At 43.0% G+C, this 143,868-nt stretch overlaps 5 protein-coding genes and 1 pseudogene across 12 annotated transcripts; 4 read left to right on the top strand and 2 right to left on the bottom strand.

Annotated features, from left to right (window-relative positions):
* The first annotated feature begins 15,585 nt into the window (after positions 1-15,585).
* LOC142971994 (uncharacterized) lies at positions 15,586-23,845 on the top strand. The gene is made up of 5 exons (XM_076112745.1): positions 15,586-16,335; positions 19,876-20,650; positions 21,774-22,033; positions 23,297-23,476; positions 23,633-23,845. The coding sequence occupies exons 1-5, from the start codon at positions 15,586-15,588 to the stop codon at positions 23,843-23,845; spliced, it is 2,178 nt and encodes a 725-aa protein (XP_075968860.1).
* A 21,003-nt stretch (positions 23,846-44,848) lies between these two features.
* slc2a3a (solute carrier family 2 member 3a) lies at positions 44,849-53,229 on the top strand. The gene is made up of 9 exons (XM_076112744.1): positions 44,849-45,022; positions 46,246-46,406; positions 47,166-47,406; positions 47,563-47,725; positions 48,980-49,167; positions 50,205-50,309; positions 50,407-50,505; positions 50,858-51,061; positions 52,894-53,229. The coding sequence occupies exons 1-9, from the start codon at positions 44,849-44,851 to the stop codon at positions 53,227-53,229; spliced, it is 1,671 nt and encodes a 556-aa protein (XP_075968859.1).
* A 4,706-nt stretch (positions 53,230-57,935) lies between these two features.
* LOC142972038 (polyhomeotic-like protein 1) lies at positions 57,936-70,635 on the top strand. Of its 6 annotated transcripts, none has more exons than XM_076112829.1 (15): positions 57,936-58,119; positions 59,451-59,578; positions 60,458-60,574; positions 60,990-61,061; positions 61,442-61,564; positions 61,782-61,946; positions 62,039-62,114; positions 62,197-63,149; positions 63,365-63,500; positions 63,606-63,775; positions 64,131-64,221; positions 64,736-64,823; positions 65,392-65,575; positions 65,700-65,907; positions 66,045-70,635. In XM_076112829.1, exons 2-15 carry the CDS (start codon positions 59,456-59,458, stop codon positions 66,194-66,196), a joined length of 2,658 nt encoding a protein of 885 aa, XP_075968944.1. In that variant the 5' UTR covers positions 57,936-58,119; positions 59,451-59,455; the 3' UTR covers positions 66,197-70,635. The 6 variants fall into 6 exon arrangements, with proteins under 6 accessions (XP_075968944.1, XP_075968945.1, XP_075968946.1 ...); XM_076112830.1 differs by having other exon boundaries at positions 59,454-59,578; positions 66,045-66,872; XM_076112831.1 differs by having other exon boundaries at positions 60,458-60,568; positions 66,045-66,872.
* Positions 69,347-75,183, bottom strand: styk1a (serine/threonine/tyrosine kinase 1a). Its single transcript, XM_076112835.1, has 9 exons — positions 75,129-75,183; positions 72,927-73,130; positions 72,577-72,813; positions 72,039-72,225; positions 71,339-71,408; positions 70,719-70,933; positions 70,344-70,384; positions 69,996-70,092; positions 69,347-69,769 (listed from the first exon to the last, which is right to left on the bottom strand). Exons 1-9 carry the CDS (start codon positions 75,181-75,183, stop codon positions 69,574-69,576), a joined length of 1,302 nt encoding a protein of 433 aa, XP_075968950.1. The 3' UTR covers positions 69,347-69,573.
* On the top strand, positions 70,368-110,681 carry LOC142972037 (chloride channel protein 1-like). Of its 3 annotated transcripts, XM_076112825.1 has the most exons (26): positions 70,368-70,416; positions 70,702-70,927; positions 72,062-72,144; positions 86,291-86,588; positions 86,686-86,817; positions 87,032-87,160; positions 87,739-87,872; positions 87,985-88,062; positions 88,203-88,281; positions 88,489-88,614; positions 88,925-89,009; positions 89,337-89,438; positions 89,628-89,712; positions 92,111-92,266; positions 96,337-96,406; positions 97,479-97,589; positions 98,629-98,842; positions 99,396-99,529; positions 99,734-99,825; positions 100,822-100,917; positions 101,121-101,208; positions 102,912-102,994; positions 104,738-104,782; positions 105,714-105,818; positions 107,697-107,783; positions 108,309-110,681. In XM_076112825.1, the coding sequence occupies exons 4-26, from the start codon at positions 86,495-86,497 to the stop codon at positions 108,759-108,761; spliced, it is 2,778 nt and encodes a 925-aa protein (XP_075968940.1). In that variant the 5' UTR covers positions 70,368-70,416; positions 70,702-70,927; positions 72,062-72,144; positions 86,291-86,494; the 3' UTR covers positions 108,762-110,681. The 3 variants fall into 3 exon arrangements, with proteins under 3 accessions (XP_075968940.1, XP_075968942.1, XP_075968943.1); XM_076112827.1 differs by lacking the exon at positions 87,032-87,160; XM_076112828.1 differs by lacking the exon at positions 92,111-92,266.
* Positions 110,682-114,380: 3,699 nt separating this feature from the next.
* LOC142971992 (uncharacterized) lies at positions 114,381-122,736 on the bottom strand (annotated as a pseudogene).
* Positions 122,737-143,868: the final 21,132 nt, after the last annotated feature.

Genomic DNA, 143,868 nt, shown 5'->3' with positions numbered 1-143,868 from the left:
GGAACCCTGAACTTGTGTGTCGCAGGGAGTTCTGATGGGATTACAACAACTCAAAGGGCCAATAGGATTCATTAGAATGGATTACCTGTTGGGGACGAGGCACACTTCAGCTCAGGTTCATGTTTACATACTGAGAATATTCACCTTTCTTGTCACATCTTGTTATAGATGAACTGTATCAGATGGACGGTCAGAGCTCAGCACAGTTGAAGTTGGGCAGTGAGTTTTGCCAAAACGTTTTTGCCGCGGCAACACAAGGCTTTTTGTTCATACCTTTTCAAACTTTTATATTATATCATACACACGATACATAAGTGGTTCTGACTCAAGATACTAATACCTACCTGACAAAAATATCTGAGGGATCTGAGAGATAAATATCTGGCCATTGTGCAAAAAAATCCAACAGTCTGTTTAACTAAACTTACTGTTGTATTTTTACAATTCTCCGATTTTTCCTTCAATCTCAATAAAAAACATGTCCACTGTGCGATAAAGAAAGCAGTTTAATTTATTTACAAATTTTCTTTTCAACTTCTCAATGCAGCCAGAAAGTGGCTAATTGCTGTTGAACAACTTTTAAGAATTCATCATTTTGGAAGGCCCAAAGGGCGTTTCAGTATTTCCAGCGTCACTCTAGGTATTCTAGGTGTTTTGTAACATGTATCAGTTTGACAGGATGGAAGGCTTGAATGATGAGGACCAACTGGTTGATTGTCTATCAGAAGTATTCTGGACTCCCACCCAAGCAGGATGAGAAAGTTCAAAACAGATTCGTAGTAGTTTTACAGACGAATGCAAAGCAATTGCATTAATTGCATCAGTATCTGTCGTCTTTCATTATGCTTTTAATGTACCTGTTTTTTTGCTTTTGCTATTTTACTATAAACTATACATACAAATAGTACAATAATTCAAATATGATGCTCACAGCTTTGATGGAAATGTTTGAGGGCGACAGAAGATCAGTTAGCTTGGTGTAAGTGGAATTGGTATATTTTATGTATTTCCGAATAAGTTATATGATTGTGTTTCCACAATGAGAGCAGAGCTGTGTCAGCTACTTTCCTCATGCCTTTCTGATTAAGTTAAGGCAGTGGCTGATGCAGAGAGAGAACAGGAGATTGCCATCAAAGGGCAGAATTGGAGAAAAGCGGAAAGATATTAAAAAGTTTGGAAAGCAGAAAAGGAAAGCTTTTGAAGGAACAGACGGAGATGATGGCAGCCTGCTGGTGCGTCTAATCAACCTCATCTCTTCTTCCGGATCTGTCTCTCTCATAATGTACAGACGTAGGCAGATGCACACAAACACAGAGACAAACCTTTTAGTTCTTTCTGTTGTTTCTTCGCTTTCTCTCTGACCCAGTTATTCATCCGCTCACTCCTTCCAACAGCAGCTCTCCTCTGTCTTTAGTTGTTGTTGCATGAAAGACCATTAGACATAATTACCCTCCTGCGTCAGCAATGACCTGCAGGTCGCGGTCCAAATAACCATATGTAAAAAGTGTTCCAGTGTCTTCATGATGTGTTACGGTTATTATGGCAGAATGAAGCTCAGCCAAAGGGAACATTGTGTTTTCTGTGAATGCAATTCAAAAATATTTTTCAAAAGAAGTCTCTCTAAACACACAGTAGATATAAAGGTGTCAAATTGTAGAGCATCTTCAAATGATCCTCATTGTGAATACCAGTACTTCAACAGTCTTGAAATAAAATGCTTCTAAACCTTTGGTTGGCCGTTATTTGGCACAAAAAAATCAAGTCATATTTTGAAAAGACTGAGAAGTAAGCCGGCCAATACTAGTGGATCTAAAAGAACCAACTACTGAGGACATGATACATCAGCTTATGAGATACTTGAATAATTATTCCTCAAGTCTTTTTAGCTTACCTGTAGACGTAGATCCATTTGCACTGGTCTTTGCAAAACATATTTTATTTTATTTCTGGCAAGATATCGTGTCCTGACCTACAATATCCCAGCCCAGTCTCACCAAATGGCGTATTAATGACACAACAATTTGGAAGTGATTTAGTGTGCATGAACAACGTGGTTTCCTTGTCATTTCACGGCATGAAAAGGGAACAAACACAGGACCTTCACCCAGTAGACCAGTGTTAGTGACCCACTGTGTTATTGAGCTATTTCAGTTACTTTAACGATGTTTGTTACGGGTTTTCCGTACCTATGCTACGTTAACGTTATGCTTAGTTTTCATACTTCTTTAAAGCCCAACCATGATGTTTTTCCTAAACCAAACTATTTGGTTTTGTTTCCTAAACCTAACTGCGTAAAAGCCTAAAATGTGTCAACGTGACATGCGGAATGTGGAATTCCGCATGCGGAATTTACCTGCTTTGTTTTCTCTGGAACACACTAACTCTTCCCGTAATGTAGGATCAACACACTCCCTCTTGCCCTGCACCCATTACTGCCATTTCCGTCACCTGAATAATCTTCGCCCACTTACTCAGCTGCTCCCCATTTCCCTAATTAGTCTAGTAAAATAAATACCTGTTCATCTCCACTGTCCATGCCAGATTGTCGAGTGAGCTTCTGTCTAGGTTTCCAGCCATTCATCCTGACCGCCTGACCCACAGCTTGATAATTCTCTTCCACTTATTTAAGTTGTTTACCTGATCTGACTGTCTACCTGTTATTGACCCTTTCCTGCTTTTTGACCAGAGTGAATTTGAACTTGTATCTTAACCTGTCGGCCTCTGAGTCTTGCTTTGGGTTTAAATTTGCTTTCTGAGCCGTTACAACCAAAACTACAATTCAAAAATGCAAAAAAAGTTATATTTGTTTGTGTTCATTTTCTTTTCCTGCATTTGGTCAATAATAGAGAGCTGTACCACTGATATTTGATATTTTGGTTTGCCACTAAATCATTATACAGCTGATTAAAAAGGTAGGTGATTCTTCGCTATTCCTGTCATTCACCAATATTTGACGGGTTTTATGACGTCAACCCGTGGTGTTGATTTGTGCAAACGCAAATTCGAAATGTCAATTTAAGAACAAAAAACGTCCCGTCACACTAAATTGATGCCTTTGGTTTGCGAGAACCAGCAGGAACACAAACACAGTTGCTTGGTTTTATGCAAATATCTTGTTCATAATCATAAAACCTCAAACACTCAACAAATCTCTTCGGGACCCAAATGTTTTTGTGCAAGGCTGAAAAAAAATGACAGCTGTTTTTTAAGGCAAGAAAAGATTTTGTTATTTCAAATATCTTAAATCAGACATTTACGTATACTCCAAAACTGAGTATCTCCCACTTAATTAAAGGCTGAACCTTTTCAGGTTACATGAAGCCGTTTGTAACAGCGACGCACTTTGTGTGAGCTGTCAAACATTTCTTCAAATAATAAAGTTTCCTATTCTACAGTTTAAACTGAAAAGTTCAAATTTATTCATAGTTGCATTCCTGTGTGGTTGTGTTTTAAAATGTGCTTATCTCGCTGTGGAAACTATAATGTGGATGTCAGTCTTACACTGACTGAAATGCTTTTACCACATGAAGAGCTTTGTTTCATTCTGGCATGAATACATTTGGGGATAAAGTAATTGCCTGACGTCTATCATTCAACAGCACTAGAAAAAAGGGAGCTGGTCTGTAAAAATAGCTTCATTTTGCAAAGCAGGGACTCAAAAGTACCTGTTGTCTGTTGGAGAGCCATTGTGATTATTAGTGCTTAAGTCTCTACATGAGCAATCTGTCACCCACAAGAATCATGTAATTTATACATGTGCATGAAAAGCAAGACTAGGATTGTTGAAAACTAGAATTGTATTGTATTTTTCCCTTGGTTCAGTTTAGAGTGTTAGAGCCACTAGATCAGGATTGGCTCCATATGTTAACATATTTTCTTATTTAGCAGATTTTGGCCTATACCTCTATCCAATGATTAATGTTGTTACAGAACTATGGTCAATTATCCTGTAGCATGACAAATGGATTGTCATCAATGGATTTTTGCCATCCCCCTCCCCTCGAACCCACCCTGTGTGGGTTATACTATGTATGAAATGACACTGATGGGCTTATAAGGCAGTTACATGAAAGCCTGGTGTGTCTCATACAGACGCTAGAGGGCGCCTTGTGCGTCACTATCAGACGCCGAGGGGCGTGACAAAGCGTTGGTATTTGACGCCCTGGGAATGAGAACAGGCTGAAATAAACTATTATATGTATTTCCTTAATGCCTGTTTTATTCTTTAAAGTTTTGTTTTGAATAGTTGTCAAATCTTATCGACTGAGTTGCTTTCATACACAATACCAGGCAAAACTTAATGAAATTGGGTTTGCCTCTATTTATCATAAGACAACATGTATATTGTATTTGGATCCGGTGAGGCAACAGCTGGTTTTTAATAACCTGCCAAACAGTTAACACATAACCACTAACAATCCGGTTGTTTTTTTACTACCGTCTGGCGTATTTTTAGCATGTTTCTATATAAGGAACAAACCATAGCAGGCTTTACCGTGATGACCTCATGTGCAGGTTGCAATAAAAACAGCTAAGTGGCTGGCTGGCTGTCACTGTGCAGAATAACAGGTGTCAGAGAGGAGGAAAATAACTAGATTTAGCCTGCCCCGGGGTTAGCAGGCCAGCCTCAAACAGATTTATGAAACATGCTTAGGCAGAGGAAAAGGTGGAGACCTGCATGTAAGCTGTGAAGTTCACTGGTCACCTCGACGTGACTCATGGATTACGATCACAAACACACCTGTGAACATGTATCAGTTTATGTGGAGACACCTGCAGAGGGTAAACAATTGCACTAATAGATATCACCATGACACTTCCCCAATTGACTACCTTCATTAAGACAATTTGTATTACAAGTTTTCTAAAATGTTATGTTTAAATATGCAAATGATCTTATTAAATGTGTGCTAATTTGCATATATTTCCAGAACAGAAATCTTAACATTGGATAAACATTTGTATCACTCCATAAATAGGAAAATACTGTCAACAGCCATAAAAAAGTAAATGTTCTATTATAAAATATTTGTAAAGATAAACAGAGAAGCAGGAATTTACCTTCAGAAACGCCATGTGAGTAATGTTTGTTCTCCCTGATCATCAGAAATTAATAAACATGCAAAATTTAAACTTAATGTTATTGATGGCTCTCTGCTTAAAGTCTGTGTAACTTTTAATGTCTTCTAAAATGCTAATTTGTGTAATTCGTATTAGAAATGGTCATGTCCAAGAGAGATAGAGACTTTTTCAATACATTTTCATTGCAGCTTAAAAGCAAAACAACTTTATAATATCTTATAACATATAACATCTTTAGAGCTTTATGATGATGGATAAAGATGTTTCTAGTTATTTAATTTCAGTATTAAAACTCAATCATTTGTAAATCAAAAGCACAGTAAATGTCAAAGAGGAAACAATGTCTTCGTCCTACTACCAGTATAGATGTCCAGGGAGAAACGCAGAATGATTGTTCTACTCCCACATGCAGTTGCAGAAAATAGAGCAGATTGCAATGCAGACACAAGACCAGTGTTTTGTGTAGTTCTCACTTTTTTTACTCGACTGAAACTGCCGTAACTTTCACACTCTCGTTCTTACTACCACTACCACTCTCCACCTACATGTGAAACCCACAGCTGAATGTGACACATTTAAAGCCTGTCCTGTTACAAAGGAGTTAGTTAGTGCTTCAGAAGTGCAAAAGGCAGATACAGGCGACCGTTAGTTCACACTATGGCTGCACAATATGACAAATGAATAAAATATTAGCACTGAATCACCCTTTTTGTGAGTGCCTGAGTCTGTTTCCGTCTTCCTCCATGGTGTTGGGTAAGAGCTGAGCAGAGACGATCCTCCCAAAATAACACAAGCTTGTGTTTAAGTAATTATAACTGGAGCAAAGGATGAAGTCAGGTGACGTTGTTATGGAGCCACAAAGTCAGTGTAAGAAGGAAATCGGGGTGGATGAATGTTTCGACAAAATATCAGACTTTAACAACGCTGTTTTTTTTTTGCCCTTTACGACTGAAAGTCAACTGTTCTTATCTTATTTCATTCACACTGGTCTTCTGGTTTTTGTATTCTCAAGTTTAAAGAAACATTGAAACTGTTTGTCATTCAGATGTCTGTTTGTTTCGTGTCACCAATGGAAAGTCAATTAGGATTTTTTTTTTTTTAGGTGGACACACAATGCAACGACCTGACTATGCAACAGCCTTTTGGTGGGCAAGCGGGAAGGTGGATGGTTCCAACAAACGGAACTTTGTTCGACCCATCTAAAGTGTTGTTGTTGTTTTGCTGCCTAAACCCAACTGTACAAAGTTATTTAGTTATTTTAAGCCCAACCATGATGTTGTTTTCCTAAACCTTTTGTTGCCTAAACGAACAAACGTTTTGTAACGCGATATCGTTCTAAAAAAAAGTTGTTCTGAGCGGCACGAAAAAATTCCTTCCACAAGAGAAGGAAGACATGTCGACGCCCAATATCTCAAAAACTAGTCAACTCCCACTCAAACTGCCTTGATTGATAAACAGCACTACATGCAAGAGGAAAAATACATATTTTACATATTGGAGTGAACTGTCCCTTTTTAATAAATATTCTTATACAATTACAACTGAAGTGAGAGAAACACCAACTGCTGCATAAGTTCGCTTAAATCACATCTTTGTCTCGTTGTGAACTGTGACGGCATCATTAGCAGGTCTGTCAAACGGCCAATTGGGTAAGTGGGACTTATCCAGTCCGGATCTTATGCCACGACTGAAGCACTTCAAACTGTATTTAAGTGGGCGTGGTTAAGAACCATGGGGGCGTGGTCAAGGCTAAAACCTCATTCTAATCTTTAATTAAAAGGACTACAGATGCCAAAGTGATTGGAGTGAATTCAAGAACATGTTGAACCAGCTCTCACTGCCAAATGTGAAATGTGTTTACAGAGTTACAACATGATTGTAAAATAGATAGTATTTGACATTTGGTGATTTTCCAACCTTAAATCCTACTGTTGCTTCTTTTTGATTTTGGTTTCCTTCTCATGAAACACATCAAAGTCATGGATTGTAACACTTTTCTTCACAGAGCATCTTCAGCTTTCTCTGAAGGGGAGACACTACATGTGAATATGGCAACAACAAAAAAATATATAAATCTATATACAGGTATATATAATAATAGATATCGCCATCAACTTAACAATAGCAATTGTATGTGTTCAAATGGTATGTTTGAAAATGCAAATGAGACCGTATATTATTAAATATGTGCTAATTTGCGTACATTTCCAGAACAGAAATCTGCAGATCAAACAGACAAAGTAGTAAAATAAACAACTAAATGTGTATTTTGGATGTTTTCTTTCCACTAGTCTGAAAGACAGTCTGAATGTTATGGAAGTAAAATAGACCAAAATCTCAAAATTGACCAGTTCATGAAAGATGTAGTTTTGGCCTGTTGTGACTCATTTGTTGTATTAAGACATATTCACAACTCACACACACAAGTGAAAAAACCTGACACAAAATAGCAGTTATGAGCTGTGGTCTGAGCAAACATACAGTAAAGAGGCGTGTGTCAGTGTGTGTGTGTGTGTGTGTGTGTGTGTGTGTCAGTGTGAAAGAGAGAGAGAGAGAGAGAGAGAGAGAGAGAGAGAGAGAAAATGATCCACCTAAAGCCAATCCTCCTCAAGCTGATCAGTGCGCTGAATGGACTAACCTGCTTGGGGACTTCACACTTGCAGGCAGGTAAGAAACTTTAAGTTTCTTTCTCACAAAGTTATTTTTTATTTCCTCTAAGCAAACCTCTTTTTAACCTTTTAAACATGTTACACTGTAAATGCTCTTGTTTGAGCTGCACGACAAAGTATAGCTGGAACACAAAGTTAGCTGAACTCTTCAGGCAGTTTGTTTACAGTGATGTAAATAATTATTCTGCAGACCTCAGCCTTCAAACCATCAACATGTTTTTCTCTTGTTCAATATTGTAAATATAAGATGTGATTGATTTAGTCATGTAATGCATGTAGGATGTTCTCGAGGGCACAGATTTGACAGTTGACCATAAGCTGTAAGCTTATGTGCTATATGTACATACTGCACATATAGCACAGCAGCAATAATCTCGTTACCTGACAAAAATACTTCTGAACTCACTCTGAAATATAAACCAGCCTTAAAATCAATGAATTTGAAAGTTTTTTGTTTTTTTGTTGAGGACAGAACAGATTGTAGGAAAAAGGTTATTTTGCTTGATTGCATCTGTATTTTTCCTCTATGATTCTGCATAAAAGTAATACAATTTACATTGTTGTTGTTTAACTAAAATAAATATCTATAACTGCATCTCGTGTCAGTGGATAATAAGCAGCAGGTTTATCTAAAGACTCGAACTTAACTTAATCACAGAGATGTTGTGTTGTGATATAAAGTTCTGTTCAAAGACTGAAGTCTGGAAATGACAGGGTGCACGTGTTCATCGTCATTCACCCGTTTGATGCTTTGACACAAAACTTAGAATAATGCATTAAAACTTTTTAAATCTTTAGATTTGACTTAAGCAATCAGTAAATTGTAGCAGATACAGAAGTGAGTATAATTTGTTCTAAGATTGTTTAGTGTGTGTTTTGGTCCTAGGTGGACGACCCAAACGGGTGCAAACTTTTTCTCTTTTGTTTTTTTGTGTTAATATTTTCAAATGAACCCATCACCTCATCCCCCATATCCCCGTGCCACACTTTCAGTCTCGTCTTATATTCGTGTGGCGTTGTGATGAGCTTTACCTCAGGTGCAGCTAAGATCTTGAGGCGTTTGAAACCTTGTCTTCAGCCTTCATGCAATTGCCTTACGCGTTTGATCAGCTGGAGTTCACAAGAACTCGTCTCCACTAGACGCAGTGAACAGCTTGCAGGAGCCCAACACAATGTGAGGAGATCCATCACTGCTCAGATCAGAAATCCACTTTATGACAAGCGTGACGCCGGCTCGCAATAACTCACAGATGGCCAGGAATTAAGATAAATGATGATATTGTTTCAAAGATTGAACAGGGACCCAAACCCTTGGGTGATAGGGAGATAGACAACCCTACGGTGGACACGTATTACCTTCAGTTCATCAGTCAGTGAGTCAAGAGATCCAGGCTGTAAGAGGAGGACGTTTGACTTTTAACTTTGCATTCATGAAATGATGCAGATAAACTTTCTAATTGTGAGCGTGCAGAGGAAACCTTGTTTCTATGTTTTAATGTCTGTTGTATACATTAAGCTGCTTTTACACCCGAAATGTTATTTGTGGTTCGACAGACAAAAGAGAATCCCAACAGCACAGACTATAGGTCTCAATTCCACAGCAAAGTGCCGGTTGTGTTCTGTTGTGTTGTGTTGACAAGTTAAAACGCTGTTGAGAGCATCAAAATGTCTGGTTGATGGTTGTTCGGTTGTCAGAATTGATTCTCTAACTCGTGTTCTGCAGAATTCAGACCGGACCGTGTTTCAGTTATCCGAGTGACCGTGTTAACTGGTGACTTTCAGCCGAATGCGTACAGTACGTGGTTGCTCGTAATAACTTACGTAAATGTTTGGCGTAGATATTGAACACAGATGAGTAAGTATTTTAAATTGAATGGAAGGCTTTTACGAGGACACCTTCATGTTCTGGTGGTGTTTTCAACAGCCACTCTCACTATGAGCAACCACCAGTTAGCCGAAACACCGTCGGCGTCTACGGCTGCGAGCTATTCAACGTGTTGACAACACACTGCTGGCCTGTTTGTTGTTGGATCATCCAGTGACTTAAAGTCTCATAATGTCTCGCTGATGGGACGTTCTCGCTAGGCTTCTCCTCCAATTTCATGTTTATATCCGTCCACTTAGTATTGGACCACTTGTTAATGTATCCTACACCAAAGTCGAATGTCAATTTGTTCAGGTTGCATTCTCTCTTTGGTGGTTAATGTCCTTCCAGAGCTAGACAAGCTATTGCTGCTTTTCCGTTGCCAAACTGCATGTGCACACGTCCGTACGTCATCATTGCTTATGAACTGTAAAAGGAATATGTTGAGAAACCCGAGCTCCCAGCCATTATATAGTCCGTCACATTAGTAGGTTAATGTTTTCACTCTCACTTGAGCCAGAGAGCATTTTTTTACAGCTTTTTTGAGTAACAGGTACTTTATTGCCTTGAGGGTGGTCCGATTTGTGTTCTGTATACATGTGAAGACGCCAGAATATTACTAAGAATCTTATTTCATACAGCATCTCTACATTGCTATTGGCCTTTTTGTACAATTTAGTGAAATTGGTTCAAACTCGATGAAGCAGAATCCCTATTGTGAACATGAATTATTGGACATTATCACATGACATTGGTTGGTACAGTGGTAATGTTTGAGGTTAGACTTTGTTTCACTCTGTGCTCATTTCATGTAACGTCAGGATGTCATTTATAGATAGATGACCTTTGTCTAGTAGGACTATGGTAAAAAAAATCGGAGCATTTGCTCTCACCGTTAGACACCAGCTCTTGTTGCTTTTGGAGACACAATCTTTTCAGGGTAATGGATGCAGTTTGAAGTGAAGTGAAGTGAACAACTACGCTTTTGGGAAAAATATAAAAGACTAAACCACTGACATCCAAATGTGCTAAAAATTAAAAAGCACAAAGGTGCAGTGCAGCCACTCGGCACATTGGGCACTTAGCGGCTCAAGAGTAGAAGGCTATTGACCCGGACAGCTCAAAACTGTAATTACTTTTAGCTGCGTGGTGCGAGGAATCAGTTACTCGTCTTTGGCCCTTTTCAGTTGATTTTAATTGAGCTGATTCCTGTTTTGCACTGACGGGAAGAGATAATAGATCGGTCTTTGTTTAATATCCAGTGTTGGTGTGTGAGTGGCCATATCTGCACACAGTTGTTCCTCCTCACAGTTAAAAGTCATCACAACAAAATCCCATCAAAACTCAAAGTTCTTACAACAAATCTCTAACAACTAAACACAAGTGAAAGTACTCAGAACTAAAAGTACTCACAATTTAAAGTCCTCTCAAGTGAATGTTTACTCACAAAAATATGTCTTCATGAGTCTTTATATAAATATGTTAAACCGTGATGTAAAAGTCTTCACAGCTAAAAAGTTTGAGAAAGCATTTCATGACAAAAATCATTTGAGTTAAAAGTTCTTTAATTTATAAATGATTCTCTCCAAGAGATACAATGTAAATGTCTGTAAGTGTATACATCACTGTGACTGCAGCACTCAAATAGCTAGTTTATAATGCAGAGAGATGTACAGACAAGAGAGGACATTAACGAGAGTGACGTCACTTTATTTTTAATATAACTGCAATGCCTCAGATGTTCCCATAATGCACTCTGATGCATTTATTTTGCATAAAAGACTGAGAAAGAAAGCTTTGACAATCAAACTCATCACATTATACAAGAGCATGCTTTCAGTAATGGTTTTATGCTAATGTAGTCTCATATTGAACTAAAAGGTTTCCAATTAAGATTAACTTCAAGTTTGATTCAATGTACAGCAGATGTTAAACCAGAAAAGCCTTTTTACTGGTTAAGATGTATGTAAAAATGTAATGTAATGAATTAGAGTGGTGGTAAGAGTTTGCCAAAAATTAAGAACTTTTTCCTTTATGTTTTCTCTTGATGAATATAACGCTTCTCTGGGAAAAACTCTATTATTACTACTATTATTATGAAAGTCTAAATATTTAAAATTTCTCTTGAGGAGGAAATATTGGTGGAGCAGCTGTTTCTCTCATTATTATAAAGTTTGCTTTCATACGTTTTCATTGTTACACATTGTTTCATCACAGAAATCTGAGACCAAGCATCTTCTAACCGTTGCTTTAAGAAACATTTTAGTTGCTGAATTTATTTATCAGAAACAATTTCTACAAAATGCCTCAAATGACTCCTGCGATTTGTTGCATGAAGAAAGGAGGTGACCTCAGGACGTGAACAGGAGGAGGAGGAGGAGGAGGAGGACCGGCTTTAAGCTGCAGGGAAGGTAAGGCCAGGAGGTGGGACGTGTATCCAGTGAACCTGGATGGCTGATCCGCACAAGGGGCCGGGATAGGCTTGAGAAGCTGAACGTGCTCATGTCCGTAAACTGGCCATAAATATTTACACACAACGCTCAACAGCAAGCGGAGATGGAGAGATTTTTTTAAAACCATAAAGTTTATTGACATTTTAAAAAAAAAGTATTTATTGATATTAAGAGAAAAAAAATTCACCTGAAAAATCCTGAACACTGTAAAATATAAATTTAAAATTCAAATTTGAGCAGGATATTTAAATTGGTATACTGCAGTGACACGTATGACAACAATGGCTTGACGTTGTGGTCGGGGGGGATTGGACCCTGTAGCCAATCCCTCGTTAAATAGCATTAAATCCAAGCAATCCTATTAGTCTGTCACTCTGGGGAGGAAGAGGTGAAGCAGGGAGACGTGTTCCTGCAGTCTGCTCTGCCTCCGCTGAGGGAAACATAAGCAGATCGACCTGATTTACTGACCTTCAAGGGCCACTATATGTACACTACATGGCCACTGGTTACAGTGAAAATTACACAAAAGAAGCATTTGCATTGTTTTATTGTCATCCAGAAAAGACAATTGGAGAAAATGAGAGAAAATAAATAAAAAACTAAAAGTGTAAAATATATCAATATCGTGTGATACGCTATTATTGTGGATTTTATATATATATATATATATATATATATATATATATATATATATAGGCTGTTTATTATCTTTGTTCATCAGCAAATAATGTATTTTCCACACAGACAAAAATGACATAACAAATGGTATTTCAATGCAATACGTTACTAAGGATATGGTCACATTTTAGTACATCATTTTTTGTTATAGGTCTATATGTAGTACTGTAGCAACCAAAGGTGCACAACTGCTGAACTGTTTTGTTTTAGCCACACAAGCGGTCATCGTATTTGTCTCACAAAAAGGGGGAAATAGCAATACTCAACGCCCTTGTGGATGCTCTTTGGGCTCATGTGTGACGCCTCGTGCCTCAGTGAAATATCATGTCACCTAAATCTCCACTAATGTTGTCTTTAAGTATCAGACAGCGGGGCTCACTGTCAGATTAAGGCCTTTATCTATTGGCTGCACGCCCACCTGTGATCGCCTCATTAAACTGCACTCAGTGAGAAACACCTGAGAAATAGTCCGGCACAGAAGTGCAGCTTGTTGTTTTTAAAAATGTTTGTACAGTTCAAACAAACGACATATAAGATTTTGATTGGTAACACCTAGCGGTGCTTGTATTTGGATTTTGTTGCCTTTGAACAGAGTCGGACTAGCTACTTCCCCTTGAATCCAGTCTTCCTGCAGCTCTAAGCTAATGGGTCGCTGGCTGCAGCTTCATATTTTAGTTAACCATGGAATTAGAATAGATGTAGAATGGATATTGAACTGTTTCCATTTGACTAGCACAGAAGAAAATGGCGATTGCTGTTGTTAGGGTGACAACAGGCATCAGTGGGGCCGGACGCAGCTGCGGAGATGGATGGTTGGCTAGTTAGCTGAGCTAGGTAGTGAGTCCTTCTCCAGAGTGGCGGGGAGTGAGGTAGAGGAACCATTAGACCCACCAGCACCCTGTTCTGCTCATTTCCTGTAACCCCTATAGCATTAAAGCATCGTGGAATTAGCAAGCTAGCTAGCTAACAAGCGGACAGCTGGCTAGGTGGCTATTCAGCTGTACTTTAATGCTCATCAGACTCATCAGGCGATAGTGATTGTTATTCTAATTTACGCTTTGTAACATTACTACGTCGATGCTTGTTTTAGTCGTGCAAAACTTCATCTCAGTGAGTCCGCCACTTGCCGTAAGGCGGTTTAGTTTATAGAGAAGTTAGCCCTCTACAACGGCCACAATGGCAACGGTACACATCAAAATGGCTGCCGCTCTGACCATCCTGCTACTTGAAAGGGAATGTCTGTTTTACTCCTGTTGTGTTTCTATGTGTTGAACACACAGAAGTGCAAGTGTTTTCAATCCTTCTAACGTTACTCTTGGAGTAACCAAATAAGTCTATTTCTCAAAATGTCAAACTATTGATTTAACTCTGAACATAAACATACACAGTTTACACATATAACCATCGTTGTCATTTTTCCAAGAAGAACGGTGTCATGGAGAGTGCAGTGCCTGAGACTCAGCGGTTTGAACTGGTGATGTAGATAAGCAGCTTAGAAGGAACAGCGTCTTGTGTGTTCCACTTGGCTTTTGCATCTTTCTCTCTGGCTGACCCAACAAGCATTTGGAAGACTGGCCACATGCTGCCACATCTGTTCCCCTCATAAATGTATGCAACAAGCAACCAACAGCAAAAATGTAATATGTAGAATATGTTTCTACCAGTTTATGCTGCGTATATTCAGGAAACTTTCATCCATTAGGCAGAATTATGTGATTATGTTCGGAATAATATGAGGATTGTGAGAAATACACCTTGCAAGCAAGAATTAAAAAAATGAGGATGTGCAAGTGGTCTTGGAAGCTGTTTTGAACTCACCTATGTACAATTTATAATCTTCCCTTAGCGCTGTCGACTTCCTGCTGCCGTCACTGAACTTGTACCATCGTCTGCTGGTTCAGTGCTGGCGGGAAATGCTGACGGACTGAAGGAGCGATTTAATAATCTCAGATGAATTTTTTATGATGCGGATCACCTTTCACGTATGCATATTCTTCCTGTTGGCTATCTAAACAATATTTAAAACTATTACATCTCTTGAATTCAGTTGTGACCCAGATTGCCTTTGTTTGAATCGCATTATGTCCCTTCACTCTTTGACATCTTGACATTTATTCATCTAACTCGGACAATTTTTGCTTTGTTGTTCTAATATGACATTGTAACTTATTCATGCTTCAAACTGGAACATACACTCAATAAATCAATATTATCTATTTATTGGTTTATTTGGTAGGGACAGTGCACATTAATAAAACATTCCTGTAAATGTGCCAGAGTTAGCCAAGAGGCTATTTATCATCTGTTGTCCCAGGACTTTTTGAGATAAAGTCATTCAAAAGTTCCAGTTAGTCATTTATTATCCAATCTATCTCCGTTTTTCTTGACTTCTTGATATCTTTGCTGTCCTACAGGTAAGAGCACACTGGGATCAGATGGCTGGTTAGAAGCCAAAGTTAAAGGGATTACTCTTGGCTGTCGAACACAGGAGGATCATTTGGCTGGCGGCAGCCCAACACCTCCTCCCAGAGACAGCAGGACCTATCAAGCCCAGCTCTCACGGCTTGTTAACTAGCCATGGAGCCGAGAAATCGTGGGTGATACCGCCCGGTTGTCTCGAAGGCAAACAGCTGAGCAGCTGCCTTTGAGTTGGCGCCGTTAAAGGAATTTATGCTGTCGGTGAGGAGATTTCATCTGTGATTTCACTGTTGACATGTGTTGCACCACTACGTCTCAATCCAACGCGTATGACCTCCATTCATGGTGTTCGTCACAACAGAGCTAAGGCCCGGGAGGACGTTGGTCATTTGTCGAGGAATAACTTGGACTCAGGCCAAATATGGCCAGAGACGTCAGTCCTCTGTCTGCAAGACACCAGCAATGGGATGGAGCCTCTCTGGGGTTTGTCCTCCCCTTCTTCCCCCTACATTCTCTAATTCTCTACTACTTCCTGTCATGTGCAGCATCAGCAACAGGAAGTCTGCCGGGCATTGAATATGACTATGGCAGTAGCCCCAAATTTGTCTGCACCCCAATTCCCCCAGAAGCGGACCCCAGCTGCTACTCCCCGCCCAGTGTGCCCCATGGGCCGAGCAGCACCGGCCACACAAATGGTCCCAACGGCAGCAGCCGGCGAGGCGTGATGTCCGACGAGGCCAAAGCCACCATCTTGCACCTGCGCGAGAGCCTCGTGAGGCAAAAGGAGACCATCCTGGACCAGCGGGAGACCATCAGGGAGCTGACCGCCAAACTCACCTTGTGCGAGGGCTTCGGTGGTCACCATGGCACCGATCACCACAACAACCACCACGAAAACCATCCCGATACTCACCACGACACCCATCATGAAAATCATCACGACGGGTACCCCGATGACCACCGCGGGCATCACGGTGGCCACCATACGCCATCGTCATCGCACCACGGGCCTTCGTCGCATCACGGCAGCGACCACCACTACTCCCATGGTGGCCACAGGTCGGAGCCCCACCCAAGGACGGGCTCGTCGTATGGAAAACACAGCTCCTTCTCCCCCGAACAGACGGGGAAAACACTGCAGACACTGAAGGAAAGGCTGGAGAACTTGCAGGTGAGTGCAAAAATCTGCAATGTATGCTCAGGGATAAGGCTTTTTTTTGTTACCAGTGGGGATTAACCGCCAAACAACCAAAATTAGCAAATTCTGACCAATCCCAGGAAAGATATGCACTGATAGATGTTGTTAAGTTCAGAGCAGGGAAAACAATGTGTTTACATTTTTTTAAGACCATAAACTCCAGTTTACGTTGTTTTTAGCCTGTTTGATATCTTGTGCCACACACTTCCAGTGGTGGAAGGAGTTTTCAGATACTTTCCCTTCAGTAAAAGTACTAATACCACACTCTGAAAATACTTCACTACAAGTAGAAGTCCTGCATTCAAAGCCTAACCTAAGTATCATCGAAATGTACTTACAGTATAAAAAAGTATGCAGTAAATGGTTACCTTTCAGTTTCTGGATTAATATTACTGCTGCATGGATTTGTATGTCACATTTTACTGCTGTAGATGTTCTTAACTTCGTTATAAACTGTTGGCTTATTCAATCTTCAGCAATGCATCATATTCTGTAAGATCATCATGTGTTTGTAGTATCGCTGTCCTGTGAGAACCACGTCTCTCTAAAAAAAAAAACACAGCCCTGTCTTCACCTCTGTGACGATGCATTTTCCAGCTGATCCGAGAGGCTTTTTAAAGAGTTCATTCAGCTGAAGGAGTAGGAGGATTTTCTCAACACATAAAGGAAACACTTCAACATCAACACATCTGGATATATGTGTTTTTTCCCTGGATAGTAAGGGGATGACAAACTGTGACTTATTTACTCCGACTTATTTACCAATAAGATGTTGTGGAGTAGAAGTATAAAGCTGCATGAAATGGAAATATTCAAGTACTAATATCTAGAATTTGTCATGTACGTAGTTACATTCCACCATTACGAGCGTCTGCTTTATTATCCCTACGACAACGTCCTCGTCTTGCCACACAATAGGGAGTTGGAGCTCCACCTTAATGGTAGCTTGTACAGCTTGACCTGCAGGGTTGACTTTCTGGCTCGTAGCTTCAGCCACTAAAGACTTCAAGTAATGGGCAAACAACAAACACTGCATTTTGTCTTCCAGCCAAAGGGGTGTACAAATGCAAAAACTCAAGTAATGGACCACAGAGAGAGTTGAAGTAGGTTGAAAGTTCAGAGAGTACGTAGGCCATGAGTAAACAACATTAGGTCTGCAGCTCCTACAGAAGCAGCAACATTTTCTAAAGAAATAAATCCAAGAGTTTCTTCTCTTAACTGTACAAAAAACGCTGCGGGGCAAACAATTCACTGTGCTGTCTGCTTTCTAAATATATTCATGTGGCTGTAATTAAAGCTGCGAAGTTTCAGGTGAAAAGGGTAAACATTCCGTAAGAGCTCCTGAAGGAGGTGCTCACTCCTCCTGCCCTACATAAACATCTTGAGGTGCTTAGTAATGCGTCTTGCAAGGAGCAGCTGAACAGTCTGCGAAGGCGGAAGCCTATCAAGGGTTTGACTTAATTGGGGTCATATCCTGCGTCATTCAGGGTCACGAGCTCAGCCGCTGAATCCGCTGCCGGTGCTGTCCACTGCCAAAATACTGTGAGAAGGATGTGTTTCATTAAGACGTTCAGACAGGTCACACTTAGATTACTGTTTGTGTTCACTGCACCAAAAGGGCGTTTTTTTAAAAGGTCACTTTTAGTGGAATATGTCGTTTTTAAATAAACGCATGCATTTTAAGTAGCGTTCCAAAGTTGGAGCCTCCGTCTCTCTGCTAGATATCAGTGTCTCAAACAGGAAGCTGCTCTAAATTGTATCAGCCTTCACCCCTGTGTCCAACCTTCACATGTTGGAGTGAGACCATGGAGGAAGAGGGGAAGGTACTATAGCCTCTCTGAGAAATTGTTATCTGTACATTCATTTACTGTGTATTCTTCCTGGTTAATCGCATTGGGAATTAAGGATCTGTTTCCTCTGCTGAAACCAGGCCAAGTGAGTCAACTTTGTGTCCTTTTAAAAGGTTCAAAAATGTTTTGAACCACTGATCCAGACGTTCAGAAACCTTTCCCTTTTTAACTTAAATTTATTTCAGTGTGAGCACATTAAAGCACTAAATCAGTGCTCACTTGGGAATTTTAGTAGCTTCTGTCATTACTCTCTCTGAATGTTTGTCTTTGTGTGAACATCGCACAGGAATACATTCTCTAAATTGTGTTTCAGCACCTGAAACAAGCCACACATGTGGTTCTGCTGTCCCACTTGTGTGGCAGCATTTAATGATGCTGGTGTCACCTTGCGAGACTAAAACCCTTCCGCCCGCCGGCCTGTGAAAGCCTTGATATCAGCGCAGGTGGTCTCAGGTCTTGTTCAGGGAAAGCGTTGCCAGAAATCCCCTCCATCTCCCTCCTAGGTGTGAGACAAAACAGAAGCGCATAGCAGGTATTTACCTTCCGTCACTGCATCCTCTAACAGGATGTCTACACCACCAGCCTCTGGCCACGCGCCGAAAGGTGCAAGCAAGCCTCACCTTCAATTAGCTTCATCCTCCCTGACGGGGCTATTAATCGTAGCGTGCGCTGGCAGGGAACAAAGCCGGATTTGCTGGTGAGGAAGACGAGGATGAGCAAGGGAGAGGAGGGAGGGGTGGAAACTATTCCCTTGCAACTGTAAATGTCATTCCACAATTAGTCTATTCACTAATAAATTAAAAACATTGAATTCACTGCAAAGAACTTCTGACTCTTTAGTGATTTTTAAATTGAGTAATTTCTTCTTTTGACACTTCTTGAAGCAAAGAAGTTCATTCATGACCGTGAAGTTTAACAAAACTATCCCGTCTCACGGTGTTTCTTCTCTTTCCCACATCTTCATCAGCAAATTGAGTTTGTTCACTTGTTTCAACTTCAGTTTCAAATATTACTGTTAGTGGCATGTTAGCCTACTGAAAACACAGTTTTACCTTTTGTAAAGCTGCACATTTCTGAGAAAAAAACATCTTATTAAGTTATTTATTCATTACATTACATTACAGTCATTTAGCAGACGCTTTTATCCAAAGCGACTTACAATTCAGAGTCTATCACATTTCTACGCCGTAGGCTCAACTACGGGAGCAATTTTGGGGTTAAGTGTCTTGCTCAAGGACACATCAACATGCGACTAGCAGAGCCGGAGCCAGGGATTGAACCGCCAACCCTTTGATTGAAAGACGGCCCTGCTTAGCCACAGTCGCCCACTTCAGTTTCAGTATTCTTCAGTTTTGTATCTGAAAGGTGTTACATTATTAGTAAAAATGTCATTTCAATTCAAGTTAGGACAGTTATTACATTATTGGGTTTTAGTACATGTCCGATCAGATTAAGTGCACATTTTATTTCATTTTCGGGAAATTATTATATTATTGTTGCCAAATAAAAATATGTGCGAAACGAATAGATGGTAATGAGTCTTTTCCTTGCTTGACCGGTAGATATGTAGACCTCTGAAGCCGTGTTTTATTTTGTCACATTGGAGTGTTGACAGAGCAGAGCTGGCTCCTCTTTGCTGACTGATGAGTTTGTGCTTCTTCAGGCCAGGAACTCGTCCAGCTCGTACTCCAGCTCCCTGAGAGAACTCCTCCAGCGGAAGATCACCGCCCTGGAGGAGCAGCTGCACAGCTACTACCAAGATCACCGTGACGATCACCACGACGACCACCACGGCAGCAGCCGCCCCGACGATCACCACGACGATCACCACGATGATCACCACGACGACCACCACGGCAGCAGCCGCCCCGACGACCACCCCGACGACCACCCCGACGACCACGGTGGCACCGGCCACCACGTCGACCACCCAGACAGCCACCACGGCACCGGTCATCGTGGCGGCCATTATGACGACCACCGTGGTTCTGGTCACCGTGACGACCATCACGACGACCACCGTGGCACCGGTCACCATGACGACCACCACGACAGCTATCATGGCAATCACCACGGCAGCCACAGGAACAACCATCGCAGCAGCGGTCACCACAGTCGCCATCACTACGACTGGCACCACGGCCGCCAGCGCGGTCACCACGGCGACCATCACAGCCCCCACCACGGTCACCACGACGATCGCCACGACGACCATCACGACGACCATCACGACGACCATCACGACGATCACCGCGGACCTGGACACCACGACGACCGCCACGACGACCGCCACGACGACCGCCGCGGCAACGACTACCACGACAGCCGCCACGGTAACGATCACAGCCCACCACGACGGTCGCCTATCGGCGGCAAAGAGACGAGTCTGCGAGGCGCCGCTCACGGCAAGCTGGAAACGGTGCTCGGCCAACTGCACCATGGCAACACTGACCACGGTACGCAAACACACAACGTTGGAGTGATGTGACATCATGATTATGTGTTAATCATAATAATAATAATAACTAGAAAATTTCGCAGGAAATTTTGACAGTGTGGCTTCTACTGCCCGAAGACGTCGCAATATTTATACACACTAATGTTACCGGTAGTATCGTTCAGGTTCAATTGAGATAGCGCTACTCTATTTTCTGCATTTTAGATTCATACTCTTGGATTGAATCTTGTATTCGTGATGGACAGTCCACAAATGGCTCCCGTCATTTCTGTACTGGACATAAACATCTTTGCTTGAGAAGCCTTTGGAAATTATGGGAGCTAACGCTCCCTTTGAGGGCCCAAAGTGAAGTGTTTTTTTAGCTCTCTTCACGTCGAAACCCCATTCAAGTGAATGGGGAAATTTTGCTCTGTTTTTTGGGATTTTCGAGAAAACCGCTGGGTGAATCTCTCCGAAAAATAGATAGCACACTATTCCCGATCAGGCCGCACGTTTCGCTGTTGGCAACGCTGTGTGAGGAGAGGCGCGCCAAACTTTTGGATAAATCTTATGATTATTATGATTAAGCGCGATGGATAATATACAGTGTGCTTTGGCACAGGCAGTTTTACTGCCTTATGCCACAAAGCCACACTGAATAATCAATGGTGTTGATTGGTGGCCAACTGGTTAATTGGTAACCCATTAACAGGCATGCAGGCTATTCAAAAGATTACAAATTTACTTCCAAGCAAGTGTTGAGATGGGATGTCTCGCCTTGCTGGAAGAGACTGCAGCCACCATGGGGTCTTTGCACTACGTCATCACACTCACTGAGCATTTTCTCTGATCATCTAATAATGACGTGGATGGGTTTACGTTGCAGTCACTTGAAAGCCCGGTGCGTCTCCTACGAACGTCAAAGGGTTGTGCATCGGAATCAGATGCCAAGGAGCGTGACAAAGAGTCAGTATTTGACGCCCAGTGAATGAAAACAAGCTGGGCGTAGATATGAGAAATCTATCTGTTAAACTGCTATAGAACTCTACCTGCAGTCGTTCAATTAAAACCAACCGCTGACGGAAGAACAGTACCAATGAATGACCTGAATCTAAATTCTTCACTCTCCGTCTCACCAGGAAAGAAGCTAAAGACTCCCAGCGCTTTCCTGCTCGACTTCCCCATGAAGACCAACTACATGTACGCCAGGATGAAGCGGTCGCCGCTCAACGAGATCTTCGCCCTGACCATCTGCCTGTGGCTGAAGGCTGGAGCAGGCCCCGGCCTCGGCACTCCCTTCTCCTACGCCGTACCTGGACAAGCCAATGAGCTGGTGCTCATCGAATGGGGCAGCAACCCTATGGAGCTGTTAATCAGCGACAAGGTAGGAGCTGGTCCCCGCTGATTCTCATACAGGACAGACTGTTGCTACTGCATATTAAAAGATTACAGACTCAGAACCCTGTATGAAGTTCTTATAGAGGGATTTCCCTGTCAAGCTGCTTTAGGTGACCAGAATCGGTACGTAACACTGTAGTTCTCAAACGTCCATGCCCAAGAGTGTTGCTACTGTTGTTACTTTTCTCATCAAAGTATTCTGAAGATGATATTTGTGAAGACAACTAGTAGAGCAGCGTATCCTCATACAACAATCCGTATGATATCGTTTTGTGCATTCTCCTATAAATGTCCAGAAACACAAGCGATCCGTGCGCCAGCTGGCAACAAAACTACTTGGTTCGGTTTCGGAAAAGATGTACTTCCTTATGTTGTGTTTTGTTAAGTGTGTTTGTTTTACTTGGGCGACTGGTTTTAGTTAAGTACGAAAGTTACGTAACACAAGAAAGGTCCAATGAGTCATTGACAATTTGGTTTCACACTGGACATATACAGCGGTCTTCCGGGTGAAAGTCCTGCTTTTATTTGACCCGACCATCGCCCTCGGAGTAGAAGTTACTGTTGTTACTCCGGTTCTAAGTACATAAACAGCATTATCTTTCATAATAAGTAAATTAAAAAATGTAAACACAGTTATTGTGGACTATAACAATAAATTACAACACATTAGTCTAGTGTTTTATATTATATGTTATATTATTATTCTTATTTTATTTCTTAATTTCATGAAAATTGTGGACATCTCCATTTGAATGACACTTTCTGATTTTATGACGTACCCTTCTAATCTTTCATTCTCTGAAGAGCTGATACCTTGCTTCCTTGCCCCGGTGCTGGGAGCAGGAAGCTTAACAAACAAATCAACGAAGCAATTAATCTGATTATCCTAATTGATTGGCCTAATTGTCTGTAGGAGTGACATTAAGCACGAGCGATAAACTGCCATGTTTGCTTTCTTCTCGTCACCGTCACACTTGGCAGTCGTCAACCCGATCGATGACACAGAATGCAGATTAATCTCAGGCTGTGATTCATTTTAAGTGAGTGGAGTGGAGATTGTCATTTTGGACTAATCCACCTTCCCTACAGTTGTGAGCACTTTCATGCAAAGGCTGTTTGAATCCTTTATCCAAAAGGAATTTGTTTCCATGATGTTACAGTGATGCTTGGTAAAGACTACTCCAGAAGGAAGCCGCAGAACATTTCCTGTCTTCCTCCTTTAACGGTATGTCTGTCTCTCTCTTTTTAGGCGGTTACATTGCCGATAACCATGACCGATGGGAAGTGGCATCACGTGTGCATGACATGGACGACACGCGACGGCGTCTGGGAAGCCTACCAGGACGGGGTGAAGAAAGGCTCGGGACAAAACCTGTCAGCGTGGCGCCCCATTGAACCAGGAGGGACCTTCATCCTGGGCCAGGAGCAGGTAAGACATTGATCCAGTATAGAGTTGCCATGCACAGATATTGTAGAAAGCAAAAACTTTTAAAAAACACTCGTGTTCGATGTAAAAATCGTTGCCATTCAGACTCCATCCGTGATTCCTTTTTGATTTTGACCTGTTCTCCGCTGGTCCTCACAGGACACGATGGGAGGCCGCTTCGACGTCACCCAGTCCTTCATGGGAGAGTTGTCTGATCTCCAGTTCTGGTCCAGGGTCCTGACGGCCAACGAGATCTACAGCCAGGCGACCTGCGGCGGCCACCTCATCGGCGATGTCATGTCCTGGTCCGAGGAGTCAGTGGAGCTCCACGGGGGCCTCACGGAGGTTCCCTTTGACCCCTGCCACCACTAAGGACTAAGGACACTGGACCCCGGCACCTAGAGCCGTAGCATCATCATGCCCACATTTCCAATGCCCCTGTCAGAAAATAGTTGGAGAGTGGGATATTGTGTCAAGGATCAAAGATGGGGGGAATGATTTATTTCATTGCTTGCTCTGGTTGCAAGCTCGGCCATGGGCAACAGGCTGAGCAGGAGCAGTCATTCTGCTTTTTGCTATAATTATTTTTCTTTCTGCCTTCTCCACCTACACCCTCACTTTTTCACTCCGCCGCTCTCAGCAGGACGACTCTGAAGGCTCCAACGAGCGCGGGGCTTTGGATTTACCGGCCGTGCGGTCATGGCTACAGCCTGCTTCTGAGGGATCCAGCACACATAAGAGGATTTCATTCCATCATAACAGCTCCAAAGGTTACTTGTTGCCATCAGCTCGCCTGCACTCGCTTGCTTTTGTTTGGTGCGTGAGCAGCATTGACTTTACAGGAGGTGGAAGAGAAGCCACAGTGAGACCCGAACCGTGATGTTCATACATGTTGGACTGAAAATCTGCTCGTTGTTTAGTAGGAATAATGCTGTTTCAGGACCTTTTTTACAATTTAGGTCAAATGTGGTGCAATCTACTGATGTTAATTTTGCACATTGAGATTTTGGCGGACTGTTTCCTACTAGTATTTCATATTGAAAACTCCTCTTTTGTTGTAGAAAGAAAACAGAATTTGCTTTTGTGACACTCAGGAAAAAACAATAATCCGTGTGTTATGTGTTCTTTATAACCGAAACGTTGCATTTTTTTCAATGCAGGACTGAGTAAGAAAAAAAAAGTTAAAAATCAGTTTCTCAGCTCAGAAGTTGGCCGTTACACAAGCTCAATGTCGGACCTGACACGTTACGCCTCCGGGTCACCTGACGGCATGGATACAGTGTCCATCATCATCTTGTCACCGTGGTAATGCTGACGTGTCCTTTGGCAACCTTTGGCTTACAGCAGGATTTACCTGCGGACTGCTGATCTGATCCTGCCTATTTCCAACCAGCTCAAACCACATTACAGAGTCAAACACACACACTCACATACACACTCACACACACACACACATACAAAGACGCTCACACACACACTCACACTCACACACACTCACACTCACACACACACACTCACACACACACTCACATACACACACACTCACACATACACAGACGCTCAGAGAAGATGAAAAGGTGAACAGAGACATTGTTGATCTCTGCTTGTACCTGCACCTTTACGTTTTTATAAAGATAAGAGGTTTTTGTACATGTACATTCTACCAGATAGTGTGCTTTTTCAAAATGAAAACGTGTATTGTTACATTTGTAAATAAGTACATAACCATAGAGTTAACGTTGGGTTGAGAGAGTGCTGTTTGTAAAGCACAGTTTTGGGAGTAAACTGCTTATTAGTATTTGCTCATTATTACCCTCTCTGACTTAAACTCAGAGAGGATGAGCTCTCTTTATTGATTGTATAAAAAATAAAAATAAGGGGTATCTGCTGTTGCCGTGGTAACAGGATCTCTCAGCATCAGGACCACGTCATTGCACTACAGCTGTAAATATCTGCGAAATGTTTCTTCGACTGCAATGCCAAGACGAGCAGCACTTTAAGAACCACGCTGCTGCTTCTCCTCTCATGATAGTCGGCCAAATGCACGTTTGTTTCTTTTTTGTTGCTTCTGTCTGTCGCTCCATAGACGTCGTGTTTGTACACCTCCTCCTCCTCCTCCTCCTCCGACCGCACTGTGTAGCCTGTGAGCAGGATGTCGACAAACGGCATGTAAAAAATAAGATATACAACTACAAGTCTTGCTTATTCTCGCCTTTGGTGTACACTTTGATGTCTAGGTTTGTTCTTCATGCTTTGGCAGTAAATATTCACAGTACCGCAGTGTGTTCAGTCAACAGTCCCTCCCTCATTGTTTAAGCCAAAACTATAAACTGAATTGTAAAACTTGAAAGAGGCAAACAAATGCTCCGTAAACGTTGTCAAATATTTGTAAAGATGTCAGGATTTTGAATAAAACTATTGAAAGAATTGTATTGTCTCTATTACATTCATGAATTACATTTTAAAACATCTTTTCCAGAAATGAAGAACAAGTTTCTACAACTGTGCATCCTCTGCTGAACTCTTCCGGCTCGTTATCAGACCAGCTGTGCTTTGCATACGGCGTCAGAGGAACCGCTATTTTCATATTTAACTCCACATTAGGAAGACCGGGCTGCTCTTTGGTTCCTGCTTTTTAGGAAAGACAACACCAGAGAAGCAGCTGACACGGAGTAGTTATGCATTAATGCAATTACTGAAACAGAAGCTTCATGCCTGCTGGGACGGTGCTGGATGAAGCCATGGGAGTGAAGAACGGATCGGCGCTGCTGAAGGACGAACAGCAGGAAACAGACAAAAGTGATTTCCCTTTTCTTTCTTTCTTTTTTTTGCACATGCATGTATTTAAACTTCAAATGTTTCTCATTTTCAGAAACCATTTTAACAAGTTGGTCTCCATAAATCATGATCTAAAAAGGCTTTTCACTTTACACAGATCGAGTGCAGCAAGTGGGTTTTTGAAGCACTTGCAATTTCCGTGTTTTATATTTTACGTTGTTTCACTTGAAAATCAATTACTTGCATAGACTGTGTTAAGTATTTAGTAGAATACTGTACCTCATTATTACATTAGCTGATGAGCTCTTAATGAGCTGCTCTTTCTGCTCTGAAGATGCAATGATTAGTTTAAAGGCAGCGCTGGTCAAACCTTTTGGGATTGTTAAACTGCAATAAAATCCTTGTTTACACTATAAACCCCAATGTGCCATAGAAACAAACACATTTCTGTATCTGCTGCTCTTAAACTTAATTTCAATTAATTCAATACTTTTAAACTCTAATTCAGTGCCAAAATATTATGATGTGTAAAGATATATGTGAGTTGAGCTAAAACAGGCAGAAATTGACGAATATTGGTTTCTGTTCACTTAAAAGATTCCGATGCAGATGTAAATCTATAAGTCTAATATTAAAATTGATAAATTAAATGATAAAATATTGGGTTCTGTGCCGAGAGGTTAAGACGGAGATGATTTAACTTTAACTTTAGTCAACATCTAGTGTTTAAACTATAAGATGTACAATATACAGTGGAATTTATTCGAAATATTTTATTCCCTGTGGGCCATGGTTTAAAGGTTTTGTTCCAAACAACAATAAAAGCTATGACATGATATTAATAACTGATAACATCACCCCCTGTGATGTTTGGCCATGCAGATAGTTTCAGCTTCATTTGCTGCAGTTTTGAGAAGTGACACTTCCCTTAGAATTACAGTTCAAAGCATTAAAATGACGTTTGAAAACTCATAATAATTTAGTTTTTCTACAATTTACACTTTAAATGATGAAGTCACTCTCACGTGACAAGTCAAACACTGACAATAAGGACGATCTCGGGTGGAACAAAACTGTAATAATTTCCTCTAAAAATGAATGTTTGAATTGAAATCAAACACTAAGTTTGTTTACAAGATATTTAGGCTGATCCATAGAGGGAACCATAACATGCCTCCCAGTTATGATCTAAGATGTATTGTTGTGCTGTTTGGTTAAACTGAGCCTTCCATTACTGCACATTGACATGAACAGAGTGTGTGAAGTTGACTTGTTGTTGTTGTGTCTCAGGCTGGCTGGCTCGGTACAGAGAGCTGGCTCATTACTTCTCTCTGCTCTGCTTTGTGCTCGTCATCGTCGCTCTGCTGCAGACTCTCTGCTGTGAGTACGTCCTCGTGCTTTTCACTTTTTAGATACTGACTATGATGTGGCAGCAGGTGCACGTTTTCATCGTGCATGTTAATTTTTTGATCGGCCCATTTCATCCCCGGTGAACTCAATGAGCTGCACTTTAAAATGCATCACACCAACAAGTAATATCTCGCTCCCAAATATGTTGTTTACAACCTTTTTACGTCTCAGTGTAGTTTTTAGATTTTAGTCACTCAAACAGGAGAAAATGGTGCATTTGTTGGGGACTACTTTCAGCAGCGGATGAGTATTTGTGAGTGTTTGTGGCAGCGGGACGGTGTGTGTGTGACACACACCGAGTCAAAATAAACTACAGTGTGTGTGTGTGTGTGTGTGTGTGTGTGTGTGTGTGTGTGTGTGTGTGTTCATGGTGATGAAGAAACAACAGCGAGGCTCATTGAAGTGTTTTTAGACACCAGACAATGTTTATTAAATCGCATCACTGTTAGTTTTCGGTCTTTTCTTTGGATGTCTTGAAAATGGTATGTTTATATATTTTAAAGGCCATAAAAAAAATCCAGCATATTCTTTTCACATCATATTTCAGATTCTTCATTTGAAGGTTTACATTCTTCTGAATGGTGTTTCATTGTTTGTTTTACCTCTGTCAGTCTGCTTTGTTTTTTCTCCCAGACGCACCCTTTATTATGTTGTATTCATACAACGGGTGATGGGCCATAATTTGTCTGGTGTGTGTGTGTGTGTGTGTGTGTGTGTGTTTGATATCGCAGTGGTTCAGATCACCTGGGTGTTCCAGTCACAGTCGACCCTGCAGGAAACCAAACTGAGAGACGCGACACACAGACTGGAGAAACTCAACCAGTCGTATCAGCTGCTGTTCTCCCAGTATCCAGCTCTGAACCAGTACTGCCCAGTGAGCAACACCACCACCGGGGGTAAGCGCTGTGTAGGGGGGGGGGGGGGAACTCAGGATTTAGACATCAGGTGTGAGGACAATGTTTGGAAGGTTTTGTCTGGTCCTCACTTCATGTCTGAGGGTTGAGACTTTTAGAGTTCAACTTATAGTTTCAGGCCTACAATATTCTTGTCTGTGTATCAACCGCTCACCCTGTATCACCTTGAACTCTTGAAGAAGACTGGTTTTCTCTCGTGGCTCCATGGGGAACGGAGAACCAAAGAACGGAGAACGATCTTGATGAATTGAAGTAAATGTGCCGCTTTTATCAAAAGCCAAATTACAGCAAAACATCTGTTTACAACGTTTCTCTCTCTTCACAAGTCTCATTTCACTTCCCAAACACATGCATGTTCACGAAAACCACATTATTTAAAACACTTTGAACGTGCGACTGGTCATACGGAAGTGTTTTAAATAGTCATGGGCCGTTTTAAAACGCAGCCCACATTTACTTCACTTCATCAAGACTTTTATCAGTTTTTGTATTTAGTAATTGAAGGTAACACTGGGTGAGTAACTCTCAGACAAATGATCATTCTGTTGGTGAAGGTAAAGGTTTGGAGGTTCGTCATTTAAGCAGAGAACAAATATGTTGATGTCTGTGTGTGTGAAAGAGAGAGAATCCAGAATTCAACTATTATACTTGTAAATAAAGTTTATTAGGTGTTGACCAATGTCAAAACAGCAGATATCAGCCTGTAGGCTTCATTCCAACCACAGCAGCAAGTTTGGTTTTTGTGACCTTTTATATATAAATTTCATGTCAAAGCAACCAAAGTAGCAGCTTCACAGGCTCTCAGTGAACTCTTATTCATTCATTCACGTATTCACTTATTCATTGAATGAATAAGTGTTTTAAAAAAAATGGAACTTTACATTATTAAAAGTCCTGCAAATTCAATGCAGTTTTGGACAAAGATGTTAGTTTTGGTGTTTGGCCAACATTTATACACAATTGTTTTTACATCCACAGACTCACATTAACACTTTCTTGACAGCGGATCACGTCTGTTTCACCACATGAACTATTTGGTTTAGCTGATGTTTTACTGCATCAAAGAAACAAAAGTACGAGGATGACCAAAAGTGAAAAACGGTTTGGCATTTTGCATCTGTGTTGACTGTTGAATGATTAAACAGAAGGAATTATTTGCAGGAGCCCGTTTGACCCCAGCAGCTCTGATTTGCATAGAGATTTGCAAAAGTACACAAACCACAAACAGCTGAAGCGTGACCATGTCGGCTGTTTTCATTTTGGATTCAGATAACAGGAGTTCTGTCAGCTTCTGCTTCTGCAACTGAAACATAAACCGCCCGCTGTAGCGGACATAAAGGAGTCATTGTCATATTGATCACAATTCTGCATGTTGCAAAACTTGTTCAAAACTACATTCATTGGAAAACATTCGATTTTTAAATCATTTTGTAATTCTTGTGTGAAAGGGACACATGGAACACAGCTGATTGTCCTTCTTCTCTGCTTCTCACGCAGAGAGAGCGTGCAGGCCGTGTCCGGACGGCTGGACGCCTCAGGGACACAAATGTTTCCTGTTCAGTGCGGACAGGGCCGACTGGATCAGCAGCCAGTACCGCTGCCTGGCACTGGGTGGCGCTGTGGCCACAGTCAGGACAGAGGAGGAGCAGGTGAACACACTCACACACACACGCACACACACTTTGTTTCTGCTCTGTCCCTTCAATTTCTACTTTCTATTACATATATCATCCATTAAGTTCATTAAAAGTGTGTTTTTGTGTCATATTACACATAACATCAGTTGAAGCTTCTTTCCTTGGTGTTTAAGTGTCTCACGGGGAACTTCCTTGATGATATATTCTGTGTCTGTCAGCTTGTAAACATTTGAGATGCTTTCCCTGAAATATCAGCTGTTGGGCAACGTGCACAACACACACACACACACACACACACACACACACACACACACACACACACACACACACCAGCAGAGAGGGAAGTTAAGAATAGATCTAGGATCTCTATGAAATATGGAGACATCTGCATGTCGCAGCTCGAGGTCATCTCGGGTTTTGTCTTTGACTGTTTTACTGTAACTGTATCACAGTTGATGTCCTCTATGATGTTCCCGCAGTGAGAAGAGGAATTTAAACCTTGTCTTCGTGGGTTTCGCAGGTGTTTCTGTGCAATAAGGCCCAGAGTCTGAGCCAGGGAGACTCGTACTGGCTGGGCCTCAGGAGCAGCGGTGGTGACGGAGGCTGGCAGTGGAGCGACGGCTCCCCGCTGGAGGGGGGACCGGGGTGAGCTGATGACAGGCGGGGGGGGGGGGGGGGGGGGGGGGGGGGGTGCACTGGGTGCTGATCTCTTGATCTCTATTCCTGTAGCTTGAGACTTTGGTCACATGTGGCTGGAAACTTGAGATGAGAAGCAGTTAAAATGTTTATGATCCTGAGAAACATATTTATAAATAAGCACAAAATAGGCCGTTCCTCATAATCTAAATATTTAAATAGAAAATCAATAAAAACTGGAAGAAGCAAAGTTTACAAGTTAGCTGACCTTGAAGGAAAGAATAACACAATAAAATACATAAATGAGAAATACGAAGAAGAGCAAGAAAAATGTCTTGAAACAGGAAACAAATGCGTAAATTTGTTAAAAGAAAATGTAACAACACGTCTTTTATGTGTGTGTGTGTGTGTGTGTGTGTAGGTGTGTGTGTGTGTGTGTGTGTGTGTGTGTGTGTGTGTGTGTGTGTGGGTGTGTGTGTGTGTGTGTGTGTGTATGTGTAGGTGTGTGTGTGTGTGTGTGTGTGTGTGTGTGTGTGGGTGTGTGTGTGTGTGTGGGTGGGTGTGTGTGGGTGTGTGTGTGGGTGTGTGTGTGTGTGTGGGTGGGTGTAGGTGTGTGTGTGTGTGTGTGGAGGTCATTCTTTAACTGTTTCCTTCTATTTTCATCAGGATCTAGTTCATAATATCAGCAGCATCCTCTCACTTTGCACATAATGTGATTAAATGTGCCTCTCTGAGGGGATTGGGAGAAAGTGGGCGGCTGTTTTAATTTCATGATTTGCATCTTTTGTGTGGAGGAGTAGTGGTCGCCATGGTAAAGCCTGTGTTTTTGTGTTGTTGTTGTTGTTGTTGTTTGTTCCTCCCTGCAGGTTTTGGGAGCATGAGCCCGATAAAACAGACGGCGGGGAGCTGTGTGGTCGACTCACCCCAGGACACAACTACAGGAGGAGCTGGTTCACCTACAGATGCTCCAATCTGCTGAGGAGGATCTGTGAGAGGAGGCAAGCTAGTCTGCACTGAGAGGAGACGAGACGAGAGGAGAGGAGAGGAGAGGAGGGAAGGAGAAAGGAGACAAGGAAGGAGAGGAAAACCAGATTAGCAAGAAACAATTTAGAGTTGTGCAACTGATATAAAAGCATATGTGCAGTTGATTTAAATAAATAAACTGTTATAACAATAACAATAAAATACTAAACTCAGTAAAATAATTCTATTTTATTTTATTTTTTTGTCTTTACTTTTTTGTTTGTTTTGCAGGAATCAAACTCTTAATATTTGATTAAACATTGAGGAAATTTGACTCTCCATAATCTTAAGTCCCAAATAATCATTTTGAATTAAAAAAATAAACAATAATATTATTAGAGACACAGATAAACTGCATACGAAGAAAGCTTTGAAGGGGAATGTATTAAAAGATATTATTTATGCAATGATGTATGACATTACCATTTATCTTGATTACACAAGAACACAAAATCATATATAAGCACATACAAAAGTTACAAATAGGTCCACTTACTAACTTTTTCCAGAGCTTTCAACCTCATGTAATGGTCTTCAGTGGACCTCGCTTTAGCATTTTCTGTCAGACTACTTTCAAGGTTGAGAACAAACTTTCATGCTCAATATTGAAACAGATGTGGCGATCTATAACAAATTGTTAATGCTTCATTTGAATGTGGAGTACAGGCATCTTTTGTTAGCATTAGGCTACATTCATCATCATCATCTTCATCTTCATCATCATCATCATCATCATCAGTAGAAAAGCTTGTCAACAGCTCGTCTGCATAATCCTTGGCTGCAGTTTCCGTCTGCAGTTGTACCTCCTCACATTGTCCACCAGGTGGCGGTGCTGCCTCTTCAAACGTTACTTGAAGCGTTATTCGTTTTACCCAGCATGCACTGCGAGTGAGCAGCCCTTCAGATCACTAAGCGTTGAGATCACAGCGGAATTCCTCCGTGAAAGGTAAACAGTTATTTTAATATGAATAACATGGTTTATTCTTGTGCAGCACGTTGTTTATTAATTGCAATTAAATATATATTTATCTTAGTCTGTTACTGAATAATTACCATGGTTAAAGTTCGTTAAACATGCACTATTATATGTTATATATATATGTCTCTAGTCAGTGTGGTCTCCTGTCTCTCTGCTGTGTCTCTAGTCAGTGTGGTCCCCTGTCTCTCTGCTGTGTCTCTAGTCAGTGTGGTCCCTTGTCTCTCTGCTGTGTCTCTATTCAGTGTGGTCCCCTGTCTCTCTGCTGTGTCTCTATTCAGTGTGGTCTCCTGTCTCTCTGCTGTGTCTCTAGTCAGTGTGGTCCCTTGTCTCTCTGCTGTGTCTCTATTCAGTGTGGTCTCCTGTCTCTCTGCTGTGTCTCTAGTCAGTGTGGGCCCCTGTCTCTCTGCTGTGTCTCTAGTCAGTGTGGTCCCCTGTCTCTCTGCTGTGTCTCTAGTCAGTGTGGTCCCCTGTCTCTCTGCTGTGTCTCTAGTCAGTGTGGTCCCCTGTCTCTCTGCTGTGTCTCTAGTCAGTGTGGTCCCCTGTCTCTCTGCTGTGTCTCTAGTCAGTGTGGTCCCCTGTCTCTCTGCTGTGTCTCTAGTCAGTGTGGTCCCCTGTCTCTCTGCTGTGTCTCTAGTCAGTGTGGTCTCCTGTCTCTCTGCTGTGTCTCTAGTCAGTGTGGTCCCCTGTCTCTCTGCTGTGTCTCTATTCAGTGTGGTCCCCTGTCTCTCTGCTGTGTCTCTAGTCAGTGTGGTCTCCTGTCTCTCTGCTGTGTCTCTAGTCAGTGTGGTCTCCTGTCTCTCTGCTGTGTCTCTAGTCAGTGTGGTCTCCTGTCTCTCTGCTGTGTCTCTAGTCAGTGTGGTCTCCTGTCTCTCTGCTGTGTCTCTAGTCAGTGTGGTCCCCTGTCTCTCTGCTGTGTCTCTATTCAGTGTGGTCCCCTGTCTCTCTGCTGTGTCTCTAGTCAGTGTGGTCCCTTGTCTCTCTGCTGTGTCTCTATTCAGTGTGGTCCCCTGTCTCTCTGCTGTGTCTCTAGTCAGTGTGGTCTCCTGTCTCTCTGCTGTGTCTCTAGTCAGTGTGGTCCCCTGTCTCTCTGCTGTGTCTCTAGTCAGTGTGGTCCCCTGTCTCTCTGCTGTGTCTCTAGTCAGTGTGGTCCCTTGTCTCTCTGCTGTGTCTCTAGTCAGTGTGGTCCCCTGTCTCTCTGCTGTGTCTCTAGTCAGTGTGGTCCCCTGTCTCTCTGCTGTGTCTCTAGTCAGTGTGGTCTCCTGTCTCTCTGCTGTGTCTCTAGTCAGTGTGGTCTCCTGTCTCTCTGCTGTGTCTCTAGTCAGTGTGGTCCCCTGTCTCTCTGCTGTGTCTCTAGTCAGTGTGGTCCCCTGTCTCTCTGCTGTGTCTCTAGTCAGTGTGGTCTCCTGTCTCTCTGCTGTGTCTCTATTCAGTGTGGTCCCCTGTCTCTCTGCTGTGTCTCTAGTCAGTGTGGTCCCCTGTCTCTCTGCTGTGTCTCTATTCAGTGTGGTCCCCTGTCTCTCTGCTGTGTCTCTAGTCAGTGTGGTCCCCTGTCTCTCTGCTGTGTCTCTAGTCAGTGTGGTCCCCTGTCTCTCTGCTGTGTCTCTATTCAGTGTGGTCCCCTGTCTCTCTGCTGTGTCTCTATTCAGTGTGGTCCCCTGTCTCTCTGCTGTGTCTCTATTCAGTGTGGTCTCCTGTCTCTCTGCTGTGTCTCTATTCAGTGTGGTCCCCTGTCTCTCTGCTGTGTCTCTATTCAGTGTGGTCCCCTGTCTCTCTGCTGTGTCTCTATTCAGTGTGGTCCCCTGTCTCTCTGCTGTGTCTCTAGTCAGTGTGGTCCCCTGTCTCTCTGCTGTGTCTCTAGTCAGTGTGGTCCCCTGTCTCTCTGCTGTGTCTCTAGTCAGTGTGGTCCCCTGTCTCTCTGCTGTGTCTCTATTCAGTGTGGTCTCCTGTCTCTCTGCTGTGTCTCTATTCAGTGTGGTCCCCTGTCTCTCTGCTGTGTCTCTATTCAGTGTGGTCCCCTGTCTCTCTGCTGTGTCTCTAGTCAGTGTGGTCCCCTGTCTCTCTGCTGTGTCTCTAGTCAGTGTGGTCCCCTGTCTCTCTGCTGTGTCTCTAGTCAGTGTGGTCTCCTGTCTCTCTGCTGTGTCTCTAGTCAGTGTGGTCCCCTGTCTCTCTGCTGTGTCTCTAGTCAGTGTGGTCCCCTGTCTCTCTGCTGTGTCTCTAGTCAGTGTGGTCCCCTGTCTCTCTGCTGTGTCTCTATTCAGTGTGGTCCCCTGTCTCTCTGCTGTGTCTCTAGTCAGTGTGGTCCCCTGTCTCTCTGCTGTGTCTCTAGTCAGTGTGGTCCCCTGTCTCTCTGCTGTGTCTCTAGTCAGTGTGGTCCCCTGTCTCTCTGCTGTGTCTCTAGTCAGTGTGGTCCCCTGTCTCTCTGCTGTGTCTCTATTCAGTGTGGTCCCCTGTCTCTCTGCTGTGTCTCTATTCAGTGTGGTCCCCTGTCTCTCTGCTGTGTCTCTAGTCAGTGTGGTCCCCTGTCTCTCTGCTGTGTCTCTAGTCAGTGTGGTCCCCTGTCTCTCTGCTGTGTCTCTATTCAGTGTGGTCCCCTGTCTCTCTGCTGTGTCTCTATTCAGTGTGGTCTCCTGTCTCTCTGCTGTGTCTCTAGTCAGTGTGGTCCCCTGTCTCTCTGCTGTGTCTCTAGTCAGTGTGGTCCCAGTTTCGAGTGTCTCACACTGTGTTGATCCTTTGCAGAAGTCCAGCAGCTTGAAGATGGAGGAGAAGACTACAGGACGGCTCCATTCGACTCTCGCTTCCCAAACACCAACCAGACCCGCAACTGTTTCCAGAACTATCTGGGTAAACAAACACTTCACCGCCTTAGTTAATAAAGTCTCACTGTCCTTGTTTTCCTGACTAGACAATAAAAAGGGCTGAATTTACAAAAAGGAGGCAGATATTTTATTAGTCCCTAAATGAATTTGCATAAACATTTGTTTCTACCTTCTTATTTCATATATTGTTGAGTGTCTCTTTCAGGAGAATAATAATGTTCCTTCTGGATAGCTGATGATTGGCCATCTTATGTCAGACGGAGGAGGAGCGGTTTGTTCACTTATCTAAGTTAAAACCTGCATTCTCTCTAGTGTCCACCAGGGGGCGACTCCTCCGGTTGTCTATGAGAAAATGACTCTACTTCTCTCTTGATTTATTACCTCAGTAAACATTGTAAACATGAGTTTATGGTCTCAAGCTCTAGTTTCAAGTCTTCAATACAGCATGATGTTCATTCAGTAAATTATAGTTAATTTAGAGTCAAACAGACCATAAAGAGGAGTATGCTTTAGGGCGGGGCTTAATGTGATTGACAGGTTGCTAACGCTGTAATCCAAGATGGCGTCCACTTCTCATATACAGTCTGTGTTGCTGTTCCAGTGCTGATTCTTTGGACATTAAAAACTGGCCGTTTATTTCCTCCTCTGACTTTTCTTCTTCTTCTTCTTCTTGCTCTGTTTTCTCTGCAGATTTCCACTGATGCAACAAAGCTCTGTCCTCCAAAGACCAGGACACGGCTCCCTGTGAGTGGTACCAGAGGGTCTACAAGAGCCTCTGCCCCATGAGCTGGGTATGTTTTCATCCTCCAACAACTGGTGTGATCAACCATAACTACACAAATCAACAATATCTTGGTCCTTTCTCTCTCCTGCAGGTTCAGAAATGGGACGAGCAGTTGGAGGCGGGAAATTTCCCCGGAAAGATCTGAACGGACACATTCCTCCGTCTTCATCTTAGTACGTTGGTGTGAAGCCTCCGCTCTTTCTGTACAGAAGCGAATAAATAAATGATATGATGTTACTGTGAACCTTGTGTCCTGTTTTGTATTTGATTTTCATTCTCTTCTCAAACAGCGACATAAAATACCAAGAACATTAGAAAGTAAGAGCCTTGAGCAGCTGTTTTCTTTTCTTTTGAAAAGTGACATTTATTATTTCTCCACAGTTTAGTTAAATGGTCAGATATTAAATATTAATGTTAAACATTACAATACGAGGACACCAAGTCACAGGTATAATCATTGCAGTTAAAACCTGTCAATTTGTCAAGAAAGCGAAGAAACTAAGGAAATAGATTTTCATTTATTTAGCTTAAAATCACAGTTGCATCAGTGGGCTTCTTAATATTTACAATATGCAAAACCCTCCGTCCTATGACCCCATTTGCATCAATAAAAGTTACATTTAAAAGATTTTTTAAAAGTGCAATTGCAATATGTAGTGGCAGTACTAAGTAAAGTTTAAATATATGAAGTAAAAGTGTTCGGAATAAAGACATAAAAAATAAAACAACTCATAGCTTTTGCTCCTCAAAGTTTACCAGAAAAATTTGCCACTTTGTGTCAAAACAGGACAAAAAGGTAAGATTAGATAAAACTTTATTGTCACAGTACAGAGTTTAGTTACTGAGCCAATGAAACGCAGTTTAGCATAAAGAGTGAAGAAAAAAACAATAAATTTAAGGTTAAAAAAACACAAATTCCAGCTGTTCTGGAGCTTTTGATCATATCACATGATCTTCATCCGCAGATTTAGTTTGCACGCAGGACTTCTCATCCATGTCGACTGTAAAACATTAAATTCAAATGTTCATTCTTGACCTTGGAAACACACAAATAATCTCACCATGAGGTCCGTTTAGCATCTCTTCTGGAGCTTTTGATCACTGAGAGAAGAAACAGATACAATTGAGTTAAGAGTTTTTCACAACTCATTCTGGCACAGCTGAATTGTTGCATAATCTTTCTACACAAACCGTCCATGATGCACCGTCACCTGACTTTTGTTATAGTCACGAGCAAATCACAAGACTGGAAGAACTGCAGTGTGAGCATTATTTCATATATATCCGTCTTTTATTTCACATTAATATGGACGGTTTCCTCGTGTTGTGGCTGTTTAAAAGATGTCTGCAAAATGCAAAGAGAAAAAATAATAATGTTTGAAAGGTAATCAATTGTACAACTGGAGCATCATCATCTGAGCGAGTTGCATCAGCATCCGCTGCATCGGCATCAACCCTGCAGCTTCTGTCAAGGTCGCCAGCGAGAGGCATCATGGGAAGGCGAGGAGGACACCGAGAGTGGGGTGATGGGGGGGTGTCACAAATCCCTCACGACCCTTTAGGACCCGCCCTACCGCGCATGCGCCCACGGTTTCGTCATCTAAACTGACCAAGTAACCGAATAAAGGTCCGCGTCCATAATAGGAGGTGGTCGCGCGCCTCGCCATCACCTCACGTGTTGCGGTGGTGATGCACATGAGTCACGGATTTCTGCACGTAGAAGCGGAGGGGCGGGGCCACGTCACGGCATCCCAGCATTCCAGTTTTTCATAGGTTGATGGAGCAGACGGGAGGGGGGGAATGAAATAATAAAAACATTTACGTGCGGTTTACGTGCGTTTCTCCTCGCTGCTCCCGTGTGAGACGAATTCCGAGAGTAGAGGAGGGAGGGTGCTCTGCTGCAGCTCACCGACTTATCTTTGTCACGACAGGTGAGTTCTGCTGCATTTGTCACGTTTCTGCTGCATTTATGCGTAAAATCTCCTTTCGTGGCCCAGTTTCTGTCTCACTGAGACAGAAAGAGGTCAACTGGACAATGAGTCATCTACATCCACGTCCTGTACTTTATAGCGTTAAATAGTGATCAATACAAACTGCATGATATCGATTAGTAGTGAGAGGGTGAAGGACGGGAGAGCGGTCGTGTCCTGCCCGGCAGAGCCGGCTGGTACCACGGACAGCGCCTAATGTGGTGTGTTTCTTTTCCTGCAGCTGTGCGCGCAGGCGGGCGGGTCCTGCAAATCTTTTTTCTCTCAACCACCACCTGAAGATCTGCATCCTCATCAGTTGGAGTAAAAATTCCCGACTGTATACCAGAAGATGGAAGGAAAGGCAAGTGATTTCTGTCTTTCTTCATATTCTATTGAGATCAGGATGTGGTTTTGTTTAGAGGTGGATTGTTTTGTTTTTTAAAGGAAATGTATTTTATCATTGTGACTCCAGTCTGTCTTTACCACTCTAGAGTTCACTGGAGTTGTGATGTGTGAATACTGCATGTGTAAGGAGTGTTTCTACATAACGTGAGAGTGCGTTGTGAGTCTGTATGTTTGCCATTACAACTCTGTGAGTCACCCACTGCTGCAGACGTGAGACACATCATGTTTGTGACGTTCTCTTCAGTGTGCATGCCTTCGTTTTGATATTGTGGACCAAAAACAAGAGACAGAAGAGAAAAATCATTTTAATTTGACTAATTTATCAAGCAGGCAGCTTTAGATTTAGGATTCAAGGTTATAAAGTAATGTTCAAACTTGCATTTCTTCTGCAAACACAGATCAAACAAAATATCTTGAAAAGCTAAGATTGCAGAAAATATTCCTTCAATGCAAAGCAACAGAGTAAACACTGAATATGATGATAGATGCGTTATTGAGAAGGCTTAGTATAGCAGAAAATAGACCAGAATGCAATGCAGCTACAAGATGCCTCTTCACAACTAAAAAAGCCCACTTTGTCTCTCTTACTATGAAACCAAGAAGAAACCATTTTTATTGTCATATACACATACACAAATGCCTTCTGCATTTGACCCATCCCTGTATATAGGGAGCAGTGGGCTGCCAATGACAGGAGGCAGCCCACTGGGGTTCAGTGTCTTGCTCAGGGACACTACGACACGTGACACATCCCAGTCGAGGATCGAACCGTTGACCCTGCGGTTAACCAGACAACCCTCTTAACCCAGTGAGCCATGGTCATCCCGACAGGCAGATGTTCACACCCTTCCTCTGGGGTTTGCTCGAGGGAGCGGTAGAACGTCAAATTAGAAGTAGTGAATCTATTTGGTGATGTCGGTGATTTTACTCTGGTGCTACAATGTCTGGCTGTGGTCGTTCTATGTAAATGTGCTTTTGTTTGTTTCTTCATTATTAATATTATTAATTATTTGTTGAATATATTTGTCCTTCGTTTCTGTCTGGCTGTGTGTTTCTCTCTCTCGGCTGTAAAAGATATTTTGATCTCAATGCTGTTGTGTGTTAAAACGTAGATGATAGGAGCAGGACGTTGTGGTTGTTTTGTCTCTTTTTTAGTTATTTTGTGCCTCTTTGTGGTTATTTTGTATCTATGTTGTTATATTTTCTCCATAATTGTTTTGGACCTTTTTGCAGTCATTTTGTGTCTCTTTGTAGTTTTGTTTTTCTTTGTAGTTGTTTTGTGTCTCTTTTGTAGTTGCTCTCTTTTTGGCCATTTTGTGTGACTTTGCCATCGGTTTGGTCTTTCTGTGGTAATTTCTTTCTGTCGTTGTTTTTTATCTTTTTGTGTGTGGTTTGTGTGGTTTGTGTTGTCGTTTTGAGTCTCTTTGTGTTCATGTCATGTCTCTTTGTGGTCTCATTGTGTCTGGTGCAGATGTTTGGCTTCTCTTTAGAGTTGTTTTGGTCTTGTTGTGTCTCTTTGTAGTAGTTTTATGATTGTGTGGGCATTTGGAGTCTCTTTCTGGTAACTACGTGTCTCTTTGATTGACATTTTGTGAAGGCCAGGGGTCCTTGACACTTTGGGCCCCTGGGCCTGAGCCTGGTAGACCCCGTCAGAAATCCATCCAACCATGAATAATAGTAGTAAATTTAGTAGCACAAATGTGTGCTATTGTATTGCTACGCATATGTATTCTGTACATTCATTGTCCTGTCGTGCTCTGACTCGGCGTCCTGCTCTCATGGCTCGTGCTGAATATTGACGAAGTCCAGCCTGAAACGTTATCGAATTCATCCACAAAAACAGCTCGATACATCCACACTTCCTCCTGGTTTCCTCCAAAGCTGAGTTGATTGTCTCGCTGCTGGCTGGATGTAGGTCACATGTAGTTACTGACTGTTTGTGTGTGTGTGTGTGTGTGTGTGTGTGTGTGTGTGTGTGTGTGTGTGTGTCCACACCCACATGCACCATTGCAGTAAACTATAGTGTCACTTTATGTGTGAGACCCTGCTGCATGGGTGCATGCGTTACGTGCCGTGGTTTCTTTTCAGCCTATGTCAATAATAATCTTACCTCCAGGCTGTTGCCACAGAGACGAAGGAAGGAAGGAGGGGGGGAGGGGGGGAGGGAGGGATATGGACACTCGTAGATGGATGGATGGATGGAGGGGGCAAAGTGAAAGGGAGACAGCTTTATTGAGGTGAGCAGAAAGATAACGACATCGCTTTCAGATAATAAATGAAGAGTGTGGAGTTTAATAAGGACAGTTAGTTCCATTGTTTTTCATGTGCAGACACCAGAAAAAAAGAAATCCTGTTGACTTTTTGTCAAATCTGAGTGTTCCAGCTCAAAGGCCACACACGTATTAGGCTGGAATGGTGTCATCATGACACCGGTTACCATAGTAACGCAGCATCTGTTCATCAAATGTGGGAGCTCTGCAGCAGGCGGCTAAACGCAGAAGTTTGTCTGGAGCTTAAATCCATGCCTCGTGGAACATCCTTCAGCTTGTATTCCTAGATTTCTGTCGTGTTTTTGCTCTTTTTTGCAAACGTGAATTCCTTTTCATGTTAGCACCTTTGATATTAAAATGATTGATATCCAATAATATGTAATATATCATAAGATTAAAGAGGATTTCAGCTGTTTGAACAAAGGATTTGTTACCAAAATAATAAAAGTCGATTGCACTTCACAGATGCCCAGAAAGATCTAAACAGATATGTTAACGTGTCACTAAAAAGCAGCTGAATTGGTATTTGGCCCGCTGCCGTCATGTGACCAGTCATTCCTACTGAGTCACTGTGACTTGACAAAAAAACAAAACAGAGACGGACACAGTCGATGAGGGAGACAGAGAGAAAAGAGGAAGGTGAATTTATACAGCCGTGTGTGTGCGTGTGTGTGTGTGTGTGTGTGTGTGTGCGTGTGTGTGCATGTGTGTGTGCATGTGTGCATGTGTGTGTGTGTGTGTGCATGTGTGCGTGTGTGCGTGCGTGTGTGTGTGCGTGTGTGTGTGTGTGTGCATGTGTGTGTGTGTGCGTGCGTGTGTGTGTGTGCATGTGTGTGTGTGTGCGTGTGTGTGTGTGTGTGTGCATGTGTGTGTGTGTGTGTGTGTGTGTGCATGTGTGTGTGTGTGTGTGTGCGTGTGTGTGTGTGTGTGCATGTGTGTGTGTGTGTGTGTGTCGTTGATATACATTTTTTATCTCCCAGCCCTACCGAACGTCTTTGGACGCAGACTGGGGATTAAAATAGAAATGATGTAATCTGTTTTCCAGATTACTTTGGTGAAGGTACAGTGCATTCGTTCTGACACTATATATATTTTATAGTCTTTTTAAAATGTTGTTATAATTTACCTTTACTGAATTTTAAGAATTTATTGATGAGAGAAAATATAAAGACGAGATTCTGAGATCCACATCAAGAGCAGACATCAGTGCGTTTGCAGACGCACCCAGATAAATGTAGCGGCTGTTAGTCTGTGTCGGCTAACCGGATTATTGATCGCTCGTAAATGTCACCGAAATCCTCAGGGAACGTATTCAGGACATTTATGCAAATGAAGGGAGGCAGCAAAAACAGTGAAAAGGCTTTTTGTCCAAAGAGAAGATTTCATTAACCTTGAGAGCTGGAAAACATCTTGGTCTTAGAAAGAGGTTGATTCACCGGATGAACGCAAAGAACTAAGATCTTTACAAGACAAAGACCGAGAGGGTTTAGGAGTGACTGACTCCTGCTGTAGCTTTGCTTCAGGCACAAACTAACATGTCACAGGTGAAAGATTATGTTCCCTCCTCCACCTCATCCGTTATGGTCACACATCAGGACGCCTCCTCGTGTGTTATCACTTATTTAAAAGGCGTCATGACTCATCTCACGGCTCGCTGGTTCATTTCAAGGCTGAAACGGGGAGTTTCTGAGATGTTTGCAGAGAAAGTAAATGTGACATTTTTACAACCAGGGTCCCTAAAAAAATGAAGTGCTTCCATTTCACCTCTATCTACCTGCTTATATAGTTTTATTACCTTATTTCTGGCCTCCAAATCGACTGCAGAACGTAAGATAAATCATGCTGAGCTTTTCCAATCGCTCCTTTAAATAAACTCACTTTGCCCTTCAAATCATTTCCCATAGTGTTTCTCTCTCTCGTCCTCTGATTGGTCCTCTGTGGCCGACGCCCATCTGGCTACAGTGAATCCTGAGAAGTGCAGTCTACGCTAATATTACCTGACCTCGCGCTGGTGATGTCGTACCAAGGGCAGCGGATCACCTGAGGCCTCTCCAGGCGTCCATACTGTCTCATATAACAGCTGCACATTCTGCCGCATCAGCAGCGAGTCTCTTTTTAATACTGACTTACAGACATCAGCGGAAACAAAGACACAGTGGCCTAATTTACGCTGCTGTGACCCAACTTGACCCGCCGGGATTTTAATATAAATATAAGTATATATGAGATTAATCTAGATCTTTGATCTTTGTTGACCTCCAGTAACTCCACTGTTAAATGTAAATGAACATTCCTGATACTTCTGGAGAAACTAAACCACTTTCAAACACCAGCATCCATCTGCTTTTTGAAAATGACACAAGCTCATCGTTATGTCCTATGAATGCATCTGATGGAGGCTCACAGAGGCTCAGACGTTAATCTCACCGTCATGACGCCAGTGGCGGCTCCTTTGATACTGATCTCATTACGAGGAGATGAATCAATGGCGTTATGGGGGCCGGCGCTCCGAATCAGGTGGACGGCTTCTTTATTGAATTTCATCTGCATTGAGCGGATTTATGTTTGAAAAAGAAAAAGCAGTCGATCACAGAGACAGTTGCTTTACCTTGAAGGCCTCCAAGGTTGAATGGAAATAATACATTCTGTAGTTCATCTCAGGTTTTATTTTGTTGTCGGGTGTCTCCACACCCAAGGTGATCAGGGTAAAAAGAATAATAATGATAATAATACATGCCATGAAATTTCCCCATTATGTTTAGATATGCAAATGAGGCATTATATAATTAAATATGTGCTAATTTGCATACATTTCATTCAGAACATAATACTGAACTTTGGATAAAGCCACGTTTCCTTTTGTTTACATATCAGAGTCAAAGGTTTTTACAGAGGGAATGTTGTTGACCTCTTTGTATCATTCAATAAATAGGAAAAATCACAAACATCTATTTTCATAATGTTTTTATTAATAAAACGTTGTATAAATGAGGGTGTGAGTGATGTGTGAACAAACCCGTCTGTGTGAACCTTCAGACCACAGAGAGGAGTTAAAGAGTGAAGTTTGGTGAATGTAAGAGCTGCTGAAGTGGAGATTTATCATCAGAGTCTGAGAACAAACTCATTTAGAGGAAACGTCCTTTAAAGAGACGTTTAGTTACATTACAGACATTTAGAGACTCTACAGGTGAACACATGAACTCATAGATATCACCATGAAACTTCACCACTTCATCACTCACATTAGGACAAATATGTATTGTATTCCAACTTTTATGAAACGTTATGTTAAAATATTCAAACGAGGCATTATCTAATGTTAACTTTTGGTGATTTTAGGAGAAATCTACAGACGCAAACAGATAAAGTATTAAAATCAACAACTAAATGTGTGTTCTGGATGCAAAATAAACTAAAATCTCAAAATTGACCAGTGCAGGAAAAACAACTGTTTTTGGTCTCACCTTCATAGTTTTTACTCAACTCGTTATTCATGAAAGATACTCTGATGTTTACATGAAAAGCATTAAGAGCCGATGTGTCATGAGGATTCTAGTATAAACATGATGTCTGATATTATTGTTCATGCGTCACTGACCTGTCTGCCGTCAGCATCACAGTTTTATTGAATCTCTATTCCGGCCGCAATTACTGGAAATCTCATTATGAGCTCAGATGTCATGTTCATTATGTCTCTCTCTCTTTGTCTCCTTCCTCCACCTTTACTTTTATCTCCGCATCCGTCTCCATTTTATGTTTGCTTTCTTCACGCTTCTTCTTTTCCTCTTCTTCCTGACATTGTCTCCTCCTTCTCTCTCGCTGCAGGAAAAGCAGGTAACAGGTTATCTCCTGTTCTCTCTCGGCACCGCTGTCATCGGCTCTCTGCAGTTTGGTTACAACACGGGAGTCATCAACGCTCCGGAGCAGGTTGGTGGTCAGTTGGTATTTCACATCACAAGTGTGTTTGTTACCTAAATCTGAAGGCTCTCAGGCTGAACATGCACGCAGTCTGAACCTTAGCTTCTCCAGATGTGAACAGCAGCTATTTGTAAAGGTAAACATCTGCAAATCATGTGACGTGAAGTCAAACAACCCAGCTGGTGATTGATGCCTGAAAAACCAAAACCAAAGAGATAAGAGAGGAGTGGTGCAGCTTTATATCGGATTATTGAGTAGAACAGATTTAAAGCTTAAAGACTTTCCCTACAGCAATACGTCTGCTTCTACTTATAATAATACTTCTTCTACTGAAGATACTTCTTCTACTGATGAAACTACTTCTAATAATGACGATACTACTACTACCAATACTACTTCTTCTACTGACGATACTTCTTCTACTGATGAAACTACTTCTACTAATGACAATACTACTGCTTCTACTACCAATACTACTTCTTCTACTGACGATACTTCTGCTTCTACTTGCAATACTACTTCTTCTACTGCAATACGTCTGCTTCTACTTATAATAATACTTCTTCTACTGAAGATATTTCTTCTACTGATGAAACTACTTCTACTACTACCAATACTACTTCTTCTACTGACGATACTTCTGCTTCTACTTGCAATACTACTTCTTCTACTGACAATACTACTGCTTCTACTACCAATACTACTTCTTCTACTGGCGATACTTCTGCTTCTAATTGCAATACTACTTCTTCTACTGCAATACGTCTGCTTCTACTTATAATAATACTTCTTCTACTGAAGATACTTCTTCTACTGATGAAACTACTTCTACTACTACCAATACTACTTCTTCTACTGACGATACTTCTGCTTCTACTTGCAATACTACTTCTTCTACTGACAATACTACTTATTCTACTGACAATACTACTTCTTCTACTGACGAAACTACTTCTTCTAATGACGATACTACTTCTTCTAATGACGACACTACTTCTTCTACTGACAATACTAATGCTTCTATATACAATAGTAGGTTACTACTGTTGTTATACCACTGCTATTCAAGCTGATAAAACTGCTGCAACTACTGACAATACTACTACGTCTACTGTTATCCATTCTGCCAGTACTACTACTAATACTACGATGACTGTCTGCAGACCTCAGTGCACTTCTGTCTTTGAATACAGGAAAGATTTATCTGTTTGTTCATCTCTCCCTGCCACCAGAAACTGCGATCTTTCTTCAACGATACCTGGGTAGAGCGTTATGGCGTGCCCATCACCCCGGGGGTCTGCACCATCGTCTGGAGCGTCTCCGTCGCCATCTTCAGTGTGGGCGGCATGGTGGGCTCCTTCAGCGTGGGCGTCATGGCAAACCGTTTTGGCAGGTAGGGAATCAATTGTCATACGGTCTGTTGAATGCACAGGTAGAAATGTCTGTTTTGCATCTTGATTATCGGGGTTATTCTGGGACATATCCAATGTCATTATCCGGTATTTGCTTTGGGGGTTTTGTTGTTCCCTTCATGGCTCTGGAGCTCGTGGAGCATGTCTGTCTTTAAGACCGCTGCTCGGCTCTAATGTTCCTCCGTTCCTCCATTTGCCTCTGAGTTTTACCCTGAGCATCAAAACGCAATCAGTTTCTTTCTTTCTGTGGTGAGCCTGATGTTTTCACCGCTGCCATGGATGTGTTTTCCACATAGAGTTAAAGACATTTGCGGTTCACAGTGGACACACATTTGGCTCTTTTCAACTATTGTTTGCAGACTAAAAATGAAAAGAACAACAAGGAGTTGAGATTTGGAAGGAATACTTCAGCATTTGGGGAAAATACAGTTCTCTACAATTAGCTTAGCTTAGCATAAAGACAGAAAGCGGAGGTAAACAACTTCGCTGGGCTCCGTCCAATGTTTGTGTCAAATTAAACAAACAGATACAGTGATTTCTAAAGTCAGGCTAGGTGGTTTTGTTGCCTAAATCTAATTTTCATTTTGTATGTAGTCCCGAAATAAACAAGCATTTTGTGACTATTTCAAGAACTGCTTTGAGCCTGTATTCGCTCTTCCCAAAACTAAAACCATTTTTTTCTCAGTAAAAGAAACTGATGCTCTCCTCCTCCTCCTCCTCCTCCTCCTCCTCCTCATCAGGCGTCGCTCCATGTTCCTGGTGAACTGCCTGGCGGTGATCGGTGGCCTCCTCATGGGCTTCTCCACCATCTGCTCGTCCTATGAGATGGTGATCGCCGGTCGCCTGGTCATCGGCCTCTTCTGCGGTCTCTTCACCGGCCTGACCCCCATGTATGTGGGCGAGGTGTCACCCACGCCCCTCCGTGGGGCCTTCGGCACTCTCCACCAGCTCGGTGTGGTGGTGGGCATCCTGATCGCTCAGGTCAGCAGGAACCTCACATTTAATGACCCAACAGATGTGGATTTATACCATTTCTTACTATATAATCCAGTTAGCTACACCACAGATTTTGACTTTAGATGGATTAATCAGCTTTGCTGTGACTCTGATCCAGCTGTTGTGGCTCTTGGTGTTTAGGTCTTTGGTCTGGAGGCTCTGCTGGGCTCAGCCAAGCTGTGGCCCCTGCTGCTGTCCCTCACGGTGGCCCCGGCTGTGCTGCAGTGCATCCTGCTGCCCTTCTGTCCAGAGAGCCCTCGCTTCCTACTCATCAACCTGAAACAGGAGGAGGAAGCACGCAAAGGTACGCACTGATACTGCTACGATACTTCTGCTTGACAATACTACTTCTTCCACAGACGATAATATTGCTTCTATTGACAATACTACTTCTTCTACTGACGATACTTCTGCTTCTACTTACAATAGTACTACTGTTACTGCTATACCACTGCCATTTAGGCTGCTATTACTGCAACTATTTCCATTACTACAGCGCCACTAGAACATTGTGCTGCAGGCATTGCCTTTACTGCCACCACTAAAACCAAGTCTACTACTACTTCTACCGCTATTACTGCTACAACTACCAACACATCTACTTGTACTGCTGCTGCTGTCACCTCTACCATCTGTACTACTACCACTGCTTATTCTACAGTAACCACTGCTTTTATCACTGCTACAAAACTACGAAGTAATGAAGGAAAAAGAGAAAGACAGACGTGTCCAAGGCAGAAAAAGAGCCGATGAAAGTGCTAAAAACAGAAACGCTAACCCAGAAAACCGAGAGACAGGGAGACATCGGTACACAGGGTGAGATCAGGTGAGACGGGATCATTTCGCAGCTTCAAAGAGTCCTTGAACAGGCAGAAGGTTTTGGCATCTGTTCAACACGCTGCAGCCTGTCGGGGTCGACTCTCAGGCTCTGACCCACTTCTCCTTCACACCGCTCATCTGACACAAACACAAGGCCAGTTAGCAGCCGCATCATAGTTGTGTGGCGTTTGTGGTGTTGACAGCAAAATTTGTTTTTTCTGCTCTTTTCTTTGTGAAGATAAAGAATCTGATGCGCCTCTTGTTGACTAACAGCTGAACCAAAAAGGGCGACTAACAGGTCACTGAACTGATTGTGTCACTGCAGAGTTTTTGGATAATATGAGTCAGGATACCGTACGATGATTTTGGCCACTTTAAAGCTGCCGTGTGTGGGATTTGTATGTGATTAAAGCGCCTTTAAAATGCGTTTGTAGGAGATCAGACAGTCCTGCTGAACAATGGCAATTCATGTCAGTGTCCTTGGGTCAGATGTGTGGGGTGTGAGGTGGTCTGTCTACCACATTGTCTTCTCTTGTACAACCAGTAGAGGTTGCCATAGATAAAAATCTAATAGTGGCATTTTTACATTTTTTTTTTTATAACTTTATTGGATATAATCCATTGGAGAGCTGCAAAGAAATGAGTTGAAAGAGAGGTGAGGGATGACAGTTTCACGCCTCAACTCAAAACAGGGATATTGCGATCACATGGTCATCATTTGTTTGCGTTCTGTTGACAGCGCTGGTGCGCCTGCGCGGTAGCGAGAACGTGAGCAAAGACCTGCAGGAGATGAAGGAGGAGAGCGCCAAGATGGCCATGGAGAAGAAGGTGACCATCCTCGAGCTCTTCCGCTCGCCGGCGTATCGACAGCCACTCCTCATCGCCGTCATGCTGCAGCTCTCCCAGCAGCTGTCAGGGATCAACGCTGTGAGTCAGCAGCAGGCAGCATGTCCACACACACACACACACACACACACACACACACACACACACACACACACATGATTATGTGATTGGACCTTACTTAAATTGGCTCTGAATAGGAATTACGGTAAATACCTTAAAATGTGAATAAGAATTGTCATTAGCGTGGTTTAGAATCTATGAAAAATCAGCTGGAGGTGCTCAAGAAAATAACTAGTGCTGGGCAACGATTACAATTTTTAATCGCATTGTTAAGTGCAACATTCAATAATGAATTCAAAAGTAGTGCATTGCGCACTTTTATTTTAAAAGTACTGCTATATGAACAAAAGTGCAATAACATTTGGTTTGCAAACACTTTAGACAAATAAGGTTCTTTTTAACAGCAGAATTCTCTTTACACAGTAGCAGTTATAATACAGTTATAATGATTGTGATAATAGATATTTAGCCGGTGTTCATAACTTTATCTTCATGTGTGTAAGAGATGCAATTTGAAATCTGAAACCTCTCTACGTCTTGTTTTTTCCTTTTTTTATGTTTGATAAATTCTCAAAGCTGCTAAATGATATGCTTATTATACATATTCCAAACAAAAACACTTTAAAAACTCTAAAAAAATAATTAATTTCTGCTTTTTTTGGTATTTTGGTCAGACACATATGCAACGCTGATAACCGTAATATGTGTGGTATTTGTTATAAATATAGGTTGGTACATAGAGGGTGATAAGAAGCTGTACATGGAGGGACTTAGGACCCAGGGGAATGAAGGTGAAGGAAACAGGAAGAGACGGAAGTGACGCCACACAAACAGCTGTTCACCGCTCACTGCCGGCCGGTTCTGGTGTTCAACATGTCTGCTTAGTAATAAAAAAAAAAACTGCGTTAACGCACGATAAAATAATTGTCGGCGTTAATTAATGAATGCGTTAACGCGATAATAACGCGTTAACTTGCCCAGTACTAAAAATAACATAAAACACATTTATTTGAATTTAGTTATAAAACGTGTATTTTCTCCTCTCCGTGTCCCCTCAGGTGTTCTACTACTCGACGGGCATCTTTGAGTCAGCCGGCGTGAAGCAGCCCATCTACGCCACCATCGGAGCCGGCATCGTCAACGTCGTCTTCACCGTGGTTTCTGTGAGTGACACCGGCCTGTTTGTCTTTCTCCCTGCGTGTGGTTTTTTTGTGCATTGTTCAGCGGCTCATCACCGCCCCCTTGTGTCTTGTCCTGCAGCTCTTCCTGGTGGAGAAGGCGGGACGAAGGACGCTGCACCTCCTGGGATTGGGAGGAATGGCGATCAGCGCTGTGCTCATGACCATCTCCCTCCTGCTGGTGAGTTCAACATTATGTTAATGTTGGGATGAACTGTCCCTTTAACTTTCCGATAAAACTACTAATTACTACGGCTTTAAACTCAGAATTTGGACTTTGAGATTGATCTCAAAACTCCAATAAGTCCTTCCCAACAAAGTAATACATAAGACATATGTGCAGTATGTTGCACATATGTCTTTCAATCACAAGGTGTTACTCTTTCGTTTGGTTAGAAAGAACACAGAGCAGATTGAATAAAGTAATTATCAAAGGTTATGAACAACCTTCAAAGTCAGTATTATATGTCAATATTTATTTTCTTGTCTTCCTCTTCCTCTCTCTCTCTCTCTCTCTCTCTCTGTCTGAGCAGAAGGACATTCCCGTTATGAGCTACATGGCCATCGTCGCCGTCATGATGTTCGTGGCCATGTTTGAGATGGGCCCCGGTCCCATCCCGTGGTTCATTGTGGCCGAGCTGTTCTCCCAGGGGCCCCGCCCCGCCGCCATGGCTGTGGCCGGCTGCTGCAACTGGACGGCCAACTTCCTGGTTGGAATGAGCTTCCCCAAACTAGTGGTAAGTCCTGGTTTGGGTTCAGTTACGATGTCTATTCTTTTATTTGTCTTTGTCTTCTTTTGTTATAAAGGTTTTTGTTGTATTCTACTGTTGTTTTTTTACAATTTTTTGCTGTTTTGTAATTTATAAAGTATTTTAAAACCTCTTGAGCACGACGCCCCCAAATTTGGGGGCACTCAGGCTCAGAACCCCTCAAACTCACATGCGGAAAATAGCATGATTATTAGCCGGTAGCATGTATGTGGCTAATTTTTTTTTTCGATGAAAGAGCAACGTATGGACAACAACATCATATAAGTCACTTCTAACACACTCCCAACACAGTTATAGGGTACTCACATAAGCAGATAAATATCGTGGCATAAAAGCACCAAATCCGGGCCAGAAATCGGCGCTATGAGTACAGTAAGTCAATGTTTGTACCCTCATGCTAACGGCTACCCAGTCATACAATGCATTTATTAGCATTAGCACACGTGGCGGAACACGTAACTAACCTCTGTTTTACGATCCGTACGAACACTAAACCGTGGTGGGCGATCAAACGTACCTTCATGCTGAACTTCGCCGAAGAAAATCGTGGTTATGCGCCCAAGTTTTCTCTAAATATGGATAATAACGTCGCGGAATTTCCGTTCCAAAGCTGTAGTCATTGCTGCCAACTGCATACTGTTGACTTCCGACTTGTTTCCAGAATAAGAGCGGTCAAGGGGGCTTGGGCGAGTGGCCAGACTGCCTGCGACCGGAAATTTCCGCCGGGTTACACGCGTCACTTCTGGCAACTTTATTGTATGAAATCTTTTGACGATCACCACCATACTTGGCACGAGTCTTCCTAAGCCTGTGACGCGTCTAAGGAGGGGTTGTTTTTGGAAATCGACCGAGGATAGGCTGAGATCCAGCCACACACACACACATGAAATGAGAAAATCCTACAGATGACAGCCAAAACTGGCTCTGATGATGTTATGAATATGAATATGATTCCTATTATCTGTATTTGGATGTATTGAATCATATGAGTGATAAAGAAAGTGAAATATATAGTTATATAGTGTATAAAAGTACAATGTAAGAGCTGCAACAGCTGGTTCGAAAATGATGCCTCGCCTGACTAAAACCTCTTATTCTTAACTTTATTCCACTTTATTCCACTTTAACCTTTTTTTAATAACTACTGATCAGTTATGCTATGACTTGGGAAAGATTCAGGGAGCTAGCTGCATTATTTCAATAACCTTTTATCACTGAAAGTGCATTTTTCCCAGGCGAGGCTGAATATTTTCACTTTCAGCTGTGTTATGTCTTATTTTCTATATTAACCAGCAACATATTCACAATATGACCAATGTAAACTATGTCACAGGTGTTGTGATCTGATTATATCAACAAAAATTATTAAAATCGACCTTGTAGTTACAGAGCTATGGTCAGTTTTGTAGGGCTATGTTTTTTCGCTCAGAGACCTCAAAAACGGCTCCGAGAATAAGAGGTTAATCATCAGATTAGCTTGATTTCCTTCTGTCTTTCCTTTTCTGTTGTCTTTGACTTTTTCCTTCTCTTTTATATTTTATATACACAAGATAGATACACGGACAGGCAGACAGACGCACGGACAGACAGACAGACACACGGACAGACAGACAGATTCACGGACAGATAGATACACAGACAGACGGACAGACAGACAGACAGACAGACGGACAGATAGATTTAGATCATTTATTAAAGATCATATTTGATTATAACGTCAGAACTCTGAACATGTAAAATCAAGTGTTTCTGTAAATCTCTGACTCCTCTTCTCTCCTGTTCTCTTCTTCCTCTCTCAGGAGTGGTGCGGGCCTTGGGTCTTCCTCATCTTCACGGCCTTCCTCGTCCTCTTTTTCATCTTCACCTACCTCAAAGTCCCGGAGACGAGGGGCAAGACCTTCGACGAGATCGCTCGCAGTTTCGGCAGCCCGCCTCCCAACTCCTCGTCCGTGGAGGACCCACCCGCCAGCGCCAGCACCGCCACAACGCTCCCCTCCTCTCCGGTGAAGGAGAAGGTCCCGTTGGTGGAGGCGGCGGTGCCGGCGCCGGCGGCGGCTCAGCCTCCCGCCTCTGAAAGCACGCCTCTTGAGGATAAAGCAAACTCGAAGGCGCAGGAGAGTGTAGAGCAGCTGTAGATTGAGTTTTAATGGGTTTTAACAGAAGGAGGAATCACAGAGATTTTAATATAAACTAGAGCTACCGAGAACAACAGCATCATCAACGTATAGGCTTTGACCTTTAAAATGTCATGCTTTCTGCTTTCCTCTTTAGACTTTTTCCTCCTTCTTTTAAATCCTCCGTCCCGTCACTGTACACCACTACAGATTTAACCTACTGTACATTACTAGGAATTAAGCTACATTCATTCAAAGGGTGAGTCTTTTGCAAGACAGCCGTGTGTCTAGTCAGGGCGACGCTTTTGTCCAACACGGCAACAATTGCCAGGCTGTGTTAAAGGAGCGCTGCTACTACCAGGTCCAGGTCAAAGGTCCATCGCTGCAGAGTGTGCTGACTAGGACGCATGCCTTTGTGCATGTGTTTCCAGACGCCGATTGGGACGATGCAAATTCTCGTGTTCCTGTTTTTAAAGTGTAGACGGGCGTTTTAGTGAGTACTTTAGTGCAGTATACCTTTGTAGTTTCATCCAGTGACGTTTAACTATCATTCTTGGTGTTTTTTCGGAAAGTGTTCTCAAATCACAGGTCTAACAAAAGGGATTCTTAAAATGTTCGCTCCGCCTTCAGCCGTCGACTATGAGCTTTTCTTTTAGCAATGCCAAAGTTCTGAACTCTCGGTGAACACACGTCGCCTCAGATGTTTCCTCTGGTTGTTAACTTCAGGGTGAGAAGATGAGCAGCCGGAGGTCTCGAGTTTATTTTTATTTTTCCTGCTTGTTGTTGGATTATCAGCTGATGAAGTCCAGTTCTACATTTATTACATTATTTCTTTTTAAATTGATGTTTGTTAAAAAAAAAAATCATGAACTCGTCATTGGTTGAATTTCTATTGTGATTTATGAAGAGGTAAATATATAGAGGCCAAAATACATTGTTAAACCTTAATATTGCTTTACTGTATTGGAACAATGACGGTAAACTCATGACTGTGACGGGGACCTGTGGACAAAAAGATGTTGTCTGAATTGTTTTAATGTAGATTACAGTAGGGTAACGTGCAATATACATTTTATTTTGTCCATGAAGCGATGAGTATTTATTACCTTAGAAATAGATTTTTGTATAAAGTATATAATTATAATACACTAAAGCTAGTTAACAATCATAATGCTTTCCAGCCCCGAGTGAAGGAAAGAGTCTGCAGTGAGCTCTACCTGCTGTGGTGGATCTCGTTTCTCTCTATTTAGATGCACTTTGTTAACAAGCAGCAAAACGAGCATTAGAGCCACAATCACTAAACTGTATTCACCCGAGACACTGCGTGTACGTCTGGCCAAGCTGTCGTTAGAGTAGAGTCGTATAAGATGTGCAATCGATAAAGAAGCTGCAGCCTGAACACTGTAGGAGCTGACAATGAAAAGAGGAAACTAAAGGGGAAGTGCTAATACTGTATACACAACATTTTAATGGAAGAACAACTTGAACAATTCCTGTCGTTTCATTAGAATAACTAATGTGGCTGATTCATATTTACAGGGAGAAATGGCAATCAACGTTGTGTTGACCTCATGATAATACGAGATAATCGTTTAGTTTGTTAAATCAAAACGTGTCATTCCAAAAGGAGATATCCTCCTTTAAATAAATGACTGGCAGCTCAATATTAATAAGTCATGGTAGCTTCATAACATCAATCTGAGGCACCTTGAATTTAACAGATGAAAGTTTAGTCTTCAAATAATATTCAAAATCAGAGTTGATCTTTGGCGAGAATCAGAATTCTGCCTTCAAGTCTTATTATTTTCAGATACTACGTGATTATTATGAGGTATTTAGTCAAAGCATTGAGAACATTTCTCATTATTCTGAGAGATGAGCTTCCATAGAAACATGTTAATGTATCGTTTGTGAGTGAATCAGAGGCTTCCGCTGCGTTTCTGGCTTTGTCCGTCGGTCCAGACGTTCTCTACGTCGTGACGCTTTCTCTCAACAGTCGGCCATGTTGTCAACATTTACATATTTATGCATCACCAACATTGCATTACGTACAGTGTGTTTGTTTGGTGTGTAAGTGTATGACACAAAGTATATTTTCTATATTTTGTAGTGCCTGTAGCTGTGAAAATAGCTTTTTAAAACGACAGTAATTCTCGCTGCACTTTGACAACATGTTTATTTATTCACGCTTTATTTATTTTTTGGGGAAGATATTAGTCTGTGGTTGACGCCAGGTTGTTTCATCTGTTTCAAACCCTTGTGGACAATATAAGATAACTGGTTTGTCAAAAACCTGCCCGGTAACGAGTGAATCAGGGATTACAAATTAATCTCACACACTTCAGCGGCAGACTGGTTTGGTTTGAGATTTGGTGACTTGACATCCAGATTATAGATGTTTTTGGAGTTTGAACGAGTCGAGACAAATAATAATAACATTGTCTTTCAACTGCAAACATGTCTGGTGTGAACGCACTCTCAAAGACAAAGGGAATTCAGCGAATCACAAACGTACGTGAAAGCATTTGAACCAAACACGTGGACCCACGCTGCTCCAAACCATAGCCATCTACTTTATGCATACAAAGATATAGAAGAGTATTCATTTGTAAATATGTATTTTTAAAAAAAGATTACTATTTATATGTTGACCTGCATGGTGACACGTGTGTGTTGGGATTCTTCTTCCTTTGGGGTGCATGTGTTTGTTGTGTAGGGCGGGACATTTAGGGGAATATCTTTTTACATTTGCAGTTGTTTCTTCTGACTGACACTTCCGTCTCCTCTCTTTTCATTTCCACGTCTTTCTCATCACTCACTCACAGCCGTGTACGTTTATCTGTGTGCCTGATCAGATCACACTCAGAGCTGCTGACAGTAGTTGATTTATTTCAGGTTTTTAACAGTGTGAAGAGCCGAGGAGTGAACCCCAAAGTCAGCGTATTTTCACTTCAAACCGCTTCTTCTTCAGCCGAATATGGCTGCTGATTAAATCTGCAACAAATACAAACTTCTGCTTTCAAACCCGGCTCTGAAATGAACCACTTAGTGTCACAGGCTTGTCTCACAATCAACACGCTTTGGCTGATCGTTTGTTTGTGTATTATTTGTTTGCTCCTGATCCGTGTGTTACAGTTGTGTGAGTAAATGTTTGGGTATATCGCGTACTGTGAGTCTTCTGTTTGTGCCTCTCTGCAGCTCACAGACTGTTATTCTGTGTGTGTGACTTTTAGACTCAAACAACCACCGTCTGTACGCTTTGCTGTTTGGCAGCAGGTGACTGAGACGAGACTCCGTTACTTTCAGGATGTACTAACGCGACTCTGCTCATGAGTTTTGGGTGATTAACCGCAGCTTTGGTTTGTGTAATGTGATGGACATGAGCTGGTAACCACTGTAGCTTCAGTATGAATATTTCTCTCTGTGCCACGCTTCCCAACTGTTTCTGTTTCACCTGTGTTTGTATTGTACATAGCAGATATAATGTTGTTAAATAAAATAGTCATCATGTCACGACACATGGTGTGAATGTGTATGTGAAGATCTTTATTTTCTCTCTTTCTAGGATTTTACACTATGAGTGTACTCATCAGAACAAAACAGCTGGAGGAAGATTGCTTTTTTAAGTATAACCCAAATCATGTCAACTTGGGCTTAGAAACTTAAGTCTGCAATACAAACTGGGGGTCTGGAGTTGAGAAAAGGTGCGCTTACCATAGTCCAACAAAAGATTGTGGAGTTGCATTATGGGACGTTTAAGATTCAGAAACTTTTGGGAGTTTGGCCCAAAAACTAAAAATCATAATATCTTTATCTACTCCACTGCAGCATTGAATGTTATAATCCATCTCACACAGATGGAATGAGACTGCAGGAGGGCACCTTTACAAGCTGCAGTATTTCTCAGACATCGGAGGTCCTGCTGCCACATAATGAAAATACACAAATCCACTCCAGGAATGTTTATTTTTAAAATCTTTGACAAAGTCTGATATGATATTGAGATGTTCTTAACCAAATACTTAAATACCGACAAATATGTGCGGGTTGAAACATAGAGGATAAGCCCCCCTGCACATACAATACAAACAATTAAACAGTTAAACATACAGACCAAACAAGTACATAAACATTTAATAGTAAATAAATACAACCTCCAAATGGCAACAAAGTAGCCAAGTACATATTAACAAGAAAATACCTTAAGAACCATAAACTTTATGACAAATTGGGATTTAAGGGCAAATGTTGGCATTATATATATACATATATAATTGTTGTGGCGCTCCAAAATCAGGAAATGAATGTCGTCAACACTAAATGATGGATGATTTCCTATGATTACGCTTTATTATTATATTGTTGATATCAATCAACTGTATAGATGAGGTATTATTATAGTTTTTTGTTGATCTGTTTTTTAATTAGTTGATTTAAATTTATATAAACTTATTTTATTGTATTAATATGTAATATTTTTAGGCTCATCTTGGGTTGGTGTAAAAACAGGTCCATAACTACATCAAAATAAAAGTAAAAAACAAATTTGCATATTAGGAGGAGAAGGGGTTCTGAAGTCCTGCATGGAGTCCCAGAAGGTCCCGGTCCCGGTCCCGGCCCGGGTCCTGGATGTACCCCTCTCTCTCGGTTCCTGTTGCTCCGTCATCCCGTTGCGCCGGAAAAGGCAGAGCAACGAAGAAGAAAAAAAAAAGGAGGCGTTGCCCTCCAACAAACACCATCAGCTGCAAATTTATGCAAAACAGTAAAAGCCGTGCTGCTGCTGCTGCTGCGGCCAAAGCAGAAGAAAAGACGCAACAAGCACGGAGCTCCGGAGCCCGTCCAGCCGCCCGGAGCCGTTCAGCAGCGGGCAGCCGGTGCAGGAGGAGGCGGAGAAACCCCGGACCGGTGACGGTAAGCACGGACCCGTTAACGAGACCAGACAGCAGCGGCAGGCTAACGGGATGCTAGGAGGAGTAGCCTCCGGTGAAACATGGAGGGTGATGGTAGCTACAGCTAACACCTCTGTGTCCTCAGCTGATGCATGCAGCTAAAAGAGGAAGCCTCTTTTTGTTGTTGCTGGGACAGTGTGTGTGTCTGTGCATGTGCATGTGTGTGTCTGTGTGTGTGTGCGCGCGCGTGTGCATGTGCATGTGTGTGTGTGTAGGAGGTGTAGGGGTAATAAAGATGCTGCAGGGGTTAAATGGATACACCAAATAGGCCCACAATAAATCCAGATGTTCAACAAGGAAGAAGAAAACCAACAATAAATATTTAAAAAAATGAATAAAGAGTTGTGGAATTTTAAGTTTATGAAAGATGAACAGAGCAAATATCAAATATTTATTTTTAGGCCAGTGCTGATTTTGTAAGGAAAAATAAATTAAAGGGGAAAGAGAACAAATATTGGGTAATAAATGACCACATTTGTGTTTTTGTAATGATATATATATATTTATTCTTTTTAAAACTCTTGTTTGCTCTACAGACTTTTGCAAAGAAGGTGTTTTTAAATGGTCCTCTCATATCTGCTGTAGTGAGCTCATGTGCAGTTTTAAAAACTACAGATTAAAAAATACATCAATGTTTGTGTTTATATCGGCTGTTAATAAATGTAGTATATGTCTGAGGTGATGTAGGAAAGGTGAATGATGTGGTTTGTCTGCAGAGCACTGAGAGGTGTGTCTTACAGTAAAATGTCTCAGCGTGTCTATAAGTCACAAATTAACAAACAAACAAATCTTCATTGAAAAAAACAGTTTAAAAATGCTGCAAAATAATGACCGTTTTCTTTGCGTATTTATTCATTAGTTAGTCAGTTATGCTGTTCATTTGTCATTTAACTTGTTCATTTAAAAGCCTTTCCTTAGTGGCTGACCGTGTTTTAATAAGAATCGGGATTTACTGTGTTCAGTGTCCAGCCTCCATGTTTAGAAGAGAACACTGAATTATTGTGATGTGATGCAGAAACAATGGACTCCTTTATAGATGTTGGTGGTGTCAGAAGAAAACATTAGTATCTGTCAGCGTCGGTCTGAAAGCATCTCCATCAGTGAGAGCATCAGTCAGTGTTCACGTCCACCACCAGTGAAATATCGAGTCGCTTTTACAGCGTCTCTCCTCACAGAGGAACGCCGTTTGTCACCAAAAGTGACGGCTGGTTTTTCATCAGATTGTGTGTGTGTGTGTGTGTGTGTGTGTGTGTGTGTGTGGGTGTGTAATGGACTGCTCCTCTGTCTCCTCAGCAGCCATGGAGACGGATGGAGAGCAGAACCAGCAGGGGGCCTCGACCAATGGGAGTGCTGCATCTGGGACGAGCTCCCGCCCCTCTCCAATGAACTCCATGTCTCTGTATGAAAGACAGGCGGTGCAGGTAGGTGTGTGTGTGTGTTGACAGTTTACAAGCTTACACTCTGTCAACATTGGTGCTTTTTTTTTCCTCTCGACAAAAGACTTAAAAATAGACGTTTCAAAATCATCCGTTATGAATCTTTTGCGTTTTGGCTGAAACAAATATTATTTATTAGGGACGCAATTAGTGTTTCCTAAAAAGAAGAAATGTATTCAATCCCAAAAGGTATTGTGGTTTAGACAAGAGTGCACAACATAAAATAATAAAACTCATTTTTTTATATGGATATCTTTTTTTTTATTTTGTGTGATGTTGACAGCTTTTAGATTTATTCATCGGCAAAATAACCTCTAAGCAGACCTACAGATTTGTTTTGCCCCTAGTGGTAATACTACTAATAATACTAATAATCTTTAATTATGTAGCACCTTTCATAACACGAGCTTTCACATGACTGAAGCTGTGCGGTGCAGAGAGAGGCCGGGTCGTGCTGCTTTTGATGGAGGCTCTGTGTAATTTCCCAGGCTTCTGTCGTCCTGCGCGGCCATCTGTCTCTGTCACCCTGCACACACTAATCCAGCCGGCCGCTTTCATCTCTCAACTTATTACTGTACGAGCCTCTGCTCATACATCAGGCAGCATCCCTCCCTCTGCGCCTCCTCTGCCCTCGTTTCTCTTCTGTCTTTTTTACTCCTGCATCTTTTCCTCTTTCGCTGCCACATCTTCATCTGGTTGTGTCCCGACATCTTCTCCATCTCCCGTTCTGTCATCATCCTCCAGCTCATCCTTTGTGCTTCCTCTCTGTCTCGTGTCCTGCTTTCTTCTTCTTCTTCTTCTTCTTTCTTCATTTGCTTTACCGCCCCATGATTGTTGATTTGCGTCCTCTCCTCCTCCGTCCAGGCGCTGCAGGCGTTACAGAGGCAGCCGAATGCAGCCCAGTACTTCCAGCAGCTGATGCTGCAGCAGCAGATCAGCAACGCGCAGTTTCAGAACCTGGCAGCCGTGCAACAGGTAAAGGTGTGTGCATGCTGTGTCATTCATCATTTCGCCCCAATAAATGTCACAGACTGGCATTTTTATAAGACAAGAGATTCACAAATGATTCCAGAGAAAGTCAGAATGGATGAGAAAAGAAAATAAGAAACTTAATGTAATAACTCAGGAATCACAGGACAGAATAAAACGACAACAGTATGCACAAAAAAGAAACTAAAGAAACTAGAATTTGCTGTGTCCCTGGTCAAAATGGTGTCTTAGTGACCAAAACAAAGCAACGTTTTGCACGCTGGCCCATCGGCTCCTTCCGCTGCTTGGAGTTGTACTTCGTATTTTGAGGTCTTGACAGCCTCTACAAACATCCTACTTTTTATTTAGTTTGGAGTCGACTGAAACCCAAAGCTCTTCTTCTTCTTCTTCTTCTTCCTGCTCCCAGGCTACTCTGGCTGCCAGCCGTCAGTCAAGTCCGTCCAGCAGCGGCTCCTCTCAGACCACCAGCACCACATCTGTACGTTCCCGTGCACCAACATGGCGGCTTTCTGTCACTCACAAGCTAAGAAAACCTGTGTGGGTGGGGGGGGGGAAACGTAGCTAAAAACGTAGTATTTCAGCTAGAGGGACGTGGACCTGCAGGACGTAACGGTGCACGTTAGATTGAGTGAGTGCAGTTCATTGAGCTACTTTATATGAGAACCTGCGTGCACAAGGGGACGAGACGACCCAACGCGAGGCGACTCTGTCCCCCGAGTGAAATACATAGTTTTTGGTCTCAAGGGAAACCTAGTTTCACTGTAACATGTCGTCCTGATTGAACCTTTTTAAAGTAATGCATTAAAACAAAATAGACAAGAATCCTCCACATTGAAGTTACTCTTTATCGTTTGTCAGGCCAGCGTAACATCTGGATCTACGACCAGCAGCCGTCCTATGGGCGGCCCGGCAACCTCCACAATCAGCCAATCGGTGCTGCTGAGTGGGACGGCGGGGGGGCAGGGACAAATGTACCTGAGGGTGAGTCATGGATCACTTTTAGCTGTATTTAGCATGACAGGATGTAGCAGCTTCATTAAGCGAGATTCATGATGAATCACTTTGTAGCAGTTCTGTGTCCTCTGTAGATGCAGCCTCTGTTACCGTTAGCTGTTAGCTCAGTTACTTAGCTTGACACCAGTTGTCCACCAGTGTCTTACTTCCTGTGTGTCTGATGGGACGTCCCGTCGTCCTGCAGGTCAACCGCTCTCTGAGGGCCCCCATCTCCTCGCAGCTCATCTTCATGCCCGGCAACACGGCAGCTGCTGCCGTCGCAACGGTCACCCAGCAGCCACAGGCTCTGCAACAGAAACAGGAAGTGACGCCAACTTCCTCCTCCAGCGGCCAATCAGATAACGACCAGGTTCGTGGAAATATTGTGGTAATGATATGAGGAGAACTTTCTGTTTTCTCTCACTGATTCTTATCCCTTTTATATTTGCTCTTTCCCTCCAGGCGCAGAATCTCGCCATGCGAGGTGTGTCCAGTCTCAAAGGTGTTAAGACTGAAGTACCAGAGAGGAGTGACTCAGGTAGGCTGGTGTTTGTTCACCACATCAGGTCATAATGTCAATGTTGTGTTCAGTTGATGCAGGTTTCTTTCTGTCTCCTCAGCTGCCTACTCCTTAGTCCCGCCCTCACATCAATCAAACTCCCAGTTCCCCCTTAAGCCAAACCAGCCACAACACCAGCCGCCCCACATCAAAATCCCCACATACCCTCAGCCCACCAACCTCAAAGCCCACCCTTCCTCCTCCTCCTCCACCTCCTCCATCCCTCTCTCCCAGCTCCTGCTTCACGGAACCCGGACCCTCACCACGGGAACCACAGCTCCCACAGCGGCGCACACTCTGGTCCTGACGTCCAGCGCGGGATCCCAGGCCCACGGGTATCCCATCAAACCGGCGGTGAACGCTCAGACGCTGGTGGTGCAGCCCTTGCAGAAGACGTCGCTCGGCGCCGAGAAATCGGGCCACGGCAACGGACCCGTCCCTATCCAACCCAAAACTCTGCAGGGGCTCCGCCTGCCGCTCCAGCTGCCCTCTAGGAACCCGCCTCCCATCCTGCCCGCCCCGCTGCCCGTCAGCAGCTCCGCTCAGCCGCCTCCGCCGCCGCACATCCCGGTCCAGATCGTGGGCGCGAGGCAGAGCACGCTGGGAAACACCCAGGCTCTGGCTCTGGCCCGGGGCAGCTGTTGCCATGACGGAGTCGCTGCCGCCGTCCTCGGCAGCTCGTCCGGCCTGCTCACCATGGTGGCGTCCATCGCTTCCAGGGAGGGCGGGGTCGTGGGCCGAGGGGCGGGGCTAAAGACGCTTCAGTCGCCACAGGAGGCCCCCCCGTTGGCTCAGGTCTCTCAGGTGCATCCGCAGGCCAATCAAAGCTCCGGACCGAGTCGCAACGGACCCCTGGGTTCGATCCCGGCCTCCACCCAGGCCCCCGCAGTGTCCTCCCCTCCCTCCTCGATGTCTCGCGCCTCCCTCTCCCTCCCCCTGGTGACGGAGGAGCAGAGAGGAGCATCGGCTGCTCTGACCACCAACGGAGACTCATCGAGAAGTCAGACAGCACAGGTCAGCAGATTACTGTCAATAAGGCACGACAGCGTAGACTGTGTGCTGTTAGTGGGATTTAAATGCGTAAATTAAAGTAACTCCACCGTTGATATTTTGCCTTCGTTGCTTCTGACTTGTGTACGTATCATTTTTATAAATTTGACCATCTCTTTTTACTGCTGTTCTTTTCTCTTTTTATCTGTTTAAACGGTTTCTTTATTGTTGTTTTTTAGGTAAAGCAGATGACGGGCTCACTAAAGAGAAAGTCCGACTCCACGTCAGCCAACGACGAGGACGGCCCCTCCCCTCCACGGCTCCATCCAGTCAGAGATCACGCTTCAGCACTGCCGACCAATCCCAGCGAAGCCGGTAACAACACAGAAACGTGTAAATCTCCAAAATTATAAACGTGAATCTAACGAAATATTTACTCGCTCTACTGCTCCTCTATTTTCTCCCCCTTCCACCCGCCAGGCTCTGGTGCTCCTCCTCCCGTCTCCTCCTCTCCCTCCCCCGTGCTGGCAGTGTCCCGTGGGGTCTGCCAGGGGGAGAGAGCTCCTCCCCCTCAAGCTGTGGTGAAACCCAACGTCCTAACGCACCTCATAGAGGGCTTCGTCATCCAGGAGGGGGCAGAGCCTTTCCCTGTGAGTGCCTGGGATTTGTAGTTTCTAATGCTCCTTTCAAGAAGGACTGCAACTAGCGATTATTTTCATTATCGATTAATCTAGTCTAGTAATCTTTAAGTGAATAATGTCCATGGTGATGTCTTTAAATGTCTTGTTTCAGTTCAAACCCTAAAGATGTTCAGTTTAATGTGCTATAAAACAGGAAATCTCTATATTTCAGAGGCTGAAAACTGATTTTATCATCTGTCATTTATGCATGAAAAAGTACTTAAACGATTAATCGTTTGTCAAAATAGTTGCCACACTCATGCGTGACTCTGGTGTGCTGCTCACCAAGCTCCTCTCTTATTGCTCGGTGTTGTTTGATTGACAGGTGTGTGGTTCAGTAAAGGACTCGACTGGTGAGGATTTAACCAACGACAGTCCGGACACGAACCGATCGGAGACGGTTACAACAGCGACAGGTAACGAACAAACCGCTCTGTTCACAATCATTCAAATACACTGACGTTTTATTTTTAGCATCACAGGACTAAAATATTGAAAACAGTTTTGTAAGATACGGACATACATTGTAGGTCTTAAGTTGGTATTCACCTGGGGAAGCTTCTTCGGTGATATCTATTAGTTCAACTGTTCACCTGTACTGTCTCCTCTTGACCTTTCAAAATAAAACGCGGAGGACAGGATTTTACAGTGTGTGCAACGAAATGACCCTCGTTTGTCCGAGCTGGTTCACGGGAACGCACAAAGGTTTTAAATTACAACCTTCACGCTCTGAGTTCCCACCTCTGACTTTGACTTGAAGGCAGCACAGAAAACCACAATGACACTCTTAAACCCTGAAGCTATTTAAATGCAGTTCTGCGTATTTCTCTGTTTTCTGATGCAACGTTAACCCAGTGTTACATATTTACTTACATAAATGAAATGTTTGGAGATGATATATTTACCATCTGCTCTGTTTTTTTGTTCCAGTGCTGAAGTGTGAGTACTGTAAAAACTTTGCTCCCGCCAGCCAGTTCAGAGGCACCAAAAGGTTCTGCTCCATGTCGTGTGCCAAGAGGTACTTCAACATGCATGAATTCTAATCTATGCAGTGGAAGCCATCTTAGAAAGCAACGGATGCACGGTGCTGCTGAGCGCTGCAGCCGCCGGAGCCTCGCCTCATTTAAAGAAAGATAAAACACTTCTGACAAGCTGAGGATTAAGAAAAGCGTTTCTTTCTCAGGTGGCTACAGCTGCATGTCACACAGCATGTATGTTCTCTGTTCTCATGTTTTATTCCTATGTTCGGATTCTGCAAATTCTTTTCTCTACAAACAAAAAGGCACGTCAAACTGTGTCTGTTTTTTAAATTACAGTGCAGTCCCCTTCATCTGCTTTCCATATTAAAATGTATGGATTATGTCGTGTATGTATCGCTGTATAAACAATGCGCTGCCGGCATTGTTCTGAACAGATTGCTGTCGGCGTATTATTTTACATTCTCTGCTTCTGCTTTGCATTTGTCCCTTTGTCCACTACACGAGTATAGATGAAATACCGCGTATGGAGCAAAGGAGATAAAAACCTGTATGTGTTGCTCGTCTTGGCTTCAGTACCGTATATGTCACTCTTTGTCTACGATACAGTATGTATTGGTTCCCCAGGTACAACGTCAGCTTCAGGCAGCACTTCTGCATGCGGCACGGTCAAGATCAGGGTCAGCTCTCCAACTCGGACGAGGAGGGAGGACTCGCCAGGCGGAGGGTCCCCCGCAGGACCAGCTCCGAAATAGCCAGTGCCAAGATAGCAGGGAGACCCATACCTGTCAAGGTGAGAAGGAACCATTAACAGTACATTCATTATTTAGTTTTTAACTTATTTAATAACTACACGCTTTTGGTCACTATTTTACCGCCTCGCTCACGAGGGTTCCTCCGCCTCTCTCCCCACACAGTGCCGTTCAGAGTCCAGCCATTCAGACGAGGAGTCCAGTGGAGAGGAGGACGAAGACGACCCCGTGTCCCTGTCGTCCGCCTCCTCCGCCTCCTGCCGCCCGCCGCCTCCTCCGCTCCCGACGGAGAGCTCTGTGCCCAGCTGCCTGTCTGCTGGCCCCGCCCAGTGGAGCGTGGAGGAAGTGTCGCAGTTCATTTCCTCGCTACAAGGTTGGAGGATTTTCAGTTAAATACTCATTGCATCTGTTTTCTTGTGTTTTCACCCTCTTCATTGCTTTTTTTTCTTCCCCTTCTCTTTTGTTTTTCTATTTCGTCCCCCGTTTGTTTCTTCCTCCTCCTCTTCGCAGGCTGTGAGGAGCTCGCCTCCCAGTTCCTGTCGCAGGAGATTGACGGACAGGCCCTGCTGCTGCTGAAGGAGGAGCATCTAATGTCCACCATGAACATGAAGCTAGGTCCCGCCCTCAAGATCTGCGCCCACATTAACACCCTGAGAGACTGAGGCCAGGTTGTTCGCGTAAATCCACCACGTTCAAAGTCGAGCCCCGGGCATTTACCCTGAAACTCCTGATCCGCATACCAGTTGGGATGTGAAACTGGTTCCTGGGCTGTCGCAGTCCTGCAGGTGGATGTTTGAGGTACAGTTCATTTTCAAAACAAAGCCACGGCTCTTTAGCTCTACGTCGGGCTGCAGCTCTTGAATCTGTCGTTGATTTGTCCACTCAGCAGCACATTTTCAAAGGCCGTACTTGCACAGAGATATTGTTGATCTTTCATGTCTGTGAGTTGCAGAAATACAACAGATTACTCTATTTTGGTGAAGATTCATGTTCCCTAAAATGCTGTTTCTACACAAAACCAGTACTTGCAGTCATAAATAGCTCATACCAAGTGGTTTCATTTTGCTGTTCAGCTGCACCGTTCCACTCTTAGCTGCATTGTGAAACGCAGAAATGAAGGTTTTGAATGTATTTTCGTTAAGTTGGATTCCCCGTTCTCTACAAGTAGGGCTGCCCTTTACACAGACTGTGACCTCGGCTGTGCTCATCTTATTTCATTTATTTTTGTTGCATTTAACTGCTATTCATTCATTCTTTCATATTGTACAGGTGAAGTGTTTTTGACAGATTTGCCCACTTCTTTGTCGTCAAAATAAAGTCAGGATTTGTTTTTCTTGTCTTTGAGAACGACGTTGGTTCTCATCTCGTGGCGTTTCCCTGAAATGTGTTTCTGATTACAACTCTTCTTCTTGTTTAAGCCACAGTCAGCATGGCATGAGGACAGAAACGCAGTCAAGGAATACGCATCGTTTAGTTTAAATCTACCCAGAAGCTGTGGTTCAGTCATTATCAAAGATGGCCGTTGATTTTGTCTTCAAGAACGTTTATAACTTTTGTTATTCATGTGAAAACTAGTACTTTACAAAAGTTATCATCATTGTGTAAGAATAGGCCTCATCATTTTCTATTTTATTTAGTATGCGGTCTATTCTTCAGTTTACAGGGTACAGTTAGAGAACAGGGTCCAGATGAAACCCGAGTCCCTCGAGTTTCAGAGAGCATTTCTCATTTCAAGTGAGGCAAAGATGCTGCTGTTGCATGTAGTTTTCTCACATCTTTCCTGTTTTTTACATACGGAGCACATCAACACTTCCAAAACTGTGTTTTTCGCTCAGTATCTCTTTTTAAGTTTTTTAACAGGTCTAATTGTTAAATCTACTCTTAAAACTGTAATCTGTGACTATTTTGTTCTGTCGGGCAATTTCAAGATTGTTGCTTTTTTTCCAAACCAGCTGCTCCTGATTTATTTAAGTGTGTGAGTGAGTGAGTGTGTGAGTGTGTGAGTGAAGGGTAACGTCATGGGCTTGATTTTGTGAAGTGACATTTTTTTAAACAACGTTTAAAAGGAAACGCTGGAACAGATGAAGAATGTAAGCTGTTCATTTGAAGTATTGACATTCATGAACAAAGCAGCTTGTAGCCGCACGTGGACCTACGTTTAGGATGGATGAAGGAAAACACAAATCATACCTGATGAATGAGTGAGTGTGAATGAGGGAAAACTTAAGCTAAACTGTAATAAGTGTAAAATTTGCCTTTATATTTAAATGCACATGTAGTTGCCTTGTTTAAGCGTGTTGCTGTAGGAGTTTTCTCATGTTCTCTCTGTGACCCGTGTGGCCTTTCTCACTAGTCTCAATAGGTTTAGATGAGGATTGTCTGTTTTTTAACTGCTTTTCATATCATACCTTGTTTTATATTAGTGCTTACTTTTCTACGATTGTTAATTCAAGCAAATGACATCTGTTGCCTTCCCCCCCCCCCCCCCCAAAAAAAAAGCGTGACTGAGTAGTCGCTCCCTTGATCAAGGACACTTGCCGTCTTCCTCGTAGCTTTGTCACGTAGCGTGTAACTACCAACAGTGTTTACCTTTCTCTGGCTCTATTGTTCGTGACTGTGGCTCTTGCAGTGTTTTCTTTCAAAGAGGAGGCTAATAATCTCTGATAGCTGTGTGTTTTATATTCATAGTGCTCACCAGGTTTTCAAGTGTTTGAGTCCGCAGCTCCTTTGCCATATTGTGAAGACCAAAAAATAAAACTGAAAGAAAGGGCGCTTTCATTACAAGTGGTGTGAGCCACAATGTGTTAGTCAAAACATCTGCAGGTCTGATCATCGGAGGAACATTTGTTAACGAGCAGACAACTGCGGCTTTGTTCATTCAATCAGCCATCGTTCTCCCAAGAAGTAGCACTTTTCTCCCAAAATAACCTTTTTAAAAACACAATTACTATTAAATAAAGAGGCTACTTCAGGATCAGAATGTGTTTTGCTCGCAATAATCTGAAAAAACTGCTAAATGTTGGAGGGACTGAGTTTGACGAGGAGGCGCTAACGATGCTATCATGCAAATATATAATCAAGGAACTGTTTTAAAACTGTGTTTTTATCTTTCTGAGGTGGAACTAAACTGACCTGCGAGGGATGCGTCACTCTTGTGTCATGTTGTTATTTTAACATGTGCATGGATTGCTGTCAGTGTGTGCCTTTAGCGTCCTGGTCTGAGTATAAGAACAGATCATTACAGGTTTGTAAGGCGGGCAGGTTTTAGTAAACAGCAGGTTTCAGCATTGCGATGCTTAAAGTTGACTATTTGCAACCGTTGCTGCAGGTTTTCAATCTTTGAATTTAAGGCCAGATGTCATAACTTCAGTCCTTGTGAAGATGCTGTTGGGCTGAGGCACTCTGCTACGGTTGGGGCTAAGTTTGGCTCGATAATTATCGACTTTGTCAAACTCTCGTTCCACCTGACATTTTGTTCTTTTCTGACTAAGTTGTTTAATTATAAATAACCCTGCAAAAGGGTGTCGTGCATTTGAATGTGTAGTATCACGCTGTGTCGTAAAGACTCAACAAGCTGCGGTTAAAGCTCTGAGTTCTCAGGATGAGTCTGCATCCTCATCATGTGGTGGTCCACATGGAAGACGTGGGAAGGAAGCAGCGGTGGTTCTGCTGTGCAGGATTCTGGTCCCTTCACACTGTGAAGTGCACCTCTTGTCCTCTGCTGTATTGCATCTGGAAAGCTTCGTACATATATCACATAACGCTTCCTTTACAGATAAAAAGTGCAGCTAAGTCTTTTAGATGACCGTAGCTATAGTCTACAGAAAAATACATATTTATTACCCATATATTACTTTCCAAACATACAGTGTAAAGAATAAAGTGTTTCAACAGTACAAAGAAGTATAAAACTAAAGTTGTGTTTCATAAACAATGTGCATAAAGTTCCATTTCATTTGAATTCTTCATTCTTGCAGCAGTCCTCAAATGTTGCGACAGCGCCAGAGCAGCGGTCCTGACTGATGGCGGTCTCGGCCAATCAGAGCACAGCGTAGTTGTAAACCTCTCCATATCCCGCCTCCTTCATGTATTTCTCGATGTCCAGCGGTTCAGACACCCTGAGAACTCTCCTCCCATTGGCTGATCGCTCTGCCTCCTGAAGTGTTCTAATGAGCACCGACATGGAGACGCGTTGCTGGGGGCGCCATTGGCAGCAGGCCCTGATGATTGAGTACCTGCAGAACAATGTACAATTAAAATGTATATTGATATTTAGCAGCCTAGGGTGGGAGTGAGATATTCCTCCTATCTCCACTACTTAAAACATCATTTTCTGACTTGTTTTCCGATGTGAGGCGTTACTGCTGGTGCACTACATGCTGTGCGGCTGATAAAGACTCGCGCACGTTCCAGCGGGTTCTCTACAGCGCTGTGAAAGCGGAGTCCTGCTGCTTGTCTTACAGTGAGTCGGAGCAGCCGCTGGGCCGTTTGAGATGCTTTCCTCTTTGTAGATGCTGCAGAAGTTCAGTCGACGAGATCTCTGCAAACGGTGGGTCACCTGCATACATGAGAGTATTAAATATGAGATTAAAGTCCCTTTATGTGAATATGAATCAACATTTCTTAAGAATTAGTTGTATATTATACACTATACTATACTTTACTGTTGTGTCAAAGCGTGTTTATATTTGTTCTTTGCAGGTAATTTTAATCAATTCCAACGTTTTATTAAAACATGCAATCATATTCTATGATTCATACAATAAACAACTTCTCTTGGAGGTGTATTTAATATTTGATAACACCCACCCAATGTGACCATTTCATAGAGCAGGAGACCGAAGGACCATCTGTCAAACAGAGTTGGAGAGGAGCATTATGGGTAAAGGGATAGGATCTCGTACTCTGGTTAAACTATATATAAACTAAATATACATTGTTTAGGTGCAAATTCACATAGAAATGCGTTGAGGGGAAAGACACTGGAATCAACATTTACATGCATTTCAAACAACTTGTTTTATCTTAATTGTGCACGGTGGTGAAACACGCTATACATTTCAAAGATATTCAAATAATAAACCTGCAATATGCAACTATGGCTGGGACATTTCAATGAAAGCTTTATATTCAGTCGTCTTCTTTGCATTATTTGCTATTCTCACAGAGGACTCTGACACTCACACGTCACTACTCTGAACGATGCCTCCTCTGCTCAACACTTCCGGCGCCTGCCACTTCCTCGTCTCCTTGTCCTCTACTTCCCCCGGTGAAGCGGCCCGTGTTGTCCTGCGGTAGGCCGAGCCTAAGCCCCACAGCTTCGCCGTCAGATCTCCGCCAACCAGAACACTGCGAGCTCCCACGTTGCCGTGGATGCAGCCCTGAGTGTGCAGGTACGCCTGGAAGATGTTCAGATAAAGACGGGGCAATAAGAGGGATGCTGTAAACTTTAAAAGTCTGCACTTTAAGGATACTAAAACATAAAAGATATGAACATCAACCAGACGTAACACCCACATTTAGAATGGTTAATACTGTATTTGTACTTTTATTGAACCTGGCATCATAACAACAGAACCTGAAGTGTGAAGATAGTATTCAGACTTTATGCTCTGTCATTTATCAGGCAGGAACTGAGAGACTTGTTTGCCACCAAGTCATGACAAGTTAGGATATGGACCGACTGGGAGATGAGCAGGGAGACTCAATGTGAATGTGGTCTCTCTAACAAATGATTCTTAAAAAATACAGTGTTTTGGTGCACAAAGCAGTGAGACAGACAAACAGACAGCAGTTCAACCAACCAGAGCAGAGGCCACCTGTCCTGCCATGGTGAAGATCCTCTTCTCTGTCATGTCACATGAAGACTCTAAACTGGAGTTATCCTAAAGGGAGGAGGAGGAGGAGGAGGAGGAAAAGGGAAACATACAACATGTAATCAGTCTCCTTATGGTTGGATAGTCGCCTTTTATGTAACCTGATAAACCTCTCTCCCTGTCTGCATTCATAATCCGTTATTACACCCGACCATATGTGTTGTCAGGCTTGTATGTCTGCGTCATAGAAGTAGGTGAACATACTGTACCACCGTCGAGAAACTATGGATACTGGTGTCTCTCCCTTCCAGTATTAGCCGGATATATTGCCCCACACTGCCTCACAGAGGCCAAGAGCGGTACTTACTTTAACTCCACTGTATGTTAAAAGTCACTGTCTTAACAGCCATGGACCAGGATTTAGAGTTAACCAAATAATGATCCTATTGTTTGAAATAACATGAAGAATATTATATTGTCCACTTCTGTCCCATTGATATTTTGTTTTCCATGGATAAGGGTTTACAGACACCTCTTTGTTTCCCTCCCTGTTAGATGTTCAAACCTTCATAGTGTCAGTCACAGATGGCAATAAAGGTTTTAAATGCTGCAGTTTGTGATGCAAACCACAGTGTGAACCTGGCTCTGACTAAGCTGTCGTCCTTGTTTTGGGTAATTAACAGATAACTGTACCTGTCGACATCTCCACAGGTACCCCAGCAGGTCTCTGTGCTGCAGCTCCTCCACAACCATCATGAGGGGCGACTGCACTGAAACCACACCCAGCAGCTCAGGTAGGAAGGGGTGGGGCCCCAGTCCTGACACGAAGGAAGCAAACCCCAAAAAGTGCTGCTTCTCACTGCTGTTTGCCCTTTCTGAGGGAGAGAGGACAGAATAACATCTTGACTTCACATTTACACGGTAACCGTACTGCATTAGTTTACGCTTTTTATTTGATAAGTCACAAAAAGAACAAGGCTTCTGTGCCATCAATCTTATTTAAAGTGGATAGTCACTCCATTTGATCGTGCTTGAGACTGGTGAAGCTCTGATATGAAGCTCAAAACCGAGCACATAAGAAAGTACAAAACTCTGTAAACCAGTGATCAGACCGTTCCTCGTTTCTCCCAGTTAATGAGAAGAGAGCAGAACCAGACATTCCTCTGCTCTTCAGCAGCCGTGCAGTAAGACCTCTTTGAGGTTTGTCTTTGCACATCTCACTTTACCTTTCAGCAGCCTCAGGACGACGTCCCTGTTGTCCATGCGGCCTCTGTAGGGGCTGACTGAGTCATCTGGCTTCATGGAGAAGGACAGTGGCAGGGCAGTGACCTGGCTGAAGGCTCCATGCAGCCTCTCTGTGGACACATGAGGTACTGCAGCCAGAGTTGGCACCACAGTCTGCTGCACTTGTTGAACTGACATTGGCAGCTCTTCGTGTTCCAGCGGGTTTATCCCTGGGGGTGCTATTTAGAGAGTAGAGAGTAATACATCTGAGTGTAGTCCTTTGGCAAATTGAGTTAAAATGAAAATACAACAAGAGTAGGAATGACACAGGGACTTGTGCATGCTGGCTCACCATCAACTCCCTGTAGGTGTTGTCTGTTCCTTTGTTTGTGTCTGTGTCTGTGTGATGAGCTGTGGTTGTGTTGAGGGGCTGCGACCTGTGTCCGCTTCTGTTCAGGACAAAACCTCAGTATGCACAGCACCAGCAGGGTGACCAGGGTCCCCAGGAGGAGGAGCGTGGGGACGATGATCACGGCTTGCAAATGATTTAATACAACTAAGAGAGAACGAAAGATGTTCATGTGTAAACGTCGGGCACAAGAGAGGCAAGAGAAGTCTTAAAAAAAATGCATTTTTTAAGACTTTAGGACAGCACGCATGCATTTGTGTCTCAGACGGATGTTCATAAACAAACACAAACGAATAATAACACTGTGCGTAAGTTTGTTTAGGTTTGCTTTCAGTCTTCTGCTTGTGGGACTTTGACAGGATGCTACGTTGGCTGTTAAAAGGTTGCACCGCTCAAGTGTAGAGAAACTCAGGAACTCACGCTGTTCAGTTATAGCTTAACCATAATTCCGGACACGCAGCTAGTTCTTTAATACTGTTTTCTTTTTTTGGGGTCTTTATTGTTGAGCTTGTCTGTCATCGTGATGTGACATGTGGAGAGCATTCATCACAACCTCCTGTTGTGTTGCTCTCGGCCTCTGCCTGACTTGGCTGCTAGTCAAACTGTTGTCCTGCTGCTTTACCGACGTAACACAATTAGGCTGTAATTAGGCCGTGGAACTGGCTCTGAGTGCCAGGATGAGTCATTCATGGAGATTCAGACAGTGCTGAGTCATTGATCACAGGCGTGATGCGCCACTCAACCGCTTCTTTTGAATAGCTGTGCCTAACAGGAAATACATAAACGTGTGCCGATCCTTCATATTGACCCTTCACTGACTACCCTGTTAATACCAAACTCTGTGTGTCGACCAACACACCCTTTATATAACATTACGACAATGTAGCGAGAGCCATGGAACCCATCATCTTACACATTGAATCCAATGTTAGGAAGAAGAAACTGGAATGTAAAGCCTCTGGTGCGTGTAAACACCGTGTAAACACCGTGTAAACACCGTGTTCTGGCTGTGAATCGTAGGTGTGGTGAGGTATTTGTCGAAGGCCATCAATCATTTCTTGTCATTCTCCTCAAAGGCTCTGTTTGAGCTTGAAATGTCAACACCTCTCCTCTACAAAGACTCGATACAAGTCCAACATTTAGGCTGGTTAATCTCAACGACGTGTGTGTTACCCTAAGACATCCAGCGTGCCCATTATACACCTGAACTCGCTATCATCAACAACAACTTTAAAAGGCATTCTTGCTGCAAAAAACTCAGTGTTACAACTCAACACAAGACTCATAATGTCATGTGTCTTGTGTTGTAACGAAGTTTGAACGTCCCTGATATGGTTGTTGAAATGCTTCGTCTCGATAACATATTATTTACGTGTGTGATCACAAAGACTTCACAGACGTATCTGTGAGTCAGCAGATATTACGCCATCTGATTGTGCAATCGCACATCTCGTGGAGAGCCAGCATGTCATGTGACCTTATCTGGGTTCTGGATGTTGCAACGTAACAGTTTCACAGTTAATGAAATGCAGAAATAATGATGTACTTGATGGTTGTTTGATACTAATGCATCGTCGGGATTAAAGAGTTCATTTGAGCCAAGCATTACGTTTGCTGATTGGTTACCAGGATCATGTAGGTCATGTGACCTCGTCACAAGCATTCGCCGCTTGTCTGTTGTCTGCTGATGTACTCGGTCTACAGCCGAAATAAAGAAAGCTGCTGGTGTTCATTTGAATGAACATACACAGGAACTCAGTGAACCGAAAATTCAATGTTTGAAAAGATAAATAACCAAAGGTGAAATGCAAAAGCCAGGAAATGAAAGTGGCGAGACGGTGAACGAAGAGATAAGACTGATGTGAGGAGAGGAAGGATGGAGTACGACTGAGCAAAAGGCCACAGAAGAGGAAGGAATCTGTGGGAGTGAAGGAGTGAAGGGTGACGGTAGAGGAGTAGAATATAAAGTATAGATGTGAAATATTAGCTTCCCCTTGTGCTCCTAAACACTTAGGATGGGTTAAATACAGAGGACATGCATGTACTTCAAAGACACAGGAGACATGAGACATGAGAGGAGACGGGTCGAGGAGGGAGGACAGGAAGGGAGGACGTGTAGATGAAGAGCAGCAGCGGTGTTCTTACTGCAGAGGTGGTCGTCCGGTGCACACAGATCATCGGCCGGGGAGTCGGATGACATGCTGGAGAGGAAGAGAGGAGCACAGATCAGCGTTACCTCTGCTCAGCAGCCAACCGAAATCCTCTGAGCTTAGATGGATGCCTCTAATAACTCCATATATACTATATATATATATATATATATATATATATATATATATATATATATACAGTAGTAGGTTTTAACTGTGCGTTAAGAGCTATCGGTGACGTTCAGTAAACGTCCAGAAGGATGTGTCAGAAAGATGTAAATATTTACAGTAGCCTTTTTTTTTTATTTGCATAGCAAATATGAACTGTGACCTTTTTGTATCTGGACGCGCGCAGCAAATATAAAAAGCAGTGCTGGAGGACTTGATTTCTATGTGTATCGTTAAACAGATATCAGTTACGTAGATAATAGGAGCAGAGATCAGCGTTACCATTGCTCAGCACTCACCCAAAATCCATAAAAGCCATGAAAGGATAACCTGTCATTCAGCAGCCCGTTAAACTTCTCAAGTCACACACACATGATATACCAGACAGATATTTTGTCTTCACGCTTTCCTAGAACTGTGGAGGTCTCACGTCAGTCGAGTTGTTTGTTTGTCAGTAAAACGTTGTTGTTGTGAGCTACAGACAGAGTCTAGGATCGTCTCTTCATATATAAATCAAGCTCAGTGTCTGGATACAGTGATACAAAGGGAAGCTGAATTACATTAAAGGGGTTGTATGAGTTACTTATCTGTGGTCGGTATATCACCTGCAGTGGATGGCGGTTGGCACACCCCAGTTTGGGGAAATGGACATGGAGTACTGACACTAATTAAATGCACTATTGTAAAAGGGGAACAGCAGCAAAACATATTGTAGCCACTTAAAAACAATATCATTTGAAGTGTACTTTGTATTTACAGTGTTTTCACTGCTCTACCTCACCGCCAGACAGCCGGGGAACTGAAGCCTTTATCTTTGCTTTCTTCAAAGCCACAAGACTCCTTTGACAAAGATAATCATTTCACCTCGCAGAACTCAGAGGTTGCTGGTCTGCTGCTGCCTCTAGTTATATTGTTTGTCTTACTATGTGACTGTGGTGTTTTAAAGGTTTAGTCCGGATCAACCTGTCTGACGGCAAAGTATTAGTATGTTTTTAGGTGCAATGTAAAGCTTTACATTGTTTTGCATTGTTTTGCTCCTTCTGCTGGTACTTCTGTCTGTTCCTCCACACCGGGGGCATGTCGACCGTCATCCACTGTAGGTCGTTCATACACTGACTATAGACAAGTACATCACACAACCTCACTTAAAAACACCCAAACTCTCCCTGTAAAACACAACTGATGGAGAACATGAAGTTCCAGCAGAGAGAGCGTGCTGAATGGGAAGGTGTCTGCGTGTGAGCACGCAGACACCTTCCCATCCCCCCCTGATATATTAAAACTTGTGCCCAACATCTTTTTAAAACGAGCATATTTTACGCAAATAGTAAATATTCAAATAATGAGGTAAAAAAAAACAAGAACACAGATTACAGATTGACAAGCTGCTGCTCCCGGGATGCCCTGGAAACCACTATGTCCGAGTAGAGCCACGTGTACGGTCGTCCTCCTCTCCGTCTACTTTGTTTAACAAATGTAGTTAAGAGTGAGCTCCGTCTGTCCGACCGGGGAATCAAAACTCTGAGCTTCAGGTGTTCACATCAGCATCAGGCCGACAGTAATGCAGCAGGTAGCCTCCTTTCTATCGCCTCACCTGTCGCTCACTATCATCATAGTGCTCACCAGGGACTCAGATAGGTCTGATACACAGCTGCTGAAGAAGAACCAGTGTTAAGTGTTATCAACCTGGACAAATATCTAAATGCTGCGTCACATTAGGAAACAAAATAAACACTGTTTAACCACAGGGGAGAAACTCAGGCAGCCTCCTCGTTAACTCAGTCAGCTCTCTTCTTTTGGTTTCGATATCAATTTTAAATCATATATAAACTCAAGCTGTGTATTAAATACACAGCTTTTTAGTGTTTTTCTGTGATTTCCTAATATGTTGTGTTACGTGGTCGCCTCACACTGTCCTGTTTCTTCGTGGTGAAAAAGGATTTATTGAAAACGTGACTTCATCTCCGAGCAGCTTGTATGTTGTCATTTAAATAATGCTTGTTTATGACAAATGTATGTTACACTGTACGTACACAGTGTGTTTGTGACTTGCTTCATATGGTAACAATGCAGTCGTCCACGCCTCTCAGACCATGGAAAGATTCTTGTTATAGTGTACTCTCGGTGTGACACACACACACACAGATTGGCCTTTACACTTTGGAAAGAATAGATGTCACTGAACCCGTTTGTCTGCATTTTTCTCCCACATTCACATGCATCACTAACACTCCTGCATCAACACACACCTGAGAGCAAAAGACTGGCCATCACATAACACACACACACACACACTCAAGCACACACCACACGAACAGACACTAAACAGACACTGTTTGTAGGCAAACAGAATAATATTACAGAAGAGACACAAACACTGAGATATAAACTTTCATATTTTGTCCTGAGATAGATTTCAGCCGGAGCGTGTTGATGAGTAACGGTGGAAAATGAAGTCCACCTCAAAATAAGCTGCAGAGGTTCAGTCACACATCCACATATTTATTCATGTTTTATTCTTCTTACCTGGCCGACGTTCTGGGACTGATCAGGTGTCAAACTCTGTGTGCTCCTCTTATCCAGAACATGCAGTTCGATGTCTCAGCAAACCGTGTAAGCGTAGAGTTGTAAGACAAGTTCAGGTCCACCCCCTCAGTTTTCATGTTTTCGTAGTCGGTCTGCAGTATACAGTGAAATCCAGAAGCAGACACATTTCCAATGAATCTCTGTTTCTATTTTGCTGTCACCAACATGGTGTGTTCTCTCTCTCTCTCTCTCTCTCTCTCTCTGTCAGTTAAGCCACACCCACCTCTCCAACACGGTTTCCTTCACGCTTATCACCTGCACACACACCTTGACAACACACCTTGCACTTTTTATAGTGGGGCACAGTATTTAGTTGCACCCAAAGTTTGGTGCCGCAATAATACATTTTACGTGTGACATTTCTTTCATTAGGGATGCTAATTAAAAAAAGAATTGTGACCGATAGCCAACTCTCGTTAATAGTGTCGAAATAAAGTTTTACTGGCGATCGTTATGCTGATCACATATTCAGTAAAATCAGGATATGCGATTCAAAAGATTTAAAAGATGCAATCAGGACATTGATATTTATGATTTGTAGTCGCTGATCTCTGATAATGTTACATTTTAAACAACCAGTCCGTGTTTGAACTGACAGGAGGACAGCTGCTAACAATTCAATTCAATTTATTTAGGACAGCACAAAATCACAAATTTGCGTTATCATGATGTGTTCTCATGTAATCTCGTCAAATGTAGCGTTGGTGAGAAATTTGAATGTTGTATTGAAGGAGACGTTTTCACAACATTAATAGATATTAGAGATGAATTATGAGCTGTTTACACGAAACTCTAATAATACATCATTAAAACTACTAATGACTATTTGTTTTAATCTGCTATAGCTGCTATAATCAAACAACAAATTGATATGTATCTGCCAGTATGGATCATCAATGATCATCAATTAGCATGTGATCAGGGATCTAAAAGTTTAACTGCTGCCAGTTATCGTTCAAAATGTGTTGTTGGTTCACGGTTGAACGGTTAATTATTAAGATCAAATCATTTTTCATAAACAAATAAAGATGCAGATAAATATTTGTTTTGTCAGATAAGGTAATCTCCACCAAAGATGTTGTGTCAAAAGGACCCCTGAAGTAGGGGGCCATTGGGCCCCTCGACTCGTTGCCACAGTGTGGATGTATTTAGATATCTTCAGTGTGTCCAAGGCCTTAAAGTTTAACAATTACTTAAAAATAGCCTCTGTCCTCACAGAGAGCCTCGTGTCACTCAGACATGATTTGTAATGTTTTAAACACTCAAGAAATTGACCAAATGAAGGTTAAAAGTTTCTGAATATATAGTTGCTAAATGAGCAGAGCACAGGTAGACATGTTGTGTAACAATGAGTATGACTTTGCCTCAAAGAGAGAGTTTTATTTTTAAAGGTTATAATCTTGATCCGCCAGATAAAAGCTACAAAGTATAAAGATTAATGAGTTGTTGAAGCTGCTATTGCATTGAAATGTTCAGACAGTTTTTATTTGTTCATGCTGGCAAGATATATATATATATATATTAAAAAAACAGACTCCAGTGGACTTAGCACTGTTGTTGGAGCTGAAAGGCGTGACACTGGCTCTGGTGTGTGTGTGTGTGTGTGTGTGTGTGTGTGTGTGTGTGTGTGGGTGTGTAGGTGTGTGTAGGTGTGTGATCAGTACTGGTGTTGAATAATCTTGACTTTTCACCTGCTGTGCTGACACACCCAGACACTGACAGCACTTCGTTCAGGTTTCTCCACAGCCGCACACATATTGATCTTCATGCATCTACAACTCAAAGGTTTCCTCTAAATTAACGGACTTGAAGATTTACTCTTTCGTGCTGATTTTGTGTGAAACGTCGTTAGCGTCGTTAGCTATCCATCCTACAAAGGCCACAGATGTCTTTGTTTGTTAGAAAGCTTTGTTTGACTGAGTGTTTCTTCCTCTTCTTGAGAGATTTGGTGCAGAATGTTTGAGCATGATTTTGTGTTTTTAGTTTGGGGATTTTTAGCACGGCAGATTTACTGCATTCTTGATGTTTGGTAGAACCTAACTAGTCCACCTGTCGTATCATGGGAATACTAAATAGGTTTTGCCTTGAAAACGGACTGAACTGGAGTTGCTGATGTCTGTAGTCAAACAATCACTCGGACATTGACCACATGGGGAGCACCTCTGCATTCACAGCACATCCAGGAATGTAGTACCATCAAAACCAGTCATCTTGAGCACTGAACTCCACTGAGTGATGTAACGGAGAATACTGTAAGGAAGCAAACACCCGAGGCACGCTGCTGGAGCTGCCTCTGTGCGTCATTGCACCAGTTTTTCCGATATCAGGAATCAAACGCCGGCCACCCGGGTGAAGATCAGGACTCACTATGGGACTTATGGGACTACGGAAAACTCTTATGTCATTTAAACTATGAACCAACAACACGTACAGGAATACCGTCTGCATCCATTGTAGGAATGGGAAGCAGGCCGCCCGGATGAAATCCAGTAATCCGAATAAACAACCAGGATATTTAAGAACATTTAAAGGTATATAAGTGTTAATGGCTTTGTATTGCCAATCTGTCAACAGATTGTAATGTTAACTAAACAAGTGAGACCATCTCGGTTACCTGTGGACTGATTTCTTTGTGAAGGACTGGGAAAGGATGTGACGAACATGTGTCCTCCAGAGGGCCTCTCCTCGGCTCCCCTGCAGCACCAACGCTGTGTTAGCTGACGTAGAACAAATACCGTCTTGAGCGTATAAAGTCAGCTAATCATCCAGACTCCCTGGGCTCATCTTTTTGGATAATTGGCTCGCTCGTCATTTGCAAATTACTTCATCAGCTAACGTTCCTTGTATGTGCAAAATAAACTGATTCTGATTACGAGGAAACCAACGTCACGTCCAAGCAGTGTAGCTCAGGGAAATCTAGCAAAACTGTTTCTTGATTCCTTCGCCCCCTCTGCCTCCTTTGCAAGATGTTGAGCAATAAGTATTTTGTGCAGTCCTTTGAATCACTTTGAATGTTTTCTTGCTCACTGCAGTTAGGTTGGGGCAAAGGGGGGGAAACCCCAGCTGGAGCTGGTTTAACCATGTCAGAAAATGTGTGTGTGTGTGTGTGTGTGTGTGTGTGTGTGTGTGTGTGAGGGGGGTCCATGCATGTGTATGTCTATCCCTGTGTGCGTGTGTGTGTGTGTGTGTGAGAGAGAGAGTGTGTGTGTCCTGGTAATGCTGAGACAGACGGTGAGCGGGTGGGTTTATTTTTGGGTCAGTGACAGTGTGTCAATGGCCGCAGATGCGTCGGAAAGGAAGGCTCTGAGATACAAGCAAACCCTGGTCAGTGTCGCTCTCGTTCCTCTTATTCTCTCTCTCTCTCTGTTGCTCTTTTCTCTGTCCATCTGTTAATCTCTACGTCAGCCTCTCCCTGTCACGCGTATTGTGTTGCTCCACGTTTTCTTTCCCTGAATCTCTCGTCATTGTGGCGTGACGCACCTGTAGTGGCAGTGCAAACTACATGTGCACGGATGGAGCCAGTCTGACTTGTTGTGTGTGAGCCTGTGAATGAACCACATTCAGTTGTGTGTGTGTGTGTATGTGTGTGAGTTCTAGACATTGTGAAGACCAATTAGCTTTATGTACAATAACAGGGTCACGTACGTGGTCACGCAACAGATGCTTAGACACCGTGCACCACCTTCACCCCTGATCTTGATATGCACGTACACACTTTGTCGCTGTCTTGCTGTTTCCTCCTTTCCAGGCCAGCCACCTGTTTGCTATCCTTTCTGCGCCTTGTTTCTTAGGCCCCGCTTGGTCTTAACACAACTAAGAACTACTTTAGTGGTATGTGTGGCGCAGTACGTCTGAACGTTGTGTGTACAGTGTATGTGTCCCTCCGTGTACATCTGTGATCGTGTGTTCACTCGTGTGTGTTGGGTGCTCGTTCCATGTGTGTTCCATCAATGTGAAACCCGATCGTGCATTTGCAGGGGTGCTAATCTTCACTATTCATGTCGTTACATGTATGTTTTCGGACATGGCAGTGTGAAGGGTGTCTCAGAAAGGTGTCTCATCTGGAGGATTTTCAGCACGGATTTGGGATGTTCTGTTGAAGAACCCTTGTTTTAGGGATGTGCATAGACAGACCAGACAAATATAAGTACTAGTCGCTTGATAGGCAATGCAATACAGTAGCCCCTCCTTGTTGTGGGTACGCAGTTTACATTAAACGGGGTTCTCTAGTGCTGAGCACGGAATAAACAAAAAAAATGCAAAACAGCAGCATGCTGCATATCAGCCAGGAAGAAAAATACAAATCTGCTTCAGATGGCATTTTTTATAGTTCATTTTCACCGGGAGTTTGCAAATTACTTACATCAGGTTCTGTTTAATCTCAGATACTAATTGGTCTCTTTGTTTAGTTTTCCATATACTCTGAATCTGCACTTATGGTTTTATTTGTTCACACGATTGAGATATGGTAAAAGATATTAATGGTTGATGAAACCGTATTCCAGGAAGTGCCGAGTCATTTATTTGTGTGTGTGTGTGTGTTTGAAGGCCATGCGGGCTGAAGGAAGCCTTCTGTTTACACTGTCACTCATCGGAGCAGAGCTATAAACAGGAGTGTCTTATCACTTATTTATTCATTTAATTGTGATTTTGAATGCATCGTGTGTGTGTTTATCTCTGCGTATGTGCGTGTTTGTGTGTTCTTATAATTTGATAGTCACTTGATAGCTAAATTTTGAAGTACAAAGAAAACACAATAAATGAGGTATAATAATAATAAAAATAGTTCCCCTTCTGCAATCTGCTTCAAGGTCGGGGCACGTGATCATGTAGAGAATGTATGAAGTTAAACCCGTCTCTTAGCATTCTAAACGCTTTTCACTGCATCTGAGCTGAATGAACAGAAAGAAATGCCTCCGTGTGTTGGTTTCATTTACGGAGACGCTGCTTCTCTCCTCTGTGTCGATGTTTCACAGAGATCGAGGCTCAAATCCTCCTCAACACACACACACACACACACATGCAGTCATGTCAAAGAGGCCCTCTGAGACGGCTAGCGCAGTTCACGCTACACAACTTTAGCCTTGATTTTCCACTCACCAATGATTTTTGGAGCTCCCCAACAAAGAGGCAAATTAGCATTATAGCTGTTAAAAGATGCAAGCTGAGCGGCTTGATGACACATCACCTAGCAGGCTACATATCCCACCTGTGGGGAGATTTTGGAAAAAAATGAATCGCAATCTAGAAAGAAAAGAAAACGGATTCCATAGGGCCATAAATGTAATTTGTGTTAAACATCTGCTCTTGAAAGGTGCTTTATAAATGTCTTGTTTTTATGTGGACATCAAAGGGACGAGAAGTGGAGTTAAAGCATCTTCTCTTGCCGATTTACTGGACAGTCGGTTAGATTATCTCGTTAACTTTTTCTTTGATCAGAGAAGTTTAACCTCTTTTATTTGGGCAAAACTCTTGAATGACTGCTTGGAATTTGACAGCTTTATGTTTTGAAGAAGTTTTGCTTTGGTTTCCTGTATTAAATTCCCACGTGGAACCAGTTTCTAAAAATGTCAAACGATACCCAGCTCGGGTTGAGACCGCATGTCTAAGAGCGAGAAATGAATTCCTTCCATGAGGCATAGCGCTGTACCTGACCCTTCCACTAGCTACATCCATTCATTAGCATATCTGCACCGTGTGATATTTAAATCAGAAACTAAACTAAATTGTCAGAATATTGGGAAACTCTGCTCTTTGCTGCAGTCTTTTCCGTTCACACTTCCTCTCTATAAGTCCTTGAGGGACTAAAAGACAGCTGGAAGGACGGAGAGTGAGAGAAATAGGAGAAACTAAAGGAATATGATGAGGCATTGAAAGATCCACTGATGGTGCGAGAGGGAGAGAGTTGTGGGAACTGTAATGAGGAATATTGGATCACACCGCTACTAAATTTAGCCCTGAGTAGTGTTTCACCGACAGAGAGTAGGGGGGCAACGAAGGAAGGAGCTAAGTGATCAGTGCCGAGTAGAGTTTCACTGTTCGAGAGGGAAAACGGGAAGGTGAGGTGGAACGAGGTAAAGCAGCAGGACTGTGGTCGGGATGGATGTCTGACAGCATAGCATGCTCTGTGGTGGACCGTGCTGGAGCTGCATAGCAGTGAACAGCTGATTGCACTTCCAAACATACAACTTTGGTGTCTCAACTAAATCAAATAGAGATGTTCAATATATGTGCATTTGGAGAAAATATTATGTTACATACATGTATACATTTTACATGATTTATTTTGATAAATATGGATTAAAAAACACAATTTTCAATTGAATAACAAACAATCATTGCTTAGGTGTGTGCATCTCTAAGGCTCTTTCTGTTACGCTGCTTTATCGTGGTGTAACGGACTGTTACACATGTGTTAATTACACAGTTTAACATACGATCATAATCAGCAAATATTTAGTCAAATATGCGATCAGGACATCGGCATTCGTGCTTTTTGTTCGCCGATCTCTGATAATGTTACATTGTAAACAATCAATCCATGTTTAAATCAACAGGAGAGCTAGTAACGTTAGCAGCACCGCTAACGGCTAACGAATGAAGGTTATGTTCAGTTACATTATGATGCCTTCAGGCTCTGCTGTGAACATGACAAACGTGACAATAATAACTGAAACTGCATGTAGTATGATGTCATTACAGATAATTTATGACAGATTCAAACTGTAGTACTAGTTTCCAGTGAATCTGACAGACATGTTGCTCGAGGTGTGATGTTGACGGTGTATCGTGTGTCTGCTTTAGGTTTTGGTAAAGTGATAGTTGTCCCCTTTCAAGTGTGTTTGTGTGCACTCTTTGTGTGTAGTGGCCTTGCAGACATGAGCCTTAAGGGCAGGTCAGGATAATCTATGATGACAAAAATGTGTTTATGTGATGTCATAGTAAATTAAATGTCAAGTGTATTCACAGATATACCCGACAGTTTGACACAAATCAACGATCTTGGCTTTCCGAACTAAGCCGACTAGTTGTGACAACTGGTGCGCTGCCAAACACTTTCTGGGTTAAACTCCGTCCACGCTCCAGATTGTCTTTCTATGCTGGACATTAACACCGAACCGAATGTCCTGTACCGAACGGTTCGGGACGAACACACTTACTGATCTTTTCCTTGACGATATGAAAATAGATACGATCGCCGACCCAATCAAAACATCCGTGGCTTCTATTGTTTGAGTCTGTGTTGTGTGTCGGCATTCAGTTACAGCATATTGTGTATTATGCTGCTCAAGTTTCACTGTGCGTTGACTGGCATGTCTTCTCACACAGCATGGCCAGAACCGTGTGTAGTGTGTGTGTGCGTGTGTGTGTGTGTGTGTGTGTGTGTGTGTGTGTTAATCCATCCATCAATCTGTCTGTCCATGAACCTGCTAAATTAGAAGCTGTTGAAAGGCGACTGCACAGACATCCAACGTGTCAGCACCAGATGCGACTTATCAGCTTGTCAGTTGTATTCCTGGAGTTCTATTGTCTGCTGTTGATGTACCACGAATATATATATATACATATATATATGAAGTTTAGTATTTAGGGTACAATACTGAAATATTAGACCCCGCTTCAGTGGTGTAGATATAGAAATACTTTGTGATGAATTGTGATTGTTAGAAGCGGGATTGAGGAAAGTGATTTTAAGTTCTGCGTTGACAAAAAGTATAGCCGTCACACAGCTAGAATCTTTATATTTATGTGTATAAAATTCATCAACATGAAATTTGAAGTATACTCTTTAACTCTTAGATTTGAACTCTCATGACTTTATTGAGCACTGGTGTCTTGACATAGTATTGTTTCATGTTGCTGTAGTTGTCAAGAGGACTTTACACTTCATATAATTTCCATAAGATTACCCAAACACCTGTGTTCCCAGTAGAAGCACTAGGCAGGTTGTAGGTGTGAATATACAACAGTAAGAAGTGTGTGTGTGTGTATGTGTGATATCTTGTGATTAAATAAAAGGATGAAACAATTGCAAGAGGACATCTCCCACTGAAAGAGATGTTTGTGCCAGAGAGAGAGACAGATGAGAATTGATCTCTTCCCCAGATGTCCCTGGCAGTTTTCATGGCGTCTGTCCAGAGGTGATAAATCCTGAGGCAGAGCCCATGTCTCCCATTAGAGCTGTTTGGGTCAACACGTGGTCACGTCTATTTTTAAAAAGGGACTCTTCTCTGCCAGGCTGCCAAAAAGGAGAGCACTATCACAATCGACGTTCTCTCCTTCTCAGGAACTACCTGAAGATGTTCATGTCTAAGAATTAAAAGCCAGATATTTGTAGGATTTCTTCTCTTCTGTAGTAATGGATTAATTGGTTCACTGATTGATTGATTGATTGATTGACAGCTCTATGGGGAGTACCAAGAGAACCAAGGAGGCTCCGGCAGACGGGAGGCCACGCGCCTGCTGACCGAGAGACAGATCAAGAAACATGGCAACCATCACCGCAGCCATGGCAGGGGACGCCACGGCCGGCGTGGCCCCGGTCAGGATGGATACCGACACCAGCACGGCTACCACAGCAGGCAGAGGAACAGGCGCCAGTCCAACATGGAGGCAGAGGGCGATGAGCAAGATGAGCAAACGGCTAAACCCGACCTCACGTCCTCTATGAAGAAGAGACGCTCCTACTCCAAATGTAGAGGTGAGCAAGAGATGAGATGAAAACATTAAAAAAGGTAAGGACATGGATAGATTCCTTACCATTCCTCTGTTGTTTTGTGGCGTTTTGGTTTTGTCAGACTGCATCGCACGGGTGCAGAGATTCCTTGTGACCCGGTTGGGAGAAGACTGGATCTTCCTCGTTCTGCTGGGCATCACAATGGCGCTGGTCAGCTGGACAATGGACTATGCCAGTGCAAAGAGCCTGCAAGGTAGGACTACAGAGCCCATAATGCATTGCAGAATCTGTTAAAGTAAAGCAAAGGCTGGTGCAATATAGACCAGGTACTTGCATCTTCCGCTCTGAATTTTCTTTTCAATCCATCGTTGTTTTGATCTTCCTTTCCTCTTGTTTCTCCAACCTCTCCAATCTCTTCCTCCCTTCCTCCGTTCCTCCCTCCCTTCCTCCTTCCCTCCCTCCTTCAGCCTATAAATGGATCCATGTGGAGCTGAGGGGGAACATCCCCCTGCAGTACCTGGCCTGGGTTTCATATCCCCTGATCTTCATTCTGTTCTCTTCCCTCTTCTGTCACCTGGTCGCGCCTCAAGCTATCGGTCGGTACCCCCCCTTTCCTCATGGCTTTGTTCTCTCAGAATGTCTCTTTATGATGTAATCCACTGCATATCAGACAATATACGTTTAAAATTCTGTCTGCAACATCACATACTGGATGAAAAGTCCTCTCTCGGCTAATCAGTGAAGTCAGATCCTGTAACATTTGACTGGGAACCCTGTGGAGTCCCTTTAGGGTGCATGATTACCTCGCTCATCTTCTCAAGAATACAGAGGAAAGCTTTCCACGTTATCTCATTCCTTTTGTCACGTGAGGAAATTACTCTGCGAAGCAAGAAGAAATGGTTTGGAAATGACACTATCCAGAGTAGAAAAACATCAACAAACAAACAAGGTGTAGCTTCACTAAGCTAGAGTTGTATGGTTATGGAAGTGCTTTAAATTTGAATCCAGCTTTTTTAAATGGCTGCAAATTTACAGCCGCTCCAAAGTCAATTGGACGTTTTTTGATTAAAACCATGATACACTAATGTGAGACACGTTTCTTCTTTTTTTAATTCAAACCTCTTTGTTCCCGTCCCTCCTAAACAACCTCTGTTCCACCTTATATCTCTCTCAGGTTCTGGCATCCCAGAGCTGAAGACCATCCTGAGAGGTGTGGTGCTCAAGGAATATTTAACTCTCAAGGCCTTTCTCGCTAAAGTCATTGGTCTGACTGCTGCCCTGGGCAGCGGGATGCCCGTGGGCAAAGAGGTGGGTGATCCAGATATTAACACAGATTAATTAACTTATCTCACCATCGCCAACACCAGCACCCTGCTACCTGATTTAATCTTCCTGTTTTGTGCTCATCTCCGTCTCTCAGGGTCCATTCGTTCACATCGCTAGCATCTGTGCTGCAGTTCTCAGCAGGTTCATGTCCTTCTTTTCAGGAGCTTATCAGGTAAGCTGATGTCAGGAAAGATTCTCATTTACAGGAAACTTTTGATTGTGATTGTAAAAAAATAGAAAAATGTATACGAGATATTCCTCATCTATGTGTCGTCTCTCTTCTGTCTCAACCCTTCCTCTCTGGATCAGTAGAATCCGTACTGTTATACGGACATCCTGACAGTGGGCTGTGCTGTTGGGGTCGGCTGCTGCTTTGGTACTCCACTGGGAGGTACACAGTCTTTTCTCTTTATCTCTCTCATTTAACATATACTGTGTGGACACAGGAGACTGAAATTGGGGCTTTAGGGACCTTAAATTATCCACAAATTTAGCCATTTTACAGGAAACACAAGATTGTTTGCATGTTACTTTCTTTATCTGTGTTATTCTGTCTGTTTGATCACCGTTTCCTTTCCCTGTTTTTATCCTCCACCAGGTGTGCTCTTCAGTATCGAGGTAACATCCACATACTTTGCTGTGAGAAACTACTGGAGAGGATACTTTGCTGCTACATTCAGTGCCTTCATATTCAGAGTGTTATCCGTGTTCAACAAAGACGCAGGTACTGATGAGAGAAAACATATTTATTAAGATATTGACTGTCTTTCAAATGTTGTACTGGTGTGTGTGTGTGAGATACTGCACAATATTACGTCACTTTCTCTTTATCAAACATGCACTAGAGGGCACCCTTACGTCAATAATTCACACCAAGCTGACACTTCTTTTAAGTGACACTGACTTGCGCTTCCACTAGTTGGTGTTCTCCACCATGTAGCAGCAGGACATTCGAATTTGTCAATCAGTCACATACTCACATACTCACATACGCATTGTATGAATGTCACCTGTGCCTTTTCTTTGTCTTCCAGTGACCATCACCGCTCTGTTCAGGACAAACTTTCGCATGGATTTCCCTTTTGACCTGCAGGAGCTGCCAGCCTTCGCCATCATTGGGTGAGCGACTGTAAAACTGAGACAAAGATGTATGTATGGCATACAGTGTGTGTGTGTGTCTGTGTGTGTGTCTGTGTGTGTGTGTGTGTGTGTGTGTGTCTCTGCGTGTGTGTCTCTGTGCGCAGTTTGTCTCCAAACTTCCCAGTAGACAAGATATAAAATGTTAATAAGTCAAACTTTATGCAAATGTGGCATTTAAAACACGGAGAATCCAATTATTAGTTCAGCATTTAGCTCGGGGGAGGAAAGAGAGAGAGGGACAGAGAGAACATACAGGTGCGACAAGTGAACTTAACTCAGCTAATGTGGGGTTCTTTGTTTGTGCAGGATCTCCTGTGGGTTCTTGGGGGCCTTCTTCGTCTATCTCAACAGACAGGTGGTGCTGTTCATGAGACGATCCAACGCCATGACCCGCTTCCTCACCAAACAGTGAGTCTCTGTGTGTCATTTCAAAGGTTTAAGGATGCTATGGTATGGAATCGTCATACTTGAGCGCTTAAAATGAACAAATATTCATTCTTTGCAGAAAGTATAATTCTTTAGGGATTTGCTAATTACAGATGATTTCTAAAGTTTGTTTCATTAACGAACCTTTTTTCTTCTGTTTTTCGCTCCCAGCCGGCTGATTTTTCCTGCTGTGGTAACACTCGTCATCTCCACGCTGACCTTCCCACCCGGCTTCGGACAGTTCATGGCAGGAGAGGTCAGAGCTCACGTCTTGTTTTCCCTCCTTTCACTCATGTAAACAAGACAGAGTACACGGCGTGTACATCTCTCTGTACCTGCACGCAATGCTGACAGCTACAGAGAGCTGAAACACACAAACCAGCAGGAAATGAACGGCGGTAACTAATTTAAAACACTACTAACAGACATTTATGGAAACACCTGCTTCAAAACAATACAGAACAAAGTTCAATATCCATCTACAGGCCATGATGTTCATAAGCAGAAAGCTAAACTCAACAATCCCTTAGATCTTTGGTCTCTTTGGATTCCACCACGTATCATTGGGACCAGTAGACTTGATCAATATAATATAATATAATGTATAATATAAGTCTGGTGCGTCCCCTTTGTGCAGATTGAAATTCAACATTTTCAAACTGTGACCTCTTGGTGCCACAGGCATTATGTTGTTCAAATCTGCATATCTATTTCTGAGTATTTGGCAAAGCGTGACAGCAGGTTAGATGAAGCGTGACACCCGAATGTTTGACGCCCGGCAAAAAAAAAGTAAAAAATATAAATATTTAATGTATTTTGAAGATGTTTTTTGAAACGAATACATGTTTTATAAATAGGGAACTCCTTTGAAGAGTAGCTCAGCGTGGTGTAAGTAACGTGAGAGAGAGAGACTAAACGAGCATATCCTCCGACTTTTGTTCAGCTTTTCTTTTTTTATTCCTTTTTTTTACCCACATACGATTACGTGTGTAATCGTATGTGGGTACCGGGGTTACGATAAACCCCGGTGAAATGTCAGGAAGGTGTGAAAAAATAAATACCAGCCAAACCTAACTGGGATTAACATGTTAGATGTGAGCCGTGATCTCTGTTGCTTAAGAGTGAACCAAACGTAAATCTGTACTTGTGTATTCTGGACACCGTCAGCTGGTGAACGTGCTCGTGTGCCTCACCGTGTTTCTACGTGAGCGGAAGCTCCGCACTTCTGTGCTGCGTGTACGAACAGTTCAAGGTGAAAGCTCAGACGGCCACGTTCAGTATCAACAGCTAGCTGAGAGCTAATCATGTGTTTCCCATGCAGGCGCTCAGAATAGACCACTTAGTGTGAACCAGGTGTGTGTGTGTGTGTGTGTGTGTGTGTTAGATGCTGTTTTAAGAGCACACGTATCCATCTGTGTGCATATGTCAGTCAGCGACACCTGAACATGTTTGTTCTTTCACACCCGCATTGTAGGAATGTCTCACACCTTTTCTAACAAACTAACGGCATCGTTTTAACACAGCAGGGGATTGAAGTGATATTTGAATTTTAAAAAATAAAGTCACTTAAGAAAATATATCTTTGACAGACAGGCCCCCCCCCCCCCCCTCTCCTTGAAAGCGTATATATAGCTTTTAGGGAATGAAATCCTTCCGATCCAACTTGATAGCGCGTTGCAGAGTGACGGAGGCAGCGGCACAATGAGAGGAGATTAAAAAGCTCGATGGGTTGTGAACCAGACGTGAACCCACAACTTCAAAAAGCCTATTATCACCTGCTGCTCCACGGAGCCGATCCTCCTCATTCACACTCGCGCTGAACGATGAAGTTCGGAGGCCTCGATTCAACCCCGAGCTCGAGCAGCGGGAGAGAAATCGGAGTGACGTCGGTGTTGTTTCCCCCCCGCAGCGGCGTTATGCAGATGCAGGGGTTTTGTGCTGCAATTTGTTCCTGTGAGTAAAAATTCTGAGGCGTCTATGCAAATGTGGTGCAAAAGGGTTGAAGTGAATTAGTCATTCATGAGTCATCTGAAGAGAGTTACTCATTGGACGAGGCCGCCCGTACCCGTCCGCTTCCTGGATGACTTCCTGCCTGCTTGTCCCACTTGACTTTCTTCCTCCCTTCACTTTTTTTGTCTCCTTTTTCTCATGCTCTCCTTCCTTTCCTTATTCTCTCTATCTGTCCTTCTCTCTTCTTCTTCTCCCCCACTCGTCATTATCCTAAACTTCCTCCCTTCATCTTCTTCTCTTCCTTCCCTTCAATCTATCTTTCTCCCCGTCTCTCTCCTTCTTGCTCAATTTTCCCCTTGTCCCATTTTTCATCCCTTTCTCTCCCCATCCTTCTTTCTCTTTCCATGCTCCCCCTTTTTTGGTCTTCAGTTTCCTTTATGCATCCTCATCTTTATCCTCTTTCCTTCCTCCCTCTGTATTTCCCTTCTAACTCCCTCTTTACCTCCACCCTTTCTCCCATTTGACCTTCTTTTTGCTACCTCTCTTACCATTCTTGTTTTCTCCTCCCCCTTTCTTTTGCCCTGTCTGTCCATCTCTCTTCAATTTCTCCCACTCCCTCCTCCACCCTTGTTCCCTCTTCCACACTCACAACCTTCCCTCCATACTCTCTGCCCTCCTTTTTTACTTCCGCCCCTCTCCTCCAGCTGATGCCAAGGGAGTGCATCAACTCCCTGTTCGACAACTTTACGTGGACAAAGATTTCGGAATCTCCTCCTCCGGTCGGACTGGGTCTTTCTGCCGCCTGGCTGCACCCTGATGTCAGTGTCTTCCTCACCCTGCTGCTCTTCTTATTCATGAAGGTCTGTGGCTGCTGGAAAATGCATGAGTGTGTATGTGTGTGCGCGTGTGTGTGTGTCTTTGTCTTCCTCCTTTTCTTCCTGTCCAAGGTTAACAGTGATGGCAAGCTGCCAGCAGCTCTAGCATTCTTATGTTTTCTTGAAAGCAGCTGCACACACACCTACACACACACACACACACACACACACACAGTCACACACACACACACACACCCTGGAGAGTTACATTTCTTTCTATCTCGGTTGTAATTTGCATCGACATGAACACCGATCTGGTGTTGACTGTGGAGCTGCAGAAAATTGATGGAACTGTCTGTAAAAAACATCCCACAGTACATTAATAAAATAATATGTTTGCTGCAACTAGCCTGCGCACACCCCTCATTGTTATCCAGTATGTATCATACCGACTGTAACCATCAAACCAAAGTTATCAGTTTAACTTGACTTGTAATCAAAACAGAAACGCGTCTCCAAAATTCAAAGCTGTTTACAAGGCAAAGGCCCTCCTCCCGTTTAGCCTCTTGATATCCGCACCGCTTTGCCTTCTGGGCAATCTGTCCACCCCCCCCCCCAGTAATGTTCTTCCTCTGTGACCAGAGCCTCCCGAGTTTCAGACACAGTCTGGTCTCTAAATACTCTGCGTCCTGACCCGCCTACAGTCTGTTGGCTGCTGCAGAGAAACCTCACCAAGCTGTTGCTGCCTCCTGTTTGACGAAAACATGCAGCTTCAGTGAGGAAGTTTGGAACTGGACGGAGCAGATTACGTTCCCAGCAAATACGAAACCAAAGTGTTCAGTTCACACGGAAAAGTGCAATATGGCATTTCTGCCTAATTTGACTTTAGACACTACAGAGAAAAAAGCAGACTGAGGTCAAATGTCTTCTGCGTAATTTTGGAAATCTGATAACAGAGAGTGGATCTGGGACAAATTGTGGAGGACCATTTTGAATGCTTACACATCATCGTCCTATCAACAGAGCCACCCGCTGTATTGGTTTAGTCGTGTTGTTTCTCAGTCGAGCAGAGCGGCTCCCTGCAGTGAGAACTTAATTCAACCAAAACTGAGAGCAGCTGGCTGGTAAAAGTCTCACAAACAAACACTGAGTTCTTCTGCTTTCCCGGCGCCTTCTGCTGCTGTCAGCATCTTTCTCATCGTCATAGTCAAGCTCACACTCTGGAGCTTCCTCTCTCCTCCATGTGTTTGTGCTTCTCTTTGCCTCTGTTTCCCCGTCTCCCTTTGTCCCACACATCAGACTCTCAGATCAGACTCTCATTTACATGGTGGATATTAGGGTATGTTTTACATTAGAAGTTCAGTTCAAATCTAGGACCAGTTTGGCTTAAAAACTTGGTAAAATTAGCCCATTCTACAGGTCGGGGTGCAGGCTAAGAATCCCTAATGGAATCCACCGGAACAAGGTGTTGTGAGACCAGTTCTAGTCGAATGCTGTTGTGTATGAGCAGTCAGAATGTACCGTAATCTAAACTCCAACAGGAGGAGAGGTTGTTTGCACGGAGAGTAATGTTAGCGATATTTAGTTTGTATGGATGATAGCGTCAGAGGGGCGCTCATTTTCATACTGTGGTGGAACAGGAAGTTTATTCTTTGTGGATAAATATCTGTGGAGGATAAAAGATTATTATTGGTCTGGGATTTGCCTCCAAGGTAACACATAGAAAACAAGAACGAAGGGCTGCTTGCCTCAGGATCACGTGAGGAGATGGAGAAGGTTTGAAGATGAGCACCGACATGATAGCAAGCGAGAATTACTGGAGGCGACTTTGTGCGATTTGTTCATTTCCATTGGGGCTCAAACTTCAGAGGTTCGGACAAACAAACCCACTGGGGGAAAGTTAGAGATGTACTCTGCCTCGCAAATGTTTTCACCCAGCTTGGCGTTTTTTCCTGCGTGGACATTAGAGGCAACGAAGAGGCCAAAGATAACCCTGAGAAGGAGCTGAAAAGCTCAACAGTGGAGATGGGAGCACTTTAAGCCGTACACTCCACAGAGCGGGGCTTCATGGAAGAGTGACCAGAAAAAAGAAGTGTGGAGTCTCCCACGTGTCTCCTTCCAGCTCCTTCAGGGTCATCGTTGGTCTCTTTGTGGCCCCTCTGATAAATGTCCTCTTGACCCACTCAGTGATGGCCGGTCCTCTCTTGGCAGGTTTGTTGTGGTGTTGAATTGTTCCTTTTTGTAATAATGGATTGAATGTTCCTCCATTGGATCATGTGACAGACCATGTGACTCAGGTGGACTTTGACTTCAGGAGATAATTGGTAGCACCAGATCATTTTGTGTAGGTCCAAGGGGGGTGAATACTGTCGCGAAGCACTGTAGTGACTGAGTTTCTCTGTCGATATGAACGTGTGTTAATGTAACCGGCAAGAAAAAAAACAGTTTTTGAACGTTTGCTGAGTGAAATTCTAAAATAAACACATGAAGATGAGCATGAAAGTTATTAGCTTTATTGGATTATTTTGTCAAACAGAGAAAGAGATTTTCCCGTATACATATATCTGTTTTATTTTCTTATATCTTTTTTATGTTTATACATCTTTTGAACATATCTCACAAGCAGCTTCTTTATTCTGAAGTTGTATCCGCTCTTATCGATCTCTTTCCTTCAGATTAAAACTCTTTTTACTTCCATCTTCCGTCTCTCTACGTCACATACAAACAGACACCCACGTCTCCTGTCTTTCCTTTCACTCCCTCTCCACATTGTTCTCCATCAAACAGTGAAGCTAACTCTGCCTCAGTGTTTCTCCTCCCCATCTATCTCCGGATTGTGTCACACTGATGAGAGTGTGTGTGTGTGTGTGTGTGTGTGTGTGTGTGTGTGTGTGTGTGTGTGTGTGTGTGTGTGTGTGTGTGTGTGTGTGTGTGTGTGTGTGTGTGTGTGTGTGTGTGTGTGTGTGTGTGTTGGACTGTCGGGATTAAAAAGAGAGACGGAGACTGTGAGCTCAGTCCACCCTGTGAGAGACGTGCTCATGACTTTTTATCTTGTAACACAGTAATTAAGTCCTCAAACTGTGATGACAAACGATGTGTCGAATGGTAATCTGGACGGCTAAAATGTTACTCGGCCCAATCCCTTCAAATCAGAAGTGAGAACGCCCAGTATGTGATGCTGGTGAAACACGCTCTCTCTCTCTGACACACACACACACACACACACACACACACACACACACACAACAAATCCAGAGCTTGAGTAAAGCTAGTCATTATCGCTGATGAGCAGCCAAGAACAGAGTGTATTATTAAGGGGAGCTATTCTGAAGTTCCATTCTGAGGAATGAAGAAATTGTTTGGAGACAAACAGTGTGACATTTGAAGGTTTAGCTCTTTTTCCACCCACTCGGTCCTCAGTCTCACAGCCACACATGCACACCGCCCTCTGCAGCTTTACTGGAGCAGCTGCTGATTAAGTGCCTTGCTCAAGGACACCCAAGGGTGATTGAGTCCCCTCCCCCACCACACACACACACACACACACACACACACAGATCCTCCTGATTCTCCATTTCTGTAACTCGTCAAGTTGTGACCAAATAGGAGGAATTTTGTTTTTCTCCCACTCGAATGCAAACGGAGACATCGAGAGCTTTTAAATGACGCAGAGACTTGACGTCTCTCCTGCTGCAGTGAAACACAAGCAATCTGATTAGTATTGAGTGGGGTGACCTGCACATCATCGAGAATGAAAAACAGAGAAGAGAAAAACATCTGTTGTCCTGTTTGCTCTCGAAAGAGAACGACGGGATTGAGACTTGTTTTTCTCCCCGACCGTTGAGCGCTTGGACAGCTTGTCGAGCTGAGAATAGTGACGCCGATGACAAGTTCAGACTCAAACCTCCGCCGCAGTAACACATGTCACGTCCAGAAGGCCGGTCACACAGCTCGCTCACATGCTTTGTGACCGAATGCTCACACCTGCTTTGTGCTGGCCTGTGTTTTTCATGCGGTCCACAGGTGGTTTCCAACAGATTGAAGAGGCTACACGTTGCTATTAATGGTTCTGAGTTGCCTTGTCTGAATAGAGTTGCACGTTTGTTGTCTTACAGTTCTGGATGTCCGCCGTGGCCACCACCATGCCCATTCCATCTGGGGCGTTCATGCCTGTCTTCATACTGGGTGAGCAACAACACTGTCGCTGGATTTGCATGAGGATGGTGAGAATGAGGATTATTATTGGTGTAGAGCAGTTCTTTGCCCATCGTCAGTGTTTGTTTTGACTATTCTGAAATCTTAAAACCGGCTGTGAACAATTCATTATGTTCCCAGTTAGTTATATCTAGACTGGTCTTATGTTCCCAAGGCTATTGTTTCATTAACTTTCATAGGAGCGATCAGATTTTATCTTATTATTCAGATCAACATTTTAGGAATCAGTGTTTATTTGCAGTGGTTTGCAGTTCATCTGTTGTTTTTGTCGTGTGAAATACTTTGGAGTGTGACCTTTACCAGTGCTTCACTTTAAAATATTCATCATTACCAGCCGCAGCTTCGAATGAATAAACTCAGCTCGAGATGTGGTGGGTCATGTTTCTCTCTGTGTGTGTGTGTGTGTGTGTGTGTGTGTGTGTGTGTGTGTGTGTGTGTGTGTGTGTGTGTGTGTGTGTGTGTGTGTGTGTGTGTGTGTGTGTGTGTGTGTGTGTGTGTGTGTGTGTGTGTCTGTTAAAATGTGGCCTTTTGCACCGTCACGCAGCGCAAAACAAACATCAACATTTTGCAAACTTTTAAATGCGTATTAGAGGAACTTCCTGCTGTTACAGGCTTTTCCCTCAGACTCTACTGATGTTTTGAACATAATCATGTTGGAAGTGACTCCTTTCATTAGCCTCTCCACCATCTGCTGTCGCTAGAAACACAGACGACGGGAGTTCTGGAGTGAATTCACCTGAAAAAAGTATTTAACAGTAATAGAATGTAAATCTTTCAAGTTGTTCCGATACCAGTATTGGAAATGACTCTGCTGCAGTCTAAAATGCTGGATTGGGTATCGACAAGTAAGCGAGTCAATGCACCGATCCAATATCATGTAGTTTATCAGCTCATTTACGCAAAATGTCATTTTTTGGGGCAATATTTGACCCTGTTTTTAACACACTGGTATCGGTCGATACACAAGTTCAGGTATTATGAAAGTATGTTTACTTTTAGCAGTTTGAAAGTTAACTCCTTTGACTTTTCTTTGCCCTCGTAGGAGCTGCGTTCGGCAGGCTGGTAGGGGAGATCATGGCCACCCTGTTTCCTCATGGGATCGTGTTCGATGGCATCCTCTACCGCATCATCCCCGGAGGCTACGCAGTCATTGGTCAGTCTCCCTTTTTCCACCTCTTGTGCAATCCTTCTCTCATTAGCTCCATCTTTGCATGTTGACAACTGAAACGTTCAGTTTCTTACGCGGCAAGACTAACATGTCACGGGCAACGACAGGGAAACCAGCATTCAGACCTCCCAGTACCTCACAGGCACCTTCTCTCTGATTGCTAATAATCATCAACAAGTATTTCATATTTGAAACCTCCTTTTTATCAAGCTGTCCACCTCCCCTGTGCCTCCTCCCTGTCCTCCTCTTCCTCCTCCTCTCCTGTCACCTCTCTCATCTTCCTCCTCCTCCAGCTCCTCCCCCTCCTCATCCCCCCCATCCTCATCCTCCTCTCCCTCCTTTCCATCAGAGCATGTGGCCACTTTGCTGTGCCAGTTAAATGTCACAGTGGGTTCCCTCTGCCGTCCTCACCTCAGCCAGCGACCCAGAAACGTGGCCTTCCTTCAATCCCTCTCCTGTTCCCCTACAAAGCCCCATCGCTCCTCTTTCTCCCGTGATCCCTCCTTACTTCCTTGGTATTCCTACTGATGTTTCCTTCCTTTTTATTCTTCTATCCTGTCCTCTCTTCAATATCTTTTACCCTTTTGTTTGCTTCCTGTTTCCTCTCATGTACCTTCTTATTAATCTATTTCTTCTTCTGAACCCTTTCACCGTCTTTCCCTTTTTCACTCAGCACTTTTGTCGTGTCTGATTATCTTTTTTTCTTTTTGATGAGTCTGACTGACTCTCCAGTTCCTCCTTCATTTCACCTGCACCCTCTGTCTTCTCTTCTTTGCCTTGATCTTTTCTTCCTGCCTAGATTATCTTTTCCTCAACACGTCTACATCTTGTTTATTCCCTCTGTCTCTCTCTCTCTCTCTTTACTCCATCCTCCCGTGTCTTCTTACTTCTACTACTCCCCACTTCCTCCCCCTTTTTCTTCTTTAACGTTCATCCTTTCCTCCTGTTTCCCCACCTTCTCTCCCTCTCTATCCATCCTTCACCCCCCCCCCCCCCCCCCCATCCCATCCCACTTCTCTGACAGGAGCGGCAGCTTTGACCGGGGCCGTGACTCACACGGTGTCCACGGCGGTTATCTGCTTTGAGCTGACGGGTCAGATCTCCCACATCCTGCCCATGATGGTGGCAGTAATCCTGGCCAACATGGTGGCCCAGGGCCTGCAGCCCTCCCTATACGACTCCATCATCCAGGTCAAGAAGCTCCCGTACCTGCCGGAGCTCGGCTTCGGGCACATGAGGTTCGTGTGGATTTCACACGGCAGACCGTAAATGGTCAACACTCACTGGCTTCTTTTGGAGATAGTTCTTTCCTGCAGTGTTTTCATCTTACGATTTCAGATCAGGGAACTTTCCAGTTAGGATCTTCAAGACACAGAGCTGCAGTCTTAAAGTTATAGTGTGCAGGAGTTAGGGGGGTCTATTAGCAGAAAGGGAATATAATAGTCATTATGATGTTGTCATTAGTGTATAATCACCTGAAACTAAGAATCGTGAAGGCCACCGTAGTTCCCCAACACGCTTGCAGAGGGAGGGGCGAGTGAAGGGCTATTCGGTTGGTTGCAATCTGCATCCTCACCACTAGATGCCACTAAATCCTGAACACTGTAGCTCAAAGATCTAACTTCTTCTTCCGGTTAATGAAGAAGAGTGATTTACTTGCGCAGTGCTCTTTGAGGGGTGCATTTTCCTTTCACAACTTGATTTGCGTATTAATTAGTTAACGTCGGTAAACGTAGGTGTGGACACGTGGTTTCAGTTTACCATCGGTGCATCTGTGTGTCCGTCCTGCAGCCAGTACAACATCGTGGTAGAAGACATCATGGTGAGAGAGGTGAAGTTCATATCGTCTCAGTCCACATACAGAGAAGTCAAACTCCTGCTGGACTCCTCCTCGCTCAACTCGATCCCACTGGTCGACTCCAAAGGTAAACGAGCTCACTGTCAATTTAATATTTCCAGGTGCCTTAAAACAAAATGGAATGAAAAATAGAATTTGAACGAAATGTCTTGGAAGAATACTTGAACTGAAATCATGAACATTATCATAGTAGTTCAGCCGCTGTTGAAGTCTGTGTGGGGATAACTCTTGCTCTTCCTCCTCCTCTTCCTCTTCCTCTTCCTGCTTCCAGACTCTATGATCCTATTGGGCAGCATTGACAGGTTGGAGCTTCTGGCTCTCTGTGATTGGTGGTTGTCACCAGAGAGGAGGCTCCTGATGCAGGTGAGGACGTCAGAGACCACAGCTCAGTGTCATAGAAACGTTGCATGTACGCTGCAGATGACATCCTGTGGATCATTGAATGTGATATGTTAAAACAAGTATGCAGATATGATAGGAATTATTAACCCTATAGTTCACTATTTCTTCTACCTAAATAACAAACAGGTTATGTTTATGTGTTAAGATGATTATGTCGGTAAATCAGGCGGCTTAGTGCCTCTTGGCTTTAGTGGAAGCTGTTTTTGTCAGAGAGACATAGTTTGAGGATCCATGGACCAGTGATTCCATGAAAGGAAACTCCTCTCCGAGAAACTCAAAACTGATGTGGCAATGGAGAAAGACCACATGTCCACATAATTAAGTCTAATCTAAGCAAATGTTTCCTGAAAACTGCAACGCGTTTGTAACACAAAGAGGGCGGAGACACGACTGTAACAGCTGACAGTAGAAATGTAAACATTGTATCAATTGTTTGTTTGTTTTGTGTGTTGACTCCACTCAGGAAAGTCAAACAGTCGTCTACTGTTCTGGATTTTGGAAGAAACCTCAAATCTCAACTAGTACAACTTCAACTCATGCCTTTTTTGGTTCTTAAAATATTTTTTGTTTTATTTTAGTAGTATTTACTTGGATTTAATTTGAGTTTAATTTAGTTTTAGTCAATTTGCAAAGTGCCTTTGCTCGTTTTTAGTTTCAGTTTTTCAGAAAAAAAGTATGTAGCTTCATATATATATATATATATATATATATATATGATTATTTATATATATATATAATCTGTGGTTCAATATCACGAAGGTTGACAGAAGTTCATGCCGTCTGTAGTGATATATTATGATCATTTTAATTTAATTTGAATTCGTATTTTTCATGTTTGTTTTCATTTTCTTTTAAATTTAAGATAATAACTGCTTCAAATAAAGAACAGGTGTTAAACATGGTATAATAATTCATTACAACTCTGATATTGATCTGCTCACATGATTGTGGATTCAGGGTGAGAGCCTACAGGAGCAGAACCAGTCTCAGAAGCACAGCTGGGAGTCCCTCGCCTTCGTGGATGAGGAGGAAGAGGAGGAGGACGGAGAGAAGGTGGAAAGATGAATATGTTTTATCATATTTATTCATTTGTTCATTGCTTCGCTGCTCGTTATTCATCCGCTTTTCCTTTTTTACTAGCTGACAGCACTTCTCTTTTGTTTTCAGTTTAAACCATCTCATCTTGAGATGAGACATCATTTTATTTTACCATTTGTTGTGAAAGCTGCTTTATTATTAATATCTATCGTCTGCAGGGCAGCCCGGTGCAGGAGGAGAGGAACGGCCCTCTGCCTCCTCCGAAGCCTCAGGAGTCCTCCCCGAACCACACTGCTCCTGTTCCTGGTGAGCTGACAGGACCTCATACACCTGAGTACATCTTTAGTTTATATATATATATATATATATCAGTGGAGTTCTACATTATCTCTGCACTAGCTGCTTCTGGGAGAAAGAATACATGAAATCACAACAGTCTTAATAGGATTTAATAAACATAGGACCACTTTCTCCAGGTTAGCAAAGGACAAAGACCTTTGTACCGACTTATATTAGCACACAAATCAAGTTTCTGCTGAAGTGAAAGCTAGTTAAAGCTCAAAATTCTCTAAACTTCGCAACGGCAAAAAAATACAATGTCGCAGGATGATTGGACAATGATTGGACGAGCTACCTGCCCGCCTGCCTTCGTGTATTCTGCCCGTACATTCATTTCACGTAAACAGAGTCTTCCACAAGCTGCTAGCTTGACAGCTGTGAGTAGTAACAATAGCCACGTTCATTGTTTACGTTCAGAAGTTGCCGACTTTCTCGCTAGATTTAGCGTCTTTTGTAGCGTCTACCAGCTTCGAGTGCCACAATGTCCAGACTCATGAAGGAACAAATCAAACTCTGGAGGACAATAGCTACTTCTGATCTCCTTCCTTAGCTCTGTTACACTTGTTTAACTTGTGGAGTCGCGGCTCGGCAATAAAAAGCCTTATGGGGCTCGTCATTGTAATATTGATTCCTTCAGACAAGTTTTGCCTACCAGGGTGATGTAATGAGATTTGTTCTTTGCGCTGTCTCTCCCGCTTCTCCTCAGAAAAAAAAATACGTCAACTGATATGACTCAGCTTTTAGTCAGAGCCCAGATGGTCTGTGAAGCTCACCGGGTTCTCGTACGTGTTGAGTACACCAGAGGACACAGACACATCTCGATGGTGTTCCTATAGAATCTGTAGAACAGCAGCAGCAGCCGTGTAATAACGCTGTTATTACCCTGTGGGCTTCCTGACTAGTGGTGTTTTTGAGCAATGTTTTGATGAGCTGGTCACCATTTAGTTGAATCCTAATACTCTTCTGGGACGCAGAAAAGAACCAAGAAATGCTAACAGACGAGAAGAATTCCTACCGAGTCAGCCGTATACCCGGCAGCTGTGTGTGTGTGTGTGTGTGTGTGTGTGTGGCTCAGTAAACTTCTCGTTGGCCGATCACACACAACAACAGACAGCCTCCGTGTGAAATGGTATCCAGGCAACAACAATAAGGAGTAGCACGGGTTGTTCTCTCAGAACCTTCATTTGCAGTTTGGTTATTTTCTCCAACAGCTTTAAGTCTTTCAGAAAGCGGCATCTGTATAATTTATTCACCCACTGCATCTCTCTCTCTCTCTCTCTCTCTCTCTCTGTCTCTCTCTCTGTCTCTCTCTCTCTCTCTCTCTCTCTCTCTCTGTCTCTCTCTCTCTCTCTCTCTCTCTCTCTCTTGTCTCTGTCTCTGTCTCTGTCTCTCTCTCTCCCTCTTCACCTCTCTCTCTCTCTCTCTCTCTCTCCCTCTTCACCTCTCTCTCTCTCTCTCTCTCTCTCTCCCTCTTCACCTCTCTCTCTCTCTCTCTCTCTCTCTCTCCCTCTTCACCTCTCTCTCTCTCTCTCTTCACCTCTCTCTCTCTCTCTCTCTCTCCCTCTTCACATCTCTCTCTCTCTCTCTCCCTCTTCACCTCTCTCTCTCTCTCTCTCTCTCTCTCTCTCCCTCTTCACCTCTCTCTCTCTCTCTCTCTCTCTCTCTCTCAGAAAAAGGTCCTCTTCAGTCGGTGCACAACACACTCAGGAGTCTCTTCACCTCTAAGAGCAGACAGACAGAAGGACAGTCACAGGTGTGTGAATGCACTTGTCTTTGTGTGTCTTTTTGTGAACACATATACAATCAGAACGTCCTCACTCCTTAGTGACAGACTAACTCACGAACTAACTTAAACTAACTCAACGTGTTGACTTTTGGTGTCACACCGGACACAGACAGCGGTGATCTGGGTGAAAGATCCTCTACACTCGCCATCATGTCGGCCTCTAGAGGTTGTCAACAAACGTAAACATGGATCGTAATAAGCTGCTTACACAAACAACCCATACAGGACGGTTTGTTAACAGCAGCTGCACGAACAGTCTCTCTGTCATGTTGGGAATCCTGCTCACTAACGTCTTTGTATGTTTCTACACGTCTGTGTGTTTTACCTCTTTCTAAAAGCTTTGTGCCCTTTTCTCTGTTCAGCCGACTATTTTAAAAATGTCTGGAGTGAAGAAATGTTCCCTCGTGTTCTGAACCATTCAAATGCAAATGACCGCCCACCCTTTAGGCAGAGCCATCCCAGAACCACACAGGCACCGACATGATATAAATATTTATCCGTTATTCTTTCGCAGGCCGAATGTTTCATTACGAGGTCTGCGTTCTATTCAGGCAGGTACGCTCTTATCTGATCGACAGACGCGTATGAATAAACAACTGCCTCCTCATCCTCAGACAAAACCCCCCGAAGTTGAGCATCGAGTTCCTTTCAACCTTCTCATATGGAAATAAGGAAGTCGGACGCTGGAGGTAGAGTTATTACTCGGCTTGGCGGTGAGCCGGGCTCACAGGAGAAGTAATACATGTCATCTGTTTACACGAGCAGGAAAACACACATTGGAAATAAGCATTTGCTTGCAAGATTAGAATTAGATTTCTGTGCCGCTGTGCCTTGTGTATTGCCAGTCTGATTTTCTATTATGTTTTTTGGACTCAATCCTATTCCTGCTTGGGGGGGTTGTTTCTACAGCAGGGAGCCACGACTCTACAGCGCGGATATCAAATGAGACACGCAGTACGACATTTCCAGCAAGCGATCGAGCCAAACCGCGGCTGAATTCTGGCTGCGAATCAGTCATTTGTCTACTTTAGCAGCCACCGATGGCGGGTAACCACACGCTGACCTTTTAGAATATTATCTGGCCGGTGCAACGGTGTCGGCGTCTTGTTAATTCTCGCGTTAGTATAATTTCTGCGGTTACAATGATAAACGAAAAGAAAGGGGAACGCAGGCGAGCAATTACTGATTCAGATTAAAAAACAACGAGGGACCTTGTGAAAATGTCAAACCTTTTTCATTCACTTGTGTGTGAATGTTCAGAAGGTCCAAAGACGTAGAAACCTCACTCCTGTTTCACTGGATGAGCTGCTGGAGCGAAGATCTGAAGAAAAACTGAATGAAAGCAACCGGATTACAATCAGATGTGTGTCTGCAGTTTGTCACAGTTGCTGTGAAAGATGTTTCTGGATGACACATCGTATGTTTTAAAGAGGAGTTACTATCTCTGTAGACGGTTTAAAATACAGATGAAATGCTTGTAATATTCAAACTATATTTTAATTTGAATGCATTATCTTTTACAGAAGACAGAAATCCAAAAGTAAATGCTGAGTAGTCAGATTGTATTGTGAAAGAGATTGTGCTTTGAGTTACTTTCCCTTCGCTCCCCTCATGTAAGATCCAGACGAGGTTTTCTGTACTTAGAGGTGACGTAGAACACAAACATGTCTCACCACTCATCGGTCTCGTCCTTCTTCTCTGTGTCTCCAGGAGCCCTGTCCTCCCCCCCTGTCAGACACAATGACACCAGAGGAGGTATGTCTATGATGGAGGTTTTAATTCACCTGTGTTGAGTCACCAAACCTAATTAATCTGATCATGTCTTCAGTTACTACCCAACCTGTGCACATGCAGAGTGACAATGACCAACGTCCAACTGTTTTAAGCAAGTCGGCAACTGTTTCTTTTATGATGTGAGCTTTTTAGTTTTTTAATCGATGCGTCTCGTCCAACATTCATCAAATGAACTCGTTTGCTTTGCTACTATGTTTAGTTTTTCTCCATTTCTAGACTGGCACTGCCGAGGGAAACGTATTTAAAATCTATAAAGAACAGTCTCCGAGGTTTACTTATTGTGAAGTCAAGGCTGCATTCAAATCCATGTCACATGTAGGTCGCTGGTGTTACAGATCTGTGTCACCTTTGAGGAGACGACTCAGAGTCGTGGCTCTTTTTAACTGCAGTGTGAACACAGACAGAATTCAAAATGAGACTCCTATTTTTTTTTTTTTCTTCATCGGAGAGCACCCAAACAATGTTGTGCCCTCCAGTCTTGTTCTGTGTGCTGCTCTCCCTTTACGCTTCCTGGCACCTTCCCAAAAAAATGCTCCGTAACATCAGCCCTGTCGCAGCAGGCGGAGGCTTGTAGGTGAAATCCATAGAGAGGCTAAAAGGTGTCAGACATCCTGAGTCTCAGTGGGGAGGCCGGCGACACGCAAGGACGCAGCACAAGGTTTCAAGGTGTTTCACAGCTGCAGGAGCTCTCCTCAGTGGTCGCACACACCTTCACTGGAACACCAGCACACAGCTCAGTATTTAGAAGATCAACGGCTAATATCGTTGCCTTATGTATGTGACTTTTATATAAATACATCCTGATGTTTCCCTCAGGGCGGAACTCGTTCATTTGAATAGAAGGGACATCATTTCCACCTCCGTGACCTCGTTTCTTTATTCGCTGCTGCAGATCAAAGCGTGGGAAGAGGCGGAGACGGACGAGCCGATGGAAATCGATGAGATACGAGTCGACCCTTCCCCTTTCCAGCTGGTTGAGAGAACGTCGTTACACAAGGTTGGTGTGGAAAGACACAGATAACCAGCGGTCACGGAGGTCAGGAGATGTTAGAATCCTGGTTCAACAGCTGTTTGAGAGCACCTCGCCTCCTAACTAGTTTACATTCTGTGAAAACAGGATGTGGGCTCGGGACACGGTGTGGAAAAAGTGAATCTTTAAGACAGAGACGTTTCATCTGATGGGGGTGTTCATGTTAGATGTGTTTATCGGCGGGGAATTTAAAGGTACCCTGTTGAACGTTTTTAATCATAGAGGAGTAGTGGTGTGTGTGTGTGCATGTGGGGTCGGAGCCCGGAGTGGTGAGGTCGTGACGTGAACGGCTTCTCAGCAAAGAATTGTGATGAATGTCGATCAACAGTGACGACAAAGTCGCATGAATTCAGATGTGACTGTTCAGACGAGTCAGACCTGTAGCTGACACATTAAAGTGGCCCAAATCTGAGTTGAAAAGATCACATTCTGTGTGATTCGTCCTGTTTACACCCTCAAATGTCTTCCTACATCACATCACAATGTGCATGAAGTGACTTGGATGGTTAGCCCGCAGCCGGGTTTCATTGCAAAGCGTGACTTCGCCGTGGACAAGAAGCGAAGAGTTCAGCACCTCGAGCGGTCGTCGATGCTGCCGCTCTCAGCTCCTGACGTTGTTTACTTCTGTAACATCTCACTCAGCTGAGGATGAGGATAACCTTGAACCATGAAAAACACTCGGCCAAGACTCGGATGTATTCTCACGGTGCCGACGCAGAAACATTTCATTTTCTGTGACTGGGAGCGTCATCTTATTTACAGCAGTCGGGTCGTTACATAAACACCCAATCACTCACATGTGGGCGTTGTGCCTGTTGGTTCTAGACAAAAGAAGCGCCCACGGGTTGAACTTCACAACTCACTTACTTCCTGACCAGTACAGACACAGAGAAGCTCCACTGGAACAGATGAAGGATAGTCAGTGTTCACTGTGCGGGCCAACAGCAGGACATCTCTGTTGGTTGAGCTGTGTTTTCTAGAAGCAGGTTGTGATATTGAGGGTTTGTTTTTGATGTTCTTACATCGTGGGCGGATTCACTTAAACACTCAGCGAGGCATCTCCAAGGATGTCTCAATTCCATAAATGCATCTCGAGGACAGAGGAGCTGTGAGCAAGGACGCACAGATGTGTCTTTTTGGCATCCGTGATAAAAGAGCTGTGTCACACCTTTTTTTTATTCACGCTGCTTTAAAACGACAGCTCCGAAGCACGGGCGTCTTATTTAGTTCAAATGCCCGCTGCCTCAACTCCTCTCTCCTCGGGACTCTTCCTCGCCTCCTCCGCTCTCATCTCAGGTGGGAGGGGCCTAAGACCCAAGGGTAAGAGGCAAGGAAAGGAATCAAGGACGTACAAACTGAGAAGTGATAGGAGCCCGCTGAAATCCACTGTTTGTGTGGAGACAAAGAAATGATAGATTGATTTGATTATTCAGTGAATATTTGCTGTTTTTCTCAGTCGTCTACTATAATAAACCTTTTTGACTGTTGATATATTATTATATATATTAAACTGAAGGTACCATTGCTGTTGTTGTTGTTTTTGTATCATCAGTGTAACTTAATTTTCATGCTAATATCCAGAATATTCATGTACAAAAAGGAGTTTTATGGTGGAGGTGTGCCGATGCATACCAAAGAGCGACCTTAGCCGTAGAATGAACAGAATACTTTGAGCGTGGAAACCTTTCTTTCTTTCTGAGCTTCACCAGCTGGCTTTCATCTCTCTGTCTCTGTCACATCGTGTCTGAACTGAGGAGCTCGCAGCCTGTAAACTGTCCGGAGTCTGAGAGGGAGAAGTTTGTCCTGATCTGACGCGTGACCGCTTCTCTCTCTGTCTCTCCACAGACTCACACCTTATTCTCTCTGCTGGGACTCAGTCATGCTTATGTGACCAGTATCGGCAAACTGGTGGGAGTGGTGGCCCTGAAAGAGGTGAGAGACTTCTGTGTGCTTTCTCTTAACTCAGCATCTGCCTGATGAAGGTCGACTGGAACCAAAAGCAGCCAGAAAATGTGATCAGATTCATTGATTTAAATCCTAAAAAGCCCTCTTTCTTTTTAATACACTCAACTTTTTAAAGTCTTTTTCTGTCTTGACTTTGGAGGAGAAACAGCTTCTATCAGTTTGTTGCTTCTGACTTGAGTCTCATAAAGCTCTTTAAATAATGAATAAGTATTTTGTTAGCATAATCAGTATTCCTCATGTATGTTTCAGGCTTTCCTTGATTTACTTCATTCCTTCTGACTTCACCCGTTGGTGTCTCCGTCTCCACCTTTTGTGTCACTCCTCCGTCCCTAAACCTCATTTTATTTTGTTTTTCTTCTTCCCATGACTCACCAAACTCTCTCTCTCTTACTCCCTTTTCTTGCTAACTTAACTTTCTTACACTTCACCTCTCTCCTTCTTCTTCCCCTCCATCTTTTTCCCTCTCTCCTTTATCTCCTCGTCCTCCTTCAGCTCCAGAAGGCCATCGAGGGCTCCACCCGCTCTGGCGTCCGCCTCCGCCCCCCCCTCGCCAGCTTTCGCGCCCGTAACTCTATTCCCAAACCTCCACCCTCTTCTTCCGCTGCTCCTTCCTCTCCAACCTCCACCTCCTCCTCCTCCTGCTCTCCCTCAGCTCCTGCTGCTCCCCAGCTCAAACCCCCGTCTCCCCCTCACCCCCACCATCATTTAAATGAGAACGAAACAGAGGTGTGCATCGAGGGCGGGACCTTGGAGGTGGAGGAGAGCAGCAGCAACTCAGCCAGCAGGAACAGTTGCTACAACAGCAACCTCACCCTCCCTTCTTCCTCCACTCCTCCTCCTCCTCCTCCTCCTCCTCCTTCCTCCTCCATCCCTCCTGCCACCCTGAGACCCTTACAGAGACTGTTTGAGGGAGATGAAGAGAGTGATGATGAGCCAATGGTGTAGATTAGTCAAGAGTGATGGTTATGTTTTTTTTATAATGGAAAACTTTTTTTTAAAAGGTGTGAGTTGTTTTTCTTCCTGTTCTTAATTTGTTGCTCTGGTCTCTGGACACGCATTTACCTCTTTCTGTCACCACTTAGGTAGAGAGAAGATTTGAAACAGTCTGTTCGCTTAAAGCTCCTCTTCTGTTAAAGGCAGTTCATCCGACTCTCACCGAGTCCGTCTGCTCATTTTCACAGATCTTAATAATCTCCGTATGTGTTTTTAGACACTTGTCCTGCCTCACTTCCTCCCCGTTGTGTTTTCGGGTTGTCCGTCCGTCCGTCTGTACGTCCGTCCGTCCCGTTCTCGTGGTATCTCAGGAACGCCTGCAGGGAATCGCTTTCAATTTAAGAATGAATCCCTGAAATGTATTATTAGTATTATCATTATAATCATTATATCATTAGTGGCACCTCAAGGCAAGCTAACCTACCTTATGTGTGTATGTATACAGTATATATATATATATATATGTATACATGCACACATATTGACTTACTCAAACATAAATGCAGAATTAAGTTACTGCTATAGTACAATTATGATCGATCATATCGCTCTGTCACAGTGCTTCTCAGCATGACGTATGTTTTATTAACATAATATACTGAACCCAGTGAAGCGCTGCCCATCAGTTCTATGTTACCTGATCGTTAATGTCTTTAAAATGAAGAGGTTTTCATCGGATGAGAGCAGCAGCTATCTATGTTTTTTTGAACTGGCAGCAGACAGTCTGGCCGGCAGTGCACTGATGCAGCTGCTCAGTCTGCTGCGGAAGATCGTCCAACGCCCCAAAACGACCACCGAACTGTGTGCTGACCTTGTGAACGCAGCCTCAGAGCGCATCTCTTCACGGTTAAGTTGATAGATGGTGCAGCCAAAGGCTTCAGAGGTCCGACTGATTTGTACTCGCAAGGATGCCCTCCACTTTCAGCCAAGACTCACATGACTACTTTAGATTATTATTATATTATGAATAATGTTGCACAAAGAAATGCGTTTTCATTGACGTCCTTTATGCTCCAAAAACAGTGACGGTAACAAAGTGATTCATTCATTCATTCATTCATTCGTGACAGTGAATGACAGCTGGCATTTTGTCACATAACATCTATATGTGAAATGAAGATGAAGACCTATGTTGACACGGAGATATTTCCCAATTAATGCATTAATTGGGCTAATAAATCACCTCATTAGAAAACTATTGGATATGGATGGAGCTGTCATGATGATTATTGAAGCTGCTCATGTGAGACTGTTGGTGTTGGTTCTTATTCTGGTTCTTAAAACCTGAGGGCCACAACGGAAATGTGAAATGCTTTTTGTGCACCAATCTAAAGTGACTTAAGAGTCAAATAACAGACACTAACCTCGTGTCTCTTAGTGGATGTCTGATTGATGATCTCTTGTTTTTCTTAAATGCACAAAATGTTATTTTCTGCCGCCGGTGTGTCTCAAACACAACGAGGACAAAAGAGTTTGTGACGTCGTGAAAGAGAGTGGCATCATGGGAGTTGTCTTGTTTTTAGTCAGCGTCCACTAGTCAGGGTTCCTTCAGTGTTCATCGTCTCCTCTCCAAAACAAACCGGTTATTAAAACTGGTTCCTCTGGTAATTTGGGATCCTGATCAGTTTCTCAGGTGCTGCCTTAAAAGTGTTTAAACCTTCAGATTTACCAAAAGCCTTTTCTCTATCTTTGTGTGATTTAAAATGTGTGTGTCCATTTCTTAAGAGGTCTGAGTTAATGTCTTGTGTCTGTCTGTGGTTGTGGTTAATGTATGTAGTTATTTATCTTTTAGTGGAGTCAGATGTTATCTCAAAATGTATATAACTTTGAAAGATGTAGCGAAATAAAGTTTTACAAAGTGAAAAGCTTGAACAGTTTGTGTTTGCCCGTTATTCTTCCAGGTCAGGTGTGTTGTACAGACCAGGACTGAGGAAAGGAAACGCATTCAATCTCCTTTACTCAGTCACCTGGAACAAGAACTCACCGCAGTCAATAGGGCAGAAATATAGATCTGTCTTTCTTTAGAAATCTCATAAAACGATTGAAAATCTTTCACTTTTTTCAATACAATCAACACAAAAGACACAAAAATGTCATTTTTGAGTTGCTGGGGTTTCAAAGCTGCTGAGATTACATAATTATTATTGTGTGAAGTATAGCTATCAGAAACTGGGCGGAAATTTCATTCCCCATTCTCTGTCACTCTTACCACTGAATCAACCTTTAAATCGGCATTATAACACATCAAAAGCACATTCGATCGATTGTTCAACTTTATTTGGACGGGATGACAGGATTTTCATCAATGTGTTTTGTTTTTTTACCTTTTAAAGAGATTTTGTTCAGAATTGACAAAATCTGATTTTAACCATTTTTTAACACACACACACACACACATACTAGGGTTCAAACCTGGGTCCTTGTTTCTTACGCTTGGATTAAACATTGATTCGATCTGCTCTGAGGAGCTGCATGGTACTGACAAAGAATGTGCTGTCTTTTAATCCAGCAAACGTTTAACTTGCTCTTGCAAGTCCTTCGGATATTATTCAAACCTCGATGCCTTAAAATGTCTTTGGGTCTATTGGTCCGTGCTTGGTCTCTATTATAAATACCTCCCTATGGTCTTGTTGTGTCCCAGCTCATTTTAAACATGCAGTAGTTCAGCCTCTCCTGGGGAGAAAAAAAAACTAACCTTGATCCATTGCGTGGTGTAGTTGAAACAGCTCACAGAATTCAACATTTTAGATGAATTCCAATGTTTTCCGTCAGAAGCGGTCCAATACGGGGCACCCTGGACCGGTTCTCCTCCTATATTTTTTCAGTGTTGCTTGTTCCTTACATGTCTGAAACGGCTGCTCTTTCCTGTGGTGTGCCTCAGGGTTCTGTCTTGGGTCCTATATTATTTGCTTTGTAAATGTTTCCTTCAGGTCGTATTATTAGCACATTATCACATTAAGTTATCTGTTTCCAATGTTATGTCGATGATTAAGGACTGGACGGCGAACAACTTTGTGCAGCTTAACACAGATAAGACTGAGGTTTTTATTGCCTCAGAAAGTATGCCCTCCAATGTTAGTCAATGTATTGGGTCTCTTTCTTCTGCTGTACAGGCAAATCATAGAAATATATTGATTCTATTTGACCAGTCTATTCATTTTAGTCAGCATATCACATTATTTTACATACATCGTCAACACTCAGGTCTTTTGTATCACTACCTGAACTAGAGATGAAAAGTCACCTCTTTATATCATCCCGGCTGGCCAACGATTCCCTTTTCACTTGTCTCAGCAAGTCGATTCTGAACCATCTCCAAATGTTTCAGAACTCTGACTCACATCACACCCATCTTATCCTCTTTACATTGGCTTCCCGTCAAGTTCAACTTTAACTTTAAGGTTTTACTTTCCACCCACAGAGCCCTGCTGACCAGGAACCTCTGTGCATATCTGACCTGCTCCATCTTCATATCCCCAAAAGGTCTCTAAGGCCTCCTGACCAAGGCTTAGCCTTGAGCTCGACTGAACACTAGCACTGACCGTGCTTTTGAAGTGGTCCGACATTATGGAATGCTCCTTTTATAGGCATTCAATCCACAGTCTCTGTTGCCCCCCCCCCCCCCCCCCTCCTGTGCTGGTACTCCTATCTGCTTCAAACTGGGGATGTGCCGACCACCATCCACTGCAGCTAACACACTGACTTAATACACCGCCTATGGAAAAGTACCTCATACAACCCCACTTCAAAGTCCTTAATCACTTTTTATCTCGTGTTATTTTGTTAGAGTCGGTGTCACTTCTTCTGGACGTCTCATGTTGAAAGGACTGTCACTTTTAGGCATTTAGTTAGTGCTCCTCCGCAGACTATTTACAGGATTTAAAATGACGGCGATCTCATTGTGCAAGAAAACTTCTCTCTCACCTGTTTTGCATGAACTCTACAGAAGTAATTAAAGTGATTGAACACCAGTGTGATTGTACAGCACGACTGACATCTCAGTTATTTCGATCGGACAAAATAAATCCCATTATAAGCTTCACTTCTGATCGTTTCCTACAGTCTTTGTTATAACTCTAGGACAGAAAGTGTCCCTCGTATGCTTGGACACTCAATGATTTACAGGATGACATCTCTTGAGCAACGAGAGGACAAACGGAGGACAGATGATCATTGCAGGTCTGGATCACTGTGATGCTTGCTTCCTTTGTTATGTGTCTGCAGGCACAAACCATTCTGTGCCTTTCAGGGTTTCTTTTTGTTTGACTTAGTTGTGACAGATATGGTTATACTTCTGTCTCAACTACACACAACTCCACTTTACACATCCACATGAAGTCACTAAAGCATGTTGCTTTCAAGAACTTCTTCTACTATGCAGCATTTATTCATCATCTGTATTTTGATGTCTTTGAAATGTAATTTACAAAAAAACGCACCGCTTGCCACTGACTTAATGAAACAAAGACAAAAGCCAAAGACACACAGAGATCCTCCAAAAGGCAGCGGCACTTCTGTGCCTCCAGACGAGGAAGAAGTCTACATGGTTTCATGAATGAGGCTGAACTGGTAATAAGAACAGTTTAAGTTTTAGTGGAATTGATAAACTACCAGAAAAACTATCACAGCTCTGTAAAGAAAACCTCTGACCTTCACCCTGCAGCTTGAAAAAGAGGTGCCATGTCATTGTTCACAGCGTTTTAAAAATGCTTTTCTATGTTTGTGAGGGACCAATATGTGATCTTGAGTGTTAGGAAATCTTTTTCTGGCACTAGTCATGTTAATCACAAGACGAGTACAGATCTGTGTGCATATGTGTGTTTCTGTTTCCACTTTTGCAACACACTGTTGAACAGAACAGCACCAAGAAGAATCTGTTTCCCAGAATATATATATTTAACACACGAACAAAGCTTCATACACACTATACATACATACAGTCCTACATTCATACAAATACATATCGGTTTATTGGCTTTTTTATTTTATTAAAAAAAGCAATTTTGATATATTATGACTTTGTATACTGTGTTATACTGTTAGGGCTAGGTCACTGTTAAAAAGCATGCACTTTCTTTTGGTTGTGTTCAGATCAAGTGCGACGCCAATGAGTCCGTGTGTCTCATTTGAATCAACGAGGGTTCAGACAAGCTGTCAATCAAATCGAACAGTTCTCTGTGACCACGTAACGTCCGTGATCCTGCAGGATGTTTTGTATGTGACACGCTACACCTGAACCAAACCGCCCAGAATTGTCTGCAAACACTGTTTGACCTTGTTGTGTCCATATTTGTTGTATTGCACTGCTACTGATTTTTAACACGGCCCTTTCATTCCTCTTCTTGTTTGTCCTTTTTCTTCCTTTTTTTTTGTTTGTTTTGAGGATTCCACATTTCCCGGAGTAGCTTCGGGGGGCTTCTTGGCATTTAGTCTGTGTTCGTTACATCCCACGTTTTCGCCTGAAAAAGTCCCCTTTCCTCTGACTCAAAGTGGGTATATAGTCGGGAGGAGGTTGGGGTCGTGGGATAGAATAGCTTGATTGATTATTGATGTATTTATTTCCAGTTTTTGTCAGGCCAAATGATTCAGTTTGTTGTAACATGAACAACAGAGCCCCTCGTCCGCCTCTTCGTCCTACTCTTCTAGTGATTGGACGGTGCAGGGCGTGACTTGAAAGGGCATCCTCCCGCCGACCGATTCGGCCATCTGTGCTGGCAGTCCTGGGCTTGAGCCTCTGGTCGAGGGGACCTCCTCCCTCAGCGGGGACGGAGTCAAAGAGCACGGCTCCGGCTCCAAGGTTAATGTTACCTCGTCTACCTGTGAAGACAGGAAATGCGGAATTTAAAAGAAAGGTTTGAGATGCTGCAATTCAGCTGTGCCAGGAGAAAATACGGCTCTGTTTTATTGGGCAAGTGTTTGTATGTTTCCTCACTTATATTTTATATATATATATATTTATATATATGGATGGACGTAGATGGACTGGTAAATCGAGAGCTTTGCCTTCCGACTCAGCTCCCTCTTCACTACAACGTAAAATTTCCCAGGATACTTGAACTCTTGGGGCAGTGACTCTCATCCACTGTCTTCATTTCAATCTAACCTCATTGAATCATCAGGTTTTTTTAGGACTCTGGGACTGCGGCAGAAGCCAAAATCCAGGGATTGTGGCTGTTCCAGTTGAAAGAACTCACCTTTGTCAGCTCCTCGTCTTCCTCTTCGTGCCGTTCAGGGAAGCCTTCATACTCGAGCTCCGGCTCCTCTCCGACTGTCTCCACCACGCCTCCGACCATGTCAGCCAGCTGCCCATTCATCTGCCCGACAATGTCCACCTGCAACCAGTTAAGTTTACTGATTCAATTGCTTGCTTGTTTCTGTTGCACCCACTTTGAACTGTAAGAAGATGCAACAGGTTACTGGCATTTTAACACGTGTTAGTTCACACACTGACAATAAATCCTTCAGGTTTACTTCCTGGTAACAGTCACAGAAAGAAAGAAACAGAGACAGAAGTCAGGAGGGAAGGAGGTTGGAAGAGCAGAATATGAGCTCCCATGTCCTGACCCCAATGCAGGACATCGGAGAGACGGGACAAATACGTAGGAAGGTACAACAGACACAGATGCTGAATCCAAATGCTTAGAGTTGTAAACTTGCGGACTTAACAGCATGCTACTTTGAAGACCAGGCATTTTTTAAGGGTGTCCTTTGTCAAAAATCCATCGGGTCTGCTAGAGGCTGTCATGCAGACTTTTGGCAGTGCTCCATGCAGACATTCAGCCTGTTTCCTACCTTGCTGACTTCCCTGGCAGTCTCTCCCATCATTCATTGCACTACAGCTGTGTGCTAAATATGCCTGCTGATATAAACAAATCCAGATCCAGAAAACAAAAAAAAACAAATTAGCAAAGAAGAGTGTCAAACATGATGCAAGAAGACTAAAAGGGCTATGCCTGTGCACAACATTAACATCTATGATGAGTGCACTCTTTCCACCTTTTGAAGACAGGTGCCTGAGGAACGACATCAAAGAAGCTAAAACCTCGGCTTCCTACAATAACAACAGTGTTAAATGCGTACCAAGACATGCCGTGATTCGTTATGTAACTGTTAGCCCGCTTCATTCTGCAACAATGACTGAATGGAGATGCCTGTCCTGCTTGCCTACGTCTGTACATACAGTCTCACGCCCCCCTGTTGCCCTTTGCGAACTTCGACCGAATATATTAAACCACCATCTAGTCCGCAGAGTCTGTAATCCGACCATTTGGATTCAGCAGGGGAGTGCCTACGTGGTGTGGCTCGACCTGCGCGGCTCCCCACAGGTCAGCCAGCCGAGGGTGGGTGGGAGGACCGAGACTGTGGATGGTGCTGTTGGGAGTGGCTTGGAGAGAATGGGAGGCGCTATGTAGCCTGTGCTCCATAGACTGTAGTCAGAGATAGGAAAGGAAGAAAAGACAATTAATGAGATTTGACTGTAAAATAAGCTTGGCCGGTGGCCGCATCTGTTGATTTAAAAAAAAACTTGTCTTGTCTTTGTCTTTTGGAATGAAGATATGGCCACCCACTAGAGATTTAAAACACGCCAAAGCCCCGCAGCTACTGACATTTTAAGCTTCTTCAGAAATAGACAACAATGCTACATGACAACACATTTCAGCTAGAAAGGTTAGTTAGCCTCGTCATGCCAAAACAAATGACAGTCTTTGCCAGAGACTTGTTGAGGATACTTTTGTAATGTTTTTTTACTTCCTTCTAGTCACTAATAACGGTATCTACTTGTAATACCCTTTAAATGAGGATTCAGGGAAAGTGGGGAGATGTCTCAGGCTCTTATGCTCACAAAATTGACTGACTGATTGAAAAGCTTTATTATATTGTAATGTAACATATTCAATGGTCTCATTCTGAAGAGAACCCCATAATAATACACACAGCAACGCTAACGAGCTCATTTCTATTGTGGTCTCAGATCAGTACACCTTTTCTAAGACACACTCCCTGACCTTTTCAAGTTATTATTTCATAACCCTCAGTCTCTTAATGAGCTCTGAGATGTACCAATGCTAGAGCCGTCAGCGAAGCAGAACGAGTCTTTGGGTGTCACAGTTCATCGTGACTCACTACATTTGCAGAAAACCCCCAAAAAAGCCACACAGCCGGCACAACCAACCAGTTTACAGGATCCGAAGTAAAGAAGCTCGTTCTTTCATTTTATTGTTTACTCAAGAAGGAGCAAAATACATTGTGTGTTTACAGCATGTTAAGCTGTGTTACCAACAGCCGAGACACGAGTCCCAGCAACCCTGCGTCCGACAAATTACTTTTTACACTGAACAACTGATTCAATAGAGCTGTGCTTAAGATCTAGTGGCTAGTTCTAGCGATACGGTTGCAAATTGCAACCAACTGAATTGAATACCCCCTCGGTTCACCACTCCTTTTTCAAAGGCCCTCTCTAGTGCCAGCGTTTGGTTTGTCCGTTCTGGGCTACTGTAGAAACATGGCAAAGCAACATGTTGTAGTCCATGAAGAGGACCCGCTCTCTATGTAGATATAAACGTCTCATTCTAAGCTAACAAAGAAAACACAACAATACTTGGTTTCAGATGATTACACATAGAAATAGAACATGAGTAGAACTGACATTGAGCTGTCCGCCACTCTGACCATCCTGCTACTTTGATTTGAATGGGAGTGTACGTGCTACTCCCGTCCTATGAATTATACATTAATGAATACATAGCTATGAATCCTGTATTCCATTTCTGCCGATAGATCCCCAGAAGTCCCACTCGCAGCTCTATAAAGTTGGCCAATACATTTAGAAGGAAACTTGATTCTGATTTTAACTTTTTCAGTAGAACAAGATGTTTCCCCCTAACCTCCCCTAGCTTTGAGTTCCCTACATACAACCATTAAAACCTCAATCATGCATCATCGGCCAGTCACTTCCCCACTGCTCCCTGCAACACCGTCCCCGACTCCTCATTTACAGGATTTATTACAAGAAGAACATTATTAGTGTCTAGAAGAAAGACTGCTGAATTGCTAAATGCTGGTAGAATATAACTGCTTTGTTATTTGTGTTGGAATGATGATTCCTAGCTGGAATGTGTTGTGATGCAGTAGATCACTTTAGCATTGTTGTGCCCAACTAAGGAAGCTGAAAAAGCACAGCAATGCTTTCAGCCAAATGCTAACATGATGTTTACGATGTCCACCATCTTAGTTTAGCATGTTAGCATTATTAGCAGTACGAGTCAGCTTGATTGGCATTAGTTTTAAAGGTATTTGGGCATAAACTGACAAAATGTTACCAAAGTTAATGGCAATTGCTGTTGAGGCATTTAATTAAAAACTGCAAATATGATAGTCATTGTGATGAAAGGGCAGGTTCATCAGAGTCAGAGTACATCATCTCAGAACCATGCATATCGGATGTTGACATATTACACTGGATAATCCAAACCACGGATATCTGTACAAAATGTCAATCCATCTAAAAGTTGTGATACTTAAATCTGGAATTAAGTGGTTGAAACAATAAATACATGAGCCATGCGCCGTTTATTTTGCGATGTATTCGCTGATGCAAGTTGGTGCTGAGTAGCAGCACTACTGACCTTTTACTTAAGTTCATGTTTTTTCTCTTATTATATGTATGCAGCAGTGCTAGTATTCCAGTACTAGTGACATTTGGTTCAGCTGTTGTTGCTGGTAGACCTGATGCCGGAGTCGTTAGTAACACGCTTCATAGGTGGACAGTTTTAGTACCGCTCACCTGTTGTTGTTGGAACTGCAGCAGCTGTTGCTGGTACTGGTGAATATGTTGGAGCTGATGGAGCTGGCTCTGCTGCTGCAGGGTGAAATGAGCGTGGTGCTGCTGCTGAAGGTAACCGCCTACCGTCCCCTCGAACCCCTCACCAGGTGTACCCGGCGCTCCGCTGCCACCTGTAACACCCAGAAAAACACTTAGTGCTCAGAGACACAGTCTGGCGTTTGGAGGCGGTCTTAGAGAGAAGGTCAAATTCTCACCGGCAGCCATGATGTAGGAGCTCGCAGCAGGTGAGACCACGCCCGAGGGCTGGCTGGTGATTGGCTCCCAGGCGTCGGATGACGACAGGCAGTACAGGCCCTGTGAGACGTAGGTGTGAGGCCAGACGTCCGCCGAGGAGTGGTGGAGCACCTGGTCTGTACGGGGAAACGCAGACAGGTGGCGTGAGTGAGACAAAGGAGAACAGTAACACAGGGAAAGAAAACCAAGAACAAAGAGAAAGAGAAGAGAGATGGATTCCCACAAACAATAACTTATGAATTACTTTGCTCACTTATAGATTTAATGTGCTTCCTGTTGAGTTAAAGTTATGGTTCAAGGATTCAAAATTGGTCTTTTTTTATTACTTTAGATAAAATAATTAGAGCCGTCGGCCATTACAGAAGTGAAAAGATTTGAGCAAATTAAGAAAATTTAGAAAAGACATAACATATACTGAGCTTTGGGCAGGTTTGGGATAAAAGCATTAGACCGTATAAAGAAGAGACTTAAATCCAACTTCTGACCCTGAGTTCTTGATTCAGTCCTTAGTTGCTCTCATGAAGCCAAACACAGGGACAAACCTGCCCTCATGCAAAAGCAAAATACTTTAATAACTCCTATAGAAGTATGATTAGCTGATCTGCAAGCAGTGTTGTTATCATGGAGCACAGCCATGCAGGCTCACATAGAGAAGAAACATTCCCTCAGTCCTAATGCTGCTGTTTTAATCGCCACTGTGTGTGTGTGTGTGTGTGTGTGTGTGTGTGTGTGTGTGTGTGTGTGTGTGTGTGTGTGTGTGTGTGTGTGTGTGTGTGTGTGTGTGTGTGTGTGTGTCAACTGTACATGTGTGCTGGATGCTGGATCAAGCACAGTACAGAGCCCACATGGTGCTGTTAATGAGAGCATGGCTAAGTCCTTGTGCTAACCTACAGGGTCACTCAGGGTTTGGACGGCGCCACGAATCAAATGCACTTCGTCAGATGTTTGAACAGCCAGAAAGACAGAATAGTTTGTTTTGTTTAGGTCTTTCTGAAGTGATCCGGCCTTTCCTGTGAGGTCGGGTGGGGTTTCCTAATCTTGCCTGAGTAAACTGCTCTCTCCCCTTCCTTTCCTTCTGTTTATATCATCCTATGTGCAGCTAAACTGAGCAGACATCTTACCACCTGAGGCTCAAACCACAATTTGGGATATGATGTTGTTTCCCCAAACTCTTTGTTTTATTCATCCAAGTGTGTCGCACAAATCTTGATAACGCAGTTCATTTCCTTATTTCAATACTACTCGTCTTTTGGGATTTTTAGACTTCTCTTACTCTAGCCCCCCTCGTGTCTCTCCATCACAATGTGTTCAGATGTTTCAGAAATGACAGGCTGTCGTCTGGATTTGTCATTCGGAAAGTTTTTTGAGTAAGTGCCCGATAGCAGTGAAAGGCAGAAATGTGCAGCTGTGTGGCTGCCCTCCAAAAGTCCTTCACAGCTGGTCGGCAGAATAACTGACTTGGCTGTTTTTAGTTTCCAGCAGGGCTCTTAATTTTTTTCAAAATGTGCATCTCTGCACAATAACAAACGTAATACTTTACCGTGTGGTCCAAATACATGTGATTGAGTGTGAGGAGTGTTTAGAGCTATGACACTGTAAGTCAAATACCGTATCTGTCGCATGTACAATCCAACTACACGAATCACAGTATCAGATCCTTGCAATGGTTCCACACTATATGCCAACGGGCTAGAAGCACTCAGAGCCTGACTCTTGTAGTCGTGCCCAGTAGCCATTTGCAGAAAGGTTTAAGCTGCGGTACCTCTGCTGGTGATGCTCTCCTGGTTGACCTCACTGAGGTGAGCGACGCTGCCCTGGTTGGAGCCGGCTCCCATACTGTCCCCATCCATCGAGGTCCAGCCAAACAGAGTCGCCTCAGAGATGGCAAACTGCTGCATGATGCCTAATGAGGGAGAGCAGTAACAATGGGGAGAGCTTTTAACTCACTGCAACACAATTAGAGATACAGTTCCTCAAACAAATCCCCAGTCCCAGCTTTGCTAACACACACACACACACACACACACACACACACACACACACACACACACACACACACACACACACACACACAGAGTTAATTAGGAGTGGAGGAGAAAATACAAAGTGTTTAGTCTAGTCCAAGCAGGGATTCTGTAAATGTTGCAGACAAATATATGTGTAGAAACAACAAATCACAAATTATTAATTCAACTTTGCCAGATGTACCAGATGGGCCAGAACCAATTAGATTTTCCAGAATTCAGTGAAGAAACATGGTGCACCAGTGGGTAGCAAAAATGAATATGTTGTTATTAATTTACGTAAGTTACGTTGTTACGTTGCGTTGTTACGTTGCTGCGTTGTTACGTTGTTACGTTGCGTTGTTACGTTGCGTTGTTGCGTTGTTACGTTGCGTTGTTACGTTGCGTTGTTACGTTGCATTGTTACTAGTGCTGGGCAAGTTAACGCGTTAATTTCGCGTTTAGGCATTCATTAATTAACGCCGACAATTATTTTATCGCGCGTTAACGCATTTTTTAAATTTATTATAATTATTATTATTTTTTTTTTTAAATTGAAAGACAAGAGACATACATATACATAACAACAAGAGGATGACAAGAACAGTGGGATAAAAGCCAGCAAACATCCTATAGTCAGTCATTTTAGTGCACCTATATGCTGAAATTCACGGTAAACACATTTAAACGGCACAGATCGGGAGCGAGCGAAGGACTTTGAAAGTTAGCGGAAAGATTAACGTGAGACAACATCCGGTTTCTTCAGACGAACATCCGGTTTTCAGAATAAGATGCCAACAAAGTATGAATTATATTCACATTAAGTATAAAACATGCTACCTGCATCTTGTCAAACCAAATGTTATTGCCCTTTTGTTCATATAGCAGTACTTTTAAAATAAAAGTGCGCAATACACTACTTTTGAATTCATTATTGAACTTTGCCATAACAATGCGATTAATCGCAAAAAATCCATGCGATTAATCGCGATTAAATATTTTAATCGTTGCCCAGCACTAGTTGTTACGTTGTGTTGTTGCGTTATTACGTTGCATTGTTACATTGCATTGTTACGTTGCATTGTTACATTGCGTTGTTACGTTACGTTACGTTGCATTGTTACGTTGCGTTGTTACGTTGCGTTGTTACGTTGTGTTGTTACATTGCGTTGTTACATTGCGTTGTTACATTGCGTTGTTACGTTACGTTGTTACGTTGCGTTGTTACGTTGCGTTGTTGCGTTGTTACGTTGCATTGTTACGTTATTATTTTGACACAAACCATTCTGGATATTCTAACCTTAACCACGTAGTTGTGTTGGCAACACAACGTTAACCATGTGACATGTTTCTGTAGGCTGATATGAAACGTATTCATGAAACATAGTTTTGGTGGCGAAACGTCAACAATCAACGTATCAAGTGGTTGGCAGAACAAAAGTTGTCTTTTTCACAATTAATGTCGTATTTTAACTTTGTTTTTTATCTTTTTAACAATCTGAAATGTCAAAGACGCTTTTCAAACCACGCAGATGAACTCAACAGGACTTGTTTTTCTTCTGGTTCTATATGTTGTGTTTATACCTTTCTGACAGCGCATCATGTGCACACTCAGACGTTCCCTCACCTGCAGCAAAGCGAGCCTCCTTCTCGCCGTCGCTCAGGTCGCTGTAAGCGTCGTTCTCCATCCTCCTCTCCTTTTCCCTCTGCAGGTTGTTAAGTCCCGCGCTCCCCGGCGGCCCCGCAGTTGGTTTGCCCCAGCTCTGCCACTCGATCATGTGGGCAACGCGACCCTGGGCCATGGCGGTGGGCTTGGTCACTTTGTCCTTCATGGAACGAGACACACCTACAACAGGTATGGGGGCGGAGCAGGAAGGCCACATTCACACACGCACACACACACACACATACACACACACACACCAGACACACACACAACACTGTCAGAACTACTTCTGGCCCCTGTGGTTGATGACGCCTCCAACTGAGGCTCAGGGGGGGAAAGTAGAATGATAATGAGAAACTGTGTAATGTTGTCGGGAAACTGTTTGATACATGAGACTGTAATAAATAATGCCAGTGCGGTAAGAGAGTGACTCGGCATGAGAACAAGACCTTGCAGCTAGTTTGCATTAATATTATTTTAAGATACATTTTGTAGTCTGTAAGGATTGTAAAAATTAATTTGCACATTTTATTAATTTTTGTTTGTCTTTATGTAGGTTTGTTGAGCACAGTTCGTCTATTTTTTAGCAACGATGTGCTTCGTTCTCACACTTTCACATCTGCTGTGTACAACCTCTGTCTGGCTTAATGAGCCCTCTCCAGCTGGGGTAGTCGGGGGTTCAAACGCGTAATGCCTTGAGAACACAATCGTGGTGTGAATATGTATCTGTTTGGAACAAACCGGCCTCTACCCTTTAAACCGCTGCTGCTTTCAAACGTCCGTCAGTGGAGTTAAGCCCCAGAATATCTACCAGCCACATGCTCATCAACCTCAGTAAAAAGCTTTTAAATGTGTCGCTTTTCCTAATAATCTAAATGAGTCTGACAGTCACCTCTCACCATCTATGATAATGATGCATGTGACTAGGGATGAGTTCCTGGAACTCAACACATTTACTGTGAAAATGAATAATTAGAAGAATTGTCTGCCGGCCACTCGGCATTCAAACAAAGATGTCTTTTTGAGTTCAACGTATGAACCTCGCTGGGATTGAATTAGCTAAAAGTGTAAAATATTCTGATTACTATTTGACTGAAGAGCCTATGAGTAATTCTTGAATAATCAAATAAATTACCGGAGGAATCTGCTCTGTAATAATGCAGACCTTTGCTGAACAGGTCAGAGGTCAGGTGACTCGAGCTCACCATAGTGACAAATTGGACAGGGCTGCCTGTGTGCTCGTTAGAGTTTGTTGAATTGAACAGCGAGGGACAAGGATGACTGCTGAAATGCTGAAGAGACCCATATTAATAATTAAAGCCATTACTCATCTCTTGGTAAACAGAATAAATGAGATTCATTAGACTTTCTGTAATTAAAAACGTGTTGCAGAGACTGAGAGAGGCAGAGGAAAGTAATCCTTGGGTGTACACAGAACGTTGAGACGGGTCCACTGGCACATCTCAGCCCAATTAAGATGCAAATACAGGATTCAAACCAGGGACATGTACTCTGAGTCAAACGCTTACAGAGGCTGATCGATAAAAAAAATGAAATTAAAATCAAACGGGCATGAATTAACAGAGACGGAGCTTCGGCAAATTGCTCCCCCGATCCAGGGGGGCAACTTACAGGCTGAGTTATAAATAGAAACAGTTTTTCCCCGAAGACAAAGAGAGACAATTGCATTGGAAAATCAAACACTCCCTGCAGAGACTAATTGGGGATGGAAATAGGAACGGAGAGAATGGGGATGAGGGACGGTGTTGGGGCCTCGGCTATTCAAAGGCTCAAAAAGATCATGTTAAATTATACCAACAGATTTATTTAAAGTGCACCAGACACGAGACAAAACAAACACTCTTTACACAGACGCACTTGAGGTGCTACACTTAAACACTACAAAGCACAGAGCACCACAGTTTGAAGCACAAAGCACGAGACGGCACACAAGAGGCTCTGGCCACTCGAAGTCACGACACTGCACAAATAAGTCACTTCTTCACAAATATACCGCGCCACAACACCACCACCACCACGTTACAAATACACTACATTTCCCAACACACCTGTGGAGATGCTTCAGTAGGTAATTAAAGTAAGTAATCTCACTTACTTTAGTTTCTTTGAAATCAAAGATCTGATTGGATTTCCATCAATGACTCCGCAAAATGTGTCATTGACGTCTGCTGTTGATATCAATGGAAGAGAAGGGAAAGTAGGAAGTGATATAGGAAGGGGGCACCCACAGGGGTGACCATGTTGGCTCCAAGCTCCTCCTCTTCCTCCTCCTCCTCCTCCTCCTGCTGCTCTAGAGTGAAGTTGTCTGTTGAGGCAAGGTTTGATTTACAAAATCCGCCGTTTATGGCAAAGGTGTCAAGATCATTCCTGTTTTTTTTCCCAAATGTGTCAGATGATTTTTTGGGGCTGCAAGCAGTGCAGGAACCAAGTGAAAGGACAGGACAGGCAGAATGCAGGTTTTTTTTCGTACAAACAAATCTCAAACAAAGAGCTGCTCTAGCTGCAAAAACAAAAGATTAAATGTAGGTGGCAGTTTTGGCATCCTATAGCATAGAAGTTTAGTCATGAAATGGAAACATCGCTGGTTTTAGTCTCTCCCCCCACATTTCCTGTTAGCTGTCTGATGTCTAAAGGGATGAAATATCCCCAAAAATACACAAAATCCTGACTAATCCCCGCTAGATAAAGACTTCATATTCAATTGTGATCTAGGCTTTCATGATGTTGTGATATGTTGGGATAGCTGTTCTATTTGAAGCATGGATGGTAACTGACCCAGCTCATTTTTATTGCTAGGTTTTTGGGGGGTTTTAGCAAGAGCAGAAGGCTCCATAATACCCTCGCTTTACTTCTTTTTACTTTGTTTGTCAGGCTACTCAGTTGGTGTTCACCAGAAAAGAAAAAGCACGACATTAATAACCACAAGCTTGTCTGATGGTGCGGGCATGTTGCTTTCTAGCCTGAACCGTATTTACGTTTTCTTTGTTATTTTTGACGTATCACTAATACATTCCTAATCAAAGTGTAGGAAAGAGATCGGCTATCGGGGTGTATTGGTCAAACAAACACGGGACTTTCACCCAGGAGACTGCTGTCCGTGTCCCGTGTGAAACCACTTTAGTATTAGTCACAAACTTAATAACTTGCATAATGTAACTTAACTTAAATAACAAACTTACTTATTTTAACCCACACCATCTTTTACTGGACCTAACCCAGTAGTTTTATTGCATAAACATAACAAAGTGATTTTGTTTCGATTCAAATCGTAATCCAGGAGAAAAAAAAGTTTCTCTCGAGACGTAAGTAAGAATGAAGTTTCGCTGAATGGGAACTTCATTTTTAGGAAACAGGGTCGTGCTTTTGTTACCCGGTGGCTCAATTGAATACAGTCCAGGATGGTCTGTTTGTGTAATAAATCAATTAGTTTTCATGCTAATAAGAAGGGACAACACTGCACAATGCACAGCACGAACTGTGCGTCTGGAGAGTGATCTACCCGCTATGTGCCCATATTTAAAGCACAGTGTGTTGCTGGATGAATACTGCGGCACAATTGATCCAGATTAAAACTCTTTCTTTGTTTTTTTAAACTCCATTCTGCAAAGTGGAATGAATGGTTTGGTCATACAGACTTCAACCCAGCTAAGCTAATGCTAAATGACAATTTCAAACATGATCATACTGATTAGTTGAACTTGGTTTATACGCCCCATTTACTCTCGTTGGGAGTAAATGGACCCAAACCACACGTTGATCATCCGGCTGCTGGACAACTCTGGCGCCAAATTACCGTCTGAATCAGAAAGAAGAAAACAGAAATGATCTTTTACACAACAAGGGGAAAGTTTGACCCCCGTCACCTCTCAACAACAACTTCACCCTGGATCCTCCGTGGAGCACGTGGAGGCAACATGGGGGCTGTTTTACCATCTAGCAGCACAGACACACACCTGACACACCTGTCAGAGAGGACTTAGCCAGGGCACCGATCCCATAGGCCTGGGGGGGCTTCCTCTTGAGGCGAGGCAGAATGGAAGTAGTGTCCTCCATGGACGACTGAAGAGAGAGAGAGGAGAGAGAGAGAGAGAGAGAGAGAGAGAGAGAGAGAGAGAGAGCGAGAGGGAGAGGGAGAGAGGGAGGTGTGGAGCAGAGAGGATGGACAGGAAAATAAAAGAATGAAAGAGCAGAAAAGATGTAGATGAAAGGAAATAAAGATGCAATGTGACAGGAAAAGTGACAAAATAAGTTTAGATGAGAGAGAAAGATGAATGCAGGAACGATAAATAGAATAAAAGAAATCGAGGTGAAGAGAGCAGACGATTGAAGATTCAGAAGATGGTTCGAGGGAGATGGAAGAAGAGAAGGGAGGTTGGGTAATAGAGGGAATAAGAAAGGAGGGTTAATTATTCAAACACCTTGTGAATGCCTTACAGGGATAATTGCTTGAAAAGAACAGAATCATATATATATATATATATATATATATGTGTGTGTGTGTGTGTGTGTGTGTGTGTGTGTGTGTGTAAAAGAAAAATGGATGCTTAAGTGGTGATTCAAAAGCAATTTAAACGGACAACAGAGAGTCTTTGGTGAGCCCAGCAGCTTATAATCGGTTGGTTGCTGATATGGAACAGATACTGATGGATATACAGTCGTACTTTAACTGGCAGGATTTAAATACATGCAGCACAAAGATTAGATAAACAGTGGAAAAGATGTATTTATTCAGACAGGAATGTTCGAGCAGGTTTTCATGCGATAATTTGAGCTTGTGTTGGAGGCTTAAACCCGTGTTCTCTAGTTCAACACAGGTCCTCCCTCTCTCTCGGCCTTCCTGTGGTTCTGAAACCATTTCTGAAGCCAGACAAAGAGGAGAGCGCTCACGGCAAACCAACAAGCAAACGAATGAACAGAGAGACAGAGCCCGGCTCCTAATGAGGTCCTCCCAACAGCTAATTACACTGTGTGGTAGATGTGACGTCCTTTTGAGTTTAAGTGCTTCTGCATTACTGCATGATATTATCTGGTCCCTCTGTGGTGTACAAGTGGAGTACCAGCCATGCGTTATTCTATCTGCTCTCAACCCTTTGCATGTACTAGTAACATTATGTGGTGTATTAATACAGCAGCCTGTTAATCTGCAGCTATACAGATGTAGTTATTATAGAGATCCATGATCAAGCATTTCCTCTCCATTAGTCTCGTGTCCACTGGAAGCTTGTTCGTCCTCAAACGTTATAAATCAGAAGTGAACACATATTTAGTTCCAGCTCTGCAGAGTCACACTCGTGTGACAAACAACATCTGGAGATGTGCAGCAGCATCGTGGGCTCTCATCATAACTCAAATCAGTTGTTAAAAGCTGCTGTTTTCATGACACGGTCTCACTCCCGACAGTGGCCCTCAGCTTCAAACTATTTCTTTGTTTTTTCATTTATCTTTTATATAAAATAATATTATTTATCCAGGGGAATCCCTTCGAAATTTTGAATCCCTCTTACAAGTGTTTCCTGGATAAGATGGGAGCGTAACACAGAAAACAGACTCAAAAACAAAACGGTGATAGTTAAAAACAACATATAAACATAAAAAAATTCACAGGAAACGTAAAGTTTCCACTTGTTACATGCATAAACTTCCGACGTGATGTACTTAGTTGTTAGGTTAACTTGGTCAGGTATAAGCCCTCGTTTTGGGTTAAAATAAGAACGTTTGTTCGGAAAAACACAAGTAAGCTGCTTACGTAACTTCCAGACGAACGTTAAGTTCACAAGGTAAGTAACAAAAGTGAGGTAAAGTAGGTCAACTTTGTCTCTGTTTCACGCAGGACACTAACAGCGGTCTCCTGGGTGAAAGTCCCTGTTTGTTTGACCTGACCGTCCCCCCGACATCCTCCGAAGCAGAGTTTCTTGCTCATTATGACAATAACATACTAACAAGCTATTGACTGTTACTGTATTACAGGAGGAAGCCTTCACGTGGTTCAAGGGAGGATGTATGTCTCTAGGTTTACATCTATGTGTCTATTTCATCCAGAGTGTTGAAGTATAGATGAGGATAGAAACTCCTCAATGAAACTAACAATGTAGACTTGGTTCACCTGGTGAGAAAACCAAACGCTCCCTTTGGGTCAGCAAGGTCTTTGTGTACAAGAAACACTTTCTGTGTGAGTTTATTTACTTCGGCGCATATTTGAGTCAACAAAAACATTAACATTGTGCAGATGAATTGTGCTGAAGGTGCAGAAACAGTTGAGTGGTGATGCACTTCATCATGCGGTGCTTTCAGTAAAAACTGGGACTTGAATGAAGGCTTCAGCTGTGGATAAGATAAGCTTATTACAGCCTGTTATCTGTCTCTTTGTGTATATACAGTATATATATATATATATACACACAGTATATGAGGCTTGCCGTACAGTAGATTAGCAGAGGAGACGCATGGGAGGGACAGAAAAGAACAAACTGTGGGATAAGAGAGAGGGAGCGGGGGAGAGAGATAAGAGAGAGACGGAGAGTGGCAGGAAGTGGTGGGAGGATAAACCAGTAGGATGTCAACTCGTGTACTCAAAGACCAAACTCAGGTAGTGGGTGAGTGATGGAGGGGGAGAAGGAGATTGAAACAAGGAGACTTACATTGATTCCTTCCCAGGAAACCTCGGTACGGTCATGCTAGGGGAGCGAGGAGAGGGGAGGACGGAGAGGGAGGAGGGGAGGAGGAGAGTGCAGGTATAGCAAAGGCGGGGAGAGAAGAGGGAGGTTTAAAATAGAGAAGAGGAGAAACTGGTCTCAAGGCTTAGTCCTGAATGTTTTTAGTCCTGAACATTAGGGCGTCAGCTGTTTCCTGGTACAGTTTAAAATGTCACATTCATTTTTAAAGGTCGTAAAACTTTTTACTTGCAGTTACTTGAGCTACTTTATATTTTAGGAGAATGTGGCACCCTGCATGTCATCGTGATTGACCCAGTTTTATTTTATTCTAAAAACTTAATAATTCATGGGACAGTATTTAATGTTGAGTCTACACAGTGTTTGTGTATCAGAAAGAGACTTCAGTCGACTAATCGGTCGTTTTGGTCTTAATCAAGAAAGATTTTGTGCTGAATGATTTATTTCAAACACATCTCTGGTAAACATAATATCTAAACTGGTGCTTTTGTGTGTTTCTTTGTGGAGAAGCTGACACTAGTGTTAGTCGACTAGTATCAGGGCCGTTATATTCCAACAGAAAAACCCTTTAAAGCAAAACATTAACGAGAATCACACCAAACACACCGCGGCTTACTGTGACCTCATCACACACGCATTTAGATTTGGCAATAAGATGATTAACTCACCCTGACTGTGAGGACACAGAAGAAAACAGCAAACATAGTTTAGTTTTTTCTTCTTTAATCGAGTCAAAGTGTAGAAAGAGACCGAAGACTCAGGACGCCATCAGATGTGAAATACAGACAATACGTAGTGTGTGTGTTAGTGTCTGTTAGTGTGTGTGTTAGTGTGTGTGTGTGTGTGTGTGTGTGTGTCCCTCTCTGTCCATCCACACGGCCCAGAATGTTTAGGTAACCAATGGATACCAACCCTGTTGCCAGGGGCAACAGCAAATCTGATGGGTGACCAAACCCGGACACCATTTATTGTGTGTCCTCATATGCACACACACACACACACACACACACACACACACACACACACACGCACACACACAGACAACCATGCATAGTCATCATAGTTTCTCCACTCGGCACTCGGAGCTCGTTATCATAGTTGTACCGTTCAGAGCCACAGATCGCAGACGGTATGAGAGGTGACACGGAACACAAACGCCCCTAAACATCGTGTCAGAGTAAATGTGTCCTCACGAGGCTGCTGCTGCCGAGGTGGTTAGAAACATGCATGGGCCAATGAAATGTGACCTGAAGGATCCTAAATCTTTAAAACTGTGAGATCATGCTATAATACAGAACCCTTACCGATGTTATGAAGCATTAGTGAACATAAAGAGGAGACCAGAATCTGAACATTTGAGTCAGACTTTACTTTAGTGCTTCGCCTTTATTAGTTTATGGAAACGCTCAAATTATTATATTTAATTATGGACCTTTTAGTCTCTCAATCTACTCTTTTTAATATCCAACTATAAAGCAAGGAGACTCTTGTCTGTCGCTATTTTCTTTGCGTATCTCAACAACAGTTCATCCGTTCTTCTTTACACTTAGCGCGTGTTTTGCTGTGGACTCACGGATGCTTTGTCGAATTTTGTTTAATTTGGACACGCGACACGATCGATAATACAGTTTGAATAAACCAGCGAATGGCGCTCCGGTGCCGCGGTGGAGGCGGGGCTTCAGGACTGAGTAGAGCAGACTGGTTGGATGCTGGATATGCTAACGTTAAAACCAAACTCCTCTTCGCTTCCCGGGAGTCAACGAGCAACTAGCAGATCTAGACAATGTTGAAAGCGGCACTTCCTCGGGGCCAAACGATTGGCTATAGAGCCGCGCCACAAACATTCACTGGAAAAGACCGGTAACAGAAAGTGCTTCTGTTGTCCCCGACACACACTAATGGGTTTAAAGCCTTCGTCTGTGGGAAGGGTGTGGCATAAAAATCCAATTTCAGGCACTCAAGTGGATGGCTAAGAATAAAAAGCCTTTAAAAATACGGGCTTTTAAACCAATAAAATGCACTAACCGTACTGGCACACTTGTCTTTCTCTACTTTGTTTTGAAGTTGCTTCACAAGGCCACTTTGCTCGTTGATTGATTTATTGTAGATAACTGAACACTAAAACGTTCTGTAATAGATATGAGTAAGCTGCTAACGGCACATTTAACCAAACTAACTGGTCTGTGATACCAAAGATATACGAAGGATCTCTATTGGACTGCTCGCTCTCTTCTTTCTGATGTCTTGATTCTTTCTTTCTGCAGAAAAAGTGACCAAAGCCAACAGTAATAACAAGTTCATAACACAGATATATTGAGTCAATACATTCTGCTTGTATTGTACTCTCTATTGTGTGATTTCAGATGAATTTTTACATAAAAATCCAATCTTGTGCAGTTATAATGGAGTATTGTTCATTCCCATTAGATCATCTAAAATAATAATAAAAATGCTAATGCTACAGTGATAACGTGGCCGGTGGAAGATGGACAACCGCGTTTAAAAGTGGCAATAAAAGACATGAGTGCAGAGAGCAAGCAGCGTGCCGGTGGTGGTAGAACATTAAGATGGAGCCCGGCCTCTGTCTTTGTATTCATTCATGCTTTATTCAGCAGCTGCTGGGCTCCGGGACTCCACGAATGAATATGAATGTAGGTCTGACTTGGTTTAAGGCCTTATTGCCCTGATTAACATTTTTCCTCTGGTGTCAAATACAAAGAACGGTTAGCAAATTGAAAACCATTGCCGAGCTGAAACTGGAAGCTGGAATTAATTCCGACTTCCTGCAGGCTCACACTTTTCCCCCTCTGGGGAAGCGTCGATGTAATATTCATGTCAGAGATGTTTATTTTCATGGCAAGTGAATGAGGAATAAGAATAATCCTCCTCTAACGGAGCAGCCGCTGAGACGGCAGAGGGATTTAGCGAAGCCCTGCACAAGTCACCGGTCGCCTTGTTGGGTTTTTTGGTGTCGGATCCACATTAACAAGAGCAGGGAAACATCTGGGGAATCATTCATACAGAGGCAGCGACAAGCAACAGCTGGATCACGACTAGACCTGAGCTGTACTGTTAAAATAACAGTCAGTGACATTTTCTAAAGTGAACAAACACGATGTTAATCACCAACACTCACTGTGTGAATCTCTCACATCAGACAGACTGAACTGAACTAATTGAATGATGGTTTATTTAATCTCAAAAGCTAATGAACACGCTCAGCAGCGGGTCTGAGACCGATGTAAATGAAGTCTTTTAACAACTAGAATGAATCACTGGCAGATCTGAGGTGTTATAGGATTATTACGCATAAGAGACAGCAATATATTATTTAACGCTTTTGAATGTTGTGTAAAATGTTAATGTTCTCGGTGTTTAACCCCTGCAGACAGTCAAACAACTCACTCAAATTATAATAATCTCCTTTTAGCATGGAAGCTCTTCTACTTTCTGTTACATTAACTACGTCCTCTAATCTAATACTAGTGCTGAAGATAGGAAAAAAAATAAATGATCTTTTGTTAAAATGAGTCTTAAGATGTAGCACGGTGAGTGTTGAAATATCAGCAGCTGGCCCAGCTCATCAGTCGGTCTTCAGAATTGATCAATGACCCGTTTTGCCCCTTAAATCATTAAGAAAAAGCACATAAAGAATTAAAAACTGTGTGTGGGAGGTTTCAAACATGATTTATAGTCAAACGTGTGACGAGTTGGTAATAGTGGTGTCATCTCTGTCCTTGGAATCTCTGTGTGTGTGTGTGTGTGTGTGTGTGTGTGTGTGTGTGTGTGTGTGTGTGTGTGTGTGTGTGTGTGTGTGTGTGTGTGTGTGTGTGTGTGTGTGTGTGTGTGTGTGTGTGTGTGTGTGTGTGTGTGCTCATATTTTGTATTCAAATAGACATAAAGTATAGAACAGCTGAGCTCGTGCCTGTAGTCTCGCCAACAGTGTATTTTTCCTGAATGGCAGTGAGACGCGGCAGCATTGTACGAGCCGAAACTCAAATCCATTCAGCCACGATAACATTGACGGTCTCTCATTTAACGTACGTTCTCAGCTCAACATTTAACTCTCCGCCGAGCCGGTGTAATCATCTCTTTGTGCTGCTGGAAGTCCCGCCTTAAAGTGTTTTCATGAAGCAGACAGTTTACACAATAATAACTACCTATTTTCTATACCTTTTTTTTATCCTGCGCAGGGCGCTTTAACATATCCCAGCATGCATTGGACAAGTTGCAGGGTACATAACTACGTTCTATTGTGGTTATGTTCTTCTTTCTTATGATATGTGCTACAGATATATTGCTCAGTCGCAGCAGGAGCATGCTACAAACCATTTCACTATACAAACTGAAGAAATGCGACGATTGTCCGACAAATCTATCCAAAAAATGTATGAGAAACGTTAGAAAAATCTGTTAATTGTGTCTGTGACAAATGAATGAATGTCTTGAATTCTGGGGTTTAGGAAGTCTTTCTCTCTTTTACATCATTAGACGTTTGGAGGCGCCTTCGGTTTAAAGGTTTAAAGTGTATCAGTGGGACAATAAGTCACATAAAGAACACAATAGTGCATAATAGAAACCGGTGATAGGATGTTGTACTACATGCCAGATAAGCAATTAATTTAAATGTTGTGCTGTGGGATCATCTTGGTTAAAGAGCTGCTAATCTTTAAAGAAGTCATTCGTTTTACTACGACGTGATGCAGAATTGCCGTTTCAGAAGCTTTTTACACTTTCAACAAAAACCCTGGTGGGAAACATTTCAGATTCTTTAAAAAAAAAAACTCTAAGAAATCAAATAGTGGTGAAATAATTAGCAGCGGCTTTCAAGAAAAAACGTCTTTGCGGCATTATCGTTCAGAAACTCATCTGAAGTCTAAAACCCGAGGAAAACCTCTCATGGAGATAAATGAAGTCTTGAGTTCAGCTGCAGCTCAATTTCAGTAAGATCTGTTTGTGTTTTCCCTCCTATTAGTCGGACTTGTGTGAATTTCGGAAGGTGTATACTCGGAGGAGATCTGATAGGAGCACTCAGTATTGATCGGACCTTTAGTGGAACCACAAACAGGCTGATGTTTCAGCTAATGTGCCTTTCACTGAGCCCTAATGCTGCCGGGACGTGTCCCTGCTTAAGTTGACAGCGTTTAATGTGTGAATGTGAGTCCAGCCGTCTCTGTCCATGATGAGCTCATACCTTTTGATTCCTGCGTTCATTAGTAAAACATGAGCTGTCGTTTTTTGTGTCTGGGAAGTTTTTAAGGCGGTAACTTGTTCAGTGCAGTGTAAAAAAAAACCTCCTACATAGTTAGCCACACTGTCCGGCTGTCCACCACTTTGGTCCAGACTGAAATATCTCAGCTAGTTTAGTTTATATGCACAATTTAGAAAATACACAAACATAACGGAGATAATTAACATCACAGTGTAGGAAGAGGCAGGAAACCCACTGGGCTTATTTGAAGCCATAATGTTTCACAATATTAAGGAGAACACAAAAGTAATATACATAAGATATGACATATTATTGACATATAATTACAACAATAACAATACTTTTTCTTCAACTTCATCAAATTTTTGATGGATTTCCATAGAATTTGGTACCCACATGCATGGTTCCCAGAGGATGAATCCTACTGACTTTTTGGGGGGTTTTAAGTGAAATGTCTCAAACAACTATCGGATGGATTGCGGTGAAATTTACTTCACACATTCATGTTCCCCTCAAGATGAAATGTAATTGGTGATCCTTTCATTTTTCATCTAGCGCCATCATCAGGTCAAACCTGCAAAACTAACAGCCTCTGCTGTGCTAATTAGCTAATATTAGCATGCTAACACGCTAAACTGAGATGATGAACATGGTCGGGTTGTTGGTGCACCCATGAAAAGCAGTGGACAGTTATTCGTACATGACCCACGTAATCTTGAGGCAGGACGTGCAGGGCTTCCTCTAACAAAGTCCGGTGACGTAAAGAGCGAAGTTAGAAGTCCTGAGGAGGTCAAAGTGGATGAACGGATCAAACAAACACAGGACTTTCACCCAGGAGACCACTGTTATGAAGTCAACGTTGACATATTTAAATTATTTAGTTTGTACTTAATTAACGCCACGCGTGTACGTTTCCAAGCAATTTTTCTTATTTCAACCCATTAAACCGTGAGCTTTTCCTAAACCAAGTGGTTGTGTGAGAAAACCTTATGGTCCAAGGTAAACATTATACCTGCTAAAGATCAGCACCTTTCTCAATGTGAGAATGTTGGCATGCCCATCCCATGTAGCATTTAGCTTGCTAGCACGGCTGAAGACGTTTAGCCTTGTTTTTTCATCTCGGGTCTGAAGTTTAGATTTCTTAAACTGTGCTGTTCCGTTAACTTTCATTTGTTGTGTTGCGTTAAGATCTCTCTGTGTAATCTTACAGATTTCATCTCTGATTTTCAGCCTGCACTTTTGTCCTTCAACTTCTACAACGGTGTGTTTGCGTTTCTCACTCTGCCTGTATAGTGTTTATTTTGTCTGTAGTGCTTTGTTTGTCGCACTTGGTCCAAAAGCCCCGTCTTTCTCAGCGTGAATCATCTCTCTGAGCTCCCGTGTTATACTTTTTCAAATCCCTCTCCACCTGCTGGCCTCCGTCTGTGCAGGTCTATAAATTACACAGGGGAGTCATGTTTGTGGAAGTAAACAACTCGAGAGTTGCCCTGAGATCAGTGCTCGACAGGAGCAACACTTAATCAAAAATAAATTTCGCTACTGATTCCATGTCCACCAAATGTCAAGGCTGAGCCACAGATATGTGCAATATATCAAAAGTTTTATAGAAATCACTTCTGACGAGGCAGGCGAAGAGAAAGTAAGAGGAAATAAGCGACAGGTTATTGCCATCTTTCCATTACCGTCGTAATTAACTTAGAAGTAATTTTGACAAATATACATTTAACGTGTAATAAAAGTTCTGATGCATGTCGACCTTCCAACCTTGTGTAGGAGGAAAAAATGAGAACACTGAAGAAATGGAAGCAGCAGCCAGTGATTGAAAAATAATAAGATGGATGTCTGCGTTTTTTTTGTGTTTTTCTCTCTCTCTCTCTTCCTGCCCCCCAACCCTTCATACTTCTCTCTCTCCCCAGGGTCCACAGCTGAGAAGTGATACATGGCTCAGTAATAGTCTGAGCTCCAGGGGAGAGCGTCTCCGTGTCCTCGGTAAGAGACTATCAACACACACACCTTCACACCCAGCCACGCACAGACAGTCACCAGGGTGCAGGCAAACACACGGGAGTACACACAGATTTGACTAATATCAGCTTCTGGAGGCCGATATGTCCTCGTTTCTTTCAATTTCTTTATTTTCTCTCGACAGATATTGAGACATATTCAGCAGCGTCAGTCATTAATATTCTGTCTGGTTCGAAGGAGCCTCTGAAAAAGCATTTAGATCGCCAGACTTTTGAATGAAACAAATACTAGTAGACTAGAGGAGGATTCATTCAGCTGATAATCACAGTAAAGTCACAAAGCATTACAGTGGCATTTGTTGTATTTCTCTGTACTGCAGCACATTGCATTTAATATGAAACAATGAGGGTAAAGTGCTGGTTTTCTCTTTTAATTTGACGTACATTTACATCAGATGAATAGTGAATCAACTGTAGCCCTGCTTCATGCACGGCGAGCTATCACGGGGCTGACACATGCAGACAGACCAACATTCACACTAATTTAGAGCCTCTAATTAATTAACTCCCAAGAGAAAGCAAACTCCAGCTGATTCAATCCAACGTCGGTCTTGCTGTGAGGCAGCAGAGCGAAGCGCTTAACTTAACTCTCTGGGACAAACTAAGATCAAGTTTGTCTTTATATACAGTATAGTAACGTGTTTTTTTGAATATTTTATGGAAATTATTGGCTTTATTGGACAGTTGGAAGTATACACACAGATAGAGGCATAACCCCTCAGTTGCCACAGACATCTGTTGTGATGATCTGCCAGAGAAGAAGAACATCCCACTGTTTGGCCGTAAACACTTTGGCTTCCTTGTGTTTTGTTAGAAAAAGATTGTCCGGGTGCATTGTCTTAAAATTGAGCGTCCTGAACACCCTGAAATTTGAGTTGAAAGAGAGCACTTTAACCTTCTGGTCATTAGAAGACTACTCCACTGGTTTAGCATCGCACTGATCTAATATTGTCCGTCTTACTTTTCCTACATTACCCACAATGCCGATAGTTCAATCAGAGATTCAGATGTGTTATGCTAGTAGCGGCTAATGTAGCATCGAGCCCGTGGAGGTAATTTATAATATAAACTGGACACGGAGCATCCGCTCAGCCCTGCTTTCCTATTTGTCCTAGTGGCCACTGGTGGTATTGCAGCTACAAATCCACAAGGGGCATTTTCCCCATAGACCCCAATGTTGACTTTTTCTATCACATCTTTTTGATTTCATGAGATTTTATGTTTGTAAGACTTCTTGAGAGAAGCGATTTTACAATCTGTGACCTAAACGCGGAAGCTAGAAAACGTTTTTGGCGTAAGCGGCAGGCGAGCACTCCTCATTGGACTGAATCGGTGCCATCTTGTGTTCTGATAAACTCACCTCTTACAGGCTTCACACAGCTCCCTCCGGAAAGACTGAAGGCATTATACTACTTGTTTCACATGCAGCAGTACTTTGATGTGTAAAATTGGTGGAGTTCTCCTTTAATTCACCTAAATTCCAATGTGCTGGAGTACAGAGACAAAACAAAACATGTAGCACTGTCCTAATGCTTTCTGACTGTAGTGCAGACAAAAGACAACACACACACACACACATAGTGAATCATTTATCCCTTTTCAGAGTTTAGATCTGGGCGACCTTTCTACGGACCGATGCCTGGCCGTCTGACAGCAGGAGGCAGTTCTGGGTGAGTAACAACGCTTCTTTTTCTCACCTCTAAAAGATTTGAGGAGACAAGAGGCGACACTCTCACGCAACGTCATTTCTGTCTGGACTCTGTTCAGATGTAAGAGGAGAGCCGAGGACACCGGCACTGCCTTTTGTATTCTGTCACAGTGGCTTTCAGCAAAATGGAAAAATAGATTGAGGTGTGCAGAAACGATAGAGGCATAAAAAAAAGAAAAAAAGATAATAGCATTTTACCTGATCCCCATCTTTCTGTACCGGCACAGCATCCACTGCTGGAGAGACAAAGAGAGAAAGAAACAGAGGGACAGACAGAGAGAGATATGAATTAAAGATAATTTCATTATCACAGGTGCTTCAGTATAGCTACAGGTATCAGACCATGGCGGGAAACACAGACGCCAGGAAACATCAGTCCAGAATACACAATCGCTTTGTCTCAGCTATTCATGGGGGAGGGGAGGGGAGGACGAGCGAGGGACGGAGAGACGGGAAGGTGTGAGTGAGGGACGCTGACAGAGAGAGAGAGGGGGAGAGAGAGGGGGGGGGGGGATAACAGTATGTCAAACTGATGCAGCCTTCAACATGCTCGCTGGGGGAAATTGACCACGCTGTCCACTACTTCTCTCCCTCGCACACAAACACGCCGGGGCTAAAATTAGATTCATTATCCACGCCAAGCTTTGGCACACAGAGGGCACAACCGGTATGAGTCACGAAGGCCACAGATGATTCTGAAATATGTGAGGGTGATGAAAAGGGTAAGCTATTCTGTTAGTTGTTATCATAAGTAATGCAGTGCTATTTTAATAATTTAGAGGCGATAGAATGGAAGACGGGCAGTTGACCAGCCAGAGCCTGAAGATTTGATGATGACTGATTTAACCTCTCCTTCCCATTACACTTGAGTCTGACCTTAACGTTAAATGAGTCCAGTGCAAACACACACGTGAAAAGCATCCACGCATCACTGCTCCATCACTGTCAGGTTAACACTGTTCAGTGACAGTATTCCAGCCTGGTAATCAGATGCATTTCTCCGACATCGTCTTCGCGTTGGTCAGCATCGAGAGACGCATCCGTCTTCGCCGACTTCATTGTCAGTCGTCACAGACGCCGTTCGCAGAAGCGGTTGCCAGGAACAGTTAATTTAATGTTTGTCATGTCGGTCGAAGATTTATTTCTCTGCGAGTCGACTCGCATCGACCCGCGCGGCTGTGTCGCTCTCATCCAAGCTTGTCTCGGGGTTTTATTTTTTGCCATTTTCTCGCCATTGACTCATAATAAATGATTTGTGCATTGTTTTACTGAATTATTCTCTCAAATGACTCAATTCACTCTCTCCCTGCAATAAATGATACTCTTATTGTAGCAGTAGGAACTGACGTTACAGGTTGTTAGATGTGTTGCAGAGATACTCCCCCCAGGTCTCTCTTTCTGATACAGTTTTAATGCCAAATTGGATGTGGTTGTTTACTCTTTGCCTTCTAGTTTGGCTGCAGGTGGACGTATGCTGATGTGTAAAGCACGCAAAGTAAACAGTAAAAACTGTAAACGTAATAAATGTAACACCAAGCGGCACCCTTTGGTGCTGAGAAAGGAAGCCAATGCAGAAGTGCTAGAAACTACAGTTCCTCAAATGTTCCCTTGAGGTTCCACAAGCGAGTCAATCTCCACAGACCTCCATGTTAAAACTTAAAAGCTGAAATAAACATGTTTACAGCTTGGTTCAAAAAAAATTGTGATCTCTATAGCTAATATCCTCGTTCATGACAACTGTACAGAGTGTTTAAATTATACTTAGGCTTAGAGTGAAGCCTAATTAAGGGCGTGGCTGATTTGAGTGACAGGTGGGCGCTGCCTCAGCTCCACCAACGATCCACCTCTTTGCCCATTTTCACAGTTAGGCTGTCGGTCACTGCCAAGATGGCGACGGCCAGAACCGCCCACTTTGAGCTTCAAGTCTCCTCAGAAACCTGGGTGACGTCACGGAGACTACGTCCATGTTTCATACGGTCCTCGGGACTTATTTTGAGTGCAGAGTTCCTTTATCTTTGACATCCTTTACATGTATTTTATGGGATATTTTTTCTGTTCTATATGAAAAGTTTTCATCCCTGAAACCAGGCCACGTACTTTTAAGTACGCCTTTTGTCAAATGTGAAAATCTTCCGTTTTGCTTTTTCTGTCACAAAGCTCACGATGACTGAGCAGCACTTTTATTATAGATGCCGTCGACAGATGGGCAATTCTACTCAGTCTGGGGAAGATGACACCAGGATTAGAGTGGCGTGTTAGCGGCGGAGAGATAATGAGTCGGCATCAGTGCCGGCTCAGACGGTGGAGCGGTTTGGGTTTTTGAGACTGAGATCTCTCTCTTGGATTCTCAAACCGAGCAGGAAAGGTCTGAGGAAACGTGAAGTAGAAGCGACCGAAAGATCACTTAGTGAACCCACACACGGTCTCTACTTGTGCAGAGAGAGGTCGAAGAAAAATGAACAATACAGGAGGTTAGATTATTAAAGAATGAGTATGTTTATGTGCACACTACTAATCCATTTAAAGGAGCAATATGCAACATTCAGAGCATAACTATATAGCAGCGAACAGCTATTGTCTATGTAAAGACATGGTGGAGTAATGTCTCTGTTAGCGCTGTTAGCATCGTAAGCTACAAGCCACCGACTGTTAAAAGCCATTGAGAGGCCATCGGCATGTTCCCAATCTCGTGTTAAGCTCCTTTAAGGAGAATCCTGGTTGTGTTTACACATATACTGGCATCTAGTCCCACAACAAATATACATTATGATATACAGTAAACATGGTCAGAGGTGAGGAAGTGTCTTTCCTCTCAACAGCTCAGCTCCAGACCAACCTAATACTTTGTGTATTGACTTTTAACATTATCTACAAATGGAACCAGCAAGCAAAACTGTGTTTGTTCTATCTGGCTCAATTGCGATACTCCACGATAATTCAGTTTTAATGCCAGTTGTGTGTAGAAGAGAATATCCAATATACTAGCAGATGAGCAGCCTGCAAGAACGGCAACCACTGAGCAGGAACTCTGACTTTAAAATCATGTAATCAGGTATATATAGAGTTATAAATATTATTATATATATATATATATAAAACTCTTTTGTGACTCTCTCCCACTCTGTCTGTCGAACTGTCCTCGTTGCTCCCGGCATGATTCATGAGCTCTGGGAGGGTTGTCAGCCGCCGTGGTTCACCTGCTCATCCAGAGCCCCCGAAGGCCATAAAAGCTGCCCATTAGCTCATTTTCTGTCTCACTTCCAGCTGGCGTCCACCTTGTATGCTTTCCTGTTTTTTATTTGGCAACATTCAGCACCTACACAGCCACCTGTTATTTTGATTCTTTCATCATTTGTTTGCTTATCAAATGTCCAAATTTCCCAAAGTGACGTCTTCAAATGACAGAAAGGAGCAGTAAATCACATTTAAGAATCTGCATTAATGACTTAAACAGTTAATAAATTATCGCAATTATATATATTATAGTATATTTTTAATTGAATCATTTAATCCCTACATGCAACGCTCTCGTCGCTGATTTGCCTCATTTTCCCACTTGATCTTTCGTAATCTATTTTTGATTAATTGCTTCTCCTTTGTGTCGCAGTCCCTCCGCTAGTTTGTGACATTGTGTTCCACGTGATGACTTTATCCCAAACGTAAACAAAAACAGGATATGACTCATAACGGGAGCAGTAGTGTGCACGCAAACGAGCTCCGTCCTCTCGCGCCAATCAGATGAAACCAGTGTCTTTTATCGCATCGTTGAGATCGAGTAAAAAATGAAATCTCTGTCCAGTGTAACGTCGCCAGCGCTGAAATTAGATTAATTATCCACACCGTGCTTTGGCACAGGGGGCCGCGACCTGTATGAGTCAGCGAGGCCTGCGATGTTGAAGGAAATTAGATTTAAGTGGCGATGAAAGGAGAGGCCTCCCCCGTGTTAACACTAATTATTACCTCCATCTCTGATATGAGAACTCAGATGAAATGCTGCCGCTCCTCCCCGTCGCTCCTGTTGGATCCAAAAAAAAGAGGCTGCAGGAGACACTGAAATACTTAAAGTCAAGGGCTTTGAAATTAGTCCAACTTCAGCGACAAATAACAGAAGTCGAGTGAAGGGTGCTTATGCGGAAAATTGCTTAAGTTGTTTGAATATCACTCGCAGATTGTTTCGAGAGGGAATCATCTTGAGCTTTCTACACTCTCGCCAGGAGAACGCTTCATTGTTCAAAGCCACCTCCTCTCTCATCTCCCTTCTGATGAAAAGCTGATTGAAGCGGATTTAACAGCTGAAATCAATGAGGCAGCCTGGACTCACTTATCAGTCCACTTCGATATTTCTTATGTACTGTATTCTCAACATATAGCCCGACATCCGCATTGATCCGGCCCCTCCCCCGCTGAAGGGAGCGATGCCGATCGACAGCGCCTGAAAATAACCTCGGCCTTCATACTCACTTCATTGGAGACTTAAGCTTTCCATCCAAATCAATATCAATAAAGCCCTTTGAGGAAAAGGGTGTGGGTGGAGGTGGTGGTGGTGTGGATGGAGGAGGAGTGTGGGGGGGAGGGTAGAAGATACAGTTCAGAGATGTTGTTCTTCATCTCGAGGGACGAGAAATGACAGCTCCGTACCAAAGTCGCTCCGAGCGATCGATTTGTTGAGTAGAAGAAACCGACTGAAAGGCTTCAATTCAAAATGCTTTCTATCCGCTTGGACAGAAGAAGACAAATGCTCCGAACAAATACTTGTATTCTATAAAATGCTGCTAGTGTCTAACATTATCAGAGAAATAACCCTAACCCTAACCCAAAATAAACATTTAAAGGGCCAGCGTGCAGCATTCTGGAGGATCTATTAGCGAAAATGTAATATAATATTCATAACTATGTGTTCAGTAATGAATGATTTAAACTAAGGACCGTTGTCGCTTCGTTGACTTAGAGTAAGCTCTTCAGAGGAGCCGGTCCTCTTCAGAGAGTCGGCCGCGTCGCACCGCCATGTTTCTACAGTAGCCCACGACGGACAAATCAAACGCCGGCTCTAGAAAGAGCCTTTTACTCGAGCCAGAGAGAGCAAAACCGAGGTACCGCCAGCCGGTGTCTGACTTCTGTTTCTCCTGAAGTAGAGTTGGTAATTTCTCATATTAGCTATTTACACACAGAAACACACATTATAACACATTATTGTTATTATTGTGACACATTTTTAGGCCTGACCCAGGACTTCAGGTGAAGGACAACATTTGCACCGAAAGAGTGACTTCGCCAACATTGTTAGTCTCTCTCTCTCTCTCTCTCTCTCTCTCTCTCTCTCTCTCTCTCTCTCTCTCTCTCTTTGTTAATGAAAGGCGTGCAGTCTTGGTCATGACTCTGCTCTCTGTGAGTACATTTGAGATGCGACTCAGGGGATCCTGGAGGCCATTTACTCCTCACAACACACCCACACGCATGGAGGCACATACAAGCAAGTCAACCACACACACACACACCGACCGGAGCTCCGTGTCGGAGCCACGGGGGAGGAAGGAGAGGGGAGAGAGAGAGAGAGAGAGAGAGAGAGGCAGAGGGAAGCTGAAGGCTCTTAGAAAAAATAGAGAGGAGGAAATATTAAAGAGGGAACGAAGGGGAAGAATAAAACCCAGAGATTGATTGAAACTCAAAACGGGATAG

This window comes from Anarhichas minor, unplaced genomic scaffold, assembly GCF_050575085.1.
Source record: "Anarhichas minor isolate MPS153535 unplaced genomic scaffold, ASM5057508v1 ptg000051l, whole genome shotgun sequence".
NCBI lineage: Eukaryota > Metazoa > Chordata > Actinopteri > Perciformes > Anarhichadidae > Anarhichas > Anarhichas minor.
Note: the sequence above shows the minus strand (reverse complement) of the source record. Positions and strands in the feature narration are given on the sequence as shown.

Bases quoted from the DNA above. Each gene is read 5' to 3' on its own strand.
- styk1a (XM_076112835.1), bottom strand. From the start codon at position 75,183: ATGTCATCCGACTCCCCGGCCGATGATCTGTGTGCACCGGACGACCAC. The intron at 70,385-70,718 runs GTGAGTGTCAGA...TCTGTTTGACAG, and splicing joins ATCGTTCAGAGTAGTGACGT to ATGGTCCTTCGGTCTCCTGC. The intron at 70,093-70,343 runs GTGGGTGTTATC...TCATGTATGCAG, and splicing joins CTATGAAATGGTCACATTGG to GTGACCCACCGTTTGCAGAG.
- LOC142972038 (XM_076112829.1), top strand. From the start codon at position 59,456: ATGGAGACGGATGGAGAGCAGAACCAGCAGGGGGCCTCGACCAATGGG. The intron at 59,579-60,457 runs GTAGGTGTGTGT...TCCTCCGTCCAG, and splicing joins ATGAAAGACAGGCGGTGCAG to GCGCTGCAGGCGTTACAGAG. The intron at 63,150-63,364 runs GTCAGCAGATTA...GTTGTTTTTTAG, and splicing joins CGAGAAGTCAGACAGCACAG to GTAAAGCAGATGACGGGCTC.
- slc2a3a (XM_076112744.1), top strand. From the start codon at position 44,849: ATGTTTGCTTTCTTCACGCTTCTTCTTTTCCTCTTCTTCCTGACATTG. The intron at 46,407-47,165 runs GTAGGGAATCAA...CCTCCTCATCAG, and splicing joins ATGGCAAACCGTTTTGGCAG to GCGTCGCTCCATGTTCCTGG. The intron at 51,062-52,893 runs GTAAGTCCTGGT...TTCCTCTCTCAG, and splicing joins TGAGCTTCCCCAAACTAGTG to GAGTGGTGCGGGCCTTGGGT.
- LOC142971994 (XM_076112745.1), top strand. From the start codon at position 15,586: ATGGCCAGAGACGTCAGTCCTCTGTCTGCAAGACACCAGCAATGGGAT. The intron at 20,651-21,773 runs ATGGCAACACTG...TAAATTCTTCAC, and splicing joins GGTGCTCGGCCAACTGCACC to TCTCCGTCTCACCAGGAAAG. The intron at 22,034-23,296 runs GTAGGAGCTGGT...CTCTCTTTTTAG, and splicing joins AGCTGTTAATCAGCGACAAG to GCGGTTACATTGCCGATAAC.
- LOC142972037 (XM_076112825.1), top strand. From the start codon at position 86,495: ATGGAGGCAGAGGGCGATGAGCAAGATGAGCAAACGGCTAAACCCGAC. The intron at 87,873-87,984 runs GTGGGTGATCCA...TCCGTCTCTCAG, and splicing joins GGATGCCCGTGGGCAAAGAG to GGTCCATTCGTTCACATCGC. The intron at 105,819-107,696 runs GTTGGTGTGGAA...GTCTCTCCACAG, and splicing joins AGAGAACGTCGTTACACAAG to ACTCACACCTTATTCTCTCT.